Source organism: Bombina bombina, chromosome 10 (genome assembly GCF_027579735.1).
Source record: "Bombina bombina isolate aBomBom1 chromosome 10, aBomBom1.pri, whole genome shotgun sequence".
NCBI lineage: Eukaryota > Metazoa > Chordata > Amphibia > Anura > Bombinatoridae > Bombina > Bombina bombina.
Genome location: NC_069508.1, coordinates 73,301,947 through 73,446,125, shown reverse-complemented (window position 1 = coordinate 73,446,125; position 144,179 = coordinate 73,301,947).

Genomic DNA, 144,179 nt, shown 5'->3' with positions numbered 1-144,179 from the left:
GAGAGAGCAGTGTTTTAGCCACATTTTATTGAAGATTCTGCAACCTTAGATTTTGCTGTAAAGGGATTCTGTTAGTGAAAATGAAAATTTAATGAATGTGGTTTAGTGTTTTTTGTTTTTTTACTCTTTTACAGCAGTTTAATGATCGTTTTTGTATTTTTTTACTCAAACTTTACACCCACTACCTAAGCAGCTTGCCTCTGTAATGCACAGTAGTTTATAACCTCACTCTCTTTCTGAACTCTCTGTAGCTCTGCAACTGTGTATTCCCATTACATTATCTTACTATTATGCTGTTTGTATGGATGAGTTGTTATTTCACAAGAGTAAGCTAGACCAAAAGCATGGTAATGTAAAATGAAACCAAGCAGTTTAGAATGAGTTATAGCAAATATTCTCCATGTCTCCTGTAGCTATAGTATTTCATTTAAACCAGGGATTCCTTAGGTGTATGTTGGACAACCCTGATGTAGACAACAAATAATAATTTATTAATGCTCCCATTCATTTGTGCTGTTCTGTTTCAGATATTTAAAAAAGATTGTAGACTATTAGCATTTTATAGTCACTTAAAATATTACTTAAGCATTCAGTGGTGCCTCCCCCATTTTAGTGTTCCCTCTCCCCCTCTGTCTATCTCTCCCCTCTATGTCTCTCTCCCCTCTGTGTGTCTCTCTCTCTCCCCTCTGTGTCTCTCTCTCTCTCTCCCTCTCCCCACTGTGTGTCTCTCTCTCCCCTCTGTCTCTCTCTCTCTCTATCTCCCCTCTGTGTCTCTCTCTCTCCCCTCTGTCTCTCTCTCCCCTCTCTCTCTCCCCTCTGTCTCTCTCTCTATCTCTCCCCTCTGTCTGTCTCTCTCTCTCTCCCCTCTGTCTGTCTCTCTCTCTCTCCCCTCTGTCTGTCTGTCTCTCTCTATCTCCCCTCTGTCTCTCTCTCTCTCTCCCCATCTGTCCCTCTCTCTCTCTTTCCCCTCTGTCTCTCTCTCTCCCCTCTGTCTATCTCCCCTCTGTCTCTCTCTCTCTCCCCTCTGTGTGTCTCTCTCTCCCCTCTGTGTGTCTCTCTCTCCCCTCTGTGTGTCTCTCTCTCCCCTCTGTGTCTCTCTTTCCCCTCTGTGTCTCCCCTCTGTGTCTCTGTCTCTCCTCTTTCTCTCTGTCTCTCCCCTCTTTCTATCTGTCTCTCCCCTCTTTCTATCTGTCTCTCCCCTCTGTTTGTGTCTCTCTATATCCATCTCTCTTTCTCTATCCGTCTGTCTCTCTCTCTCCCACTCCCTCTGTCTCTCCTTATTGGTCGTTCTCCCCCATGGTCTCTTTCTCTCTCTGTCTTTCTTCCTTCCCCTCTGACTCTCTCATCCCTTATGTGTCTCTCTAACCCTCTGTGTGATTGTGTCTCTCTCTCTTTCTCTCTAACCCTCTGTGTATCTCTCTCCCCCCCTCTCTCCCTCCCCCTGTCTTTCTCTCCCTCTCCCCCCACCCCCTCTCTCTCCCTTTCTGCCGAGTGCTTTTCTGTGTTTCGGTCTACCTTTTATTTATTTATTTAATTAATGAATTGGTGGTGCCATCTGAGGAGGTGGCTTTATTTAAAGGGGTGGGGTAAAGCGCCCCACCATCTTTAAATTTCACCAGCTGCCACTGGATCAAGACATTTTTATATTTACTGAATAATGAAGGAATCTATAAGCATAATTTGCAGCATTAAAGTAAAAAGTATGTTTTAAATATATTTTAATGGGCCTGGATTTCTAGATCTCATAATCAGAGCAAGCATTTTGTTATCTGGCAAGAGTTTGTGTTACAATCCTTTAGACTAAAATCAGATGTTTACTAAGTTGACCAGTTTTCCAAGACACCATTTAAAGGGACATGCAACCCATATGTTTTCTTTCATGATTTAGAAAGAGCATGCAATTTTAAATAACTTTCCAATTTACATCTAATATTTAGTTTTCTTCATTCTTTTGATATCCTTTGTTTAAAATCATATCTAAATATGCTCAGTAGCTGCTGATTGGTGGCTGCACATAGATACCTCATGCGATTTGCTCACCCATGTGCATTGCTATTTCTTCAACAAACGATATCTAAAGAATGAAGGCGTAGCCGAGCCACTGCCTCACCAGCCTCTGACGTCACTGCACATCACTGGTTGACATATAATGCCCTTGCAGAACAAAAGGCAGAATAGTCCTTATAGTCACCATTTTGAAAGTTGGTACTCAACAAATCGATTCAAAATCTTTAGATCCAAAACTGGTCTGAATGAATTCTCTTTCTTTGGAACAATAAATAGATTTGAATAAAACCCCAGACCCTGTTCCTGAAACGGAACTGGCATGATTACCCCTGATAACTCCAGGTCTGAAACACACTTCAGAAAAACCTGAGCCTTTACTGGATTTACTGGAATGCGTGATAGAAAAAATCTTCTCACAGGCGGTTTTACTCTGAATCCAATTCTGTACCCCTGAGAGACAATACTCTGAATCCAATGATTTTGGACCGATTTGATCCAAACATCTTTGAAAAATTTTAATATACCCCCTACCAGCTGAGCTGGAATAAGGGCCACACCTTCATGCAGACTTGGGGGCTGGTTTTTATCTCTTAAATGGTTTGGATTTATTCCAATTTGAAGAAGGTTTCCAATTGGAAGCAGATTCCTTGGGGGAAGGATTAGGTTTCTGTTCCTTATTTTGACGAAAGGAATGAAAACGGTTAAAAGCTTTAGATTTACCCTTAGGTTTTTTATTCTGAGGCAAAAAAACTCCCTTCCCCCCAGTAACAGTTGAAATTATTGAATCCAACTGAGAACCAAATAATTTATTACCTTGGAAAGAAAAAGATAGCAATCTGGATTTAGAAGTCATATCAGCATTCCAAGATTTGAGTCACAAACGGCTAGATTTAGAGTTTTGTCGCTAACGACCCGCGTATCTAACGCTGGCTTTTTTTCGCCCGCACCTTTTAAATACCGCTGGTATTTAGAGTTCACAGAAGGGCTGCGTTAGGCTCGAAAAAGGGAGCGTATAGCATATTTACCGCCACTGCAACTCTCAATACCAGCGGTGCTTACGGACGCGGCCAGCTTCAAAAACGTGCTTGTGCACGATTCCCCCATAGAAAACAATGGGGCAGTTTGAGCTGAAAAAAAAACAAACACCTGCAAAAAAGCAGCGTTCAGCTCCTAACGCAGCCCCATTGTTTCCTATGGGGAAACACTTCCTAAGTCTGCACCTAACCTTACACTTATTAACCCCTAATCTGCCGCTCGTACACCGCCACAACCTACGTTATCCCTATGAACCCCTAATCTGCTGCCCCTAACACCGCCGACCCCTATATTATATTTATTAACCCATAATCTGCCGCCCCCAATGTCGCCTCCACCTACCTACACTTATTAACCCCTAATCTGCCGACCGGACCTCACCACTACTATAATAAATGTATTAACCCCTAATCCGTCTCACTCCCGCCTCAATAACCCTATAATAAATAGTATTGACCCCTAATCTGCCCTCCCTAACATCGCCGACACCTAACTTCAAGTTTGAACCCCTAATCTGCCGACCGGACCTCACCGCTACTCTAATACATTTATTAACCCCTAAAGCTAAGTCTAACTTTAACCCTAACACCCCCCTAAATTAAATATAATTTAAATCTAACGAAATAAATTAACTCTTATTAAATAAATTATTCCTATTTAAAGCTAAATACTTACCTGTAAAATAAATCCTAATATAGCTACAATATAAATTATAACTATATTGTAGCTATTTTAGGATTAATATTTATTTTACAGGCAACTTTGTAATTATTTTAACCAGGTACAATAGCTATTAGATAGTTAATAACTATTTAATAGTTACCTAGTTAAAATAATTACAAAATTACCTGTAAAATAAATCCTAACCTAAGTTACAATTAAACCTAACACTACACTATCAATAAATTAATTACATACAAATACCTACAAATAAATACAATTAAACCTAACACTACACTATCAATAAATTAATTAAATACAATGCCTACAAAAAAATACAATTAAATAAACTAACTAAAGTACAAAAAATAAAAAAGAACTAAGTTACAAAAAATAAAAAAATATTTACAAACATTAGAAAAATATTACAACAATTTTAAACTAATTACACCTACTCTAAGCCCCCTAATAAAATAACAAAGCCCCCCAAAATAAAAAAATGCCCTTCCCTATTCTAAAATTAAAATAGAAAAGCTATTTTACCTTACCAGCCCTTAAAAGGGCCTTTTACGGGGCATGCCCCAAAGAATTCAGCTCTTTTGTCTGTAAAAAAAAACCATACAATACCCCCCACAACATTACAACCCACCACCCACATACCCCTAATCTAACCCAAACCCCCCTTAAATAAACCTAACACTAAGCCCCTGAAGATCTCCCTACCTTGTCTTCACCACACCGGGTTCACTGATTTGTCCTGGGTCCGACGTCTTCATCCAAGCCCAAGCAGGGGCTGAAGAGGTCCATGATCCGGCTGAAGTATTCATCCAAGCGGGAGCTGAAGAGGTCCATGATCCGACTGAAGTCTTCTATCAAGCGGCATCTTCAATTATCTTTCTTCCGGATCCATGTCATCCCGCCGACGCGGAACATCCATCTTCACCGACGACTTCCCGACGAAGGACGGTTCCTTTACGGGACGTGATCCAAGATGGCGTCCCTCGAATTCCGATTGGCTGATAGGATTCTATCAGCCAATCGGAATTAAGGTAGGAAAATTCTGATTGGCTGATGGAATCAGCCAATCAGATTCAAGTTCAATCCGATTGGCTGATCCAATCAACCAATCAGATTGAGCTTGCATTCTATTGGCTGTTACGATCAGCCAATAGAAAGCGAGCTCAATCTGATTGGCTGATTCCGATCACTTCTGCCGCTCCGGATCTCCTCTTCAGTTCCATCGGTGGCTCGGCTGAGTGAAGACGACTCAAAGTAGGATGATCTTCAGGGGGGTAGTGTTAGGTTTTTTAAGGGGGGGTTGGGTTAGATTAGGGGTATGTGGGTGGTGGGTTTTAATGTTGGGGGGTTGTATTTTTCTTTTACAGGCAAAAGAGCAGTTTTCTTTGGGGCATGCCCCACAAAAGGCCCTTTTAAGGGCTGGTAAGGTAAAAGAGCTTTGAACTTTTGTAATTTAGAATAGGGTAGGGCATTTTTTTTATTTTGGGGGCTTTGTTATTTTATTAGGGGGCTTAGAGTAGGTGTAATTAGTTTAAAATTGTAATATTTTTCTAATGTTTGTAAATATTTTTTTTATTTTTTGTAACTTAGTTCTTTTTTATTTTTTGTACTTTAGTTAGTTTATTTAATTGTATTTATTTGTATGTATTGTATTTAATTAATTTATTGATAGTGTAGTGTTAGGTTTAATTGTAACTTAGGTTAGGATTTATTTTACAGGTAATTTTGTAATTATTTTAACTAGGTAGCTATTAAATAGTTATTAACTATTTAATAGCTATTGTACCTGGTTAAAATAAATACAAAGTTGCCTGTAAAATAAATATAAATCCTAAAATAGCTACAATATAATTATAATTTATATTGTAGCTATATTAGGGTTTATTTTACAGGTAAGTATTTAGCTTTAAATAGGAATAATTTATTTAATAAGAGTTAATTTATTTCGTTAGATTTAAATTATATTTAATTTAGGGGGGTGTTAGTGTTAGGGTTAGACTTAGCTTTAGGGGTTAATAAATGTATTAGAGTAGCGGTGAGGTCCGGTCGGCAGATTAGGGGTTAATACTTGAAGTTAGGTGTCGGCGATGTTAGGGAGGGCAGATTAGGGGTTAATACTATTTATTATAGGGTTATTGAGGCGGGAGTCAGGCGGATTAGGGGTTAATACATTTATTATAGTAGCGGTGAGGTCCGGTCGGCAGATTAGGGGTTAATAATTGTAGGTAGGTGGAGGCGACATTGGGGGCGGCAGATTAGGGGTTAATAAATATAATATAAGGGTCGGCGGTTTTAGGGGCAGCAGATTAGGGGTTCATAGGGATAACGTAGGTGGCGGCGGTGTGCGGTCGGCAGATTAGGGATTAAAAAATTTTAATAGAGGGGACCTCGGTTTAGGGGTACATAGGTAGTTTATGGGTGTTAGTGTACTTTAGAGCACAGTAGTTAAGAGCTTTATGAACCGGCGTTAGATTCAAGTTTCCTATCTAAAGAATATTTAAAAGAAGTTTTAAAAGACCTTTTACGTTTATTAGAAGGCAGAATGGCAGACAAAGCCTTCTGAATAGAATCAGAAATAAATTCATTTAAATTTACAGGTATATCTTGTGCATTAGATGTTGAGGGAACAGCAACAGGTAATGAACTACTACTGATGGATACATTATCTGCATGTAAAAGTTTATCATGACAACTATTACAAACCACAGCTGGAGGTATAATCTCCACAAGTTTACAACAAATGCACTTAGCTTTGGTAGAACTGTTATCAGGCAGCAGAGATCCAGCAGTGAATTCTGAGACAGGAACAGATTGAGACATCTTGCAAATGTAAGAGAAAAAAACAACATATAAAGCAAAATGATCAATTTCCTTATATGGCAGTTTCAGGAATGGGAAAAAATGCAAACAGAATAGCCCTCTGACATAGAAAAAGGCAAGAGGCAAATAGGAATGGGGTCTAATATAATGAAAATATTTGGCGCCAAGTATGACGCACAACAAACAGAAAATTATTTTTTGGCGCCAAAAATGTCCGGAAACGACACACTCTCGTCATCTAGATGACGCAACCTTGTGAAAGGACCCGGCGTCAACTAAGATGCTGGAAATGACAAATTTGCATCAACAAACGTAACTTTGCACCAAAAAAATCTTCCGCCAAGATTGACGCAATAAACGTAAGCATTTTGCACCCTTGCGAGCCTAATTCTGCCCTCGATTTAGAAAAATGACAGTCAATTGAAAAAAGAACACCCCAGGTAAGAAATAAATTTCTAAAAAAATGCATTTCCCAGATATGAAACTGACAGTATGCAAAAGGAAATATACTGAAACCTGAATCATGGCAAATATGAGTACAATACATATATTTAAAACTTTATATAAATACATAAAGTGCCAAACCATAGCTGAGAGTGTCTTAAGTAATGAAAACCTACTTACCTGATGACACCCATCCACATATATCAGATAGCCAAACCAGTACTAAAACAGTTATCAGTAGAGGTAATGGAATATGAGAGTATACCGTTGATCTGAAAAGGGAGGTAGGAGATGAATCTCTACGACCGATAACAGAGAAACCTATGAAATAGATTCCCGTGAGGAAAACCATTGCATTCAATAGGTGATACTCCCTACACATCCCTCTGACATTCACTGCACTCTGAGAGGAAGCAGGCTTCCAAAAAGCTGAGAAGCGCATATCAACGTAGAAATCTTAGCACAAACTTACTTCACCACTAGTGATGTCGCGAATTGTTTGCCGGCGAATAGTTCCCGGTGAACATAGCTTGTTCGCGTTCGCAGCGGCGGGCGAACATATGCAATGTTCGATCCACCCCCTATTTGTCATCATTGAGTAAACTTTGACACTGTATCTCACAGTCTGCAGACACATTACAGCCAATCAGCAGCAGACACTCCCTCCCAGACCCTACCAGCTCCTGGGCAGCAGCCATTTTAGATTCATTCTGATCCTGCATTGTTAGTGAGAGGAGGGACAGTGTAGCTGCTGCTGATTTTTTAGGGAAATTGATAGCTAGGCTAGTGTATTCAGTGTCCACTACAGTCCTGAAGGACTCATCTGATCTCTGCTGTTTGGACAGCACCCCAAAAAGCCCTTTTTAGGGCTAGAATATCAGTGTTTTTTTTTTTTTTTGCTTGTGTAATTTTGACTGTGAAACATCAGTCTGCTAGTGTAATCTAATTGTAGTTGCCTGCCTGCCAGCGTGTGTGCCAGGCCCACTTGCCAACTAGTGCCACCACTCATATTTGTTGTAACAGTAGTGTAAATATTAAAAAAAAATTTGACTGTGAAACATCAGTCTGCTAGTGTAATCTAATTGCAGTTGCCTGCCTGCAAATGTGTGTGCCAAGCCCACTTGCCAACTAGTGCCACCACTCATATTTGTTGTAACAGTAGTGTAAATATTTAAAAAAAAAACTTTTTTGACTGTGAAACATCAGTCTGCTAGTGTAATCTAATTGCAGTTGCCTGCCTGCCAGCGTGTGTGCCAGGCCCACTTGCCAACTAGTGTTACCACTCATATTTGTTGTAACAGTAGTGTAAATATTTTAAAAAAACTTTTTTGACTGTGAAACATCAGTCTGCTAGTGTAATCTAATTGCAGTTGCCTGCCTGCCAGCGTGTGTGCCAGGCCCACTTGCCAACTAGTGCCACCACTCATATCTGTTGTGACAGTAGTGTAAATATAAAAAAAAAACTTTTTTGACTGTGAAACATCAGTCTGCTAGTGTAATCTAATTGCAGTTGCCTGCCTGTCAGCGTGTGTGCCAGGCCAACTTGCAAACTAGTGCCACCACTCATATTTGTTGTAACAGTAGTGTAAATATTTTTTAAAAAAAACTTTTTTGACTGTGAAACATCAGTCTGCTAGTGTAATCTAATTGCAGTTGCCTGCCTGCCAGCGTGTGTGCCAGGCCCACCTGCCAACTAGTGTTACCACTCATATTTGTTGTAACAGTAGTGTAAATATTTTAAAAAAACTTTTTTGACTGTGAAACATCAGTCTGCTAGTGTAATCTAATTGCAGTTGCCTGCCTGCCAGCGTGTGTGCCAGGCCCACTTGCCAACTAGTGCCACCACTCATATCTGTTGTGACAGTAGTGTAAATATAAAAAAAAAACTTTTTTGACTGTGAAACATCAGTCTGCTAGTGTAATCTAATTGCAGTTGCCTGCCTGTCAGCGTGTGTGCCAGGTCAACTTGCAAACTAGTGCCACCACTCATATTTGTTGTAACAGTAGTGTAAATATTTTAAAAAAAAAACTTTTTTGACTGTGAAACATCAGTCTGCTAGTGTAATCTAATAGCAGTTCCCTGCCTGCCAGCGTGTATGCCAGGCCCACTTGCCAACTAGTGCCACCACTCATATCTGTTGTAACAGTAGTGTAAATATTTTTTAAAAAAACTTTTTTGACTGTGAAACATCAGTCTGCTAGTGTATTCTAATGGCAGTTGCCTGCCTGCCTGCCAGCGTGTGTACCAGGCCCACTTGCCAACTAGTGCCACCACTCATATTTGTTGTAACAGTAGTGTAAATATTTTTAAAAAAAACTTTTTTGACTGTGAAACATCAGTCTGCTAGTGTAATCTAATAGCAGTTGCCTGCCTGCCAGCGTGTATGCCAGGCCCACTTTCAAACTAGTGCCACCACTCATATCTGTTGTAACAGTAGTGTAAATATTAAAAAAAACAAAACTTTTTTGACTGTGAAACATCAGTCTGATAGTGTAATCTAATTGCAGTTGCCTGCCTGCCAGTGTGTGTGCCAGGCCCATTTGCCAACTAGTGCCACCACTTATATTTGTTGTAACAGTAGTGTAAATATTAAAAAAAAAACTTTTTTGACTTTGAAACATCAGTCTGCTAGTGTAATCTAATTGCAGTTGCCTGCCTACCAGCTTGTGTGCCAGGCCCACTTGCCAACTAGTGCCACCACTCATATTTGTTATAACAATAGTGTAAATATTTTTTTAAAAAACTTTTTTTGACAGTGAAACATCAGTCTGCTAGTGTAATCTAATTGCAGTTGCCGGCCTGCCAGCGTGTGTGCCAGGCCCACTTGCCAACTAGTGCCACCACTCATATTTGTTGTAACAGTAGTGTAAATATTTAAAAAAAAACTTTTTTGACTGTGAAACATCAGTCTGCTAGTGTAATCTAATTGCAGTTGCCTGCCTGCCAGCGTGTGTGCCAGGCCCATTTGCCAACTAGTGCCACCGCTCATATATGTTATAACAGTAGTGTAAATATTTTAAAAAAACTTTTTTGACTGTGAAACATCAGTCTGCTAGTGTAATCTAATTGCAGTTTCCTGCCTGCCAGCGTGTGTGCCAGGCCCACTTGCCAACTAGTGCCACCACTCATATCTGTTGTGACAGTAGTGTAAATATAAAAAAAAACTTTTTGACTGTCAAACATCAGTCTGCTAGTGTAATCTAATTGCAGTTGCCTGCCTGTCAGCGTGTGTGCCAGGCCAACTTGCAAACTAGTGCCACCACTCATATCTGTTGTAACAGTAGTGTAAATATTTTAAAAAAACGTTTTTAAATGTGAAACATCAGTCTGCCAGTGTAATCTTATTGCAGTTGCTTGCCTGCCAGCATGTGTGCCAGGCCCACTTGCCAACTAGTGCCACCACTCATATTTGTTATAACAGTAGTGTAAATATTTTTAAAAAAACATTTTTGACTGTGAAACATCAGTCTGCTAGTGTAATCTAATTGCAGTTACCTGCCTGCCTGCCAGCGTGTGTGCCAGGCCCATTTGCCAACTAGTGCCACCACTCATATTTGTTGTAACAGTAGTGTAAATATTTTTAAAAAAAAACTTTTTTGACTGTGAAACATCAGTCTGCTAGTGTAATCTAATAGCAGTTGCCTGCCTGCCAGCGTGTATGCCAGGCCCACTTGCCAACTAGTGCCACCACTCATATCTGTTGTAACAGTAGTGTAAATATTTAAAAAAAAAACTTTTTTGACTGTGAAACATCAGTCTGATAGTGTAATCTAATTGCAGTTGCCTGCCTGCCAGCGTGTGTGCCAGGCCCACTTGCCAACTAGTGCCACCACTCATATTTGTTATAATAGTAGTGTAAATATTTTAAAAAAAACTTTTTTGACTGTGAAACATCAGTCTGCTAGTATAATCTAATTGCAGCCTCTTGCCTGCCAGTGTGTGTGCCAGGCCCATTTGCCAACTAGTGCCTCCACTCATATCTGTTTTAACAGTAGTGTAAATTTTTTAAAAAAAACTTTTTTGACTGTGAAACATCAGTCTGCTAGTGTAATCTAATTGCAGTTGCCTGCCTGCCAGCGTGTGTGCCAGGCCCACTTGCCAACTAGTGCCACCACTCATATTTGTTATAATAGTAGTGTAAATATGTAAAAAAAAACTTTTTTGACTGTGAAACATCAGTCTGCTAGTGTAATCTAATAGCAGTTCCCTGCCTGCCAGCGTGTATGCCAGGCCCACTTGCCAACTAGTGCCACCACTCATATCTGTTGTAACAGTAGTGTAAATATTTTTTAAAAAAACTTTTTTGACTGTGAAACATCAGTCTGCTAGTGTATTCTAATGGCAGTTGCCTGCCTGCCTGCCAGCGTGTGTACCAGGCCCACTTGCCAACTAGTGCCACCACTCATATTTGTTGTAACAGTAGTGTAAATATTTTTAAAAAAAACTTTTTTGACTGTGAAACATCAGTCTGCTAGTGTAATCTAATAGCAGTTGCCTGCCTGCCAGCGTGTATGCCAGGCCCACTTTCAAACTAGTGCCACCACTCATATCTGTTGTAACAGTAGTGTAAATATTAAAAAAAACAAAACTTTTTTGACTGTGAAACATCAGTCTGATAGTGTAATCTAATTGCAGTTGCCTGCCTGCCAGTGTGTGTGCCAGGCCCATTTGCCAACTAGTGCCACCACTTATATTTGTTGTAACAGTAGTGTAAATATTAAAAAAAAAACTTTTTTGACTTTGAAACATCAGTCTGCTAGTGTAATCTAATTGCAGTTGCCTGCCTACCAGCTTGTGTGCCAGGCCCACTTGCCAACTAGTGCCACCACTCATATTTGTTATAACAATAGTGTAAATATTTTTTTAAAAAACTTTTTTTGACAGTGAAACATCAGTCTGCTAGTGTAATCTAATTGCAGTTGCCGGCCTGCCAGCGTGTGTGCCAGGCCCACTTGCCAACTAGTGCCACCACTCATATTTGTTGTAACAGTAGTGTAAATATTTAAAAAAAAACTTTTTTGACTGTGAAACATCAGTCTGCTAGTGTAATCTAATTGCAGTTGCCTGCCTGCCAGCGTGTGTGCCAGGCCCATTTGCCAACTAGTGCCACCGCTCATATATGTTATAACAGTAGTGTAAATATTTTAAAAAAACTTTTTTGACTGTGAAACATCAGTCTGCTAGTGTAATCTAATTGCAGTTTCCTGCCTGCCAGCGTGTGTGCCAGGCCCACTTGCCAACTAGTGCCACCACTCATATCTGTTGTGACAGTAGTGTAAATATAAAAAAAAAACTTTTTGACTGTCAAACATCAGTCTGCTAGTGTAATCTAATTGCAGTTGCCTGCCTGTCAGCGTGTGTGCCAGGCCAACTTGCAAACTAGTGCCACCACTCATATCTGTTGTAACAGTAGTGTAAATATTTTAAAAAAACGTTTTTAAATGTGAAACATCAGTCTGCCAGTGTAATCTTATTGCAGTTGCTTGCCTGCCAGCATGTGTGCCAGGCCCACTTGCCAACTAGTGCCACCACTCATATTTGTTATAACAGTAGTGTAAATATTTTTAAAAAAACATTTTTGACTGTGAAACATCAGTCTGCTAGTGTAATCTAATTGCAGTTACCTGCCTGCCTGCCAGCGTGTGTGCCAGGCCCATTTGCCAACTAGTGCCACCACTCATATTTGTTGTAACAGTAGTGTAAATATTTTTAAAAAAAAACTTTTTTGACTGTGAAACATCAGTCTGCTAGTGTAATCTAATAGCAGTTGCCTGCCTGCCAGCGTGTATGCCAGGCCCACTTGCCAACTAGTGCCACCACTCATATCTGTTGTAACAGTAGTGTAAATATTTAAAAAAAAAACTTTTTTGACTGTGAAACATCAGTCTGATAGTGTAATCTAATTGCAGTTGCCTGCCTGCCAGCGTGTGTGCCAGGCCCACTTGCCAACTAGTGCCACCACTCATATTTGTTATAATAGTAGTGTAAATATTTTAAAAAAAACTTTTTTGACTGTGAAACATCAGTCTGCTAGTATAATCTAATTGCAGCCTCTTGCCTGCCAGTGTGTGTGCCAGGCCCATTTGCCAACTAGTGCCTCCACTCATATCTGTTTTAACAGTAGTGTAAATTTTTTAAAAAAAACTTTTTTGACTGTGAAACATCAGTCTGCTAGTGTAATCTAATTGCAGTTGCCTGCCTGCCAGCGTGTGTGCCAGGCCCACTTGCCAACTAGTGCCACCACTCATATTTGTTGTAACAATAGTGTAAATATTTTAAAAAAAAACTTTTTTGACTGTGAAACATCAGTCTGCTAGTGTAATCTAATTGCAGTTGCCTGCCTGTCTGCCAGTGTGTGTGCCAGGCCCACTTGCCATCTAGTGCCACCACTCATATTTGTTGTAACAGTAGTGTAAATATTTAAAAAAAAAACTTTTTTTGACTGTGAAACATCAGTCTGCTAGTGTAATCTAATAGCAGTTGCCTGCCTGCCAGCGTGTATGCCAGGCCCACTTGCCAACTAGTGCCACCACTCATATCTGTTGTAACAGTATTGTAAATATTTAAAAAAAAACTTTTTTGACTGTGAAACATCAGTCTGCTAGTGTAATCTAATCGCAGTTGCCTGCCTGCCAGCGTGTGTGCCAGGCCCACTTGCCAACTAGTGCCACCACTCATATTTGTTATAATAGTAGTGTAAATATTTAAAAAAAAACTTTTTTGACTGTGAAACATCAGTCTGCTAGTATAATCTAATTGCAGCTGCCTGCCTGCCAGCGTGTGTGCCAGGCCCATTTGCCAACTAGTGCCACCACTCATATCTGTTGTAACAGTAGTGTAAATTTAAAAAAAAAAACTTTTTTGACTGTGAAACATCAGTCTGCTAGTGTAATCTAATATTGCAGTTGCCTGCCTGCCTGCCTGCCAGCGTGTGTGCCAGGCCCACTTGCCAACTAGTGCCACCACTCAGATTTGTTATAACAGTAGTGTAAATATTTAAAAAAAACTTTTTTGACTGTGAAACATCAGTCTGCTGGTGTAATCTAATTGCAGTTGCCTGCCTGCCAGCGTGTGTGCCAGGCCCATTTGCCAACTAGTGTCACCACTAATATTTGTTGTAACAGTAGTGTAAATATTTTTTAAAAAAACTTTTTTGACTGTGAAACATCAGTCTGCTAGTGTAATCTAATTGCAGTTGCCTGCCTGCCAGCGTGTGTGCCAGGCCCACTTGCCAACTAGTGCCACCACTCATATTTGTTGTAACAGTAGTGTAAATATTTAAAAAAAAAACTTTTTTGACTGTGAAATATCAGTCTGCTAGTGTAATCTAATTGCAGTTGCCTGCCTGCCTGCCAGCGTGTGTGCCAGGCCCACTTGCCATCTAGTGCCACCACTCATATTTGTTGTAACAGTAGTGTAAATATTTAAAAAAAAAACTTTTTTGACTGTGAAACATCAGTCTGCTAGTGTAATCTAATAGCAGTTGCCTGCCTGCCAGCATGTATGCCAGGCCCACTTGCCAACTAGTGCCACCACTCTTATTTTTTATAATAGTAGTGTAAATATTTAAAAAAAAACTTTTTTGACTGTGAAACATCAGTCTGCTAGTAAAATCTAATTGCAGCTGCCTGCCTGCCAGCGTGTGTGCCAGGCCCATTTGCCAACTAGTGCCACCACTCATATCTGTTGTAACATTAGTGTAAATTTTTTTAAAAAAACTTTTTTGACTGTGAAACATCAGTCTGCTAGTGTAATCTAATTGCAGTTGCCTGCCTGCCAGCGTGTGTGCCAGGCCCACTTGCCAACTAGTGCCACCACTGAGATTTGTTATAACAGTAGTGTAAATATTTTTTAAAAAAACTTTTTTGACTGTGAAACATCAGTCTGCTAGTGTAATCTAATAGCAGTTGCCTGCCTGCCAGCGTGTATGCCAGGCCAACTTGCCAACTAGTGCCACCACTCATATTTGTTATAATAGTAGTGTAAATATTTTAAAAAAAACTTTTTTAACTGTGAAACATCAGTCTGCTAGTATAATCTAATTGCAGCCTCCTGCCTACCAGCGTGTGTGCCAGGCCCATTTGCCAACTAGTGCCACCACTCATATCTGTTGTAACAGTAGTGTAAATTTTTTTTAAAAAACTTTTTTGACTGTGAAACATCAGTCTGCTAGTGTAATCTAATTGCAGTTGCCTGCCTGCCAGCGTGTGTGCCAGGCCCACTTGCCAACTAGTGCCAACACTCAGATTTGTGATAACAGTAGTGTAAATATTTAAAAAAAAACTTTTTTGACTGTGAAACATCAGTCTGCTGGTGTAATCTAATTGCAGTTGCCTGCCTGCCTGCCAGCGTGTGTGCCAGGCCCATTTGCCATCTAGTGCCACCACTAATATTTGTTGTAACAGTAGTGTAAATATTTAAAAAAAAAAACTTTTTTGACTGTGAAACATCAGTCTGCTAGTGTAATCTAATTGCAGTTGCCTGCCTGCCTGCCAGCGTGTGTGCCAGGCCCACTTGCCTACTAGTGCCACCACTCATATTTGTTGTAACAGTAGTGTAAATATTTAAAAAAAAAACTTTTTTGACTGTGAAACATCAGTCTGCTAGTGTAATCTAATTGCAGTTGCCTGCCTGCCTGCCAGTGTGTGTGCCAGGCCCACTTGCCATCTAGTGCCACCACTCATATTTGTTGTAACAGTAGTGTAAATATTTTTTAAAAAAACTTTTTTTGACTGTGAAACATCAGTCTGCTAGTGTAATCTAATTGAAGTTGCCTGCCTGCCAGCGTGTATGCCAGGCCCACTTGCCAACTAGTGCCACCACTCATATCTGTTGTAACAGTATTGTAAATATTTAAAAAAAAAACTTTTTTGACTGTGAAACATCAGTCTGCTAGTGTAATCTAATTGCAGTTGCCTGCCTGCCAGCGTGTGTGCCAGGCCCACTTGCCAACTAGTGCCACCACTCATATTTGTTATAATAGTAGTGTAAATATGTAAAAAAAAACTTTTTTGACTGTGAAACATCAGTCTGCTAGTATAATCTAATTGCAGCTGCCTGCCTGCCAGCGTGTGTGCCAGGCCCATTTGCCAACTAGTGCCACCACTCATATCTGTTGTAACAGTAGTGTAAATTTTAAAAAAAAAACTTTTTTGACTGTGAAACATCAGTCTGCTAGTGTAATCTAATATTGCAGTTGCCTGCCTGCCTGCCTGCCTGCCAGCGTGTGTGCCAGGCCCAATTGCCAACTAGTGCCACCACTCAGATTTGTTATAACAGTAGTGTAAATATTTAAAAAAAAACTTTTTTGACTGTGAAACATCAGTCTGCTGGTGTAATCTAATTGCAGTTGCCTGCCTGCCAGCGTGTGTGCCAGGCCCATTTGCCAACTAGTGTCACCACTAATATTTGTTGTAACAGTAGTGTAAATATTTTTTAAAAAAACTTTTTTGACTGTGAAACATCAGTCTGCTAGTGTAATCTAATTGCAGTTGCCTGCCTGCCAGCGTGTGTGCCAGGCCCACTTGCCAACTAGTGCCACCACTCATATTTGTTGTAACAGTAGTGTAAATATTTAAAAAAAAAACTTTTTTGACTGTGAAATATCAGTCTGCTAGTGTAATCTAATTGCAGTTGCCTGCCTGCCTGCCAGCGTGTGTGCCAGGCCCACTTGCCATCTAGTGCCACCACTCATATTTGTTGTAACAGTAGTGTAAATATTTAAAAAAAAAACTTTTTTGACTGTGAAACATCAGTCTGCTAGTGTAATCTAATAGCAGTTGCCTGCCTGCCAGCGTGTATGCCAGGCCCACTTGCCAACTAGTGCCACCACTCTTATTTTTTATAATAGTAGTGTAAATATTTAAAAAAAAACTTTTTTGACTGTGAAACATCAGTCTGCTAGTAAAATCTAATTGCAGCTGCCTGCCTGCCAGCGTGTGTGCCAGGCCCATTTGCCAACTAGTGCCACCACTCATATCTGTTGTAACATTAGTGTAAATTTTTTTTAAAAAACTTTTTTGACTGTGAAACATCAGTCTGCTAGTGTAATCTAATTGCAGTTGCCTGCCTGCCAGCGTGTGTGCCAGGCCCACTTGCCAACTAGTGCCACCACTGAGATTTGTTATAACAGTAGTGTAAATATTTTTTAAAAAAACTTTTTTGACTGTGAAACATCAGTCTGCTAGTGTAATCTAATAGCAGTTGCCTGCCTGCCAGCGTGTATGCCAGGCCAACTTGCCAACTAGTGCCACCACTCATATTTGTTATAATAGTAGTGTAAATATTTAAAAAAAAACTTTTTTAACTGTGAAACATCAGTCTGCTAGTATAATCTAATTGCAGCCTCCTGCCTACCAGCGTGTGTGCCAGGCCCATTTGCCAACTAGTGCCACCACTCATATCTGTTGTAACAGTAGTGTAAATTTTTTTTAAAAAACTTTTTTGACTGTGAAACATCAGTCTGCTAGTGTAATCTAATTGCAGTTGCCTGCCTGCCAGCGTGTGTGCCAGGCCCACTTGCCAACTAGTGCCAACACTCAGATTTGTTATAACAGTAGTGTAAATATTTAAAAAAAAACTTTTTTGACTGTGAAACATCAGTCTGCTGGTGTAATCTAATTGCAGTTGCCTGCCTGCCTGCCAGCGTGTGTGCCAGGCCCATTTGCCATCTAGTGCCACCACTAATATTTGTTGTAACAGTAGTGTAAATATTTAAAAAAAAAACTTTTTTGACTGTGAAACATCAGTCTGCTAGTGTAATCTAATTGCAGTTGCCTGCCTGCCAGCGTGTGTGCCAGGCCCACTTGCCTACTAGTGCCACCACTCATATTTGTTGTAACAGTAGTGTAAATATTTAAAAAAAAAACTTTTTTGACTGTGAAACATCAGTCTGCTAGTGTAATCTAATTGCAGTTGCCTGCCTGCCTGCCAGTGTGTGTGCCAGGCCCACTTGCCATCTAGTGCCACCACTCATATTTGTTGTAACAGTAGTGTAAATATTTTTTAAAAAAACTTTTTTTGACTGTGAAACATCAGTCTGCTAGTGTAATCTAATTGAAGTTGCCTGCCTGCCAGCGTGTATGCCAGGCCCACTTGCCAACTAGTGCCACCACTCATATCTGTTGTAACAGTATTGTAAATATTTAAAAAAAAAACTTTTTTGACTGTGAAACATCAGTCTGCTAGTGTAATCTAATTGCAGTTGCCTGCCTGCCAGCGTGTGTGCCAGGCCCACTTGCCAACTAGTGCCACCACTCATATTTGTTATAATAGTAGTGTAAATATGTAAAAAAAAACTTTTTTGACTGTGAAACATCAGTCTGCTAGTATAATCTAATTGCAGCTGCCTGCCTGCCAGCGTGTGTGCCAGGCCCATTTGCCAACTAGTGCCACCACTCATATCTGTTGTAACAGTAGTGTAAATTTTAAAAAAAAAACTTTTTTGACTGTGAAACATCAGTCTGCTAGTGTAATCTAATATTGCAGTTGCCTGCCTGCCTGCCTGCCAGCGTGTGTGCCAGGCCCAATTGCCAACTAGTGCCACCACTCAGATTTGTTATAACAGTAGTGTAAATATTTAAAAAAAAAACTTTTTTGACTGTGAAACATCAGTCTGCTGGTGTAATCTAATTGCAGTTGCCTGCCTGCCAGCGTGTGTGCCAGGCCCATTTGCCAACTAGTGTCACCACTAATATTTGTTGTAACAGTAGTGTAAATATTTTTTAAAAAAACTTTTTTGACTGTGAAACATCAGTCTGCTAGTGTAATCTAATTGCAGTTGCCTGCCTGCCAGCGTGTGTGCCAGGCCCACTTGCCAACTAGTGCCACCACTCATATTTGTTGTAACAGTAGTGTAAATATTTAAAAAAAAAACTTTTTTGACTGTGAAATATCAGTCTGCTAGTGTAATCTAATTGCAGTTGCCTGCCTGCCTGCCAGCGTGTGTGCCAGGCCCACTTGCCATCTAGTGCCACCACTCATATTTGTTGTAACAGTAGTGTAAATATTTAAAAAAAAAACTTTTTTGACTGTGAAACATCAGTCTGCTAGTGTAATCTAATAGCAGTTGCCTGCCTGCCAGCGTGTATGCCAGGCCCACTTGCCAACTAGTGCCACCACTCTTATTTTTTATAATAGTAGTGTAAATATTTAAAAAAAAACTTTTTTGACTGTGAAACATCAGTCTGCTAGTAAAATCTAATTGCAGCTGCCTGCCTGCCAGCGTGTGTGCCAGGCCCATTTGCCAACTAGTGCCACCACTCATATCTGTTGTAACATTAGTGTAAATTTTTTTTAAAAAACTTTTTTGACTGTGAAACATCAGTCTGCTAGTGTAATCTAATTGCAGTTGCCTGCCTGCCAGCGTGTGTGCCAGGCCCACTTGCCAACTAGTGCCACCACTGAGATTTGTTATAACAGTAGTGTAAATATTTTTTAAAAAAACTTTTTTGACTGTGAAACATCAGTCTGCTAGTGTAATCTAATAGCAGTTGCCTGCCTGCCAGCGTGTATGCCAGGCCAACTTGCCAACTAGTGCCACCACTCATATTTGTTATAATAGTAGTGTAAATATTTAAAAAAAAACTTTTTTAACTGTGAAACATCAGTCTGCTAGTATAATCTAATTGCAGCCTCCTGCCTACCAGCGTGTGTGCCAGGCCCATTTGCCAACTAGTGCCACCACTCATATCTGTTGTAACAGTAGTGTAAATTTTTTTTAAAAAACTTTTTTGACTGTGAAACATCAGTCTGCTAGTGTAATCTAATTGCAGTTGCCTGCCTGCCAGCGTGTGTGCCAGGCCCACTTGCCAACTAGTGCCAACACTCAGATTTGTTATAACAGTAGTGTAAATATTTAAAAAAAAACTTTTTTGACTGTGAAACATCAGTCTGCTGGTGTAATCTAATTGCAGTTGCCTGCCTGCCTGCCAGCGTGTGTGCCAGGCCCATTTGCCATCTAGTGCCACCACTAATATTTGTTGTAACAGTAGTGTAAATATTTAAAAAAAAAACTTTTTTGACTGTGAAACATCAGTCTGCTAGTGTAATCTAATTGCAGTTGCCTGCCTGCCAGCGTGTGTGCCAGGCCCACTTGCCTACTAGTGCCACCACTCATATTTGTTGTAACAGTAGTGTAAATATTTAAAAAAAAAACTTTTTTGACTGTGAAACATCAGTCTGCTAGTGTAATCTAATTGCAGTTGCCTGCCTGCCTGCCAGTGTGTGTGCCAGGCCCACTTGCCATCTAGTGCCACCACTCATATTTGTTGTAACAGTAGTGTAAATATTTTTTTTAAAAACTTTTTTTGACTGTGAAACATCAGTCTGCTAGTGTAATCTAATTGAAGTTGCCTGCCTGCCAGCGTGTATGCCAGGCCCACTTGCCAACTAGTGCCACCACTCATATCTGTTGTAACAGTATTGTAAATATTTAAAAAAAAAAAACTTTTTTGACTGTGAAACATCAGTCTGCTAGTGTAATCTAATTGCAGTTGCCTGCCTGCCAGCGTGTGTGCCAGGCCCACTTGCCAACTAGTGCCACCACTCATTTGTTATAATAGTAGTGTAAATATGTAAAAAAAAACTTTTTTGACTGTGAAACATCAGTCTGCTAGTATAATCTAATTGCAGCTGCCTGCCTGCCAGCGTGTGTGCCAGGCCCATTTGCCAACTAGTGCCACCACTCATATCTGTTGTAACAGTAGTGTAAATTTAAAAAAAAAAAACTTTTTTGACTGTGAAACATCAGTCTGCTAGTGTAATCTAATATTGCAGTTGCCTGCCTGCCTGCCAGCGTGTGTGCCAGGCCCACTTGCCAACTAGTGCCACCACTCAGATTTGTTATAACAGTAGTGTAAATATTTTAAAAAAACTTTTTTGACTGTGAAACATCAGTCTGCTAGTATAATCTAATTGCAGCTGCCTGCCTGCCAGCGTGTGTGCCAGGCCCATTTGCCAACTAGTGCCACCACTCATATCTGTTGTAACAGTAGTGTAAATTTAAAAAAAAAAACTTTTTTGACTGTGAAACATCAGTCTGCTAGTGTAATCTAATATTGCAGTTGCCTGCCTGCCTGCCAGCGTGTGTGCCAGGCCCACTTGCCAACTAGTGCCACCACTCATATTTGTTGTAACAGTAGTGTAAATATTTAAAAAAAAAACTTTTTTGACTGTGAAATATCAGTCTGCTATTGTAATCTAATTGCAGTTGCCTGCCTGCCTGCCAGCGTGTGTGCCAGGCCCACTTGCCATCTAGTGCCACCACTCATATTTGTTGTAACAGTAGTGTAAATATTTTAAAAAAAAACTTTTTTGACTGTGAAACATCAGTCTGCTAGTGTAATCTAATAGCAGTTGCCTGTCTGCCTGCCAGCGTGTATGCCAGGCCCACTTGCCAACTAGTGCCACCACTCATATCTGTTGTAACAGTAGTGTAAATATTTTAAAAAAAACTTTTTTGACTGTGAAACATCAGTCTGCTAGTGTAATCTAATTGCAGTTGCCTGCCTGCCAGCGTGTGTGCCAGGCCCACTTGCCAACTAGTGCCACCACTCTTATTTGTTATAACAGTAGTGTAAATATTTAAAAAAAACTTTTTTGACTGTGAAACATCAGTCTGCTGGTGTAATCTAATTGCAGTTGCCTGCCTGCCAGTGTGTGTGCCAGGCCCATTTGCCAACTAGTGCCACCACTCATATTTGTTGTAACAGTAGTGTAAATATTTAAAAAAAAAACTTTTTTGACTGTGAAACATCAGTCTGCTAGTGTAATCTAATAGCAGTTGCCTGCCTGCCAGCGTGTATGCCAGGCCCACTTGCCAACTAGTGCCACCACTCATATCTGTTGTAACAGTAGTGTAAATATTTAAAAAAAAAAACTTTTTTGACTGTGAAACATCAGTCTGATAGTGTAATCTAATTGCAGTTGCCTGCCTGCCAGCGTGTGTGCCAGGCCCACTTGCCAACTAGTGCCACCACTCATATTTGTTATAATAGTAGTGTAAATATTTTTAAAAAAACTTTTTTTGACTGTGAAACATCAGTCTGCTAGTATAATCTAATTGCAGCCTCCTGCCTGCCAGCGTGTGTGCCAGGCCCATTTGCTAACTAGTGCCACCACTCATATCTGTTGTAACAGTAGTGTAAATTTTTAAAAAAAAACTTTTTTGACTGTGAAACATCAGTCTGCTAGTGTAATCTAATTGCAGTTGCCTGCCTGCCTGCCAGCGTGTTTTCCAGGCCCACTTGCCTACTAGTGCCACCACTCATATTTGTTGTAACAGTAGTGTAAATATTTAAAAAAAAACTTTTTTGACTGTGAAACATCAGTCTGCTAGTGTAATCTAATTGCAGTTGCCTGCCTGCCTGCCAGTGTGTGTGCCAGGCCCACTTGCCATCTAGTGCCACCACTCATATTTGTTGTAACAGTAGTGTAAATATTTTTAAAAAAAACTTTTTTTGACTGTGAAACATCAGTCTGCTAGTGTAATCTAATAGCAGTTGCCTGCCTGCCAGCGTGTATGCCAGGCCCACTTGCCAACTAGTGCCACCACTCATATCTGTTGTAACAGTATTGTAAATATTTTTTAAAAAAAACATTTTTGACTGTGAAACATCAGTCTGCTAGTGTAATCTAATTGCAGTTGCCTGCCTGCCAGCGTGTGTGCCAGGCCCACTTGCCTACTAGTGCCACCACTCATATTTGTTGTAACAGTAGTGTAAATATTAAAAAAAAAACTTTTTTGACTGTGAAACATCAGTCTGCTGGTGTAATCTAATTGCAGTTGCCTGCCTGCCTGCCAGCGTGTGTGCCAGGCCCATTTGCCATCTAGTGCCACCACTAATATTTGTTGTAACAGTAGTGTAAATATTTAAAAAAAAAACTTTTTTGACTGTGAAACATCAGTCTGCTAGTGTAATCTAATTGCAGTTGCCTGCCTGCCAGCGTGTGTGCCAGGCCCACTTGCCTACTAGTGCCACCACTCATATTTGTTGTAACAGTAGTGTAAATATTTAAAAAAAAAACTTTTTTGACTGTGAAACATCAGTCTGCTAGTGTAATCTATTTGCAGTTGCCTGCCTGCCAGTGTGTGTGCCAGGCCCACTTGCCATCTAGTGCCACCACTCATATTTGTTGTAACAGTAGTGTAAATATTTTTTAAAAAAACTTTTTTTGACTGTGAAACATCAGTCTGCTAGTGTAATCTAATAGCAGTTGCCTGCCTGCCAGCGTATATGCCAGGCCCACTTGCCAACTAGTGCCACCACTCATATCTGTTGTAACAGTATTGTAAATATTTTTAAAAAAAAACTTTTTTGACTGTGAAACATCAGTCTGCTAGTGTAATCTAATTGCAGTTACCTGCCTGCCAGCGTGTGTGCCAGGCCCACTTGCCAACTAGTGCCACCACTAATATTTGTTATAATAGTAGTGTAAATATTTAAAAAAAAACTTTTTTGACTGTGAAACATCAGTCTGCTAGTATAATCTAATTGCAGCTGCCTGCCTGCCAGCGTGTGTGCCAGGCCCATTTGCCAAATAGTGCCACCACTCATATCTGTTGTAACAGTAGTGTAAATTTAAAAAAAAAACTTTTTTGACTGTGAAACATCAGTCTGCTAGTGTAATATAATATTGCAGTTGCCTGCCTGCCTGCCAGCGTGTGTGCCAGGCCCACTTGCCAACTAGTGCCACCACTCATATTTGTTGTAACAGTAGTGTACATTTTAAAAAAAAACTTTTTTGACTGTGAAACATCAGTCTTCTAGTGTAAACTAATTGCAGTTGCCTGCCTGCCAGCGTATGTGCCAGGCCCACTTGCCAACTAGTGCCACTACTCAGATTTGTTATAACAGTAGTGTAAATATTTTAAAAAAACTTTTTTGACTGTGAAACATCAGTCTGCTAGTGTAATCTAATTGCAGTTGCCTGCCTGCCAGCGTGTGTGCCAGGCCCACTTGCCAACTAGTGCCACCACTCATATTTGTTATAATAGTAGTGTAAATATTTAAAAAAAAACTTTTTTGACTGTGAAACTTCAGTCTGCTAGTATAATCTAATTGCAGCTGCCTGCCTGCCAGTGTGTGTGCCAGGCCCATTTGCCAACTAGTGCCACCACTCATATCTGTTGTAACAGTAGTGTAAATTTTTTAAAAAAATTTTTTTTGACTGTGAAACATCAGTCTTCTAGTGTAAACTAATTGCAGTTGCCTGCCTGCCAGCGTGTGTGCCAGGCCCACTTGCCAACTAGTGCCACCACTCAGATTTGTTATAACAGTAGTGTAATATTTAAAAAAAACTTTTTTGACTGTGAAACATCAGTCTGCTGGTGTAATCTAATTGCAGTTGCCTGCCTGCCTGCCAGCGTGTGTGCCAGGCCCATTTGCCATCTAGTGCCACCACTAATATTTGTTGTAACAGTAGTGTAAATATTTTAAAAAAACTTTTTTGACTGTGAAAAATCAGTCTGCTAGTGTAATCTAATTGCAGTTGCCTGCCTGCCTGCCAGCGTGTGTGCCAGGCCCACTTGCCATCTAGTGCCACCACTCATATTTGTTGTAACAGTAGTGTAAATATTTAAAAAAAAACGTTTTTGACTGTGAAATATCAGTCTGCTAGTGTAATCTAATAGCAGTTGCCTGCCTGCCAGCGTGTATGCCAGGCCCACTTGCCAACTAGTGCCACCACTCATATTTGTTATAATAGTAGTGTAAATATTTAAAAAAAAACTTTTTTGACTGTGAAACATCAGTCTGCTAGTATAATCTAATTGCAGCTGCCTGCCTGCCAGCGTGTGTGCCAGGCCCATTTGCCAACTAGTGCCACCACTCATATCTGTTGAAACAGTAGTGTAAATTTTTTTAAAAATTTTTTTTTGACTGTGAAACATCAGTCTTCTAGTGTAAACTAATTGCAGTTGCCTGCCTGCCAGCGTGTGTGCCAGGCCCACTTGCCAACTAGTGCCACCACTCAGATTTGTTATAACAGTAGTGTAATATTTAAAAAAAACTTTTTTGACTGTGAAACATCAGTCTGCTGGTGTAATCTAATTGCAGTTGCCTGCCTGCCTGCCAGCATGTGTGCCAGGCCCATTTGCCATCTAGTGCCACCACTAATATTTGTTGTAACAGTAGTGTAAATATTTTAAAAAAACTTTTTTGACTGTGAAAAATCAGTCTGCTAGTGTAATCTAATTGCAGTTGCCTGCCTGCCTGCCAGCGTGTGTGCCAGGCCCACTTGCCATCTAGTGCCACCACTCATATTTGTTGTAACAGTAGTGTAAATATTTAAAAAAAAAAACGTTTTTGACTGTGAAATATCAGTCTGCTAGTGTAATCTAATAGCAGTTGCCTGCCTGCCAGCGTGTATGCCAGGCCCACTTGCCAACTAGTGCCACCACTCATATTTGTTATAATAGTAGTGTAAATATTTAAAAAAAAACTTTTTTGACTGTGAAACATCAGTCTGCTAGTATAATCTAATTGCAGCTGCCTGCCTGCCAGCGTGTGTGCCAGGCCCATTTGCCAACTAGTGCCACCACTCATATCTGTTGTAACATTAGTGTAAATTTTTTGAAAAAAACTTTTTTGACTGTGAAACATCAGTCTGCTAGTGTAATCTAATTGCAGTTGCCTGCCTGCCAGCGTGTGTGCCAGGCCCATTTGCCAACTAGTGCCACCACTCATATCTGTTGTAACATTAGTGTAAATATTTTAAAAAAACTTTTTTGACTGTGAAACATCAGTCTGCTGGTGTAATCTAATTGCAGTTGCCTGCCTGCCAGCTTGTGTGCCAGGCCCATTTGCCAACTAGTGCCACCACTCATATTTGTTGTAACAGTAGTGTAAATATTTAAAAAAAAAACTTTTTTGACTGTGAAACATCAGTCTGCTAGTGTAATCTAATTGCAGATGCCTGCCTGCCAGCCTGTGTGCCAGGCCCACTTGCCATTTAGTGCCACCACTCATATCTGTTGTAACAGTAGTGTAAATTTAAAAAAAAAAAACTTTTATTGACTGTGAAACATCAGTCTGCTAGTGTAATCTAATTGCAGTTGCCTGCCTACCAGCATGTGTGCCAGGCCCACTTGCCAACTAGTGCCACCACTCATATTTGTTATAACAGTAGTGTAAATATTTTTTAAAAAAAACTTTTTTTGACAGTGAAACATCTGTCTGCTAGTGTAATCTAATTGCAGTTGCCGGCCTGCCAGCGTGTGTGCCAGGCCCACTTGCCAACTAGTGCCACAACTCATATTTGTTGTAACAGTAGTGTAAATATTTTTTAAAAAAACTTTTTTGACTGTGAAACATCAGTCTGCTAGTGTAATCTAATTGCAGTTGCCTGCCTGCCAGTGTGTGTGCCAGGCCCATTTGCCAACTAGTGCCACCACTCATATTTGTTGTAATAGTAGTGTAAATATTTAAAAAAAAACTTTTTTGACTGTGAAACATCAGTCTTCTAGTGTAATCTAATTGCAGTTGCCTGCCTGCCAGCGTGTGTGCCAGGCCCATTTGCCAACTAGTGTCACCACTCATATTTGTTGTAACAGTAGTGTAAATATTTTTTAAAAAAACTTTTTTGACTGTGAAACATCAGTCTGCTAGTGTAATCTAATTGCAGTTGCCTCCCTGCCAGCGTGTGTACCAGGCCCACTTGCCAACTAGTGCCACCACTCATATTTGTTATAATAGTAGTGTAAATATTTATAAAAAAATTTTTTTGACTGTGAAACATCAGTCTGCTAGTTTAATCTAATTGCAGTTGCCTGTCTGCCTGCCAGCGTGTGTGCCAGTCCCATTTGTCAACTAGTGCCACCACTCATATCTGTTGTAACAGTAATGTAAATTTAAAAAAAAAAACTTTTTTGACTGTGAAACATCAGTCTGCTAGTGTAATCTAATTGCAGTTACCTGCCTGCCAGCGTGTGTGCCAGGCCCACTTGCCAACTAGTGCCACCACTCATATCTGTTGTAACAGTAGTGTAAATATTTAAAAAATAAACTTTTTTGACTGTGAAACATCAGTCTGCTTTTTTGTGTCAGGCTCACAGCGTTTACTGTGCCCACTTGCCCAGTGGCACCACTCATATTTTGTTTAATAGTAGTGTAAGTGTACATTTAAAAAAAAATGACAGGCAGAGGCAGGCCAGTCGTGGTCGTGGTGCTGTGAATCCCTTTGACCCTACAATAATGCCCAGTGTTCAGAGGCCACGTACCATGAACGCAACAAGTTCTGAGGAGGACCTAGTTGACTGTCTAAAAACAGGACACCCAATCTTCTACAGCTTCCGCTCGGAACCTTGATGCACCATCCACCTCCAGCTTAGCTTCGGGCACCTCTCAAGTAACCACTCGCCCGCCTGCCGCCACCACCAACACTAGCACCACAGCCGCTTCACTTGATCTGTCAGAGGAGTAATTGACACATCAGTTTGAAGAAATGAGTCATGCGCAACCATCATTGACAGAGGATGTAGATAACAGTGATATGTCTCAGTCAGGCAGCATTACAGACATGGACGTACGGTGTGATAATGATGATGTTGTACCCGCTGCTGCTTCCTTTGTTGATTTGTCAGATACAAGTGAAGCGGTTTATGATGATGAGTCCGTGGATGTCACGTGGGTGCCCTCTAGAAGAGAAGAAGAAGAGGGGGAAAGTTCAGATGGGGAGACAGAGAGGAGGAGGAGGAGACGAGTTGGAAGCAGGGGTTGGTCGTCAGCCAGACAGCACACCAATCAACGCATGCTGTTGCCACCATCAGAATGCCGTCATCGCAGAGCTCAGCAGTGTGGCATTTTTTTGTGTGTCTTCCTCTTACAACCTGTGCCAAAAGAAACTGAGTCGTGGGAAGTCCAACACCCACCTAGGTACAACTACTTTGCGAAGGCACATGATCTCACATCACAAACGCTGATGGGATGAACACATGAGTAGAAGCAGAACACAAACTCAAAGCCGCCATCCTCCTCCTACTCCAGCATCTTCAGCCATGTCAACAACTGCTGTCCTCCTTGCCCCCTCTCAACCATCCGCCACTCCGTCTCTCTTCCGTAGCAGTTCCTGCTCATCTGCCCACAGTCAGGTGTCTGTCAAGGACATGTTTGAGCGTAAGAAGCCAATGTCCCAAAGTCACCCTCTTGCCCGGCGCCTGACAGCTGGCTTGTCTGAACTCTTAGCCCGCCAGCTTTTACCATACAAGCTGGTGGAGTCTGAGGCATTCAAACAATTTGTAGCTATTGGGACACCGCAGTGGAAGGTACCCGGCCAAAATTTCTTTGCACAAAAGGCAATCCCCAACCTGTACTCGATTGTGCAAAAGGAAGTCACCTTACCAGGGGTCTCAGACCACACGTCTTGTAATTCTCTGTCTGGGAAATTATCTATCAAATCTATCTATTGATCTATCTATCGTATCTATCAAATGTATCTGTTTCATCTATTGATCTATCTAATCTATGTATCTATGTATCTATCTATCTATCTATCTATCTATCAAATCTATCTATCTTGTGGTCGGACCGACCAAGCATCTTTTCCATCTCCCGGTTCCTAAAATCCATGCCATATACATGTACCCTGATAGGGGACGTAACAGGTATTAAACTGATAAGAATAGTACTACTTGACAGACCACTCATATCTGTTGGCACAGTAGATTGCATGCAGTGTTCTGACAAAATGCAGAAGGACATTTGGCAGATGGACATTTGGCAGACGGACATTTTGCCGACAGATAGAAAGCTAAATAATGTTCCGATTTCGGCCGAGGGCACATACGTTCCAGAGTGCTCTGTTCTAATCAGAGTCTCGGGCGCCGCAACTGCCTCTGGGAACCTTACCATGGGTCACAGACCGCACGTCTTGTAATTCTCTGTCTGGGAAATTATCTATCTATCTATCTATCTATCTATCAAATCTATTTAATCTATCTATCTATCTATCATATCTATCAAATGTATCTATTGCATCTATTGATCTTTCTATCTAATCTATGTATCTATCTATCTATTTATCTATCTATCAAATCTATCTCGTGGCAATGGAGAGTTTGCGGTTGTGCAAATGGACTGTTTGTGGTTGTTTGCGGTGCGTTAAACGGGGAGTTTGGTCTGTCACTGTGAAGTGGGCGTAACCCTTACACTACCCGATCGATACAACATCATACCTGATGTTTTAAAGCACGTTATTCCAAACAATTTATGAATGTTAGGTGATTTTTGCCCTTTTTGGATTAAAACCAGACTCTGTATCAACTATGTAATTTTCCGTGGGAGTTTTGCCATGGATCCCCCTCCGGCATGCCACAGTCCAGGTGTTAGTACCCTTGAAACAACTTTTCCATCACTATTGTGGCCAGAAAGAGTCCCTGTGTGTTTTAAAATTTGCCTGCCTATTTAAGTCAATGGCGATTCGCCCGGTTCGCCCGTTCGCGAACAGTTGTGGAAGTTTGCGTCCGCCATTCGCGAACCGAAATTTTTAGGTTCGCGACATCACTATTCACCACCTCCATAGGAGGCAAAATTTGTAAAACTGAATTGTGGGTGTGGTGAGGGGTGTAATATTTATAGGCATTTTGAGGTTTGGGAAACTTTGCCCCTTTCTGGTAAGATTGTATATCCCATACGTCACTAGCTCATGGACTCTTGCCTATTACATAAATGAAAAACACACTGCTTTTTAGGGTTGGAGGGGTAATAAATATTTACAAATAATATTTCTGGTTGTCTGTTTGCTTTTATTATATTGTTATGTATTCTTGAAATTATTTAAAAATGAATACACAGAACAGGTATTTTTTTAGTAAAATAAGTTGCTGCAATTTTTGTGCAGCATCACTTAAGTGTAATCAATATCAAAGAATAGTTTGGTTTTTTTTGTTTTTTTTGTTAGCTAAACAATTTTATTAACATATACAGGCGGGTTTGGTTCCAGACCACTGCAATAAAGTGAATATAGCAATAAAGGAAGTCACACACATTTTTTTGTTTCCAAGTGCATGTAAAAGTTATATTTACACTACACTGTAGTCTATTATGTGTGCAATAGTATTATGTCTAAAAAACAATGTACAACCCTTAATTAAAAATACTTTATTTAAAAAAATGCAAACCATCATCTGAGCCTTCAGTGAGTCATAGAGGGGTAGTTATCAAGCCGTCTACTTTACCTGCCTTCGCCGGTTCAATACGCCCGCCTAAGCTCGCCTACCATCGCTGCCGTGGACCTGCAAAATTTCGCCTAAGTTATCAAAAAAGCTGTCAAAAAGCCGCGCACCAAGTACGGGGCAATGAGCAGCGGACTGTGAGAGTTATCACTCATCCAATCTCGCTGCTCTTCGGCTTTTTGACAGCTTTCTTGCTAGCCTGTCATTAAGCACTCACACTAACTACACTGTTCTATCCCCTATATCGGCAATCAGAATTAAGGTAAGAAAAATCTGATTGACTGATTGAATCAGCCAATCAGCTTGAAGTTCAATCCGATTGGCTGATCCAATCAGCCAATCTGATTGAGCTTGCATTCTATTGGCTGTTCTGATCAGCCAATAGAATGTGAGCTCAATCTGATTGGCTGATTGGATCAGCCAATCGGATTGAACTTCAATCTGATTGGCTGATTCAATCAGCCAATCAGATTTTTCCTACCTTAATTCTGATTGGCTGATAGAATCCTATCAGCCAATCGGAATTGAAGGGAAGCCATCTTGGATGACATCCCTTAAAGGAATATGCATTCGTCGGTAGTCGTCGGGAAGAAGAGGATGGCTCCGCGTCGGCTCGTCTGAAGATGGCTCCGCTCCGGAAGAAAGAAGATTGAAGACGCCGCTTGGAAGATGACATCACCCGGATGGAAGACTTCTTCAGCGCCGCCTGGATGATGACTTCATCGGATGGAAAATTTCTTCAGCGCCCCTTGGATGATGACTTCTGCCGCTCCGGATCTCCTCTTCGGTTCCATCGATGGTCGGCTGGCTGAAGACGACTCAAGGTAGGATGATCTTCAGGGGGGTAGTGTTAGGTTTTTTTAAGGGGGGTTTGGGTTAGATTAGGGGTATGTGGGTGGTGGGTTTTAATGTTGGGGGGGTTGTATTTTTCTTTTACAGGCAAAAGAGCAGAATTCTTTGGGGCATGCCCCGCAAAAGGCCCTTTTAAGGGCTGGTAAGGTAAAAGAGCTTTGAACTTTTTAATTTAGAATAGGGTAGGGAATTTTTTTATTTTGAGGGGCTTTGTTATTTTATTAGGGGGCTTAGATTAGGTGTAAGTATCTTAAAATTGTTGTAATATTTTTTAAATGTTTGTAATTTTTTTTTTTTTTTTTGTAACTTAGCTTTTTTTATTTTTTGTACTTTAGTTAGTTTATTTAATTGTATTTAATTGTAGTTATTTGTAGGTAATTTATTTAATTCATTTAATGATAGTGTAGTGTTAGGTTTAATTGTAACTTAGGTTAGGATTTATTTTACAGGTAATTTTGTATTTCTTTTAGCTAGGTAGTTATTAAATAGTTAATAACTATTTAATAACTATTCTAACTAGCTAAAATAAATACAGAGTTACCTGTAAAATAAATATAAATCCTAAAATAGCTACAATGTAATTATTAAATATATTGTAGCTATCTTGGGGTTTATTTTACAGGTAAGTATTTAGTTTTAAATAGAAATAATTTATTAAAGTATAGTGTAGTGTTAGGTGTAATTTTAACTTAGGTTAGGATTTATTTTACAGGTAAATTTCTCTTTATTTTAGCTAGGTAGCTATTAAATAGTTATTAACTATTTAATAGCTATTGTACCTTGTTAAAATAAATTGAAAGTTACCTGTAAAATAAAAATAAATCCTAATTATTTATATTGTAGCTATATTAGGGTTTATTTTAAAGGTAAGTATTTAGTTTTAAATAGGATTAATTTATTTAATAAGAGAAATATTATTTAGATTTATTTAATTAATATTTAAGTTAGGGGGGTGTTAGGGTTAGACTTAGGTTTAGGGGTTAATAATTTTATTACAGTGGCGGCGGTGTAGTGGGGGGCAGGATAGGGGTTAATAAATGTATTATAGGTGGCGACGGTGTAGGGGGGCAGATTAGGGGTTAATAAGTTTAATATAGGTTGCGGCGGGGTCCGGGAGCGGCGGTTTAGGGGTTAAACTATTTAGTTGCGGCAAGGTCCGGGATCCGCAGGATAGGGGTTAATAACTTTATTATAGGTGGCGACGGTATAGGGGGGGCAGGATAGTGGTTAATAGGTATCATGTAGGTGGCGGCGGGGTCTGGGAGCGGCGGTTTAGGGGTTAACATATTTATTATAGCTTGCGGTGAGCTCCGGGAGCGGTGGTTTAGGGGTTAATCAGTTTATTAGAGTGGCGGTGGGCTCCAGGAGCGGCGGTTTAGGGGTTAACATATTTAGTATAGCTTGCGGTGGGCTCCGGGAGCGGCGGTTTAGGGGGTAAACACTTTATTTAGTTGTGGTGGTGTAGGGGGGGACATATTAGGGGTGTTTAGACTCGGGGTACATGTTAGGGTGTTAGGTGTAGACAGCTCCCATAGGAATCAATGGGATGTCTGGCAGCAGCGAACATGAGCTTTCGCTATGGTCAGACTCGGTTTGAAAACCAGGTATGCTGGGCCGGAAAAGTGCCGAGCGTACCTGCTAGTTTTTTGATAACTACCAAAATTAGTTAGATAGTGCCGCACTTGTGTACGGAACATCTGGAGTGACGTAAGAATTGATCTGTGTCGGACTGAGTCCGGCGGATCGAAGCTTACGTCACTAAATTCTACTTTTGCCGGTATCTAGGGCTTGATAACTTAAGTGAATCAGCCTCGCCACAAATACGCTGCGGAATTCCAGCGTATTTGAGGTTGACGGCTTGATAACTACCCCCCATAATCTTTTTGCTGGTGGTCTTTATATATAGATGTATGTATTTATGTGAATTCATGTGTACTTATGTGTTTATTTGTGTATATATGTTGGAAAAATGGCGCAGATAGACTTGGTCGACACAGGGTTGCCATGAACCTTCTATTTGTAAGAGAGAGCAATATTTGTGAGGCGCAATATAACTAGAGACTTTTTTTTTTAACAGCATTACTCCAGATATCTTTCCTGTTTGCAAGCACATCCCACCTACATCTTCTGTCTGTTGTCTTTGTAAACACCAACTGATAATAATGTGATCTTGTCTCCTAATGATGGAAATCTTGGTGAAATAATATAACATGTGGAAGTAATTAGTAAATATGAATTTAAAAAAAAAAAAGTGCCATAGTATGATACATAATGAAATTTGCTGTATTTTTTAAAATAATTACCACTGAAAGTGTACGTCTCCAAGTCTTTTTTAATTTTAACTGGCAGCAAGCTTACCAGCCTGACAAAGATAGAAAATTGATGGCACTACTTTTGCACTTAATTAGTAAGGGATAAAGCCACTAGCAATATTTAACAGGTCTTGGATATAGTATAAGTGTGGCCCATAGGTGCTGTGTATCAATTACAACACTTACTAATTCAGCTAAGAGAAGCTGCAAAAAGGATTCACATTAGCACTCTAATCCCTCTGGAATAATAATGTATGGCTACGTCAACGCTAAATAAAAAAAATAATTTATTGATAATGATTAAAAATGGATTGCTTTAAAAACAGAATACTAGACATAAACTGGCTAATAAACAAAGATAGGCCCTAGTAAAAATTAAACCAGGGAACACTATTAATCACAATAGTAGTCTAGGTCCAATATATTTGGTATCTATAAGGGATAGTTAAGAAGTATATTTGGTGGTGTATTGATAAAGCTGGTAATATAGGATCACCAGTAATCTAATGTAACTGGCATAATCAAGCTCTCATATTGATGATGATATCATGTGGCATTAGTTAAGCTACTATGTACTTAATGGTCAGCGATTATGTAATATTGGTGCTTAGGTGCAAACACAGAACGGTATTGATTGCTCTATGAAAAATATATAAGAGGCCGCTAATACGATAGTTTTTTTTTATTAACAAAAAATTCCCATTACACTAGCCCCAATGGGGATGCATACTCAATTACACAACCGTTCATATAAGCATATGATGGGAGTTGCGACCACCCACTTGTAATAACTACCAATGATAAGGCATTATAGTTCACTGATGAAATACACATTAATAATATTTAGTAAGTATAATATTTATGTATACATACTATCATTGGAATTTGTGTCAGTAGTAGCAACATATAATCACCCACTTATATTAAACAATATTGAGCCGTTATAGTTCACTACTAAAGTTCACTTTAATAATAGGCAGGAAGAATATTAATACATAGATACTATTATAAGGATTAGTATCAATTGTAGCAAACTGTGGTTACAAATGTAATCGCCCACTCCTCTGAAAGGGACAGTCTACACCAAAATTTTTATTGTTTAAAAAGATAGATAATCCCTTTATTACCCATTTCCCAGTTTTGCATAACTAACAAAGTTATATTAATATATGTTTTACCTCTGTGATTACCTTATATCTAAGCCTCTGCAGACTGCCCACTTATCTCAGTACTTGTGACTGACATGCAGTTTAGCCAGTCAGTGCAGACTCCTAAATAACTCCACGGGAGTGAGCACAATGTCGTTTATATGACACACATGAACTAGTACTGTCTAACTGTGAAAAAGTTTCAAAATACTCTGAGCTAAGAGGCGGTTTTCAACGGTTTAGAAATCAGTTTGAGCCTACCTAGGTTTAGCTTTTCAAAAATACCACCAAGGGAACAAAGCAAATTTGATTATAAAAGTAAATTGGAAAGTTGTTTAAAATTGCATGCCCTATCTGAATCATGAAAGTTTAAATTTTGATTAGACTGTGTTTCCGTTTGTTTGGCGAGTGGAACCAAGTGCTTGTAAGCAGACGCAGGAGATGAGCCTTATCACAGTTGCGGGGAGGAACACCTGCTCAATGTAAAAGCACAGTACCAATAGTAACTACACAGCCCAGACACGGGATCCTGGAAAAACCTCAATGAAGGAGGTATCAGGGTAATTTGCCCCATTACCGAGGAGTTGTAAGTTGAAAGGCTTACTCGGTGCTGCACAGAAACTGTCTGTATATATTTTCCCTTGATGGATCTTCAAGCGTGTGGTTGCACTATGTGCTCCATATACTTACTTCAAGCCATTTTATGATTGTGTCTACATTTGGGACATATCAAAGGGAGCGTGCTATGGCACTTAAGTGCTCACTGGCTGTTCTTATTATCACACACTGATTGTTTGTTTAAGTGTTAATTCCAATGTTTGGGCCTTCCATAATATGTTTATGTTATGTATAATATATAATGTAACAGACGTCTGTTTAGGCAATCATTGCATTAGCAAGTGCACTCTTCGTTTATGTATCAGCTATACAGTATCATTCTGTAAATGTAATTTCACTGAGCTTTTTTGAAGCTGTAATAAACTTATGATGTTTTTGGTGCAGCCTGTGTCACACTTTGGCTTTTGTTAATTGTCTCATTAGCCCTATCTCTATATGTTGTATATTTATATTATTTTGTGACTGCTTGCACATCTACACCAGGTGTATTTCACCATAGCCTTGTTTTGAGTGCCACCATCCCTGTAATTTTGTTTAATTATTCTTAAGCAGTTTGTATTTTTACACTGATTCTGGTAGGCACCTGTTTTAGGCAATAGATTATACAGCGGCCGTTGTGCTCTTTGAAATATCTCTATCTGTGAACATGGAGTTCAAAATTAGTGAGGAGAGATGGGAGACTGATATTTCAGATGCTTTTAAACCTGTTATTAGGATTGATGAAGGCAACATTGCCAATGTTACAGATGATGTGTTTACAGCTTTTAAAGTCTACAAAAAGAAAGCAATACAAGAGATAAAGATAAAATGGGAGCTATCTAGCCTTGAGAACTATGTCAAGGAACAGCTAGTCTGTATTCTTTTATTTCAACACAATTAATAATATTTGTCTCTATTTGATATTTTATATCTATATTTCATCAACTTTAAAATTACAAATATGTAGCAAAAACTAACAATTAGTTAAAACAATTTAAATGCAAGATTATAAATGGTGTCCCCACAATGGCTGTTTACTTATATTGGTTGTAATTTTGTGTATCTAAAAAGTTCATCAAAGCATTTGTAAGTAATTGGAGATAAATTACTGAGGGCTGTGTTCTTTATCCTTATATTTATGTTGTGATATATTACGGTTTCACAGTTACCTCTTTGTATCCTCAGTGAGCTTAATTTGTAGAAAAGGAATGTTCCAAACAGTGTTTAGGGGTGATTTTCTTACCCTCTCTTGTGAGCTGTTACTACTCACGGCTTCCCAGCGGTTCCTATGTGTCCTCAGTTTGACTCTCAGACAAGGGGTTCCGGTAGGTAATTTTCTTTGTGTTACCTTGTCACTGGTCTTTGTAGAAGGGCTCTTGATAAAGCCAGGGTTGCTGGCGAAACATGTTGATATCTGTGTGAATACCAAGAAAGAAAAAGCCTGTTTTTTTCCTGCGTACAGAAGTACTTAAGTGCAGGAGATTGAGGAACTACAAACACAAAAGCTAACTTGCGCAAGTTACAGAAACAAAAGGATTGTCTACAGTTTGGTGCTGTAATCAGAGCACTTCTACAAAGACCAGTGACAAGGTAACACAAAGAAAATTACCTACCGGAACCCCTTGTCTGAGAGTCAAACTGAGGACACATAGGAACCGCTGGGAAGCCGTGAGTAGTAACAGCTCACAAGAGAGGGTAAGAAAATCACCCCTAAACACTGTTTGGAACATTCCTTTTCTACAAATTAAGCTCACTGAGGATACAAAGAGGTAACTGTGAAACCGTAATATATCACAACATAAATATAAGGATAAAGAACACAGCCCTCAGTAATTTATCTCCAATTACTTACAAATGCTTTGATGAACTTTTTAGATACACAAAATTACAACCAATATAAGTAAACAGCCATTGTGGGGACACCATTTATAATCTTGCATTTAAATTGTTTTAACTAATTGTTAGTTTTTGCTACATATTTGTAATTTTAAAGTTGATGAAATATAGATATAAAATATCAAATAGAGACAAATATTATTAATTGTGTTGAAATAAAAGAATACATTCTATCTAAAATCTTTGAACAAAGGATACAAAAGAGCAGATAAATCCTTTTATTTGTGTATGAAACAAATGTATATCTGAATTTTAGAAATTTTATGAATTGATCGATATAGTGTTGCAACACTTAGGGATTGTGATTTATTTTATCTTTGTATTATCATGTTTTTATTTTGAAAATAAATTGTAGAAGAATTTTTCACTTATTCTGTCCAAGGTCCAGTTTTTTCTACATATTTAGCTAACGACCTCCATACACACCTTTATCCCTTTTGCAGATTAAGCGCCTAATCTCCATAACTTTTTCACTTTATACACCTTTCTATCTGGGAAGTAGATAGTAGGAGAATAGGGCAAGGGATATTAACTCTTAAGCGCTAGTTTATTTAACCCCCTTTTTTTGCTAAGGAACAGCTAGTCCCCAGGGGATTAAGGATCAGGTTTGATCCTGGGTTAAATTTGAGGGGTACTGAGGCAGAAAGTGAGTTCATAAAAAAGTGGAATGCCATTTTGACTAAATGTTCTTTTGAACTAATGGAACTTATGATAGAGGAAGATAAGGTCAGGCTAGAAGCCAGTAAGACTGAAACAATCAAAGCATATGAATAAGTAAATCTTTTTGCAAGTGACCCCCTTTTTGATAAACAAAATAAAAAAAATCAGAAAAGCATTGATAAACTCCATAGTGAGATTAAATTTAGAAAATGAAGAAAGCTGATGTGGGATCAAGATGACCAAAAAAAGGTAGAATTTACATTTATCATAATCCACCAGCAGTTAGGGGGTCTTCTGACTCCGGCACTGACAACTCTGATAGTGAGTTTGATCATAACACCAGTAATACAAGAGCTATTATGGGGCTCCCTTTAGGTGAAGGACAAGGAGAGGCGGGAGGAGGAAACATAAGGGAAGATATTCACTTTGGGAGGGGGAGAAGAGGAAGAAACAGGAGATTCAGAGGGAATTGCAGATATACACGCATGACAACCAGTAATCAGGATCTATTTTAGGGAATCATGCCATTAGGGATTAACTCCCTGTAGTTAACCTTTCATCCTTTCCCCTCAATAACGCCCATGTTGAAGTGTTATCAAAGGGCCTATCGTTTTGCCCTGTTTCCGGTCTAGAAGTGACAAAAGACATAAATCTCTTTGCTAGGAAGCTTGTCCTTAAGAAACTCTGGAGCGATAAAATAAAAATAAAAGAATCTCTAGTAGAAAGGGAGGCAGATAAAGAAACCTTAGCGGTTTTAGTCTCTCTGTTGTCTGACCAAGAGGGAGTTTTGGAGGGAGGGGATGTGAGGTTTTCATTTAAATTGAATTTCTCTAGTAAATCTAGTTATATGCCTGTCCTATCCCTGGTTCCCAGCATTCAAGATTTTGTAAAATGCTTTGAAAAAGATATACGCAAAATTGGGAATACTGGGATAGTAGTGGACAATATAACCAGAGTAGAAGAAGTAGCCCTAAATGAGCTAAAAACAGAGACAGCATTGTCATTAAATTATCAGATAAGGGTGGCAATGTCGTCCTGATGGATTAGGTAGATTATGCCAAGGAAGCTATGAGGCAGCTGCTCGATCCCCATCAGTTTAGCTGTGTGAACAGATTAGAAATTAGAATATGAAAAGTCTTGTAATGAACTTCTGTTTATCTTAAATGAGGGCTTGAGAGATGGACTCATTTACGCGTAGCGACCATCAATTTATGTACCAAAAATATCCCGTCCTCCCAACATTCTATTGCATTCCTAATTTGCATAAAAACCTGGAGAAACCTCCAGGTAGACCCATAATCTCTGGCATTGGAGGTCCTACTGAGAATGTCAGTAAATATGTGGACTTTTTTCTCAGACCAATTCTGACATCCATGCCCTGTTATGTCAGAGATACTAATGAGGTGTTGCAGAAGTTATACAATGTGAATGTGGGGATAACACCCTGTTGGTAACCCTAAACGTTGAGTCCCTCTATTCTTCTATACCTCATCAAGCTGGTCTCAATGCAGCTAGATATTTTCTGGAAACAAGAGGGATAGACTATATAAATCATACTAATTTTGTCGTGAAACTGCTTGAGTTTATTTTGACAAATATCATTTTTGTTTTTGATAGTAGATTGTATTGTCAGGAGAGAGTAACAGCCATGGGTGCCACATGTGCCCCCACATACACATGCCTTCACTTAGGCTTCTGGGAACTCAGTGAAGTATTCACCAGATTGAGTGAATGGGTGGAGGCACACGTGGTACTCTGGATGAGATATGTGGATGATGTATTTATCCTATGGGAGAGAACTGCAGATCAGGTAGATACCTTTGTACAGCTTCTCAATGACAATTCTCTTAATATGTACCTTACTCATGAAATCAATGATATGTGGAAAATTCCTTTCTTGACCTAAAAATTAGGAAACATAAAAAGAGTTTGGTCACTGAGGTCTATAGAAAGGAGACAGCAACTAATAGCCTGCTTCACGTGGAGAGCCATCATCCACGGGCACTCAAGGATGGTATACCGATAGGGCAGTTCCTGAAATTGAAGACGAACTGCTCTACGGAAGCATCTTTTGAAAGGAATGCTGAAGATATGGCACTAAGATTTAAAGCTAGAGGCTATTGCAACAGGCAGGTGTAGAAAGCATGGCCAAGGGCTAGGAAAAGTTCTAGACAAGAAATGCGGTTTACAAAAAAAAATCAAAGGAGGATGATGACTCAGGGTCATTACCAGATTTAACAATCATTGGGATAAGATCAGAATAATTTAAAAAAAAAAAACTGGCATATTTTACAAGCAGATCATTCCCTAGATGGGATTATCTTGGATTATCCCAGATAACAGCTAGAAGGGCATTGAGCCTTAAGGACTCCCTTGTCCACATTGAGTATGTAAGAAGTACCCCTTTACCAAACTGGTTGACAGCCAAGTAAGAAGATATACAGAGGGCGACTCCTAGTGTGGAATTAGTAAGCAGAGTGTGAACCCACCAGCTTTACCCTTCAGAGATATACTCACAAAGTATAGAGCACACTGTAGTGCTAATGAAGCAAGCTGGGTATATTAAAAGTGGCCCAGCGCACATACCACTCCGGTGAAAGATGGTCCAATGTATTCAGAAGGTTCAGATAAAAAATTCAGGAGACTCCAGATATATATAAAAAACACTTTATATAAAAATATAACAGTGTACAATAAAAATCAGTAGAATTCGCTACGCGTTTCTCAGAGCTACCACTCTGTTTCCTCAGGCAAGTTATGGTTGACAGCCAGCCGGCCAAGGGTAGGCAGTCAGCCCATGAGAGATGTGTTTATTGCAGTCATATGATGCGAACAAAATGTTCCACACATGTATGCTGTTTTACGTTGGTAAAACGACTAGATAATTAAAAGATAGAGTAAGAGAGCATAGGTATGACATAAAACATGTTAATGTAGTCAGCCCCATAGGGAGAAATTTTGCAGAAAAACATGGATCAAGCTCTGATGAGTTAACTGTAGTTGGCATTGAACAGGTTAAGCCCAAGAGGAGAGGGGGTAACATTGATAAGATTTTACTTCAAAAAGAATCTAAATGGATGTATGTATTGAACACTTCGCCAAAGGGTTTAAATAAGAAGCTAGAATTTGCAAGTTTTTTATGACCTGCATAACTGTTAACTCCTCCTTTTTATGTGGGCTTATATTCAGTGCTATTAATTGTATAAAAGACGTACTGCTCCCATTGGCAACAATGTTGTAATACATAGATTTAGGCAAAAATATTGCAGCAATACGTTACAATGTTGCAAATATCCTATTGAGTGTATAATATCCTATTGAGTGTATATATTATGTGTATATTGTTTTAATATCCTATTGAGTGTATAATATCTATTGAGTGTATATATTATGTGTATATTGTTTTAATCACAGGTCTAAGTACAAAAAGTATGTAAATAAGTATGTACTTTTTTAATGTTTTTCTTTTCACTGGATGTCATGTCACATAATAGAGTGAGTGAAATCGGTAACTCTACCTTCCTAACCGCTAGATTTAGAGTTCTGCGGCCAAAGGGGTGCATTAGCTACGCATGCTTTTTTCCCCCCGCACCTTTTAAATACCGCTGGTATTTAGAGTTCACAGAAGGGCTGCGTTAGGCTCCAAAAAGGAAGCATAGAGCATAATTTACCGCCACTGCAACTCTAAATACCAGCGGTGCTTACGGACGCGGCCAGCTTCAAAAACGTGCTCGTGCACGATTCCCCCATAGGAAACAATGGGACCGTTCAGCTCCTAACGCAGCCCCATTGTTTCCTATGGGGAAACACTTCCTAAATCTGCACCTAACACCCTAACATGTACCCCGAGTCTAAACACCCCTAACCTTACACTTATTAACCCCTAATCTGCCGCCCCTGCTATCGCTGAACCCTGCTTATTATTATTAACCCCTAAACTGCCGCTCCATACACCGCTGCAACCTACATTATCCCTATGTACCCCTAATCTGCTGCCCCTAACACTGCCGACCCATATATTATATTTATTAACCCCTAATCTGCCGCCCCCAATGTTGCTGCCACCTACCTACAATTATTAACTCCTAATCTGCCGACCAGACCTCATTGCTACTATAATAAAGTTATTAACCCCTAATCCGCCTCACTCCCGCCTCAATAACCCTATAATAAATAGTATTAACCCCTAATCTGCCCTCCCTAACATCACCGACACTTAACTTCAAGTATTAACCCCTAATCTGCCGACCGGACCTCACCGCTACTCTAATAAATTTATTAACCCCTAAAGCTAAGTCTAACCCTAACACTAACACCCCCCTAAATTAAATATAATTTTAATCTAACGAAATAAATTAACTCTTATTAAATAAATTATTCCTATTTAAAGCTAAATACTTACCTGTAAAATAAACCCTAATATAGCTACAATATAAATTATAATTATATTGTAGCTATTTTAGGATTAATATTTATTTTACAGGTAACTTTGTATTTATTTTAACCAGGTACAATAGCTATTAAATAGTTAATAAATATTTAATAGCTACCTAGTTAAAATAATTACAAAATTACCTGTAAAATAATTCCTAACCTAAGTTACAATTAAACCTAACACTACACTATCAATAAATTAATTAAATAAAATACCTACAATTATCTACAATTAAACCTAACACTACACTATCAATAAATTAATTGCATACAAATACCTACAAATAAATACAATTAAATAAACTAACTAAAGTACAAAAAATAAAAAAATAATTTACAAACATTAGAAAAATATTACAACAATTTTAAGCTAATTACACCTACTCTAAGCCCCCTAATAAAATAACAAAGCCCCCGAAAATAAAAAAATGCCCTACCCTATTCTAAAATAAAAATAGAAAAGCTTTTTTACCTTACCAGCCCTTAAAAGGGCCTTTTGCGAGGCATGCCCCAAAGAATTCTGCTCTTTTGTCTGTAAAAAAAACATACAATACCACCCCCCAACATTACAACCCACCACCCACAAACCCCTAATCTAACCCAAACCCCCCTTAAATAAACCTAACACTAAGCCCCTGAAGATCTCCCTACCTTATCTTCACCACGCCGGGTATCACCGATCCGTCCAGAAGAGGCTCCGAAATCTTCATCCAAGACCAAGCGGGGGCTGAAGAGGTCCATCATCGGGCTGAAGAGGTCCATCATCAGGCTGAAGTCTTGATCCAAGCGGGGGCTGAAGAGATCCATCATCCGGCTGAAGTCTTGATCCAAGTGGGGGCTGAAGAGATCCATCATCTGGCTGAAGTCTTCTATCAAGCGGCATCTTCAATCTTCTTTCTTCCGGATCCATCTTCATCCTGCCGACGCGGAACATCCAACCTGGCCGACGACTTCCCGACGAATGACGGTTCCTTTAAGGGACGTCATCCAAGATGGCGTCCCTCAAATTCCGATTGGCTGATAGGATTCTATCAGCCAATCGGAATTAAGGTAGGAAAATTCTGATTGGCTGATGGAATCCAATAGGCCAATAGAATGCGAGCTCAATCTAATTGGCTGATTGGATCAGCCAATCGGATTGAACTTGAATCTGATTGGCTGATTCCATCAGCCAATCAGAAATTTCCTACCTTAATTCCAATTCGCTGATAGAATCCTATCAGCCAATCGGAATTCGAGGGACGACATCTTAGGTGACGTCCCTTAAAGGAACCGTCATTCGTCGGGAAGTCGTCGGCGGGATGAAGATGGATCCGGAAGAAAGAAGATTGAAGATGCCGCTTGATAGAAGACTTCAGCCGGATGATGGATCTCTTCAGCCCCCGCTTGGATCAAGACTTCAGCCGGATGATGGACCTCTTCAGCCCGATGATGGACCTCTTCAGCCCGATGATGGACCTCTTCAGCCCCTTGGATGAAGATTTCGGAGCCTCTTCTGGACGGATTGGTGATACCCGGCATGGTGAAGATAAGGTAGGGAGATCTTCAGGGGCTTAGTGTTAGGTTTATTTAAGGGGGGTTTGGGTTAGATTAGGGGTATGTGGGTGGTGGGTTGTAATTTTCGGGGGGTATTGTATGTTTTTTTTTTTACAGGCAAAAGAGCAGAATTCTTTGGAGCATGCCCCACAAAAGGCCCTTTTAAGGGCTGGTAAGGTAAAAGAGTTTTCTATTTTTATTTTAGAATAGGGTAGGGCATTTTTTATGTTTACAATATAATTATAATTTATATTGTAGCTATATTAGGGGTTTTTTTACAGGTAAATATTTAGCTTTAAATAGGAATAATTTATTTAGTAAGAAATAATTTATTTTGTTAGATAAAAATTATATTTAATTTAGGGGGGTGTTAGGGTTAGACTTAGCTTTAGGGGTTAATAAATTTATTAGAGTAGCGGTGAGGTCCAGTCGGCAGATTAGGGGTTAATACTTGAAGTTAGGTGCCGGTGATGTTAGGGAGGGCAGATTAGGGGTTAATAGACATGTGCGGTTCGTTTCGGATTAATTCGGAAATTCAGTAAATTCGGTAAATTCGGAGATTCGGATCGATTCGGATTTCCGAATTAAAATACTTCCGAATCTACCGAATGAATCCGAAATAGCTGCCGTATCTCTGAATAAATCCGAATTAGCTCGTTAAGATTCGGCATTTCCCCATAGGAAACAATGGGAGTTTCGGCTGAAAAAAAACTAACACCGCAGCCCCATTGTTTCCTATGGGGAAACACTAAGTCTGCACCTAACACCCTAACATGTACCCCGAGTCTCTAAACACCCCTAATCTAACACTTATTAACCCCTAATCTGCTGCCTCCGCTATTGCTGACACCTGCATTATTTTATTAACCCCTAATCTGCCGACCGAATATCGCCGCCACCTACATTATAACTATTAACCCCTAATCTGCTGTCCCTAACACCGCCGACCCCTACATTATAGTTAACCCCTAATCTGCCCCCTCCAACGTCGCCGCAATCTAACTACAACTATTAACCCCTAATCTGCCGACCGAATATCGCCGCCACCTACATTATAACTATTAACCCCTAATCTGCTGTCCCTAACACCGCCGACCCCTACATTATAGTTATTAACCCCTAATCTGCCCCCCCCCAACGTCGCCGCAATCTAACTACAACTATTAACCCCTAATCTGCCGACCCGATATCGCCGCCTACATTATAGCTATTAACCCCTAATCTGCTGTCCCTAACACCGCCGACCCCTACATTATAGTTATTAACCCCTAATCTGCCCCCCCCCAATGTCGCCGCAATCTAACTACAAGTATTAACCCCTAATCTGCCGACCCGATATCGCCGCCGCCTACATTATAACTATTAACCCCTAATCTGCTGTCCCTAACACCGCCGACCCCTACATTATAGTTATTAACCCCTAATCTGCCTCCCCCCAACGTCGCCACAATCTAACTACAAGTATTAACCCCTAATCTGCCGACCGCAAATCGCCGCCACTATAATAAATGTATTAACCCCTAAACCGCCGCACTCCCGCCTCGCAGACACTATAATACATTTTATTAACCCCTAATCTGCCCTCCCTAACATCGCCGCCACCTACCTACAATTATTAACCCCTAATCTCCCGCCCCCATCGTCGCCGCTACTATAATAAGGTTATTAACCCCTAAACCTAAATCTAACCCTAACACTAACACCCCCTAACTTAAATATAATTTAAATAAAACGAAATAAGTTTACTATAGTTAAATAAATGAATCCTATTTAAAACTAAATACTTACCTGTAAAATAAACCCTAAGATAGCTGCAATATAACTAATAGTTACATTGTAGCTATTTTAGCATTTATTTTTATTTTACAGGCAACTTTGTATTTATTTTAACTAGGTACAATAGTTATTAAATAGTTAATAACTATTTAATAACTACCTAGCTAAAATAAATACAAATTTACCTGTAAAATAAATCCTAACCTAAGTTACACTAACACCTAACACTACACTATCATTAAATTAACTAAATAAATGATTCCTATTTAAAACTAAATACTTACCTGTAAAATAAACCCTAAGATAGCTACAATGTAACTATTAGTTATATTGCAGCTATTTTAGCATTTATATTTATTTTACAGGCAACTTTGTATTTATTTTAACTAGGTACAAAAGCTATTAAATAGTTATTGACTAATTAATAGCTACCTAGTTAAAATAATTACAAAATTACCTGTAAAATAAATCCTAACCTAAGTTACAATTAAACCTAACACTACACTGTCATTAAATAAATTAACTACAAGTACCTACAATTATCTACAATTAAATAAACTAAAGTACAAAACCCCCCCACTAAATTACAAAAAAAAACAAACACTAAATTACAAAAAATAAAAAAATATTACAAGAATTTTAAACTAATTACACCTAATCTAAGCCCCCTAATAAAATAACAAAGCCCCCCAAAATAAAAAAAAATGCCCTACCCTATACTAAATTACAAAAGTTAACAGCTCTATTACCTTACCAGCCCTGAACAGGGCCCTTTGCGGGGCATGCCCCAAAGAAAACAGCTCTTTTGCCTGTAAAAAAAAAACACAATCCCCCCCCCCACATTACAACCCACCACCCACATACCCCTACTCTAACCCAAACCCCCCTTAAATAAACCTAACACTACCCCCCTGAAGATCTCCCTACCTTGAGTCGTGTTCACCCAGCCGGGACGAAGTCTTCATCCGATGGGGCAGAAGAGGACATCCAGACCGGCAGAAGTCTTCATCCAAGCGGGGCAAGAAGAGGTCTTCCATCCATCATACAAGTACCAAAATACAAACAAACACTAAATTACCAAAAATAATAAAATATTACAATAATTTTAAACTAATTACACCTAATCTAAGCCCCCTACTAGCTATTAATATAGCTTCAATATAACTAATAGTTACATTGTAGCTATTTTAGGATTTATATGTATTTTACAGGCAACTTTGTATTTATTTTAACTAGGTACAATAGTTATTAAATAGTTAATAACTATTTAATAACTACCTAGCTAAAATAAATACAAATTTACCTGTAAAATAAATCATAACCTAAGTTACAATTACACCTAACACTACACTATCATTAAATTAACTAAATAAATGAATCCTATATAAAACTAAAGACTTACCTGTAAAATAAACCCTAATATAGCTGCAATATAACTAATAGTTACATTGTAGCTATTTTAGCATTTATATTTATTGTACAGGCAACTTTGTATTCATTTTAACTAGGTTCATTAGCTATTAAATAGATACTGACTATTTAATAGCTACCTAGTTAAAATAATTACAAAATTACCTGTAAAATAAATCCTAACCTAAGTTACAATTAAACCTAACACTACACTATCATTAAATAAATTAACTACAAGTACCTACAATTAAATACAATTAAAAAAACTAAACTAAAGTACAAACCCCCGCCCACTAAATTACAAAAAATAAAAAAAATATTACAAGAATTTTAAACTAATTACACCTAATCTAAGCCCCCTAATAAAATAACAAAGCCCCCCAAAATAAAAAAAATGCCCTAACCTATACTAAATTACAAAAGTTAACAGCTCTATTACCTTACCAGCCCTGAACAGGGCCCTTTGCGGGGCATGCCCCAAAGAAAACAGCTCTTTTGCCTGTAAAAAAAAAACACAATCCCCCCCCCCACATTACAACCCACCACCCACATACCCCTACTCTAACCCAAACCCCCCTTAAATAAACCTAACACTACCCCCCTGAAGATCTCCCTACCTTGAGTCGTGTTCACCCAGCCGGGCCGAAGTCTTCATCCGATGGGGCAGAAGAGGACATCCAGACCGGCAGAAGTCTTCATCCAAGCGGGGCAAGAAGAGGTCTTCCATCCATCAGAAAAGTACAAAAAAACAAACAAACACTAAATTAGCAAAAATAATAAAATATTACAATAATTTTAAACTAATTACACCTAATCTAAGCCCCCTACTAGCTATTAATATAGCTACAATATAACTAATAGTTACATTGTAGCTATTTTAGGATTTATATTTATTTTACAGGCAACTTTGTATTTATTTTAACTAGGTACAATAGCTATTAAATAGTTAATAACTACCTAGCTAAAATAAATACAAATTTACCTGTAAAATAAACCCTAACCTAAGTTACAATTACACCTAACACTACACTGTCATTAAATTAACTAAATAAATTAATCCTATATAAAACTAAATACTTACCTGTAAAATAAACCCTAATATAGCTGCAATATAACTAATAGTTACATTGTAGCTATTTTAGCATTTATATTTATTTTACAGGCAACTTTGTATTTATTTTAACTAGGTACAATAGCTATTACATAGTTATTGACTAATTAATAGCTACCTAGTTAAAATAATTACAAAATTACCTGTAAAATAAATCCTAACCTAAGTTACTATTAAACCTAACACTACACTATCATTAAATAAATTAACTACAAGTACCTACAATTAAATACAATGAAATAAACTAAACTAAAGTACAAAAAAACAAACACTAAATTACAAAAAATAAAAAAAATTACAAGAATTTTAAACTAATTACACCTAATCTAAGCCCCCTAATAAAATAACAAAGCCCCCCAAAATAAAAAAATGCCCTACCCTATACTAAATTACAAAAGTTAACAGCTCTATTACCTTACCAGCCCTGAACAGGGCCTTTTGCGGGGCATGCCCCAAAGAAAACAGCTCTTTTGCCTGTAAAAAAAACACAATACCCCCCCCACATTACAACCCACCACCCACATACCCCTACTCTAACCCAAACCCCCCTTAAATAAACCTAACACTACCCCCCTGAAGATCTCTCTACCGTGTCTTCACCCAGCGGGCCGAAGTCTTCATCCAATCGGGCAGAAGAGGACATCCAGACCGGCAGAAGTCTTCATCCAAGCGGGGCAAGAAGAGGTCTTCCATCCATCAGAAGTCTTGATCCAGGCGGCATCTTCTCTGTTCATCCATCCGGAGCGGAGCGGCAGCATCCTGAAGACATCCCACGCAGAGCATCCTCTTCTTTCTTGATCCGACGACTAGGTGACTGTACCTTTAAGTGACGTCATCCAAGATGGCGTCCCTTGAATTCCGATTGGCTGATAGGATTCTATCAGCCAATCGGAATTAAGGTAGGAAAAATCTGATTGGCTGATTCAATCAGCCAATCAGATTCAAGTTCAATCCGATTGGCTGATGGAATCAGCCAATCAGATTGACCTCGCATTCTATTGGCTGTTCCGATCAGCCAATAGAATGCGAGCTCAATCTGATTGGCTGATTGGATCGGATTGAACTTGAATCTGATTGGCTGATTGAATCAGCCAATCAGATTTTTCCTACCTTAATTCCGATTGGCTGATAGAATCCTATCAGCCAATCGGAATTCAAGGGACGCCATCTTGGATGACGTCACTTAAAGGTACAGTCCACCTAGTCGTCGGATCAAGAAAGAAGAGGATGCTCTGCGTGGGATGTCTTCAGGATGCTGCCGCTCCGCTCCGGATGGATGAACAGAGAAGATGCCGCCTAGATCAAGACTTCTGATGGATGGAAGACCTCTTCTTGCCCCGCTTGGATGAAGACTTCTGCCGGTCTGGATGTCCTCTTCTGCCCGATCGGATGAAGACTTTGGCCCGCTGGGTGAAGACACGGTAGAGAGATCTTCAGGGGGGTAGTGTTAGGTTTATTTAAGGGGGGTTTGGGTTAGAGTAGGGGTATGTGGGTGGTGGGTTGTAATGTGGGGGGGGGTATTGTGTTTTTTTTTTACAGGCAAAAGAGCTGTTTTCTTTGGGGCATGCCCCCACAAAAGGCCCTTTTAAGGGCTGGTAAGGTAATAGAGCTGATTACTTTTGTAATTTAGTATAGGGTAGGGCATTTTTTTATTTTGGGGGGCTTTGTTATTTTATTAGGGGGCTTAGATTAGGTGTAATTAGTTTAAAATTCTTGTAATTTTTTTTATTTTTTGTAATTTAGTGTTTGTTTTTTTTGTACTTTAGTTTAGTTTATTTCATTGTATTTAATTGTAGGTACTTGTAGTTAATTTATTTAATGATAGTGTAGTGTTAGGTTTAATAGTAACTTAGGTTAGGATTTATTTTACTGGTAATTTTGTAATTATTTTAACTAGGTAGCTATTAAACAGTAAATATCTATTTAATAGCTATTGTACCTAGTTAAAATAAATACAAAGTTGCCTGTAAAATAAATATAAATGCTAAAATAGCTACAATGTAACTATTAGTTATATTGTAGCTATATTAGGGTTTATTTTACAGGTAAGTATTTAGTTTTATATAGGATTAATTTATTTAGTTAATTTAATGACAGTGTAGTGTTAGGTGTAATTGTAACTTAGGTTAGGGTTTATTTTACAGGTAAATTTGTATTTATTTTAGCTAGGTAGTTATTAACTATTTAATAGCTATTGTACCTAGTTAAAATAAATACAAAGTTGCCTGTAAAATAAATATAAATCCTAAAATAGCTACAATGTAACTATTAGTTATATTGTAGCTATATTAATAGCTAGTAGGGGGCTTAGATTAGGTGTAATTAGTTTAAAATTATTGTAATATTTTATTATTTTTGCTAATTTAGTGTTTGTTTGTTTTTTTGTACTTTTCTGATGGATGGAAGACCTCTTCTTGCCCCGCTTGGATGAAGACTTCTGCCGGTCTGGATGTCCTCTTCTGCCCCATCGGATGAAGACTTCGGCCCGGCTGGGTGAACACGACTCAAAGTAGGGAGATCTTCAGGGGGGTAGTGTTAGGTTTATTTAAGGGGGGTTTGGGTTAGAGTAGGGGTATGTGGGTGGTGGGTTGTAATGTGGGGGGGGGTATTGTGTTTTTTTTTACAGGCAAAAGAGCCGTTTTCTTTGGGGCATGCCCCACAAAATGCCCTGTTCAGGGCTGGTAAGGTAATAGAGCTGTTAACTTTTGTAATTTAGTATAGGGTAGGGCATTTTTTTTTATTTTGGGGGGCTTTGTTATTTTATTAGGGGGCTTAGATTAGGTGTAATTAGTTTAAAATTCTTGTAATATTTTTTTATTTTTTGTAATTTAGTGGGGGGGTTTTTGTACTTTAGTTTAGTTTTTTAATTGTATTTAATTGTAGGTACTTGTAGTTAATTTATTTAATGATAGTGTAGTGTTAGGTTTAATTGTAACTTAGGTTAGGATTTATTTTACAGGTAATTTTGTAATTATTTTAACTAGGTAGCTATTAAACAGTAAATATCTATTTAATAGCTATTGTACCTAGTTAAAATAAATACAAAGTTGCCTGTACAATAAATATATATGCTAAAATAGCTACAATGTAACTATTAGTTATATTGCAGCTATATTAGGGTTTATTTTACAGGTAAGTCTTTAGTTTTATATAGGATTCATTTATTTAGTAAATTTAATGATAGTGTAGTGTTAGGTGTAATTGTAACTTAGGTTATGATTTATTTTACAGGTAAATTTGTATTTATTTTAGCTAGGTAGTTATTAAATAGTTATTAACTATTTAATAGCTATTGTACCTAGTTAAAATAAATACAAAGTTGCCTGTAAAATAAATATAAATCCTAAAATAGCTACAATGTAACTATTAGTTATATTGAAGCTATATTAATAGCTAGTAGGGGGCTTAGATTAGGTGTAATTAGTTTAAAATTATTGTAATATTTTATTATTTTTTGTAATTTAGTGTTTGTTTGTATTTTGGTACTTGTATGATGGATGGAAGACCTCTTCTTGCCCCGCTTGGATGAAGACTTCTGCCGGTCTGGATGTCCTCTTCTGCCCCATCGGATGAAGACTTCGGCCCGGCTGGGTGAACACGACTCAAGGTAGGGAGATCTTCAGGGGGGTAGTGTTAGGTTTATTTAAGGGGGGTTTGGGTTAGAGTAGGGGTATGTGGGTGGTGGGTTGTAATGTGGGGGGGGGATTGTGTTGTTTTTTTTACAGGCAAAAGAGCTGTTTTCTTTGGGGCATGCCCCGCAAAGGGCCCTGTTCAGGGCTGGTAAAGTAATAGAGCTGTTAACTTTTGTAATTTAGTATAGGGTAGGGCATTTTTTTTATTTTGGGGGGCTTTGTTATTTTATTAGGGGGCTTAGATTAGGTGTAATTAGTTTAAAATTCTTGTAATATTTTTTTATTTTTTGTAATTTAGTGTTTGTTTGTTTTTTGTAATTTAGTGGGGGGGGTTTGTACTTTAGTTTATTTAATTGTAGATAATTGTAGGTACTTGTAGTTAATTTATTTAATGACAGTGTAGTGTTAGGTTTAATTGTAACTTAGGTTAGGATTTATTTTACAGGTAATTTTGTAATTATTTTAACTAGGTAGCTATTAAATAGTCAATATCTATTTAATAGCTATTGTACCTAGTTAAAATAAATACAAAGTTGCCTGTAAAATAAATATAAATGCTAAAATAGCTACAATGTAACTATTAGTTATATTGCAGCTATCTTAGGGTTTATTTTACAGGTAAGTATTTTGTTTTAAATATGATTCATTTATTTAGTTAATTTAATGATAGTGTAGTGTTAGGTGTAATTGTAACTTAGGTTAGGATTTATTTTACAGGTAAATTTGTATTTATTTTAGCTAGGTAGTTATTAAATAGTTATTAACTATTTAATAACTATTGTACCTAGTTAAAATAAATACAAAGTTGCCTGTAAAATAAAAATAAATGCTAAAATAGCTACAATGTAACTATTAGTTATATTGCAGCTATCTTAGGGTTTATTTTACAGATAAGTATTTAGTTTTAAATAGGATTCATTTATTTAACTATAGTAAATTTATTTCGTTTTATTTAAATTATATTTAAGTTAGGGGGTGTTAGTGTTAGGGTTAGATTTAGGTTTAGGGGTTAATAACCTTATTATAGTAGCGGCGACGATGGGGGCGGGAGATTAGGGGTTAATAATTGTAGGTAGGTGGCGGCGATGTTAGGGAGGGCAGATTAGGGGTTAATAAAATGTATTATAGTGTTTGCGAGGCGGGAGTGCGGCAGTTTAGGGGTTAATACATTTATTATAGTGGCAGCGATTTGCGGTCGGCAGATTAGGGGTTAATACTTGTAGTTAGATTGTGGCGACGTTGGGGGGAGGCAGATTAGGGGTTAATAACTATAATGTAGGGGTCGGCGGTGTTAGGGACAGCAGATTAGGGGTTAATAGTTATAATGTAGGCGGCGGCGATATCCGGTCGGCAGATTAGGGGTTAATACTTGTAGTTAGATTGCGGCGACGTTGGGGGGGGGGCAGATTAGGGGTTAATAACTATAATGTAGGGGTCGGCGGTGTTAGGGACAGCAGATTAGGGGTTAATAGCTATAATGTAGGCGGCGGCGATATCGGGTCGGCAGATTAGGGGTTAATACTTGTAGTTAGATTGCGGCGACGTTGGGGGAGGCAGATTATGGGTTAATAACTATAATGTAGGGGTCGGCGGTGTTAGGGACAGCAGATTAGGGGTTAATAGCTATAATGTAGGCGGCGGCGATATCCGATCGGCAGATTAGGGGTTACATAATGTTATTATAGGGTTTGCGATGTGGGGGGGCCTCGGTTTAGTGGTTCATAGGTAGTTTATGGGTGTTAGTGACTTAGTGTACTAAATGGGTGTTAGTGTACTAAAAACATACCGAATTTCGGAACGGAATAGAACCGAATTCAGCCGAATCCGAAACGAATTTATTCGGATCCGAATAAATCTGAAACGAATTTATTCAAATTTTGCCGAATCAGATTCGATCCGAAACGAAATTCGAAAAGTCCGAATCGATCCGAACCGAAAACGAACCGAATTTTTTAGCGGTGCACATGTCTAGGGGTTAATACTATTTATTATAGGGTTATTAAGGCGGGAGTGAGGCGGATTAGGGGTTAATAACTTTATTATAGTAGCGGTGAGGTCCGGTCGGCAGATTAGGGGTTAATAATTATAGGTATGTGGCGGCGACGTTGGGGGCGGCAGATTAGGGGTTAATAAATATAATATAGGGGTCGGCGATGTTAGGGGCAGCAGATTAGGGGTACATAGGGATAATGTAGATGGCGGCGGTGTGCGGTCGGCAGATTATGGGTTAAAAAAATTTATTAGAGTGGCAGCGATGTGGGGGGGCCTCGGATTAGGGGTACATAGGTAGTTTATGGGTGTTAGTGTACTTTAGAGCACAGTAGTTAAGAGCTTTATGAACCGGCGTTAGCCCATAAAGCTCTTAACTTTTCTCTGCGGCTGGAGTTTTGTTGTTAGATTTCTAATGCTCACTTCAGCCAAGACTCTAAATACCAGCGTTAGAAAGATCCCATTGAAAAGATAGGATACACAAATGGCGTAGGGGGATCTGCGGTATGGAAAAGTTACGGCTGCAAAGTGAGCGTTAGACCCTTTCCTGACTGACTCTAAATACCAGCGGTAGCCCAAAACCAGCGTTAGGAGTCCCTAACGCTGGTTTTGACGGCTAACACAGAACTCTAAATCTAGGCGTAAGTAAGAATAAATCAGGGGCTATTTAAGCCAGGAGATGGAAACAGATTGTTATCTGACGAAGCCCCAAAGACAGTCCATTAAGGGGAGGGGCGAAATGTGTCATCATTCCCACAATCGATACTCACCTGTGAGCTGACTGGTTGGATGTGAACCAAGCCCTCCATGCTGTGTTTCCGTTTGTTTGTTTGGCGAGTGAAACCAAGTGCTCGTAAGCGGACGCAGGAGATGAGCCTAATCACAGTTGCGGGGAGGAACACTTGCTCAATGTAAAAGCACAGTACCAATGGTAACTACACAGTCCGGACACGGGATCCTGGAAAAACCTCAACTCCTCGGTATCGGGGTAATTTGCCCCATTACCGAGGAGTTGTGAGTTGAAAGGCTTACTCTGTGCTGCACAGAAATTGTCTGTATATATTTTCCCTTGATGGATCTTCAAGCGTGTGGTTGCACTATGTGCTCCATATACTTACTTTAAGCCATTTTATAATTGTGTCTACATTTGGGACATATAAAAGGGAGCGTGCTATGGCACATAAGTGCTCCCTGGCTCTTCTTATTATCACACACTGATTGTTTATCTAAGTGTTAATTCCAATGTTTGGGCCTGCCATAATATGTTTATGTTATGTATAGTATATAATGTAACAGACGTCTGTTTAGGCAATCATTGCATTAGCAAGTGCACTCTTCGTTTATGTATCAACTATACAGTATCATTCTGTTAAAGGAATTTCACTGAGCTTTTTTGAAGCTGTAATAAACTTATGATGTTTTTATTGCAGCCTGTGTCAGACTTTGGCTTTTGTTAATTCTCTCATTAGCCCCATCTCTATATGGTGTATATTTATATTAAATTGGTATTATCCACAGAGCTTGGCTTGTTTGTCAGACAATATGGTAAATTGAGATCCTTATTAGTTTTCTACAGATATCCCATATAAATAAATTAAAAGCCTGAATGTGCAACTAATTAACGGCTCAGACATTAATCTTGTGCCGTATCACTAGTCTAGTATAATTAAAATAAAAGGGTCCCACATAAGCCCTCTCCCCTGACATGTTTTGCCAGTTTTGCCCAATTCTTTTATATCTTTAAAGGAATACTAAACCCAAATGTTTTCTTTCATGATTTAGATAGAACATGCAATTTTAAAGGGATGGTAAACACCAAAGATTTTATTGTTTAAAAAGTTAGATAATCCCTTTATTTACCATTCCCCAACTTTCGAATTTACTCCTATTATCAATTTTTCTTCGTTCTCTTGTTATCGTTATTTGAAAAGCAGGAATGAAAGCTTAAGAGCTGGCCCATTTTAGTTTCATAACCTGGATAGCGCTTGCTGATTGGTGGCTAAATGTAACCACCAATTAGCAAGCACTATCCAAGGTGCTGAACCATAAATGGGCTGACTTCTAAGCTTTACATTCCTGCTTTTTCAAATAAAGATACCAAGAGAACAAGGAAAAATTTGTAATAGGAGTAAATTAAAAAGTTGCTTAAAATTGGTTGGAAGCAATGAAAAACAAAATGGGTTTAGTATCTCTTTACATTCATGGAGCTGTTTACCGTGCAGTTTCCTGTTATAGCTTGTGTATAGCTGCAAACCATGCATGAGTTGCAGATGAGTATGCTACAAAAATATATATTTCTACTTTATTATGATGTATTATATATATTATTGTCACATAGGATTGTAATTGCTTTTTTTTTTTTCTTTCTTAAAGGGACAATAAACCCAATTTTCTTTCATGATTCAGACAGAGAATACAATTTTCAACAACATTCCAATTTGCTTCCATTATCTAATTTGCTTCATTCTTTAGATATCCTTTGTTAACGAAATAGCAATGCACATGGGTGAGCCAATCACATGAGGCAAATATGTGCAGCCACCAATCAGAAGCTATTGAGCCTATCTAGATATGCTTTTCAGGAAAGAATATCAAGAAAATGAAGCACATTAGATAATAGAAGTAAATTAGAAAGTTGTTTAAAATGGCATTTTCAATTCCCTTTGATACAGGACAAATCAAAATTAATACCTCTAGTATTACCACAAACCACAATAGATTCTCACACACAGACCAAATGGGCTAACAAAGGACTGTATAGCATTGCAGACGTTTATGTTGATGGAGGTTTTCTTTCGTTTGAACAATACAGGGACATTGACCCAAATGACAAAAATATATGGTATCATTATCTACAATTAAAATCTAGAACACATGCAGTAACTGAGCTTTCCAAACTACCATTGAGTACAACTTTCGAATCTTTATGCCTAGCTAAAGAACCGGTGCATAGAACAATCTCTACACTATATCTTATTTTCAATAGCAAATCTAGAGAGGCTAAACCCCCGCATATTCTGAAATGGGAACAAGACCTTAATAGGACTTGGTCCTTGGAGACTTGGCTAACTAATCTAGACAGAGGCCTCTCCTTCTCACACAATTCTATGCTGAAAGAGAACTATCTCAATGTAGCATTTAAATGGTATATATATCCGACTAGATTTGGTGGGTCAGAAGGACCCTCCCTGAATCTCTGCTACAGAGGATGTAATGAAAGGGGGACGTACATACATATGTGGTGGAAGTGTGGTAGAGCGAAAGAAATTTGGGAAAACACTTCAAAATTTCTTAGCAATCTTTTCCATAAACATATACAACTGACACCGGAACAGGCCCTATTACACTTTCCGATTTCTAATATCTTAAGACAACATCAAAAACAAGCCATGACCATTTGCACAGTGGTCAGAGTTTGCATAGCACAGTATTGGAAATCCACCCCACCAAACTTCACTTCCATTGTAAAAAAAATAATTCATCATTATGAAATGGCTAGCTTAGCTGCTGAGAATCTAAATACCAAAGATGAATTCATCATACAGTGGGAGCCATTCATTATGTACCATGAAGCTAGAATGCAAAGAAACGTAGACCCCCAATAATTTTAATCAATGCATTGTAGCACACTTCTGAGAGAGCCGGGGCCAACTGACCAGCCGACCAACTGGTAACTGACGACTTTTCTCTGATGCCATTTTATGGGTAGACCTCGATTCTGTTGATTCTGTTAATACTTAACATTTGCTAAAATTTTTCATATCCCTTTACGAAATAAAATGTTATATATTGGTATAAAATGCTATAAAGTGGTCCCAAAACCAATATGGTTAAGAGATTGAAACCATTAATATTCTGTTGATTTCTTACTTTTCATCCAAATAATCTGCTTGTACTTGCCGAAATTTGTTATGCATAACCTGTTATGAAAAACTTAATAAAACTTTTTCAAAATAAAATGGCATTCTCTATCTGAATCATGAAAGAAAAAAATTGGGTTTAATGTCCCTTTAATAAGGTTAAAGGATTACTTTCTGTTTTAATTTTTAAGCTAAACAACTAACATATTAAAGTTAATAAACATTAATTAAAACCTACTGACCTATATTTTCTCCAAAACGAAGTTTCATAACGTTCTAAAAGTTATATCTTTTATTCGCCGATGATGTCACGTTATCCTGCCCACTATTTTCAGCACTGCATGTTCAAAATACTTAAACCAATAACTTTGTGTTTAAAGCGCCATTTTGAAACCTAGGTATTGTAAATGGATTGGTATAGAGCAAAGGATACCCATGGAGTGGGTTTGGAAAACAATTAAATTTGCAGACAAGAGTTCTGATATACGGTAGAGATATGTTAATGAAATGCTATTGATAAAAATCGTATTTGGGGTAGTTAATTAGTAACAGGCATAGAAAATATTTACTTACAGTGGCCCTTTAACTTTATGTTCCTTATATATTGTCTGGAAACTTATTTTCTATAAATTTGGTGTCAGCATCCATTAAATAAATAGTTATATTTCATAAACAGAAATTTGTTTGCATATTCAGTATATGTATTTCTTATAATGCATTCATGACGTAGAAATAACATATTACTCTTTTAGTAATTTTGTAAATGTTGTTGATGTTCACATGAAGTTTATGTTTTACAATTTTAAATACTTATTAAATTAAATTTATGCAACAATGTTTTTTGGGGGTTTTTGCCTTAGAAATTATTGTCCGATCATTGCTATAGATGGATAGGTAATCCATTCCCTTGGTTATGGGTCTCAAAAGTATTTAGGATTATGGCAATTTGATGTGTTTAATATTTATAGTCTTTGGGTTTTGGAAAATATGTTAACTACATAATTTATAAGAGTTCTGTCCTTGCAGACTATGTTGTGAATGATTTATATGAAAATCTTACTCCCTCTGACAGTCAGCTCCTGTTCTCAACATAGTGGATCAATATCTATAAACAAACCAGTTTTTTGTTCTTTTCTTCTGGATGATTTGCTTCCTTAAACAGAAAAATAAAAAAGATCTAAAGTATTAGCTCTACAAATGTATAGAACTTTAACTCTAGAATCAATTAATGTAAAAAAAAAAAAAAATCATAAATTAAGAACTAAAAAATAGGCATAAGTCAAATAAATATAATTTGTAGTTTTTGGAAACCGTACACTCTGGTAAATGTGTTAACAAAATGTGACATATTTTACTATTGTGTAAAAATAAATACAAATTCAAGTGCTTTAATGTGTTATAAAAATGTTTTCCACATATGTATCAATATTGGTGTTGTTTCTATGTTACATTATTGGCTTACAGAAACTTACAGTTGAAGAAGCCTAGTAAGACAGGAAAATCCTTTGAATTTTGCTTTAGTCCAAAACATTAGCGCTAGTAAGATGTGTGGACTTACTAAGAATTAGATTTTCTTTTTCTCCTCAGAGCTGGTTCTAGGAGGAAGTCTTGTATAAACCTAAAATGGCTTAGTAATTTCTGTCATTTCTCAGTTCTGTTCTATTTGTGTACGATACCTATGGTTCCTCTCAGTGGGAATTACTGTAAATATCAGGCCTACCAAAGACTTCTGTTTATATTTATTTCCTTATAATATTTTATTCCTTAAAGGGATATTAAACACTGATCCTGTTAAGCAAAAACAAATCTGTTAAATCAAAGTAAACATAAATAAACAGATTGTGTGAAATAATAACAAATGACTTGTTTTCTTTGCAAAATGAGCACTTGGATTCTCAGTGTAGCCTTTGCCCTCAGGGAAATAAAAGAGCTGACATGTTGGTAACTTAGTTAGCATTCTGCCTCTTCTAAACATGGGCAAATACGACAATCTGCTTATCTAGTATTCACATAATAGTAAACCAGCCATGTTGCTCTAGAAGTTGAACATCAAGCTACATAAGCCTTTCTGTAGAGTCCCAGCCTCATTGTAAGGCTATGAGAGGAAGAAATCGACACTGCACAAATTAAGTTAAAAAAAAAGGAAGAAAAAAGTAAAAAGCTATTTAAAATGATGAGTAAAAAATATTGCAATGATTTTTATTACATACAGTGGATATAAAAAGTCTACACACCCTTGTTAAAATGTCAGTTTTCTGTGATGTAAAAAAAAAATGAGACAAAGATAAATAATTTCAGAACTTTTTCCACCTTTAATGTACCTATAAACTGTACAACTCAATTGAAAAACAAACTGAAATATTTTAGGTGGAGGGAAGTAAAAATAATAATAAAAAAATTATATGGTTGGTTATAACTGGGGATGTTGCTGTGTTCAGAATTAAGGAATCACATTCAAAATCATGTTAAATAGGAGTCAGTACACACCTGTCATCATTTTAAGTGCCTCTGATTAACCCCAAATAAAGTTCAGCTGTTCTAGTAGGTCTTTCCTGACATTTCTTTCATGTAATTGGCAAGAGTCCATGAGCTAGTGATGTATGAGATATACATTCCTATCAGGAGGGGGCAAAGTTTCCCAAACCTCAAAATGCCTATAAATACACCCCTCACCACACCCACAATACAGTTTTACAAACTTTGCCTCCTATGGAGGTGGTGAAGTAGGTTTGTGCTTGATTTTTATGATTTCTTCTATGATAAGCGCTTCTAAGCATTCTGAAGCCCAATTCCTCTCAGAGTACAGTGTTTGTCAGAGGGATGTGAAGAGAGTATCGCCTATTGATTTTTTGGTTTCCCTGACAGGTAGGCTTGCCGCTTTAAAAAGGGACACATATGAAAAATATATGTAGTTTTCATATGTGTCCCTTTTTAAAGCGGCAATATGGTCAGCCTACTCACGGGAAATCTTTTCTAGGGTTCTCTGTTATCGGTCGTAGGGATTCATCTCCTACCTTCCTTTTCAGATCGACAATATACTCTTATATACCATTACCTATGCTGATAGTTTTCAGTACTTGTTTGGCTATCTGCTATATGTGGACAGGTTTCTTTCGGTAAGTATGTATCTTTATTTAAGACACTCTCAGCTATGGTTTGGAGCTTTATGCATTAATATAAAGTTTTAAATATATGTATTTTACTTATATTTGCCATGAGTCAGTTCTATGTGTATTTCCCTTTGCAGTCTAAACAGTTTCAGTATTGGAATCATGTTTGGGAAGTTTTTTGTTTTTTTTTTGTTTTTTTTTGGGCTTTCCAATATTTATTATGTTTGGAATTTAAAGTTCCAGGAAGTTTAATTTTATTTTTTTTTATTTTTGTTTACTTTTATTTTTTATTGAGGTTTAATTCAGAGCTTACAGACAATGCCTTTCAGTACATTCAATATACACAATTGTGTCAGGTTATACAGTCAAAAGTAATAAAACCATAATATACATAACATAATTATATGGCATTGTAAAAAAAAAAGATTAATAAACATCATGCTTGCTCATATGTTGGTTTGTCTTCTAGATGGCACCAGGGGCCACTTTTGGACCTCACTGTATTGCAGATGTCATGAAGCTACAGAAGACAGTTATAAACCGTAGGGGGCCACTTTTGGGTCCCAACTGATAAACCTCTATTTTAAGTTTATATAATTTTATTGCTAAATTTTGAAAACATGAACCCCTGCCAGAGAAAGAAAGAAAAATGGAGACTGCTGTGTAAGGCTGTATAAGAAAGAAGTAGCGTAGTTACCTAACTTATAGTAAAGTCTGAAGTATAGGGAATCTAATGTCGCAGTCTGATAAGCTAGCAACATTGTTCAATAAGATTCAAACCTAAATTTATACTTATATATAAGAGACTTACTTGGGTGGAGATTAGAAACCAAAATCTGAGTACTAATTGGAAGCAGCATGCCGACCTGGTTTAAAGCGCCCCTAAAAATGTAACAACATTTATGGAGTGTAGATAAGCAGCAACTGTGTAGTTTTTAGTTTAATATATAACCTAGTGAGTTGTTGGAAGTCTAAGTCCTGCAGCCACTGCTCCTAATAACCCACTAATATAAGTGCCCAGCCACTGAAAACATGATGTAGAGTAAAATAGACCTATCAGAAATAGACAGAAGGACATATATGTATTTCCAACTTCCAGCTCAAAACAGAATAGGTTTGCTCATATCGCCACTATCTTTAATCTGCTACGTAAATCAGGGGAGAGATAAACTAGATAGGCCCAACCGTCTCGGCCGCCGACAGCTGAGCCACTACCTTAACAGGAAATAGCAGAATTACTTAGGGATGATATGGGACAGTAAGAGTTAAAAAAAAATCTTGAACTGGTATAGGGTGACCACGTATAAAACAATACAATACATATTGTAGGGATACATCAGAAGGGTACATATATACTTTGAAATGGCTAGTGACACACTGGATCCTATAGGTAAGATATTGAATGGTTCACGTTTAGAGAAAGGGTGAGAGTAAAGACAAATTGTAGAAGTTTCAGTGAAGACTATGTATGGAAACCTTTAAGGTATGGGATAAAACATAAATCCCACATCACAAGGGGTGCTAAATTAACCATGCAATATATATTATTAAGGGTTACATAAATTATTTGATAATAGTGATCTTGGGCTAGAATGGCACAGACAAAAGAAAATTAAAAGGGGTCTCTCACATTTAGAATCAAATTGATCTGTAACATACTACAGTGCAAAAACAGCTTGATATCTATCACCCAAGGTTACTCTACCTTAGGTGAGTAGGAGCCAATAACCAACTAAGTAGCAACAATAGGTTAACAGGGAAATAAACATTTAACTTATGGAACATTGTTATGCAACTTCAGACTAAGTCTGCATGTTTAATCTAATTGTAAAGTCTTTTTAACAAATAAGTGAAGGCAAACCCTTAGTGGAAAATAGCACACAGACTCGATGCCTACCACCTCACTCTAACCCACGCCAATGCGATTTGTTATGGCGATCTTCCAATACAGTCCGTAATGAGGTGCAGTGGATTCTAGGATAACATACAGTAGCTGGGCAAGCAGAAAGGTATTGCTCCAAACACCATCTCCCCTAGAAATCGCTGCCAGATGATATAGTTTGTTTGTAGGGCCCAAAGACAGAGTCACAAGTTCCTCATATAGCGAAACAGCAGCTGGCTGCAAGACGGATAATATGTCAGTCATAAAACACCGACTGGTTAATGCTGCCTTAGGGTCCGTCATGATTACCTTTGGATGCTGCCTATCATTTGCTGTTTGGGGAGCGACTTTATCTTCAATCTCGTGTGTAGCAGCCACTACATCAATCTGTGTAGGTGTAGATATAGGTCGGCTTGTCTCCGTCCAGCAGACACAAGCCTTCGGTAAGGCTGCATATTCATTTGCGCTACTTCTGAAGGTGTCACCTTCAACTGTGTCTCCCTTCTCCTCATGGTCTGAAATAGTTAACTCAGGTTCCATCGAAGGGTAGCAGCACTGTATGGTGTATGCCTGGATAGTGTTACATCAACTTTAGCTCTTTGTATTTGGTTGGGCTCCACATGAGCAGACTGTGTAGATGCACCATCGTTGGTGTAAGTAAACGCCATATGCAGAGATTTTTCAAACTGAACTTGATAGGTATTAAGCATACAGTAATTCCAGCAAGATATATGTAGCAGCCTCCATTGTAGTCATCTGTAGTAAAATCTGTGCAGGGAAAGCATATAAAGATCCTGCAGTGTCTTGCGGGATAGCACTGCTTTATAACGACAGGAGCCCTCAAGTCTCCTGCCGGGGGGTTAGATAATAGGCCGCAACCTTTGAAGCGTTCCGGTAAGCTGGTTTCGCTCTCAAACCTAGTATAAGTGGTATCATTTAAGAGAGCTTCGCTTGTTACACAATATTCTCCAAAAAGTGATATTCGATGAGGCATTAGATAGGAATTAGAGTACTGGTTTGTGCTAAGACTTGAAGCAGTAGATAATCTTGCGACCTGTCATGGCCGCCACCCGGAAGTTCCCCCCCTTGGGAAGTTTATTTAAACTTTTTTCTTACCTGGGGTTATGTCTTTTTCTAATTTGACTTTCATTTTCTCGTGGCAAAATCTAGGCTCGCGAGGGCGCAAAATGCTGTTTTTTATTGCGTAATTCTTGGCACAAACATTTTTTGACGCGAAGTTCCACCTTTGATAACGCAAATTCCGTAATTTCCTGTGTCTTTGTTGACACTAGTTGTTTTGGCGCAAAATCACGTTTGTTATGACGTAATTTGTGTCATTTCCAGGTGTTAGTTTTGTGCCAAAAATGTTTAACTTCTTTTTGCGTAATACTTTATTCTTGGCGCCAAATTTTAGTTGTTTTACCCCTCTCCCTCTTTTGCTCGCTGTTCTCATGAACTTTGAAAGCTATTATGCCTGCTTTTGTTTTTCTCTACTGAAACTGTTACATTGTGGAAATTGAATGTTTTGCCTAATGTTATTTTATTCTTTCTGTTACATTTTGTTAGATGTCTCATTCTGATCCTGACTCTGCTGTTACTGTAGAAAGTATGATGCTCTGGAACACAATTCTACAAAGCTAAGTGTGTTCTTTTCATTTTTTTAAGCTGTTATTTCTTCAGCTAAATTATGTTGCATTTACTGTATTTATCATGTTTTTTGTTAGCAATGTTTCTACATGTACAATAACATTTACTGTTTTTTACACATTCAGTTCATGTACTTGATTTCATCTGCAAACATCACATGTTGTTGCTTATATAATAAAAGGTTATGACTGCTATTATGCAACAGGGAAAAAAGTAAATTGCGCTATATGAACTGACTCAGTATCCTCAGAGACTATAACTATATATATATATATATCGCTTGTCAATAATGAGTGAATAAATATTCTACAATCAACTCAAAAAATATAAAAATATATAGATATAAATATAAATATTAAAATTTCTAAAATCGCCTAAAAGCAAAAATGCATAAAAATTGATCAAATATAAAATCTGAAAACCACAATAGCACCCTTGGTATAAATATAAATATATGTGGCAAGAGATATATAAAAAAATATATAAAAAATAAAAAACAGTACCTTAATTTAACAACTTAATATATATGAATTGATTGTGAGAAAACAAGCATAAAAATATATAAAAAATTGCTTGACCTTAAACTGTAAGACATATATATGTCAGAAAACCTCCTGTATTGCACGCTGTTTATATTCTACAATACCTCCAATAGTTTCTCATGAACATTCTCATTACTGTCTTTTACTAAAAGTGAAGCATCCAGTATAAGGTGATATGTCCCTTTAAGATGAATGGAAACTTGAGTCCCGTTTTGTGCAGCTCCAATCAGACAGGGTAAATCCAAACCTCAGTCGTAGGGATAATAGTACATGCAAAAAGAAGAGAGAGAGAGCGCACAAAGGATTCAAGTGTAGATTTTTATTAACAACATTAGCACACATAAATTGATGCACTTACTAGAAGTAAGATTAAAAAAGGCAATCAGAGTTCAACTCTCTTTCCTCCACTTGTATAGCCGCTCCACACTGCTGCCTAGGAAAGTCAGTGTCCCCGGATGTTGATGCACGATACCGGCTTCTGTAGCAGGGCTTTCCGGATGCCTCTGCTGACTGCCTGTCTGCCAATGGGAGGGAGTGGATCAAATTGGAGTCAATTAGTGATAATCTATCCAAATATGTTGATTTTTACCTTCAACCAATAGTAAAAAATATGAAAGCATATATCAAAGACACAACAGAGGTAATTAGAAGGTTTGAGGGTAAACAATGGGAAGAGGATATGTACTGGCTAACGTGCGACGTTGCTTCCCTTTATACGTGTATACCTCATATCAATGGCACAAACGAGATAAAAGAAGAACTTTTAAAATGGTCAATCCCAATGAAACATATATCTTTTTTAATCGATAGTATTAATTTTATTCTACATCACAACTATTTTATGTTTGAAGATAAATATTATCTACAGACCCAAGGCACAGCGATGGGGACAACATTTGCCCCATCCTATGCAAATCTCTATGTAAATGCGTTTGAGAATAAATACATTTGGCATAATAATCCATTTTCAAGTAATATAGTATCATATGGTAGATACATAGATGATGTCATTATCCTGTGGAAAGGGGATGTGACAGAAATAGATAATTTTATGAAACATATTAATAGTAATGATTTTAATTTAACTTTTACAAATTCATGTTCAAAAGACAAAATAGAATTTTTAGATTTAGTATTGTTTACAGATAACACAGGAAAAATAGCAGTGAAAAACTATAGAAAAAGCACAGATCGAAATAGTTATATACAAGCCAAAAGCGCACATAAAAAATCATGGTTGGACAATGTTCCATATAGTCAATTTTTAAGAATAAAAAGAAATTGTACATATGAAAATGATTTTGAAACAGAAGCAAAAATATTAGAAAATAAGTTTTTAGAAAAGGGCTATGAACCAAAACTAATACAAGCTGCAAAAAATAGGGCTATTGCAAAAGAGAGAAATATAAATATTAAATTAGATAAACCAAATGCAATAGGGTCTCATATACACAACAAATTAATAGAACCAGTGAAATTAGATCCACCGAGATTTATAACAACTTTTAATGAAGGTTCAAAAAGTTTAGAAAAAATAATTAAAAAACACTGGCCACTGCTTCAATTAGATCCTGTTTTAGGGCCATCATTGGGGGACAAACCAACTATTAATTATAGGAAAGGCAAAAGCCTCAAGAATATTCTTGCTCCAAGCAAAATAAAACCTATCATTAAGAATAAGGCTAGTGAAACAGGGAACGAAAAAATTGGTACTACCTGGTTGAGTGAATGGAAGGGAACTATGAGATGTGGAAAATCCCGTTGCAATATGTGTAAACATGTCAATAGAGCCCCTACATATTCTAATAGTTCATTAACTGAAACTTTTAACATTTCATTTAGAAGCAACTGTGAATCTATATATGTTGTATACTTATTACAATGTGGGTGTGGCCTACTTTATGTGGGCCGTACGAAACGTCAAATAAGACGGCGAGTTAATGAACACATATATAATATAGAAAAAAAGATGACAAATCACAGTGTCCCTAAACATTTTTTGGAATGCCATAGACATAACCCTAGTTCTCTCAAAGTTCAAGTTATAGATAGAGTCCCTATAACTAAACCTAATCGTCTTTTAGAACTGAGAAAGTTGGAGACTAAGTGGATATATAAACTGAACACATTACAACCATATGGTCTTAATATAGACATAGATGTAGCAGCGTTTGTATAAAATCTATAGCAAAGATTTTTATATTATTAATATTATTGATCTTATAGAAAATTAATTTTCCATCAATTTTTCACTTTTTTTTTTTAATTATTTTTTTTTTTTTTTTTTTTTTATTATTTTTTAATAGCATGTTTTTATCGTAGAAAATTAGATAACATTTTTTTAAATAAAACATTTTTTAAAATCAATATTAGATTAAATTTAAATATAGGTATGCAATTCATTGTGAGATATATATATATATATATATATATATATATATATACATCTTATAAAGCAACTATGGGCATTTGAAAATAAAAGATGTATTCTTTAATTAGATATAGAATTTATGATCTGATAGTCAACAAGAAATATAACTCAGAATCACTCTGTAACAATATACTAGATTGCTAATATGTGGTATCTCTGATGAAAAATGTATATAATTTGTTATAGTTCAGCGTTACATGTTAGTTACATATTGTCTTTAGATAAGATATACTTTGAGTGTTTTCTTATAACACATACTGCAGAGAAATTGTAGCTTTTCTGTTTCATTTTTTATGTGGTTAAAAAACAAACACACGTAGGGAGTATGGCATTGGTTCTAAAAAACACTCCCTCTATCTTTTGGTTGGCCATTGGTGTGCAATACCACAGAGGACTATTTGGACGTTATAATTGGCCGGACAGACACACCCACGAATCCAATTGGACGCTTGCCCTTTAAAAGTTGAGGGCGGCAAGAGAAACAATACATCTGATTTTATCTTTTGAAAAAGCCCAGCCGCTGACTGGGGGAAACGCGTTAGGAACCGGCAAACAGGTCCGACGCTCAGACTCCAATTTGATCCGCTCCCTCCCATTGGCAGACAGGCAGTCAGCAGAGGCATCCGGAAAGCCCTGCTACAGAAGCCGGTATCGTGCATCAACATCCGGGGACACTGACTTTCCTAGGCAGCAGTGTGGAGCGGCTATACAAGTGGAGGAAAGAGAGTTGAACTCTGATTGCCTTTTTTAATCTTACTTCTAGTAAGTGCATCAATTTATGTGTGCTAATGTTGTTAATAAAAATCTACACTTGAATCCTTTGTGCGCTCTCTCTCTCTTCTTTTTGTATGACTGCTATTATGCCTTTAAGTAAACTTATGAGGTCTTTTTAAAATTGATTTAATTAATTTTGTTCTGACCGACAGCATACTTAAGTTTATTCTACTGATGAAGGTTTCTTTGACTCAAAGGAACCTGTATCAGACAGTTTGTAGAAAATTTTTATTTTTAATTTCAACATTTTTTGTTCTTTGTTAAGGAAATTTTCCTATTTATAACTTTTAGGCGTTTAGTCCTCCTATTAACTATCAGCTAGATTATGAGTTTTCAGCACTATAGGGAAATTAACGACCTCCACAAAAGCGTCGTGATTTCACCTCCCTATAGAGCTGCTATTACAGGTTTTAAAAAAGCAGGCTTGTACGGGCAATATGGTCGCATTGAGCTCCATACCGCACCCAAATACAAGCACTGTTTTGACGAGCTTGTGCCTAACACCTGCAATCGCGGAAATAAAAGCTCAATAATGCAGCCCCATTGATGTATGGGGAAAGAAAAAGTTATGTTTAAACCTAACACCCTAACATAAAACCACGTCTAAACACCCCTAATCTGCCACCCCCGACATCGCCACTACCTACATAATGTTATTAACCCCTAATCTGCCGCCCTTAACATGGCAGCCACCGAAATAAAACTATTAACCCCTAATTTGCCGCTCCCAATATCGCTGCCACCTAAATAAAACTATTAACCCCTAATTTGCCGCTCCCAATATCGCTGCCACCTACATACGGTTAGTAACCCCTAATCTGCTGCCCCTAACATAGCCGCCACCTAAATACACTTATTAACCCCTGATCTGCCGTCCCTTTAACATCGCCGCCACCTACATTACAGTTTTTAACCCCTAATCTCACCGCCACTATACTAAAGTTATTAACCCCTAAAGCTCTGGCCTACAACATCACTAATACTAAATAAATATATTAACCCCTAAACCTAACCTTAACGTAACCATAACCCTAACGTAACCCTACGCCTAAATCTAACCCTAACACCCCCTAACTAAAATATAATTGAAATAAATATTCCTATTCAAAACTAAATACATACTTACCTGTAAACTAAAACCTAAGCTAGCTACAATATAACTAATAGTTATATTGTAACTATCTTAAGTTTTAGTTTTATTTCACAGCTAAGTTTGTATTTATTTTAACTAGGCAGACTAGTTAGTAAATAAATATTTAATAACTACCTATTTAAAATAAATACAGTTACCTGTAAAATAAAACCTAACCTGCCTTACACTAAAAACTAACATTACAATAAAATAAAATAAATTAAATTATTAAAATACAAATTTCTAACTTACAAAAAAAATAAACACTAAATTACAAAAAATAAAAAAATGAAATTATCAAAAATAAAAACGAATTACTCCCCAAAAACTCCCCAAAAAGCCCCCCCAAAATAAAAAAAAAACATAGCCTACACTAAACTGCCAATGGTCCTTAAAAGGGCCTTTTGTGCGGCATTGCCCCAAAGAAATCAACTCTTTTACCTGTAAAAAAAAATACAAACACCCCCCAACAGTTAAACCCACCACCCAACCAACCAACCCCCCCTTACAGATGATTAGACATGCTTTACAAGTACCCAATACATACATATGAAAGAGCAGTATTCGAATATATGAACTTTTCTTTTTGTGGAATCCCTCATGAATCAACTAAGTTTTGTTTCTTCAAGACATGGTTAGAGGATTTAATTTACCTAAGAGTTTTGTGATTCCGCAGACAATGGTCTTTATGGGTTCCTAGATGGATTCTGTGTAAATGTCTTTGTCTTTATCGGACAAAAAGTCAATTGCATTTGGTGTTGGCCTGTAAACAGTGTCATGTGTTTCTGATAGCATCATCCTGTTTGGTATGTGGATCTTGTTCGGATGTCCAGTTGCCACCCTTGGCCGCTTTCTCTTTGGCCAGCCCTCTTGTTTTAGGGGCTATTTTTCCATCGGGATCTCAAATGACTAATTTAGGGGTATGGAAATTGATTAGTGTTTATTCATAGAGGTTTCTCTGACTCAGTTTTTGTTGTTATGTTGCAGGCTTATGTCTGGTTCAAGGAACATGTATTATCAGGTTTGGAAAACCTATATTTTATAGTGATCTTCTCATAAATCCTCTTGGCATTCTTTTAGAATTCCTAGGATTTTACAGTTTTTCAGGATAGTTTGGATAAGTTTGTCTGCAAATTTTAACTTCCTGATATTCACTGTTTTGATCAGGCTTTGGTTGGTATCAAGCCTGTTCATTTATTAATTTCTCCTTTTTGGATTCTTATTTGGTTTAAAGATTTTGCAGGCTCTTTTCCTTTGAGCCTATATTTTCTTTGAAGATTATCTACTTTCTTGGAAAGTGTTGTTTCTTTTGATTATCTCTTCTGCTACAAGAGTTTCTAATTTATCAGCTCTCTTGTGTGTCTCCTTATCTGATGTTTTTCATCTAGATAAGTTGTTTTGTGGGCTTCTTTTTTTTCCCCTAAGGTTGTGAATTTGAACAACATTAGTAGAGAAATTGTTTTTCCTTCTTTGTGTCCTAATCCTAAAGATTTCTTTGTGAGTTGTTTACATCCTTTGAATGTGGTAAGAACTTTATAATTCTATATCGAGGTTACTAGGATTTCAGAAGACTTCTAGTCTATTTGCTGTTTTTCTGGTTCCAGAAAAGGTTAGGAAGCCTCTGCCATTTCTTTGGCATCCTGATTAAAGCTTTTGTTTTTCAAGGATTATTTTGAGGCAGTGCAGGCTCCACCTCAAAGATTTACAGCTCATTCTACCAAGTTCAGTCACCATTTCTTGGGCTTTTTCAGAATAAAGCTTAGGCTGATCAATTTTGCAAATCAGTAATTTGGTCTTCTTTGCATACTTTTAATGTTTTTACCATTTTGATGTATTTGCTTCTTCTGAAGCAGTCTTTGGTAGAAAAAGTTCTTTATGCAGCTGTTTCAGTTTGATTAAGTTCTTCAGGCAGCTGTTTCAGTTTGATTCTACTGCTTTTGATTTAAGTTTTTTGAGAATAACTTAGTTATTGTGTGGATTTAATTTCTCAGTGGAAATAGCTGTTGTTATTTTACCCTTCCATCTCTAGTGACTCTTCTGTGGATTTCCACATCTTAGGTATTTCTATCCCATACGTCACTAGCTCATATACTCTTGACAATTACATGAAAGAAAATATAATTTATGTAAAAACTTACCTGATAAATGCATTTCTTTCATATTGTCAAGAGTCCATGAGGCCCACCATTTTTATGGTGGTTTAGATTTTTGTATAAAAACACAATTATTTCTCCAGTTCCTCTTTTGGTATGCGTTTTTACTCCTTATTTTATCACCCCACTACTTGGCTATTGGTTAAACTGAATTGTGGGTGTGGTGAGAGGTGTATTTACAGGCATTTTGAGGTTTAGGAAACTTTGCCCCTCCTGGTAGGATTGTATATCCCATACGTCACTAGCTCATGGACTCTTGCCAATATTAAGAAAATATTTTTGGGATTAGATCTCTCCACTATGCTAAATTGAGCACAGTATTAAACAGACAATATAGAAGTTGTGGCGTTAATAGATAGAAACAAATATTTTAAAAAATCAAACTTTATTGTAACTATATTAAAATGTTCCTTAAGACACCGGAACTAGTACACACATATAATTCTTTTTTGTCTTCTGAGTAAAGGGTTAATTCTCAGTCTCACCCTTTCGCAACATCGCTGGTCAGAAAGGCATCAAGGATACAAACAACAACATATTTAAAAAAGGGCCATGGACTTTGGGTGATTGCATATAAGAATTCATAATATAGCTCTCATCTTTTGTAGGAGTTTTGTGTTTTTCAAATCATAAAAGGTAATATATCAGTCCCTCATATAGTGGGTGTCTATATCTTTAAGGCACTCACTGGATATTAACTTTTACCCTATGTAATCACCTCACTAGAATAGTGGTAGTATAATCAGCTCCAAATAAAAATAGTGTTTGAGCACATTATTGATTAGTTTATTGGTCGGCAGTTAGCATTCAGAAACAACTTATCTGATATGTATCATGTTACTCTTAGTGCATATAGCAGTATCTTATAGACAGGATCTTATTAGTTGCCACTTGTGCAAAACTCATACATAGCACACTAATGCTTATCACACTGCAATCATCTTTTAAGTGTGCTGCTGCAATCGCACAATCATAAGTGTACCAGACATTCAAACAGTTTATATATTTTTTATTATTATTGTAGGCAAGCAGTGTCATTCAGCTGCCGGTCTATATGTTGATCGCATACACCCACTGGTTCCTTTCATGCTAAATTTGGCTGTTATTAGTGCTGGGAATTACACAGACAGCAATCTGTTGTCAGGTTCTACAATAAATGTGCATTTGGAGGCAAACAATCTTTATCCGTCAGAGAAACAACTCTCTGGCAACCACGGATTTGAGTGAACGATCCTTCTAAAGATAGATAGTTTAACTTATTATAACAGTTACACTTATAATTAAAGTTATACCTAATATTCCAAGAGGAATGAACTGAGTCATACCACGCTATATTGCGCTATATTCACATAGCCGTGATAAACAGATTCAACCGTTAGGCTTGTAATTACAGTGTATCTATAATTTATGCTAATGCTCTTAGAGGAGTAAGATAAATTCGCTACATTAACATAGCCATAAATGTAATTTTAAACTACCCACACAATGCTTCAGATGCTGATATCGGCACGTATGCTACCCACAAACCCCTCCCACCGACGCGTTTCATCACGATTACATGACTTTGTCAAGGTTTAGGGGCCGGCAACGCATCTAGTGCGTCTACTTGTAGTGTTTTCTGGTTTCCACAGTTACCAAACGGCAACAAGCTGTATTCATTCAGAGGCATATCAATTATTTATATGCTATATCGCAACTTTGTATATAATTTAAAACGTAGCCAAATTCAATTGATGAATAAAACATGATACATGCATTTACAATAGGTATAGGAAGAGGGATTATTAACTTCTCTCTGCTCTATAAAGGTCAATTTGATAACAGTCTATTTTGACCTATTGGTAATTCAGAGGTGTAGTACATTATAGCCATTACTTATTGTCATATCTGGCTTTACATAAGTACCTTTCTAATAAACATTTATACAATATTTCCTTTTGTTCTATGGCAAGTGAGTAGTTAATATATATGTGAGATTAAGATCATTTTGGGCACTAGGGTAGCTTGTTTAGCTATACCTGCTGGGTTACCAATCTCAACTGAAAGGAGGTTTCGCCTGCTCTATACATTTATTTTTGTTTAGTTTTTTTATTTATAGAAAGCAGGCAAAGGATATCTCTTCATTTAGTCCCTTTGGGCTCCTGCTTTGCAAGTCATATATCCATCTGCATTCTCTCTGTAGAAGGATTTTGCCAGATCAGATCTGTTCCATTTAATATCCCCCATATGTTCCAGGATCCTTGTACGGAGCTCTCTGATCGTTTTACCCACATAGATCAGGGGGCAACTGCATATTGCCTCATATATGACCATTCTTGATCTACAATTCAGAAAATATGGGATAGGATATTCTTGTTGTGTTGCTGGATGAATGAACATTTTTGTTGGTAGCATATTTCTACATGCTTGGCATTTTCCACATTTGAAGGAGCCTTTTGTATTTGATAACCATGTTGTAGTTGGTTGTTGCACATAATGACTTCTTGTTAGTAAGTCCTTCATATTTTTGGCCGTTCTATTTGTACTTGATGGATTTGCTTTCCTTGAGGTCATCATCTTGGTATAGGATTGGCCAATATTTTTGAAAAATCTTGCGTACCTCAGTGTTTTGGTCATCAAAAGTACCGATGATCCTGATATTTTTCTGTTCATCATTTGTTTTCTGTCTGGTATTGTTCAGCAGTTCTCTGCGGTTAGAGTCGTTTGCTCTTTTGTAGGCAGCTTTCCGGCATCTATTTGGGTATCCTTTTTCTCTGAATCGTTGCTGTAGATCTTTCACAGCATTTTCAAATTCTAATTCACTGCTACAATTTCTACATGCCCTTAGATACTGCCCTGTAGGTATTCCCTTCTTCAGACTGTTTGGATGAAAGCTTTGCCAATTCAGCAAGATATTACTAGCAGTAGGTTTCCTAAAGATTCTAGTGGAGAGTTCCCCATTATCATCCTTTTTAATCAGTAGGTCCAGAAAGGCAATTTCATTTTTACTTATTTCATGTGTAATGCATTCCAAATTCATTCCGATTTAACCAATTCATGAATTCAGTGAATTCCTCCTTGGTACCGTTCCACAATATTAGAACGTCATCAATGAAACGAAGATATAGATCAATCTTACATAGGAATTGATTTATTTAATCATTTAATATAGACATTTTCTCAATCCAGCCTAAAAACAGGTTAGTGTTCGTTGGGGCACAGCATGTGCCCATTGCGGTTCCCTGTTTTTGTAGGTATATCTTTCTATCAAAGAGAAAATAATTGTGTTCCAGCACAAATTCTAGAAGATCCACAGTGAATTGATCACTAATGTTGGATTTCGGATTTTTGGAATGTAAGAAATATTTTACAGCTCTAATCCCCAGCTTGTGTTGGATATTTGAGTATAAGCTCTCAACATCTATACTTGCAAGGAAACTTTCAGGAGTCACTACTACATCACTTATCTGTTTCAGAACATCAGTTGTGTCCTGCACAAAAGAGGTTAGGGTATACACAAATTCACACAAAAATACTTATGTTCTCAGTCAGGCATCCATTACCTGAAACTATCGGTCTACCTGGTGGTGGATTTTTTTGTTTAGAGAATTTAGGTAGACCATAGAAGATTGCCACTCGTGTTTTAAGATTGTACATTGCTTTGAATTCTTCTCTCAAGATCACTTCATTGTACAAACCGTAATCCAATAGTGTTTTCAACTCTTTCAAATATTTACCTGTTGGATCACTCTCAAGAACTTCATAATTTTCCTCAATTCTCAAGATATTTTTACACATAGTGACATAATCTGGGTTATTCATGATTACAATATTACCGCCTTTGTCCGCGTTTTTATTGTAATATTTGGATTCTCCTTAAACTCTTTTAGGGCTATTCTTTGTATGTTAAATTTGATTTAACCTTTGATTTCTTATGAATGTAATCAAATTCATTTGTTACCATATTCACAAATTTAGCAATATTCACATACTGTGTAATGGGTGGCATGAATGTGCTCTTTGGTTTTATATTGGTACCTGTATGATCAGTATTACTCTCTTCACTTTCTTCAAGTAAATCTACTAAAGTATCAAATACAGCATGATCTTGTATTTCGATGCCCATTTGTGCCAATTCCCTTGTTTTTTTTTCTGTTTATGATATTTAAGTTCGGCTAGTTTCCTAGCGAACATATGAGTATCCTTTACCCAGGTAAATTTGTTAAATTTAGGTTTAGGAATAAAAGACAGCCCTTTCGACAGTAGTGTATAGTGTTACTTTTTCAAAATTAGTTTTGAGAGGTTAATCACCCCTATATTTGTTTTTATTTCTGATTTGCTTTCTGTCTGCCTTTGTTCTGTCTCCTTGTTTGCATAGTTCTCTTGGGGGGAAATAGGTCCCTCTCTAAAAAAATCCTTTTAATTGAAGGTTCATCTATTGGTACTATTTGTGTATTTACATTTGCGTTTGTACTTGTGGTAGCTTCTTCATCTGAGGTGTCAGATAACACCTCACATGAAAGGAACCAGTGGGTGTATGTGATCAACATATAGACCGGCAGCTGAATGACACTGCTTGCCTACAATAATAATAAAAAATTTAAAATATATAAACTGTTTGAATGTCTGGTACACTTATGATTGTGCGATTGCAGCAGCACCCTTGAAAGATGATTGCAGTGTGATAAGCATTAGTGTGCTATGTATGACTTTTGCACAAGTGGCAACTAATAAGATTCTGTCTTCAGTAAGATACTGCTATATGCACTAAGAGTAACATGATACATATCAGATAAGTTGTTTCTGAATGCTAACTGCCCACCAATAAACTAATCAATAACGTGCTCAAACACTCTTTTATTTGGAGCTGATTATACTGCCACTATTCTAGTGAGGTGATTACATAGGGTAAAAGTTAATATCCAGTGAGTGTCTTAAAGATATAGACACCCACTATATGAGGGACTGATATATTACCTTTTATGATTTGAAAAACACAAAACTCCTACAAAAGATGAGAGCTATATTATGAATTCTTATATGCAATCACCCCAAGCCCATGGGTTTGTATCCTTGATGCCTTTCTGACCAGCGATGTTGCGAAAGGGTGAGACTGAGAATTAACCCTTTACTCAGAAGACAAAAAGGAGGTATATGTGTGTACTAGTTCCGGTGTCTTAAGGAACATTTTAATATAGCTACAATAAAGTTTGATTTTTTTAAAATATTTTTTTCTATCTATTAACTCCACAACTTCTATATTGATTCTTGCCAATATGAAAGAAATGAATTGATCAGATAAGTTCTTAAATAAATTAAGTTTTTCATTGTTGCATCCTACAGCAAAAGCCATGGTCCGCAGAGAGCTTCCAAAGCATCAGAGGGATCTCATAGCTAAAAGGTATCGGTCAGGAGAAGGGTACAAAAGAATTTCCAAGGCATTAGATATCATTATATACCATGCAACACAGTGAAAACAGTCATCATCAAGTGGAGAAAATATGGCGCAACAGTGACATTACCAAGAACTGGACGTCCCTCCAAAATTCATGAAAAGATGAGAAGAAAACTGGTCTGAGAGGCTGCCAAGAGGCCTACAGCATTAAACATTAAAGGAGCTGCAGGAATATCTGGCAAGTACTGGCTGTGTGGTACATGTGACAACAATCTCCCGTATTCTTCATATGTCTGGGCTATGGGGTAGACTGGCAAGATGGAAGCCTTTTCTTATGAAGAAAAACATCCAAGCCCGGCTAAATTTTGCAAAAACACACCTGAAGTTTCCCAAAAGCATGTTGCAAAAGGTATTATGGTCTGATGAAACCAAAGTTTAACTTTTTGGCCATAATTCCAAAGATATGTTAGGTGCAAAAACAACACTGCATATCACCAAAAGAGCACCATACCCACAGTGAAGCATGGTGGTGGCAGCATCATGCTTAGGGGCTGTTTTTCTTCAGCTGGAACTGGGGCCTTAGTCAAGCTAGAGGGAATTATGAACAGTTCCAAATACCAGTCAATATTGGCACAAAACCTTCAGGCTTCTGCTAGAGAGCTGAACATGAAGAGGAAATTCATCTTTCAGCATGACAACGACCCAAAGCATACATCCAAATCAACAAAGCAATGGCTTCACCAGAAAAAGAACAATAATGTTTTGGAATTGCCCAGCCAGAGCCCAGACCCGAATCCGATTGAAAATCTGTGGTGTGATCTGAAGAGGGCTGGGCACAGGAGATGCCCTCACAATCTGACAGATTTGGAGTGTTTTTGCAAACAAGAGTGGGCATATCTTGCCAAGTCAAGATGTGCCATGCTGATAGACTAATACCTAAAAAAGACTGAGAGCTGTAATAAAATCAAAAGGTGCGTCAACAAAGTTTTAGATTAGGGTGTGCACACTTATGCAACCATATTATTTTTATTATTATTTTTATTTCCCTCCACCTAAAAGATTTCAGTTTGTTTTTCATTTGAGTTGTACAGTTTATAGGTCACATTAAAGGTGGAAAAAAGTTCTGAAATGATTTATCTTTGTCTCATTTTTTTAACATCACAGAAACCTGATATTTTAACAGGGGTATTTAGACTTATTCACTGTATAAGCCACCGCTTGGTGTTTTTTTTTATTATTATAGCAGTGAAATGGGCTGTTTCATATACTTTTTAAAGAACTTTAATGTCAAAATTAAACTTTAATTACTTGGACAGATCATGCAATTTTAAGCAAGTTTCCAATATACTTTTATTATCCAATTTCCTTTGTTCTCTTGGTATCCTTTGTTGAAGAGTAAAGCTAATTTGTCTCAGGAGAAGCAATTAACTACTGGGAGCTAGCTGAGAACAAATGGTAAGCAAGTTGCAAAAGATATATATGTGAGCCATCAATCACCTGCTAGCTCAGTGCATTGCTTCTCCTGAGCTTATGTACGTTTTCAACAAAGGATATCGAGAACAAATCAAATTGATAACAGAAGAAAATAAAAAAGTTGCTTAAAATTGAATTCTAGAGAGTTGCTGCCCATGTGCAACAGTTCTGCACTGGAATGATGTGAAAGGTACATTTCAGCACGGCAATACCCATGACTCGAGGGAGGAGGGGCATAACCTCAATACCTATGCTTATAGTTTGTATTTAGAGTTTAGTGTCCCTTTAATGTCTCTTTAACTCCTTAACGGCTAATGTATCCTGTATGTTGCGCAGTCCATAAGGGGTTTTCTAGCGTAGCTAGGTTGAGTAGGTTTAGTCATTTCTCAACTACATCCAGACTGTAGCTTAAAGGGACAGCTACTCCAGAATTGTGATTGTTTAAAAAGATAGATAATCTCTTAATTACTCATTCTCCAGTTTTGCATAATCAACACTGTTATATTAATATACTTTTTACCTCTGTGATTACCTTGTATGTAAGCCTCTGCAGACTGACCCCTCACTTCAGTTCTTTTGACAGACTTGCAATTTAGCCAAGTAAGTAATTATATATATATATATATATTTTTTTTTTTAAAGAAATTAAACATAAAACATATTAATTATGAATTACATACACTAACTACATAACTTAAATATATAATTATTGATTTTGACTCATTTATTCTGTAATTTATGGCTTTTTAATTTTTGAGAACTGGGAAGGCACACTGCAGACTTTACACACCTAACCTTTATCTTAACATATCTGTCCCTAACAATTCTTAAATTATTTTGCACTATTTTATGCTAACACAATAACAGTGACAGGATTTGTTTAATCCAGAATAAGTGCCCATTGGCTCCTTCAAATAAAGCTATTGCAGCGGGAAGAAACAATATTAAGAAAGTGCTAATCTATTCTAAATGATTTCATACATGGTTAGTATGTTAATTTGTTGCAATATAACAGAAAGTACAAGGTGTTGTATATCCCTTGAACTTTATTTTCTCATGTTATCCCATTATAATTCCATGATATTCAGTAAATTAAACTAGTTCTGAAATGAACCCTTTGCGCCAATCAGACGTAGATAAACATCATGTGGTACATAGCCCATCCTACTGAATAACTTATATCTATGTCCGACCTTCAGGAAGCTCCAGTGGTCTCAGTTGTCAAATGACAACCAAGGGCTCCATGTGCTAAGCTGTCTGCAAGGTGTTCATGAGTTTTCCATCTAAATTTCTGCGTGAGGATCCTGATGCTATAGAAAATGTTGTTAGAAGGAGGAGATTGCGGGTACAGCATGTATTCCTTCCTCGGGTTCCTTTAGATGACCTTTTCGATAGAGAGGTTATTCAACGGTTCCGTCTGGATCAACATTCAATATTGACTTTATATGCTCACAGTCAATGGCCATTCCTGGACTCCTCAAGTTTCTTGCTGCCTTGCACTTATTTGCCACCGGAACATTTCAGGCAGTGTCTAGCGTCATCATTGGTTTCAGTCAATCGTCCTTTATGCGTCATCTAACAAAAGTTATCGATGCACTGATGCATATATTCCCAGAATATGTTTGTCTACCATCTACCACAGAAGAGTGGCAGCATCACTGATACAAGTCCAGATACTCTTTTTGCAGTGAGTGGAAGATTGTTTTGCACGACAACCAAATAAATAGTCATAAGAGTCGAGTACCATATCAACAAGAATCAGGCTCTGCTGGTGTGAGAAGTTTGGATTTGGTTGTCTGCGAATCAGATCCTAAAGTTGCCATACTTAATTTATTAAAAATAAATATATAAGTTTGAAACGCTTCAGGTTCAGTAATTTTTCTGTCTGAAAAAAAATCGATAAAGTGGACTTTATATAGTGCTGAAATAACTTCCAGTGACAAATGTGATGTTTTTGATACCTTACAGTCACGTGGGACAAACGACTGACAAGTTGTAAGAAAATAATAGTACATACGCTACTAGCGAGGCGTCATTCGCCTGTGCTAGATAGGGATTGGAGGCAACAACAAAGCAATATGTTTTTAGTACATATGGCGAGCGGGCAGCATCTCGCTACCAGTGAATTCTAGCGAGTCAACCAGACACGCTGTCGGCGAGCAAATTGATGCTTTAGTACATGGAGCCCATAGACTCGCTCTTCCTTGGCTGTGCCTTCATATGATAACAGAGCATGATCAAAATGGATGGAGAAGGGAGAAACCCTACCTACTGAGAATGAAGTATGGGGGGGAGAGAGGGAGAAAATGGATGCTACACGATAGAAACATGGGGAATCAGTGGGGGGTTGGACCCTACAGTAGCAATCGCAGGAAGGAGAAGGTGTGTGGGGCGCTATAGACTACAGAAAAAAAAATTAAATTAAAAAAACTAAAATTAATCTATAAACTGGGTACTGGCAGATAGGGGACACCATTGGAAGGGGGAGGATTAGAGAGCTGTTTGGGAGGGGAGGGTAAGATAGATCCTACACTGCAGAAAATAAATACATACAAATCATTTAATAATACCTTAGATTGTGCTAGGGAGTAGGGGGAGAGAGAGCTGTTTGGGGGGGATCAGGGAGGTAGGAAGTGTGAGGTGGTAGGATAATGCCTGCATTAAAATACTATTATCCATACTAGCTAATCCCTTCACCGCCAGGAATTTCAGAAGTGTGGTGCGCAGTTGCAGATTGTGGCCTTCTAATTGCCAAAAACAAATTGCAAAGCAATGCATGTCTGCTATTTCTGAACATAACCATTTGTCTTATGACTGCAGTAGTTGTGTGTAATTAATTTCAGTGAGAATCCCAAAGTTTGTGAAAAGTTAACACTTTTTTTAATATGATCGCATTTAAAGGCAAAGCAGTGCCAGGAAATAGGGAGGGAAAAGTTACTAGTCCACTCAATGTTAAAGATAGGAAAAAGTAAAATTTTAATATTTGAAAGGTAGTAATAGCAAAAATAAATTAAAAAAAAATATATTTTAAATATATTTGTGTGTACCAAAAACAAAACCTAACCTCCTGCACAAAATAACAAATAAACCTAACTACCTGCACAAAGTATTAACAAAAAACACCTAACCACACGCACAAAGTATTAATGAAAAAAACCTAACTGCCCGTACAAAATATTAACAAAAAACCCTAACCGCCTGCACTAAATATTAACAAACACCTAACGCAAAATGTACCTCTAAACTGCTAACCCCACATTGCAAAATAATAAAATAAACCCCTAATCCGCAAATTAAAATATTAACCCTTAAACCCCCACACCACAAACTAGCTAATTACAATAGTAACCCGTAAACCGCCAACCCCCCCACAATGCAAAAAAAAAAAACAATCTAATCGCTATGCCCCCTAACCTAAAACCACATAAATTAACCCAAATAATTTTATAAAGATTTAAGATTAAATTAAAAAAAAACTAATTACAAAAATCTAACATTACAAAAACAAACACTAAAATTACAGAAAAAAAATAAACGTAATTATCCAAAATATTTTTTTAAACCTAAACTAATACCCCTATAAAAAAGCCCCCCCAAATAAAACACCCCCTAGTCTAACACTAAACTACCAAAAGCTCTTAAAAGGTCTTTTTGTAGGGCATTGCCCTAAGTGAAACAGCTCTTTTACCTAAAAAAATACAAAGTAACCCCTAACAGTTAAAACCTCCACCCAACCAACCCCAGAAAATAAAAAAAAATGTCCAAAAAAATTTAAGCTACCCATTGCCCCTAAAGGGGCATTTGTATGGGCAATCAGCTATTTTGCTGCCCATTAAAATAAAAAAAAACCTAATGTAAACCCCCCCCACTAACACTAAACTACCAATAGCCCTTAAACGGGCCTTTTGTAGGGCATTGCCCTAAAGCGATCAGCTCCTTTAACCTAAATAAAGCACCAATTACCCCCTAAAAGTAAACTCCACCGCCACCCACACAACTACCCAAAATAAAAAACTAAATCTAAAAAAACTAAGCTACCCATTGCCCCTAAAGGGGCATTTGTATGGACATTTAAGGGCAATCAGCTCTTTTGCTACCCTATAAAAAAAAAACTTATAAAAAAATAAAAAACCCCACCCAAAAAAAACACAAAAAACCTTAGTCTAACCCCGAAATAGGTACTCACAGTTCCGGAAGTCCGGCGGTGAAGGTCTTCTTCCAGCAGGCAATATCTTCATTCAGCGCAGGGACATCTTCTATCTTCATCCGGAGGGAAGGCGGCGCAGAGCGGAGGTGACAGCGGAGCAGGACCGGCAATCACAGAGCAGGACCGGTGTACGCCGCCGCACACTGAATATTGAATGCAAGGTACCCCATTTATATTGGAGTACCTTCCATTCCTATTGGCTGAAATTTTGAAATCAGCCAATAGGATGAGAGCTACTGAAATCCGATTGACTGATTTTAACAGCCAATATGATATCAATAGCTCTCATCCTATTGGCTGATTTAAAAAATTCAGTTAATAGGAATGCAAGGTACCTAAATGGGGTACCTTGCATGCAATATTCATTATGTTTGTACCGGTCCTGATCCGCGGTCACCTCCGCTTCGTGCCGCCTTCCCTCCGGATGAAGAAGAAGATGTCCCCGTGCTGGATGAAAATATTGCCAGCTGGAAGAAGACCTTCACCGCCGGACTTCAGGAACTGTGGGTAGTTATATTGGGATTAGATGTAGTTTTTTTGTTTTTAATGGGCAGCAAAAGAGCTGATTGCCCTTTTAAGTGCAATGCCCATACAAATGCCCCTTTAGGGTCAATGGATAGCTTAGGTTTTGTAGACTGTTTTTTTTTATTTTGTGTGATAGTGTGGGTGGGGGGTACTTTTAGGGGGTAATTGGTGCTTTATTTAGGTTAAAAGAGCTGTTTAACTTAGGGCAATGCCCTATAAAAGGCCCTTTTAATGGTTGTTGGTAGTTTATTGTTAGATTAGGGGGTGTTTTAATTTTTTTGGGGAGGTTATTTTTAGATTAGATTTCATTTTTTTGTTGTTGATAATTTTGTTTATTTTTTTAGTAGTTCATAAATAAAAGTGCATTGGAGCCCTTTGCAGTTAAATAGATGAAAATATGAAAAAACATATTTTTTTAAATATGATCATCTACATGCCGAATATTAGGTGAGAGTTTAATGAAGCTCCTACTCTTTATTAATAGTGGTTTTAATGACCCTTTGCAATACTGTTGAATTTACCAATACTTTAAAGGGACATTAAAACCATATTTTTTCTTTCATGATTTAGATAAAGCATACAACTATAAACATTCTTCTAATTTACTTCTATAATCAATTGGCTTTATTCTCTTTGTATCCTTTCTTGAAGGAGCAGCAGTGCACTACTGGGAACTAGCTGAACACATAGGTAAGCCAATCATAAGAGGCATATATGTACAGACACCAATCAGCTCCCAGTTCCCTAAATATGCCTTTAAACCAAATATTCTTTTAAACCAATGATACCAAGACAATAAAGCAAATTAGATAAAAGTAAAAGTTATTTAAAAATACATTCTCTATCAAAATCATAAAAGAACAATTTTGGGTTTCATGTCCCTTTAATACCATCAACAATATCTCAATTCTCTTTTTTTTTATACTATTGTTGAAGGTTTCTTTTGGGGTTTTTTAAAGACTCATATAAAATATTTGTTGACAGAATAAAGCTAAAGGATTCCATTTATGTCCATGTGAATTTGTCCTACGGCTTAAAAGTGTATCAGTTGCATTGCTTTCTCTGTTTTATGAGACTTTCTATATCATAGCAACTGATATTTCTAAGCAAACACCAGCAATAGAATGGAGAATTTCCTAACTAGTTCTCTAAGATAACACATTTTTGTATTGTCTTCTTAATCTTGATACAAATAATATCTAAGTAATCCTGATGTATAGAATGTCATAGCTTTTATTATATGTTTCTCTATAATATCTTGGGAATGGAAGATTTTACAGAAGAGCTTTATTGATGATGTGATAAAAGGAATCAGTTCTTACACAAAAGCTAATCATTTGTATGAGAACTCTTCACTTGTTTTCTTAAATCTTTCCATCTCGCTACCAGCACATTTGAGATGTTTGCAATTTCCATATGACCTGAAAACTTTTAAGCCACTCTCCTTTGGGTTTTATTTCCCCATGAAAAGCTTTTAAAATCCAAAGGTCCAGTGCAGCATAATTCATAAGATATTTATGACCGCACTGTAAGTAGTACAATGTGTATTTATATAGCAGTACAAGACAAGACCGGTAAATAAAGATTTATGTGTGTTATTGTGTGTATATATATATATATATATATATAACAATATGACCGCAAATACTAAAACCTTTTGATTGAAAAACAATGCTTATTAGAGTGATGGTAAAATGTAGCTAATCAAATGCCCTATATGTAATTTAAACTATTAAAAAAAAGTATATGTGTAACTTTAAAAAAAAAAAATAAATCTATCCATGAAAAGGTTAAAATTGACTTCTATTGTAACGTTTGAGTTACATTGTTATGCCGGCCCACTGTAATGAACTCTTTTATATTTTAATGACAATTACAATAAACATCCAGTCAGTGCGTGTGTCATATGACACTCAACCAAAAGAGGAAATGAAGGGGGAGGAGAAACAGAAGATACTAAGTAGAATTATAAATCTTTTATTATAATATATATATATATATATATATATATATATATTTATATACACTTAAAAATAATATTAATTATGTGCTTTTATGCTTGTACACTAATATATTTTTCATAGCAACATTCTTAAGTCTGAAATGTTACCATTACTTTAAACTGCAACCTGTTGAGATGTATTTTCCTAATTTAATGAGAACAAAATTGGTTATTTATACACACACACAGATTGCTAAGAATATCCTGATTAATTATATGCAGCAAAACACATTTATAAGGAATAGTGTTACCAAGAAAGTTGCAAAATGGCTTGTGAAATCAACTTATTCTCAAGGGCCCAACTTTGGTTTCATGGATTAATATATGAATAACAAAATAAAATAAAATTAAAGTTTCTTATAAACCTGTGAATTACTTACATTTCTGTCAAACTTTTGTATGCAGTGATATTTGTTTTGGCCCACTTTTGCTCTGATTTTACCAGCCAGTTTAAATAACAATCGGCGAGATTACGAGTTTTGCGTTAGGAGCTATGCGGTGCTAACAAGCAGTTTTTTCTCACCGCTCACTTACCTGCAGCGCTGGTATTACAGGTTTTTGCAAACCAGGCGTTAAAAGGCAAGAAGTGAGCAAAATTGAGCTCCATACCGCACTCCAATACCAGCGCTGCTTAAGTCAGCGGTGAGCTGGTCGTACGTGCTTGTGCACGATTTCCCCATAGACATCAATGGGGAGAGCTGGCTGAGAAAAAGTCTAACACCTGCCAAAAAGCAGCGTAAAACTCAGTAACGCAGCCCCATTGATTCCTATGGGGAAACACATTTTATGTTTACACCTAACACCCTAACATGAACCCCGAGTCTAAACACCCCTAATCTTACACTTATTAACCCCTAATCTGCCTCTCCGGACACCGCTGCCCCCTACATTATACTTATTAACCCTTAATCTGCTGCCCCCAACATCGCCGTTACCTACATTATATTTATTAACCCCTAATCTGCCGCCGCCACCTACCTACACTTATTAACCCCTAATATGCCGCCCCCACTATATTACACGTATTAACCCCTAAATCTAACCCTAACACCCCCTAACTTAAATATAATTTAAATAAATCTAAATAAAATTACTATAATTAACTAAATTATTCCTATTTAAAACTAAATACTTACCTATAAAATAAACCCTAAGTTAGCTACAATATAACTAATAGTTACATTGTATCTAGCTTTGGGTTTATTTTTATTTTACAGGCAAGTTTGTATTTATTTTAACTAGGTAGAATAGTTACTAAATAGTTATTAACTATTTAATAACTACATAGCTAAAATAAATACAAATTTACCTGTAAAATAAAACCTAACCTAATTTACAATAACACCTAACACTACACTACAATTAAATACATTAACTAAATCAAATACTATTAAATAAATTAAATTAGCTAAATCACAAAAAAAACACAAAATTACAGAAAATAAAAAACAAATTACAGATCTTTAAACTAATTACACCTAATCTTATAGCCCTATCAAAATAAAAAAAGCCCCCCCCAAAATAAAAAAAAACCCTAGCCTGAACTTAACTATCAATAGCCCTTAAAAGGGCCTTTTGCGGGGCATTGCCCCAAAGTAATCAGCTCTTTTACCTGTAAAAAAAAAATACAAACAACCCCCCCAACAGTAAAACCCACCACCCACACAAACAACCCCCCAAATAAAATACTAACTAAAAAAACCTAAACTCCCCATTGCCCAGAAAAGGGCATTTGGATGGGCATTGTCCTTAAAAAGGCATTTAGCTCTTTTGCAGGCCCAAAGCCCTAACCTAACAAATAAACCCACCCAATGCACCCTTAAAAAATCCTAACACTAACCCCCGAAGATTCACTTACCGGGAGGAGTCTTCATCCAAGTGGCAAGATGTCCTCAACAAAGCTGGCAGAAGTGGTCCTCCAGACGGGCAGAAGTTTTCATCCAGATGGCATCTTCTATCTTCATCCATCCGGCGGGGCAGGTCCATCTTCAAGACATCCGATGCGGAGCATCCTCTTCAAACGACGGCTTCTTCATAATGAATATCTCTTTAAGTGACGTCATTCAAGATGGCGCCCCTTAGATTCCGATTGGCTGATAGAATTCTATCAGCCAATTGTAATTAAGGTAGAAAAAACCCTATTGGCTGATTGGATCAGCCAATAGGATTGAACTTCAATCCTATTGGCTGATGCAATCAGCCAATAGGATTGAGCTTGCATTCTATTGGCTGATTGGAACAGCCAATAGAATGTCAGCTCAATCCACTTGGCTGATTGCATCAGCCAATAGGATTTTTTCTACCTTAATTCCGATTGGCTGATAGATTCCAATTGGCTGATAGAATTCTAAGGGATGCCATCTTGAATGACGTCACTTAAAGAGATATTCATTATGAAGAAGCCGTCGTTTGAAGAGGATGATCCGCGTCGGATGTCTTGAAGATGGACCCGCTCCGCGCCGGAAGGATGAAGATAGAAGATGCCGTCTGGATGAAGACTTCTGCCCGTCTGGAGGACCACTTCTGCCCACCTGGAGGACCACTTCTGCTGGCTTCATTGAGGACATCTTGCCGCTTGGATAAAGACTTCTCCCGGTAAGGGAATCTTCTGGGGTTAGTGTTAGGATTTTTTTAAGGGTGTATTGGGTGGGTTTATTTTTTAGGTTAGGGCTTTGGGCCTGCAAAAGAGCTAAATGCCCTTTTAAGGGCAATGCCCATCCAAATGCCCTTTTCAGGGCAATGGGGAACTTAGGTTTTTTTTAGTTAGTATTTTATTTGGGGGGTTGGTTGTGTGAGTGGTGGGTTTTACTGTTGGGGGGGGTTGTTTGTATTTTTTTTTTACAGGTAAAAGAGCTGATTACTTTGAGGCAATGCCCTGCAAAAGGCCCTTTTAAGGGCTATTGTTAGTTTAGTTTAGGCTAGGGTTTTTTATTTTGGGGGGGGGGGCTTTTTTTATTTTGATAGGGCTATTAGATTAGGTGTAATTAGTTTAAAGATCTGTAATTTGTTTTTCATTTTCTGTAATTTAGTGGGGTCTTTTTTGTAATTTAGCTAACTTAATTTAATTTATTTAATTGTATTTAATGTAGGGAATTTATTTATTTATAGTATAGTGTTAGTGTAACTTAGGTTAGGTTTTATTTTACAGGTAAATTTGTATTTATTTTAGCTAGGTAGTTATTAAATAGTTAATAACTATTTAGTAACTATTCTACCTAGTAAAAATAAATACAAACTTGCCTGTAAAATAAATATAAACCCTAAGCTAGCTACAATGTAACTATTAGTTATATTGTAGCTAGCTTAGGGTTTATTTAATAGGTAAGTATTTAGTTTTAAATAGGAATAATTTAGTTAATTATAGTAATTTTCTTTAGATTTATTAGGGTGTTAGGGTTAGACTTAGATTTAAGGGTTAATACATGTAATATAGTGGCGGTGATGTTGGGGACAGCAGATTAGGGGTTAGAAAGTATAATGTAGGTGGCGGCGATGTTTGGGGCCGCAGATTAGGGGTTAATAATATTTAACTAGTGTTTGCGAGGCGGGAGTGCGGTAGTTTAGGGGTTAATATATTTATTCTAGTGGCGGCGATGTCCGGAGCGGCAGATTAGGGGTTAAACATTTTATTATAGTGTTTGCGATGCGCGAGGGCCTCGGTTTAGGGGTTAATAGGTAGTTTATGGGTGTTAGTATACTTTTTAGCACTTTAGTTATGAGTTTTATGCTATAGAGTTGTAGTGTAAAACTCATAACTACTGACTTTAGAATGCGTTAGGAATCTTGGAGGTAGAGGGTGTACCGCTCACTTTTTGGCCTCCCAGGACAGACTCATAATATCGGCGCTATGGAAGTCCCAAAGAAAAAAGGGTTTACAAATTTTACGTAAGTCGGTTTGCGGTAAGGCCAAAAAAGTGTGCGGGCCCCTAAACCTGCAAGACTCGTAATAGCAGCGGTAGTGAAAAAGCAGTGTTAGGACCTGTTGACGCTGCTTTTTCAGCTTACCGCAAAACTCGTAATCTAGCCGAATGTTTTCTTGCCTATATCAGAATATAAATGGTCTTTTAAAAATTGCTGGCCATTTTTAAAGGAACAGTGTATTGTATTTTTTTTTGTCCTTTTAATATTTATTTTTTTAAATGATCCATCTTACCTGCTGTAGTGTAATAGATTGTTTAAAATTGTCCATTTACCTTTATTTTGTCAGCCTGATGAAACAGCATTGCTGCCGAGAAACGCGTTGCTGCGCAACCATTATGTTTTAATTTGTTTTAATACATTCTCTTTTAAACCTGTGCCAGCTGTTCACATTGCTCATTCTATCATTGTTCCCTATGATACTACACTATCAGGAGCCTCTTGTTCTCCTCTTTCCTAGGATATTGCAAATGTCTGTTAAATCTCAACCTATACTGGAAACTTCAGTACTTAGATAACTGTTGTTTATGGAAAAGTTATGTAAACAAAGAAGGATTAGGGAAAAAGCACACTTCTAGTATGGGTTTGGGAAAAAAAAAGATACTGAAATATGAATGGTCAATTGTTTCCCCTTAGCATTTGTCTCACCGTGTATAGAGAGATAAGCTAACTGGATCTGCTCACTCTGCAAGCTCAGCTTATTTAATTGGATTGTGGTTTTAATAAACCGCTATTGCAAATACAAAAATAAGCTAAAATATCAATTTCCCATATATTTTATACTCAGCAGCTGATTTAAAAAAAATATTGGAAACACAAACACAGTACACTGTTAATTTAATTTAATTAGATAATCATGGTCAAGTTTCACAAAAATCTATATTACATTGAGGTGGCTTGTTACTTAAACCAAACTCTTCTATATTAATAGAACACCCTATTGGAAGCACTAGAAACATGATTACCGTTATTAAAGGGGAACTTTAAATAACATGACATAATAAACCTTTTTTAGAATAATATCTAAATCCAGGATATCAGTAAATTTAACATGGCAGAATAAGAGTCTCTTAGGTAAAAGACTTAGGGGTCGATTTATTAAAGGCTTTGCAAGCCTTTCGACCCATTACGGCTGCAGGTTCTCACAAGAGAACCTACACGCCGTATTTAACAAGCAGCGGTCATTAGACCGCTACTTCCCTAATCTTTTGCCACCTCTAAAGTGGTGAAATTCAATCTCCCCGGTCTAGTCCGAGCCGGCAGTTTGACAGCTCCTACCCGCGCATGATTGGCTGTGCGTGGACAGGGGACGGGATTGCACAAGAGCACAAAATGTCTGTTAAATCTCTGTTAAATCTCAACCTATACTGGAAACTTCAGTACTTAGATAACTGTTGTTTATGGAAAAGTTATGTAAACAAAGAAGGATTAGGGAAAAAGCACACTTCTAGTATGGGTTTGGGAAAAAAAAGATACTGAAATATGAATGGTCAATTGTTTCCCCTTAGCATTTGTCTCACCGTGTATAGAGAGATAAGCTAACTGGATCTGCTCACCCTGCAAGCTCAGCTTATTTAATTGGATTGTGGTTTTAATAAACCACTATTGCAAATACAAAAATAAGCTAAAATATCAATTTCCCATATATTTTATACTCAGCAGCTGATTTAAAAAAAATATTGGAAACACAAACACAGTACACTGTTAATTTAATTTAATTAGATAATCATGGTCAAGTTTCACAAAAATCTATATTACATTGAGGTTGATTGTTACTTAAACCAAACTCTTCTATATTAATAGAACACCCTGTTGGAAGCACTAGAAACATGATTACCGTTATTAAAGGGGAACTTTAAATAACATGACATAATAAACCTTTTTTAGAATAATATCTAAATCCAGGATATCAGTAAATTTAACATGGCAGAATAAGAGTCTCTTAGGTAAAAGACTTAGGGGTCGATTTATTAAAGGCTTTGCAAGCCTTTCGACCCATTACGGCTGCAGGTTCTCACAAGAGAACCTACACGCCGTATTTAACAAGCAGCGGTCATTAGACCACTACTTCTCTAATCTTTCGCCACCTCTAAAGTGGTGAAATTCAATCTTCCCGGTCTAGTCCGAGCGGGCAGTTTGACAGCTCCTACCCACGCATGATTGGCTGTGCGTGGACAGGGGACGGGATTGCACAAGAGCGCAAAATGTCTGTTAAATCTCTGTTAAATCTCAACCTATACTGGAAACTTCAGTACTTAGATAACTGTTGTTTATGGAAAAGTTATGTAAACAAAGAAGGATTAGGGAAAAAGCACACTTCTAGTATGGGTTTAGGAAAAAAAAAGATACTGAAATATGAATGGTCAATTGTTTCCCCTTAGCATTTGTCTCACCGTGTATAGAGAGATAAGCTAACTGGATCTGCTCACCCTGCAAGCTCAGCTTATTTAATTGGATTGTGGTTTTAATAAACCGCTATTGCAAATACAAAAATAAGCTAAAATATAAATTTCCCATATATTTTATACTCAGCAGCTGATTTAAAAAAATAATTGGAAACACAAACACAGTACACTGTTAATTTTATTTAATTAGATAATCATGGTCAAGTTTCACAAAAATCTATATTACATTGAGGTTGATTGTTACTTAAACCAAACTCCTCTATATTAATAGAACACCCTGTTGGAAGCACTAGAAACATGATTACCGTTATTAAAGGGGAACTTTAAATAACATGACATCATAAACCTTTTTTAGAATAATATCTAAATCCAGGATATCAGTAAATTTAACATGGCAGAATAAGAGTCTCTTAGGTAAAAGACTTAGGGGTCGATTTATCAAAGGCTTTGCAAGCCTTTCGACCCATTATGGCTGCAGGTTTTCACAAGAGAACCTACACGCAGTATTTAACAAGCAGCGGTTATTAGACCGCTACTTCCCTAATCTTTCTCCACCTCTAAAGTGGTGAAATTTAATCTCCCTGGTCTAGTCCGACCGGGGAGTTTGACAGCTCCTACCCGCGCATGATTGGCTGTGCGTGGACAGGGGATGGGATTGCACAAGAGCGCAAAATAGCGCTCGTGTGCAATGCTGAATTCCGCCAGGGGAATTCAGCCCACCAGAGGCGAGCTGTGGCATACAGCTTGATAAATCGCCCCTTATGTTTATTTTGTGTGATTGTTATCTGACTCTACAGACGCAAACTCTTCTAAGCCACACTTGGTGGTTCCAATTATGAAGCTTTCAACCATTTGTTCAGCTTCATTCCCATGTCAAAGTTCACACAAATAGTAATTCTGAATAATGAAGCTGTAATCCTCATATAAAATTACTTTACATTCAAGTTCCTGTATGTTGCAAGAGTGTAATTTGCGGTAGACATTCATTTTCATGCAAATCTGCCCTTGTGCTCCAACATGTGCATCTACTCTCAAAATCTTTTTTTTCAAGGAGACTCAGACTTAATTCTTTATAGATTTTTATATTAGCACTTTTAAAATGGTAAATGGTACAGGAAAAAGCACTGGACTTACACAATGTCCACAGTGGGTGCTATGAGCTAGTTTTCATAGGGCTCCATGTAAGACGCAGCGAGAGCTGCTCCGGAACTTCTGCAGGGCAGGTCTGAATAACTGATCCTGCTTCCCGTAATGTAGGACGCAGCAGTCATTAGACCGCTGCTTCTTACACCCTATGCCACCTCAGAGGTGGTGAGGGAAAATCACTGAGAGCTCGCTCTCTGTGATTGACAGCCCCTTCAGTCGCACGATGGGTTGCGTGAATGAAGGGGCGGCATTACACACTGCGATGAGTGTGTAATGATGCATACGGGCCAGCGGATGAATAGATCCGCTGCCCTTATTTAGCGAAGGCGGGCAAACATCTTTGCAAGTTCAAAAGCTGTCCGTCCGCCTCTTAGTACATGGGCCTATAGCCTAACCTTTCATAGTTCAGGAAACATTTAAAGTTTAGAATATGGTAATCACACATTATACACACTCTCCCCTGTTCTCTCTCTCCTTACACCTTTAATAACTAACCATGGGGCCTATTTACTAATGTGCCAGCGGACATGATCCTATACTTCGTATCATGTCCACTGCACATTGATAAATGCATACGCTGTCGGCATCTATCATTGCACCAGCAATGCTTGTGAACTGCTCATGCAATACCGCCCCCTGCAGATTTGCAGCCATTCGGCTGCTAGCACGGGGTGTCAATCAACACGATCATATTCGATCGGGTTGATTTCTGTCCAGTTTATGGAGCAGCGGTCTTTAAACTTCTTGCTTGATAAATATGCCCCCTATACTTTATTTTGAACAAGGAACTTAAATATTCTGGTTCAAATATTTTGCATAAACTCATCCTTATTCTGTATATGGGGAGGATTCTTTGTAGTTAAGATGAGAAATGTCTATTATAAGAGAGGCAACATTTACACACTGGTATCAATGTTTACAACTACAGCATTTTCTTACCAGGTATCCAAAACAACAACGAAAAAGAATATTATCCAGAATTAAAGGGACAGTCAAGTGCAAAATAAACTTTCATGATTCAAATAGGGCATGTGAATTTAAACAACTTTTCAATTTTATTTTTATCAACAGTTTTGCTTTTTTCTCTTGGTATTCTTAGTTGAAAGCTAAAACTAGGTAGGCTCATATGCTAAATTTTTTGACCTTGAAAGCCGCCTCTAATGTGAATGCGTTTTAACCACTAGAGGGCGTTAGTTCATGTGTGTCATATAGATAACATTGAGCTCGTGCACGTGGAGTTACCGAGGAGTGAGCACTGATTGGCTAAAATGCAAGTCTGTCAAAAGAACTGAAATAAGGGGGCAGTTTATAGAGGCTTAGATACAAGGTAATTACAGAGGTAACAAGTGTATTATTATAATTGTGTTGGTTGTGCAAAGCTGGGGAATGAGTCATAAAGGGATTATCTATCTATTTAAACAACAAACATTCTGGTGTTGACTGTCCCTTTTTAATCTCCATTTGAAACTATTTTCTATATGTCACAACCGATTAGCGGTACTCTTTCTTTAATAATAATCTAAAGAGGAAATCTATAAAATAACAAGCGCACAGAACTAGCAGTCTTTGTAAATAAAATAAACTTTGTATTATAGTCCTCAAAGTATAGAGAAAGCATGGTTCACCTACACCTATGTTCCACAAGTGGTATATCACAATAAGATCAAATAGATGTACGCTTACCCAATCTTACCCCAATGGGTAAGTACGAAGTATAGGAGGAAGGCAAAGGTCACCGATTGGAATCGGACAGATTTTCCAATCCAGAAGGGGACTCTTTAAGGTGGTGGATCTTAAAGGGTGAGTAATTCCTCCAGTGCACTGCGTCTCTCCTTCTGCTTCCTGCTTACAGCTGCTCCTGTCTGGCCGCCTCTACTACAACAAGCCTCACAGGACAATCCAATTCAGAGTGCGCAGCTGTCACACCCGCTGCGTCCTTTAGTCTTTCTTTAATGTACAAGTTCCTATTAGGTCCTCATTCTTGTGTGCTCCCTTTATTATGCTACTGTGGATAGAGGAATTTCATTATATTGCCAAATCATCAACTCCCATAGATAATATAGAGACAGATACCAAACTTTTAGCCAGACAGTACCTGACGCACTATAGACTAACGAATATATAATGCTAACCATCTCTGTTCTAGATTTACAAGTGGAGCTTTAAATTTGTTTCGCTCTTGAGTCCTAACTGTGCTCAATCTCTCACTCCACCCCCCCCCCCAACAATGTAGTGAAGAATTTCTGACACTTAAAGGGACACTGAACCCCCCCAAAAAAACTCTTATTATCAAATTTTCTTCGTTCTCTTGCTATCTTTATTTGAAAAAGAAGGCATCTAAGCTAAGGAGTCAGCCAATTTTTGGTTTACAAATCTGGACAGCATTTGTTCAACCCAGGTTGTTCACCAAAAATGGGCCCGTATCTAAACTTACATTCTTGCTTTTCAAATAAAGATACCAAGAGAATGAAAATTTGATAATAGGAGAAAATTAGAAAGTTGCTTAAAATTGCATGCTCTATCTGAATCACAAAAGAAAAAAAAAAGTTGGGTTCAGTGTCCTTTTAAGAAAAGACCCAGTTTATTTGCTACAACAAATATATTCAAATGCTAATCATTTCTGGGCTAGATTACAAGTGGAGCGACACAATTTTATTACTCTTGAGTGCTAACTGAGCTAAAGGTAAATCAATATATATATATATGTATATATATATATATATATATATATATATATATATATATATATATAAATTGATCAAGGGTTAGGGAGAGAAATATAATAATCAGGCACCTATGTTTTCACTTTTAGGTAAATTGCCTGAAACAATAGTATGAACCTGGATAGCGCTAGCTAGGCCAGGTCCTGGTGCAGACCCCAAAATTTTTTATAATAGTTCAAATATATTTATATAAGTAAATATATGTTACACACAGCAAAGCTATACGAGATGCTATGTTTAAAGTAGGGGATTGCAGCACTCAGAAATAACTTCTCAAAATCTAATATGTAGAAAAAAGCTGAAACATTGTATCAAAACAGAGGCTCACACACAGGTGGTCCAATTAACGTGTAACGCATTTATTAATACAAGTTTATCCTAAACCTAAATATGCCACTGCAGTGGAAAACCTGAATAAATAACTATACTCATGAGTGCTAGGTACAAAATAATTATATTCTCAATGTTGCACAAAATAAATCAATAAAACAAAACATAACATAAGGAATCAAATTGAAGCTGAAACAAAATGTCCCAAAGTAGCAAAAAGTTCCACAAATATTATGTTGGTTATAATGTAGATATCTTATTGGCAAATAGCAACATATGAGCTCATCCACAAACGGTACCGTTATAAAAGAAACAGCTGACAGATTCGAGGTAAAAGCATCCTCCTAAGTCAGCACATGTAAACCATGAGTGCTTGATAGTAACAACAGGCTATTTCCAAGAGACGGCAAAAAAGGATAAAGGAAAACGTATACAACCTCTTCCAGGTAAGGATAGGTTCCAGGCAGCAAAGACCGGGTTTCGGTTTCTTTAGGCACAAACTTGAAGCATGCATATGAAGTGAGCCAGGACTTGGCATCCGGCTTCTGTCTCACCCAGATTTCTCGTCCGGTTCCTTAACACCTTCACTTGTGCAATCTGAACTTTGAGATTCTTTACTGGGTAGATCCACTTTCATTCGCCTCTGCCAAACTTTCTTCCAGAAACTTAGTGTTATCAATCAACACCAATCCAGGTACTTGCTTAATGCCGCTTAATTTTCAAATGACTGTGTCGACGCGCGTTTCGCCCCACAATGCTTTGCGTCAGGGCCTCGTCAGGACTGTCAGTCACAGGTGATATCTCCATTCATTTAAATCTGTTGCCAATGTTGCAGGAGTGGTTAAGGCGTATACACACCAGCCAATGGGATAGATCATAGAACATCGCTATTATTTAGATTCCCATACATGTATAAACTAAAACAAAATATTGCTATTTACCATGTTTAAGCAAAGTTAACAGACTAAAAAGAATAGATATAACAAATGAGTTTAAACACTATCAAAGGGACCAACTGGTGCTGAGCCTGCGTTAGATTTATTTTAAACACCTCTAGTTAGATAACTTTACATAACTAGTTTTAAGGTAATCAAAAAATTGTTTTATTAAAATTTGGATGAACATTTTTATCTTCATACATGTGTTTTGGCCTTTTAAGGAATGAGAGGAATAACTTTGAAAGGAATCATCTTTCAAAAAGAACTTATGAGATGTAATTAGTGCTGTTTAGGACTACCTAGGTTGATTAGTCACGTTGTTCATTTCTTTAACCCAGGAAAGACCTAAATTCAATTCTTTCATTTAAGCCAAATGGGGACACAGTTTTTAACACATAGGTCCATCTAGCTTCTTTTTTTAGAAGACATTTATTATTGTCTCCTCCTCTGCCACTTGTCAGTCCTTGATCAATACCAACAAATTTCAAAGATACAATACTACTATTGTGTGCATCTTTAAAATGTCTAGCGACACTCGTATCTCTTTCATATAGTATATCATCTCTATGCTCCTGTACCCTGTCCTTGAACATACGTTTTGTTTTTCCAAAATAGAACAGGGGACAGGAGCATTGTAAGAGATAGACTACTCCTACTGTGTTGCAATTCGAACAACATCTTATTTCAAAGTTTTTGCTCGTATTTGCCGAAAATGTTTTACACTTCAGCATATACGGGCAGTACACACAGTGTCCACATGGGAAACTGCCTTTAACTTGTTGATATTTATTCAACCAGTTAGTTGTGGGTTCTGACCTCACAAATCTACTTTTAACCAACTTCTCTTTTAAGTTAGGAGATTTCTTTGCGGTCAGAAGGGGTCTTTGACCCACTTTTCCAGCAATTCTTTCATCAAATGACAGCAAGTGCCAGTGTCGAGACAAAATGTCTCTCAAAGTCTGCCATTGGCAATTAAATGTAGTGATGAATCTTATGTTGCTATCTGCTGTAGCTCTGACTTTATTTGAATAAAGAAGATCATGTCTATTCAATTTCCGAACTTTGTTAAGGGTGAATTTAATTAGTTTATTTGAATATCCTCTTTCAATGAATTTTTCACACATAATTTGAGCATGATGCTCAAATTTTGTTTTTGAAGAACAATTTCTCTTCAATCTGAGCAATTGTCCAAAGGGAATACCTCTTTTGAGTGATTCAGGGTGGCTACTAGAAGCTTCTAATAGACTGTTTGTTGCTGTATTCTTTCGATGGTTTTCAGTAGTTATCTTATTCCCTTCTTTTTTAATACAGATATCAAGGAAAGGTAATTCTTTCTCACTGAATACATGTGTCAGCAGAATGTTCCGATCATTCTTATTTAATGAGTCAATAAATTCAAACAGACAGGCCAGGGGGCCATCCCAAAGCATAAGGATGTCGTCCACATATCTAAGCCAAAGGGACACATGGGAACTGAACACCTCACCAAACTTTTCAAAGATGTCCAGCTCCCATGCCCCCAAGTGTAGACAAGCATAAGTGGGTGCACATACGGCTCCCATCGCCGTCCCCCTGACCTGTCTGTAAATTGAGCCATCAAATTCAAACACATTGTTCTCAAGGATAAACCTTAAAAATCTTAAAAATTTTTGATTACCTTAAAACTAGTTATGTAAAGTTATCTAACTAGAGGTGTTTAAAATAAATCTAACGCAGGCTCAGCACCAGTTGGTCCCTTTGATAGTGTTTAAACTCATTTGTTATATCTATTCTTTTTAGTCTGTTAACTTTGCTTAAACATGGTAAATAGCAATATTTTGTTTTAGTTTATACATGTATGGGAATCTAAATAATAGCAATGTTCTATGATCTATCCCATTGGCTGGTGTGTATATGCCTTAACCACTCCTGCAACATTGGCAACAGATTTAAATGAATGGAGATATCACCTGTGACTGACAGTCCTGACGAGGCCCTGACGCAAAGCATTGTGGGGCGAAACGCGCGTCGACACAGTCATTTGAAAATTAAGCGGCAGTAAGCAAGTACTTGGATTGGTGTTGATTGATAACACTAAGTTTCTGGAAGAAAGTTTGGCAGAGGCGAATGAAAGTGGATCTACCCAGTAAAGAATCTCAAAGTTCAGATTGCACAAGTGAAGGTGTTAAGGAACCGGACGAGAAATCTGGGTGAGACAGAAGCCGGATGCCAAGTCCTGGCTCACTTCATATGCATGCTTCAAGTTTGTGCCTAAAGAAACCGAAACCCGGTCTTTGCTGCCTGGAACCTATCCTTACCTGGAAGAGGTTGTATACGTTTTCCTTTATCCTTTTTTGCCGTCTCTTGGAAATAGCCTGTTGTTACTATCAAGCACTCATGGTTTACATGTGCTGACTTAGGAGGACGCTTTTACCTTGAATCTGTCAGCTGTTTCTTTTATAACGGTACCGTTTGTGGATGAGCTCATATGTTGCTATTTGCCAATAAGATATCTACATTATAACCAACATAATATTTGTGGAACTTTTTGCTACTTTGGGACATTTTGTTTCAGCTTCAATTTAATTCCTTATGTTATGTTTTGTTTTATTGATTTATTTTGTGCAACATTGAGAATATCATTATTTTGTACCTAGCACTCATGAGTATAGTTATTTATTCAGGTTTTCCACTGCAGTGGCATATTTAGGTTTAGGATAAACTTGTATTAATAAATGCGTTACACGTTAATTGGACCACCTGTGTGTGAGCCTCTGTTTTGATACAATGTTTCAGCTTTTTTCTACATATTAGATTTTGAGAAGTTATTTCTGAGTGCTGCAATCCCCTACTTTAAACATAGCATCTCGTATAGCTCTGCTGTGTGTAACATATATTTACTTATATAAATATATTTGAACTATTATTTATATATATATATATATATATATATATATATACTGTATATATATATATATATATATATACATATATATTGAATTTATTAACCATCTCTGGGATCGATAACAAAGTGGAGTGCTAACTGTACCCAAGGTAAATCAATCCCTCTCCTCTCCCTCCACCATGGAGTAAAGAATTTCCGATACTTGAGAAGAAACCCAGTGAGTGTGCTATATTTTTTTGATATATATATATATATATATATATATATATACATGCATACATATACATACATAAACATTTGATACTTTCCCAGTCATACACTTTGTTATATGTCAAATCCCATAGAATTGTAATATTAATTTGCCTGCTAATTATAGTGCGGTCCAGTGATACTGATATCGCACCCTGCACTATCATTAGCGTTCCACTTTAATTTGGGCTGCCAAGTAGTTGGAACTACATAACATATTTGGTGGTGATGTCCATTGATACAATGATATTTGCAGTTTATAGTTAGAGAAATGGGAAAAGTTGTTAATACTACTATTCCTTGTACACCAATTATATTGACATTCAATCAACCAGTACAATTAGACTGCATATTACGTCTAAAATGATTATGAAAAATTGTTATAATCACCTTATCCATATTTTCTGGAAATCCCACAAAACACACTCAGTTGATAACTGGTGAGAAAAGGTTCTGTATTTTTCTTATGGGAGACTTATTTACTCTAAAATAATAAATATCACTCTATTATCCTCTGTATTGGCGGGTATTATAAAAATGTAATTATCAGATTTTGTTTTATTTATATGTTTAAAGGACCATACATTTTTATCTTCCAGATTGTATTTTACGCATCTTTAAAATCACTCAGTCTTAAAAGAAACTCTATCCAGGTATCTGACTATTGCACAAATAATATATTAATAAAATACTTTCGCTTGCTATCTAATACCAATGTCTACAGTCACAGATTATGCCAACGATTTGATACTTTGTATTTATTTTTTTGGAATTTTTTTTCTTCTCACAGCTGATGTGAGAAAACGATCAGAAATTGTATTTATTTTTAGTCCTTATTAAGGTCATAACGCAAATTCCATTTTTTTTCATTGACAAAGATCATAAAAAAAAATAGTTCAGATATCCTTTAAACATCATAGACTTTCTGATACAGATTTACATGACTGTTGTGACACTTGCAGAGACCAGTTCTCAACACAAACATTTTGACTAAAAATGCCAATCTGCACGAGTTTGCTAATTTTAAACTAATTATATGCTTGGAACTGTAAGCTCATCAGCATTTGAGAAAATGTTGCTTTCCTATGTTGACCATAAACTGATTCTAACAGTAGCCATAATGTTATTTGAATATAAAAAAAAATATTAACTAAAGACTAAATTAAAACTCAAATATTACTCACTGGTAAAAATTGTAATGAATTAAACTTCATCTAAATTAACCTACATATTATTATTATTATTATTATTATTATTATCAGGTATTTGTAGAGCGCCAACAGATTCCGTAGCGCTGTAAACATAGGCCTCGCTTCCATTGAGTCGGTAAAAATGGAGCCGTAAGCTACCGAAGCGGCCGACAGCTAAAAGTAATTTACGGCTCCATTTTAGTACCAGGTTTCCATTGAAAATATTTTACGGATAGCGTGCAGTCGCTCTTTTCGTGTAGCTGTAAGTTAACGTTGTGTTAACGCTTCCATCTGATGTCAGATTTCTTGAAAATCAATTAGTTGCTAAGGTAACCCGACCTTACGCTATAGAATTTACATTTAACGTCCGTGCTCCTTACTGGTGATCACCTCTCAAGAAAAATAAAGAAACACTTATCCATATTTTTAATAATCAAATACTATTTTCTAATATAATTATATTTACCACTTCATAAATATAAGTAATATTTATTGCTGCCCTAGGCATAGGTCTAGTTTGCATTCTGTAGATATGTTCTTGCATATATTATTATATTTAAATATATACTGATATTTCTATTAGAATATAAGTTCAACTATTTCTATACATGAGACAACAATAAATATTACTTATAACAATTTATTTCTACATTAAAACACTTGCATTATTTGCAAGTTTTATCATTTCAATAGAAAATAGGTCTCAAAAAGCACAATTTTCCTCTTTTACACCTAGTTGAGCTGGGTGTAATATTTCTCAATGTATCGACAGCCTCCGACAGTGTATTAACGGTTAGCGCTTTCATTGGAAACCTGGTATAATTTATCGATTAATGGCTTCTATTACTTTCTATGGGACGCGAAGATCTTTTTGGCAGCTGAAGTCCGGCTGCCGATATTGAGGTATAACGCGCCATTGGAAACAGTCGATAAAAGATATTGCTTCTAACAGCATATTTATCGGTTTGCGAGTGCACGCAAACTGAATTACGACTCAATGGAAGCGAGGCCAATGTCGGTATACAGGATAGCTTTTGTAGGGATCAAGTGGGTAGAGGGCCCTGCCGAGAGTTTCACTGTTGCAGTCGGCTCTTATGAAGGCGATCTGCAAACAGCTGGGCTCATAGGCTTACATTCTAATGGGTTCAAGGGGAAAGCAATGGAGTTAGGAAAGGTTAGTGTTAGTTGTATGCATCCCTGAATAGTAGAGTTTTTAGGGAGTGCTTGAAGCTGTTAAAACTAGGGGAGAGTCTTGCGGAGTGAGGCAGGGATTTTCACAAGATGGGGGCCAGTCTGGAGAAGTCCTGAAAACGGGAAATATATAATTACTCTTAAGTAATTACTCATTGTAGATGGTAAAACGCAAACAGTTCTCCAATAATTATACAATTCTAAAAGCTTAAAGGGACAGTCAAGTTCCAAAAAAACTTTCATGATTCAACTAGGCCATGTAATTTTAAACAACTTTTCAAATTTACTTTTAGAACCAATTTTGCTTTGTTCTCTTGGTATTCTTAGTTGAAAGCTAAAGCTAGGAGGTGCATGTGCTAATTTCTTAGACCTTTAAGGCCACCTCTAATCTAAATGCATCTTGACAGTTTTTCACCACTAGAGAGCGTAAGTTTATGTATTTAATATAGATAACATTGAGCTCATTCACAAGAATTTACTGAGGAGTGAGCACTGATTGGCTAAAATGCAAGTCTGTCAAAAGATCTGAAATAAGGGGGCAGTCTGCAGAGGCTTAGCTACAAGGTAATTACAGAGGTAAAACGTGTATTACTATAAATGCGTTGGTTATGCAAAAACTGGGGAATGGGTAATTAAGGGATTATCTATCTTTTAAAATAACAAAAATTCTGGTGTTGACTGTCCCTTTAACATATGTCTTAGCCATGTGCTATAAATATCAGTTTTTTCACAAATATTAACCCTTTGCCCCGTGATAGAGGAAAACTGTTGTCATCCATGTGAAACAGCAGCATCTAAATATGTTGTATGCAACTAATACATCTACTGTATATCAGTTGTCTATGTCCTACCCATCCTCATTGACTGATACATATCTCTTGTTAATGCTCATTGGTTGAGGTGTGTCAACAAGCAATATTAGAAAGTTCACTGCAGATACTGCTATGTTAGTTTCAATTTTAACAGTTTTTACTTTATATTTTTCAGGCAACAAAATCATCAGTTATCAATTGTCATTGCTGCTCTTTCATATAGATGACACAGAATTTTTGATTCAACTCTTCCAAACTTCAGAAAAGAGTTTTTCTCAGCATTTTTCAAAGAAAATTTCTAAATGTATTTTGTCACCACTCAGAATACTCTATAGAGAAAACAATACACACGCCTTGGGAGGGCCACAATGTCAACTTTGATAGTGCTGGAAAGGAAATGTTAATGAAGACAGATGCACATGCAAATCACATCAAATGATGAGCTAAACTGAACGCAGAAATAATCCGTGGCCATATCTGTCTGAAGCTATGATACGAACGCTGCTAAAACATTCCTTCACCTTGTTTTAATATATATATTTACTGTATATATGTGTATGATTATATATATATCATACCCAATAATGAATCTGTCCTCCAAACTTTAACCACCTAGGTGTTATTTGGTAGTCACTATAAGCACAAAATAGAAGCACTTTCAGGTTCTTAGCCAAACAACACATTTATCAACGTTTAGGTATATACTAATCCCTTTGTTCAGAACAAAATTATGTGTCATACTCACAGAATATATACAAAACTCATAATTAAATCCCACCCCAGTCTTTTAATACAAACAAACCAATATCCAGAATATGATGCCATTTCCGGTATTGGCAAATAACAAATATTGTGAAAGTGCATATATATACTAATCAATATTAAGTGATCAAAAATCTATACCACTTTATGAATCATTTAACTGTTCAAATGTGTTATACACTTAAAGAATTATATCTAATATACTGATGTTATATGTTTCATAATAAACTTATCATAAAATGTAACCACGGTAACCAACATAGCCATCCTTCTAATCACTTTAATGGTTACCACTCTATTATTGTATCAGTAATTAGTTTCAAATGCACTATACTTCTTTGTTACCTAGGGAAGACTGATAAGGAGCTTTTCATATCTGTCTTATGTTGTTCATAATTCTATACAATATGTTGTTCATAATTATTTACAATACATCATATTTGTCCATATGTTAAATATATATTTTAATACTAATATATAGAATCTTGCATGTAGCTGAAAGTATATTAACATTGATAGGTTAAGCCACACATACATTTATGCTGATAGCACTGAAAGTTAGAATCTAGTACACCCCATAAAGCATATTGGCACTGATAGAATAGGCCTCCGGCCACACATATACATACGGTATATGGGCTCACATAAGGATAAATAACAAGTGGAGCACAATTCATCACTCCTGTTCAAGCGTGTTATTATGATTGTAACTTTTCTTTTAAGTGTATTTTTGAAGTATATTTTCCCACTTTGCTTGTCTTGCATGACAGTTAACCAGAGCTCTGAAGACGCACATATCACTTGTGTGAAACAGCATGACACTCGTAATCTAGCCCATAATTAGGAGACTAGGACCTAATGGATCCCTAAGTCTACTCATTATGATAAGAAGACTGTACTGAAAAACTCCATGCATAAAACATTTCAGTTTACAGTGGGCTCACCACTAGCCAGTAGTGTTAATTTTATATTGACTGTCCCCATTGTTATATAGGGTGCTTTATTAACAGTGCTAAACCTTTTTCAAATCTGGCATAGAGTTTAAGCCGTCCGTTGCTCTTAAATAATGTGATCTGGCCCCCCTCTCTCCTGAGTTGAGAAATGTGGTCAATAATAACAACACTGAGGGAGGCACTGTTTGTCCCTTTTGTTGAAAATGACATGCCACTGGTGTTTCAGATTGTCCTGTTTCTATAGCTTTACATATAGCTGTCCAATGTTTTTCCACACTTTGAGTTTATCAGTACTTTTTCCAACATAGTACAATGAACATGGGCAAATGATAATATAAACAACAAAAGTAGTTGTACAAGTAAGAAAATGTAGTATGTTGTAAATCCTGTTGGTATGTGGATGGTAAAAGGTTCTGGTTGCTGTAAGACTATTATATGTAGTGCAACCCAAACAAACATGTTTGACATATTTTTATGCATACCTAACTTTAATCTTTGGCTAAATAGCAATCTATAGGGTCCATTTTTACTAAAAAATCTATTCCTTATACTGTTCTATCCAGATTGAAAAATACTGTCTATAATATATTTTTTTATAAAGATTATAATATCAGGAAGAGGATTGAATACATGTTCTCTTTCAAATGCAGACATAAACAGATTTGCATATGATGGAGCCATATTATACCCCATTGTCATTCCTGCCTGTAAGTAAAAAAAAAAAAATTCAAAACGGAAATAATTCCTGGTTAAACACTAGTGATGTCGCGAACTGTTCACCGGAGAACAGTTCCCGGTGATCTTAGCTTGTTCGCGTTCGACGCAGCGGGCGAACATATGCGATGTTCGATCCGCCCCCTATTTGTCATCATTGAGGAAACTTTGACCCTGTATCTCACAGCCTGCAGACACATTTGAGTCAATCAGCAGCAGACACTCCCTCACAGACCCTCCCAGGTCCTGGGCAGCAGCCATTTTAGATTCATTACGATCTTGCATTCTTAGTGAGAGGAGGGTTAGTGCTGCTGCTGGTGATTTTATAGAGAAATCGATAGCTAGGCTAGTGTATTTAGTGTCCACTACAGTCCTGAAGGACTCATCTAATCTCTGCTGTAAGGACAGCACCCCAAAAAGCCCTTTTTAGGGCTAGAACTTCAGTTATTTTTTTTTTTTTTATTTGTAATTTTATTTGCATCTGCCTGGCTGTCAGCCTGTGTGTGAGGCTCACAGCATATACTGTGATTAGTGCCACCACTGATATCTGCTTAATATTAGTGTAAATATATAAAAAAAACTTTTACATCATTTTGCTAGTGTAATCTAATTTCATTTTCTATCAAGCCTGTGTGTCAGGCCCACATCATATACTGTGATTAATTGCTCTGTGCCACCACTGATATCTGGTGTAACATTAGTGTAAAATAAAAAAAATAAAAACTTTGACATCATTTTGCTAGTGTAATCTAATTTCATTTTCTATCAGGCCTGTGTGTCAGGCCCACATCATATACTGTGATTAATTGCTCTGTGCCACCACTGATATCTGGTGTAACATTAGTGTAAAATTAAAAAAAAAAAAACTTTTACATCATTTTGCTAGTGTAATCTAATTTCATTTTGTATCAGGCCTGTGTGTCAGGCCCACATCATATACTGTGATTAATTCTTCTGTGCCACCACTGATATCTGTAGGGTTACTTCTTTTGTTCCTTAGCTCTGCTCTGGCTGATAAGGGTGCAACACACGTTTTCTTCCGGGCCCTGGGGTTACCACTGAAATCACACACACATGCAACTGAGTGTTTTCACAAGATTCCCATTTATTGAAAAACACACAAAGACTTTATAGGGAATTATACGTCATACATGAGGTAAATCAGGAAATATATAAAAAACGTAGTTAACTTCACATCTGCATAAGGGGCCCACAGTAAATAAGAATGTTGTTATAACACATAACAGAATATGCCCATATAATCATATTGTTGAGAGGATCTTATATTAGAACCATATGTTACAACTTATACTGAAAGAAACTTGTGGAATGTTGCTATGAGATACTGTGTGCTGCATTATAAACATTTGATACAAGATTTAAGGTTACCCTTATTACCCGGGTAATAATTAAGTCTTTGGTAGACTAAATAAAAATGGGAATAATAGATTTCTTTGGTAGAAATCAGATTATATTAAGTCTGGCTGAAGGGTTAAACCACACATTTTCTTGCTGCTTGCTTTTGAAATATGCTGTATGGCTAACATTGCTTTAAAGTTATAAGATAAATACTGCATTGTTTATATGAATTCTTATGCTGCTTTCTTTTTAAATATGCTGTATGGCAAAATACTGTTTATTGTATAAAGTGTTAAGGAAGTAAAATACTGCTTATTGTATAAAGTATTAAGAAAGTAAACTGTTGCTAATATGTATTGCTGTTTCTGAATGTTAGTAAAACGCTACATTTTTTCTGGTGAAGGGTGACCTTTGACCTAGAGATAATTAAAGCCAGAAACTACTGAAAGAATCAGCATAGTGATATTTTTTTTTCTCTCTCTTGGTGTAAACTTAAGCATTAAGCACAATAACTGGTAACGGAGTACAACCATTCTAGTTAATGTGTTTTTTTGCAAAAAGATGCAATAACTAATTGCTCTTAAAAGTGAAGGTATTGCATTTTTTTATTTTTATTATTTATTTATTTATTTATTTTGTGTTGTATTGTATTTTGTTGTAAAAGTTTTAAAGGATAAGTTAGGAGTTGAGAATGGGCAAATCCCAGTCTAAACAATTTCCATCACATAGGCCAGGAGAAACATGTAAAGATTATGTGGGAAAATATAGCAGAATGGACAGAAGCTATGAGGAGCTCTGATCCATTCCCCAGAGAGGGGGATAATGATAAATGTCATATGTATATGGTAAAAGGGTTGTGTCTAGGTGATGAAGAGGCATTTCCATGGTATAAAGGTGACCCAGGGTGGAATTTGGATTATATGAAAAAGGGTGGGGAAAATTGGCTGCCTGTTACTCCATACTGGCAATATATTGATATAGATGGGAATAAAAAGAAGGGTAAAAGTGAGAAGCAAAGACAGACAGCATATTCACCCCCCTGCCCCATATAATGCCCCTCACCTACCTTTGCCATCATATAACAGACTATATCCTAGCCTCCCATCCCCTAGTGACATAGATCTAGAGACTATTGCTATTGCCTCTGCTCAGGTACCCCAGGAATGGACCTTGCCAGGACCTTCTGTAACTCCCCGATACCAGGTCACTAAACCCCCAATTATGCCCAAACCCCCGATTAAGGTTGAACCAGTAACACCTTCCTACCCCCCTACAATAACCCACAATATAAAAGAGGGAATGAAGAAGTAGAGGAGGCAGCTGTACCAGAAGCTAGTATGCCATTTCTTACTGTGGGAGAACAATTAATTATTAAACCTTTGTCCCCGGGTGAATTAAGGGAAATTACCTAGGGAGCCCCAAACCCCCGTCAACATCCATCAGCTTGTATTATGTATTTAAAAAGAATGTTACAATGACAAAACATGACACAGACAGACATAAGAATTATCATTGATGCACTTCTAGACTATGACCCTGAATCAGGTTGGGAGTGGGGTAATGTAAAGAGTATTAGTAAATTGAGTCGAGATCCAACAATTAACTATGCCCTAAACACACGTGAGGGACTTGATGAAATGTGGATAGACTTAAGTATAGAAATGCATAGAATATGGAAGGATAAACAAAGTATGTCAATTGCACTAGCGTGCAAACAGAATACAAAGGAAACAGTAGTAGAATTTGTTAAGCATTTTTATAAATGCTGGAAGGAAGAGGCTGGAATAGAATCAGGAGATGCAATGGGCTCTCTGAAGGTTCAGACTTGCATTAGTAATATGCAACCTCAGCTTTCCTTGTTGGTGAAGCAACTTGTCTCTGATTGGCCGGAGTTGACTCCAGCAGAATTCTTGAAAAGAATTCATGAAAAAGAAGGGGCAGGTTGTTTTGACATCAGGAAATTAGAAGGAAAAAACACTGCTTTTTATCAAAAGCAGAGTTTACAACATTGTGATCCATTCCAGGCCAGGGAAAGGGATAATACAGGGAGTAATATAATGTATGTGAGAGGTAGAGGCAGAGCTAGAGGAACAGCTAGAGGGAATTATACTTCAAACAGAACACATTGTTTTAACTGTGGGGAACAGGGACATTGGAAAAATGAATGCCCAAAACCCCCTAATAATTCTGGCCCCCCTTACAATCCCTGACAGTATAACAGACAGCCTTACATAGCCCCTGCACCCATGGAGGCACCCAAACAGGACATACAATGGCCATAGGGGTGCCTAGAAGGTAGCACTCCAATTTTTCCAGTGGTGTCAACAAGTTATCATGAGCAACCGTACTTAGTCCTAGAAGTGGAGGGAGAACCCCTACCATTTCTAGTAGACACAGGAGCTACATTCTCCGCCTTATGCTTAGATATGTATGATGTCATTACTGGAAAATCTGAACCTTCTTTAGGGATTAATGGAGTGCTGACTCAGACTCGCATCACACCGCCACTTGAAGTTAGGGTACCCTGTACTGGCCAACAACTTTTGCACCCATTTCGTATTATAACTGGGTGTCCCCTTAACCTTTTGGGTCGTGATCTTATGGGTCCCCTTGGAGTGAAAGTAGCTGTCACTAGACAGGGTGGGTTAGAGTCTAGGGTCCACTAACCTGTGTTTTTATAATGACTTACTGACAGATGTCCCATCCTCTGTATGGGCATCTTTAAAACTTGACATTGGTTTAGTTCAGTGTACCCCATATAAAGCCAGATTAAAACCTAATACTACTCCAGTGTTTATTAAACAATATCCATTGTCTAGAGAGAAGAAAGAAGGGATAAGACCCATGATAGAGGAATTCCTTAAACAAGGAATCCTCCGACCAGTAGTTTCTCCCTATAACACCCCCATAAATCCGATCCCAAAGAAAGACTATGAATATAGGTTAGTACAAGACCTAAGGGCAATTAATGAAATAGTAATCCCAATTGCCCCAATAGTCCCAGATGTTACAACCTTACTCACAGCCATTCCACATGACACCTGTATATTTATAGTCATTGATTTAGCTAACGCATTCTTTTCAGTCTGATTGGACCCTGAGACACAGCTACTTATGTTTTTTTATTATGATGGGCGTCAGCTTAACTGGACACGCCTCCCTCAAGGCTATGTGGCCTCACCTGCGGTCTACTCGCTGGTGCTCCAACGTACCTTGCGGTCATGGACACCAAGCCAAGGTTCCATCCTCCTTCAGTACGTCGATGACCTACTGTTGTGTAGTCCTAACCAGTAGGCAAATACAGTAGATACAATAAGTCTGTTAAAACACCTTGCTGCTGAAGGTCATAACATAGCAAAACATAAGCTACAAGTAGGAGTGACAAAAGTGGATTACCTTGGTTTTGTGCTTTCCCAAAGTCACCGGTCCATTAGACCCAAACGAATCCAAGTGATTCAACAGATCCCAAAGCCAGTTAATAGAAAGGACATGCTCACCTTTCTAGGTATGATTAATTATTGCAGACAATGGATTCCTGAGTGCTCCCATCATGATTCCATTCTAAGGCAAGCCACAAAAGGGGATAGCCCTGAACATATACAATGGACCACAGACATGACTAAATCCTACATAGCTCTGATGACTAGCATTATTAGTGCCCCTGCTTTAGGACTACCTGATTATTATAAACCATTTCACTTGTATGCGAGGGACAATTGTAAAACCATGGCTGCTGTCTGTGCCCAAGAGCATGGTGGAGGCAATATGTGTCCCGTAGCTTTCTTTTCCAAAGTAGTTCCAATACCGGTATAAGGGACGCCGGCATGTCTCCGAGCATTGGCGGCTTGCGCCATGGCTGTAGAGATGGTTTAAAACAATCACATTAGGCCATCCAATAGTACTACACACTAGTCACCAAGTTTTACATCTTGTAAAAAATGTCACTACCGAACACATGACTTCTCAAAGACTTTCTGGTTATGAATGTATATTACTGAATAATACAAATCTGACTATTAAATATAGTAGTGTATCCTCAGGGCTAACTCAAATATTTAGTGCCTTACTTACAGGATCACCAGACTTTCCAACAGACCATGATTGTATAGAGGTAATACACCACATTACCACACCAAGACCTGACTTGATGGATAAACCTTTTGACCATGCTGATAATGTGTTTGTTGATGGTTCTTGTTCCCGACCTAGTGACGGTATTTATAAGACAGGCTATGCAGTTGTGCAACTACCAGACATTGTTCTAGATGCAGGCCCCATTCATTATCCTTCTGTACAAGCTGCAGAATTAATAGCACTCACAAAAGCATGTAAATTGTTTGAAAATAAATCTGTTAACATTTACACTGACTCTCGCTATGCTTTTGGGGTTGTGCATGATTTTGGTATGATATGGAAACAACATGGTTTTGTTTCAGCAGATGACAAGACCATCTCTCATACAGACCTGATTAATGACATTTTAGAGGCCATACAACTCCCAAAGGACATAGCGATCATACATTGCCGTGCACATACATACAAGTCCTTGGGTAATGCGCTTGCAGATAAAATTGCTAAAGAGGCTGCTTATGTTTCTCATACACCCGGATCCACCATCCGTATGTATGCTGTTTAGCCCCACCTTCATGTCCTACATACCAATATCTGGTTAACATTAGAGTAAATTAAAAAAAAAAAAAAAAAACTTTTACATCATTTTGCTAGTGTAATCTAATTTCATTTTCCATCAGGCCTGGTGTCAGGCACACATCATATACTGTGATTAATAGCTCTGTTTTCCACCACTTATATCTGGTGTAACATTAGTGTAATCTTTTTTAAAAAAAATGTTTACATCAGTCCTCTTCTAGTGTTATTTAATTTTAGTTGCCAGGCCAGCCTGGCTGCCACTAGTGCCAGCCTGCCAGCATATACTGTGCCTACTTCCATCCTCTGTGCCACCACTCCTATCTGGTGTAACATTAGTTTAAATTTAGTAAAAACAAATTTTTACATCAGTCTTCTAGTGTTATTTAATTATAGTTGCCAGACCAGCCTGCCACTAGTGCCAGCCTGTGTGTCAGGCTGCCAGCACATACTGTGCCTACTCCCATCCTCAGTGCCACCACTCCTATCTGTTGTAACATTAGTGTAACTTTTTAAAAAAAAAACTTTAACATCAGTCTGCTAGTGTTATTTAATTGCAGTTGCCTGTCTGCCAGCGTGCGTGCCAGGCCCACTTTCCAACTAGTGGCACAAATCATATTTGTTATAACAGTAGTGTAAATATTTAAAATAAAAACTTTTTTGACTGTGAATCATCAGTCTGCTAGTGCAATTGAATTGCAGTTTCCTGCCTGCCAGCGTGTGTGCAGGCCATATAGACCTCCCCCGATATGGGGAGTAACAGGTATTAAACTGCTAAGAACAGTACTACTTAACACAACCTAGTTACCATGGGTCCCAGATCACATGTTTTGTTGTTATACTTTGTCAGGGTAATCATGCAGGCCATATAGACCTCCCCCGATAGGGGGAGTTACAGGCATTAAAGTGCTAAGAACAGTACTACTTAACACAACCTAGTTACCATGGGTCCCAGACCACATGTTTTGTTGTTATACTTTGTCAGGGTAATCATGCAGGCCATATAGACCTCCCTTGATAGGGGGAGTAACAGGTATTAAAGTGCTAAGAATAGTACTACTTAACACAACCTAGTTACCATGGGTCCTAGACCACATGATTTGTTGTTATACTTTGTCAGGGTAATCATGCAGGCCATATAGACCTCCCCTGATAGGGGGAGTAAAAGGGATTAAAGTGCTAAGAATAGTACTAATAAACACAACCTAATTACCATGGGTCCCAAACCGCATGTCTTGTTGTTATACTTTGTCCGGGTAATCATGCAGGCCATATAGACCTCCCCCGATATGGGGAGTAACAGGTATTAAACTGCTAAGAACAGTACTACTTAACACAACCTAGTTACCATGGGTCCCAGACCACATGTTTTGTTGTTATACTTTGACAGGGTAATCATGCAGGCCATATAGACCTCCCCCGATAGGGGGAGTTACAGGGATTAAAGTGCTAAGAACAGTACTACTTAACACAACCTAGTTACCATGGGCCATAACTGTTGATAAGTTTAGCCAGTGGAGAAGTATAAATGGAGATGAGTGGAGGAACCAGGACAGAGCCTCAAGGTACTCCAACTGACAGAGGCATTGAAGAGGAGTTGATAGCAAATGACACAGAAAAAGACCTGTAAGAGAGCAGTTTCACAACGACCAAGAGAGCTGAGAGCCTGTAGGAGAAGTGGGTGGTCAACTGTGCTGAAGGCAGCTGAGAGGTCACATAAGATAAGCATAGAGTAGTGGCCGTTACTTTTACAAGAAAGAAGATCGTTAGAAACCTTGGTTATGGCAGTTTCTGTTGAGTGTTGGAGATGGAAGCCATAATGCAGGGGGTCAAGCAAGTAGTTGGAGGACAAGAAGTGGGTTAGGCAGTTGTAAACTATTTTTTTCCAGGAGTTCTGATGTTAGTGGAAGCGGTGATAAGGGGCAGTAATTTACAGGACAATTAGAGTCAAGGGAGACTTTTCCGAGTATGTTTGAAAGAAGATGGGAATGGACCAATTAGAAAGGGATAGGTTAAAAATGTGAGTAAGAGCTGGAGTGAGGGTGGAAGACAGATGATAAGGTTGAGCGGGCAGGTAGTGAGACATGAGAAAGACAGGAACAAATTTAATTCTCGGTGGCTGGGGGGGAAGATGCAGTTAGTGGCAAAGGGAGTGACTGGGGGTGGAGATTGAAGATTGCAGGCTTGTGGTGTGATGTTGCTTAAGATAGTATGTGTTTTGTTTTTAAAGTGGTTTGCTATGTTTTGGACACTAAAGATAGACCAAGAGGGTGTTGCAGGTGGGTAGAGGAGAGAGTTGAAAGTAGAGAAGAGTCATTTATGGTTTGGTATAAGAGAAGAGAAGTAGGTTTGCTTGGGTAAGTGAAGGGCAGATTTGTATAAATGAAGAATCAATTTACAGGGGATGAAATCAGGTTTAGACCGAGTTTTCCTCCAGACATGATCAGCAGTGGGGGAACATTTTTGCAAGTAGCGTGTTTGCTGAGAGATACAAATGGCATTCAGATTATTTAACACTTATCAGAAACACCACACTATCCAATTGCAAAACACACACATTTACTTCATTAACCCATCACGGTTTTCTGTGATTGTCAACCATTATTGATCCAGGTCGATCCAAGTGCCGTTGTGGGAAAATTGAGATTGATTCTTGTTGGAGTTATCAATCTCGGCTGTGTCTGACTCAAAAGTACTGCTTTCTAAACTTTATTTTTTGTCCAGTATAAGTTTAACATTTGGCTAACCATTAAGCAAGTTAAGCTTGCTTATTGGTTAGCCAAATGTAGCCACCATTAAGCAAGCACTATCCAGAGTGCTGAACCTAAAATGGGCTGGCTCCTTAGCTTTACATTTCAGTTTTTTAAATAAAGATAGCAGAAGAAAGAAGAAAAAATTGTAATAGGAGTAATCTAGAAAGGAGCATAAAATATCATGCTCTATCTGAATCATGAAATAAACTATTAGGGTTTAGTGTCCCTTTAATAAACACCTCAAAAGGGATATTTTTTTTTTTTTTAATGCATGGTAACCATCCTTCTCTATCACTATAATTATGTCAGAGAAAGTGTTAATTATTTAAATATCCCACGATTTGTACGATAGGGTCACCCTTTCTCAACTTTTTTTCCAACATCTTTTTGACACTGGTCTGCATCATGCATTATTCATGCATCATAGTGTCAACCCCTGATATGGTGCAATTGATTGTGCCAGAGCAGGGGTCTGGGCAAGAGCTTGCATGTGCAATATTATATTCTGGCTGACAATGCTGCATCAGAGGTCATAAAGGTTTGTAGACAGGTTCCCTTTCTGGGAACATTGTCCACACGGGCATTAATAAATAGGGACCTATGCAATTGTTAGCAGTCTATTACAAACTAGAAGAAGCATAAAGCAGTCATAAGCAACACTTTTAAACTGTTGTGATGCCCTTTCTCATTGGCTACATTTATTCTTCAGTGTAGGTCTAAGAAAAACAGATCAAATGCCTGCTATTTTCAAATATTCACATTTAACCTATAAAAACATAGACAAATTATAGATCAGGTATATTGGATGGTCAAATGCATTCAGAAAACAAGCATTTAACAGAGATTGCAATATAGTTTTAAAAATAAATGCAAAAAAAAATATTAAGTATTGCAATATTCTCACTTGTAATATTCACACCAATGACAACTAATATAGAAACAAGGGGCAGTGGATATCCAACTTCCATTAATACATTTAAGAATTTGTATAGTGTAATATATTATATTTGTGAAAAGTGCTGCCATGTGTTGGATTGACAAAATAGCAGTATAGGGCAAACATTAGATCTCATATCTCTTTTATTATCTATTTATCAAGCTCCGAAGTTATGAAAAAGTTATGAAGCAGTGGTCTAAAGACCGCTGCTCCATAACTTTTCCGCCTGCTCTGAGGCGGCGGACAGAAATCAACCCGATCAAATACGATCGGGTTGAGTGACACCCCCACGCATCTGCAGGGGGCGGTATTACACCAGCATTTCATAAGAACTGATGGTGCAATGATAAATGCCGACAGCGTTGTGCAGCGGACATGATACGCTACTTTGTATCATGTCCGCTCGCACGTTGTTAAATATGCCCCTTATTGTCATTTCAGAATAAACAGAAATAAATACACCATTTGTATATGCCTTGCATATATACAATAATTTTTTCAGCTATTTAAAATAGAGTGGGACCTCGGTTTACAAACGACTCGGTATACGAAATTTCGGTTTACGAATTCAAAATCTTGAAAAAAATTGTCTCGGTTTAAGAATTTTTTTCGCAATACGAAACAAATGTTCCGGGTTTGCCCCTCGGTTTACGAATTTTTTTGCAATACGAAACAAGTGTCCCGGTTTGCCCCTGCATACTGAAGTGTGGGTAGCAGTTGGAGAGGTTTTGGAGCCATTTGCAGCAAGTTGTTGAGCCTTTTGGAGCCGTTTGCAGCAAGTTGTTGAGCCCTTTGGAGCCATTTGCAGCAAGTTGTGGAGCCTTTTGGAGCCATTGGAGCCATTTGCAGCAGATTTTGGAGCCATTGGAGCCTTTTGCAGCAGGTTTTGTAGACTTTATTTGACTTTTTCTCTCACCTCCGGAACGCATTAATTGGTTTTCAATGCATTCCTATGGGAAACCGTGTTTCGGTTTACGAATTTTTCGCAATACGAAACGTCCCAGAGAATGAATTAAATTCGTAAACCGAGGTCCCACTGTATTAGGTTAACAATTTAGGGCTAGAATATGAGTGGAGCGGTAACAGTTGCGTGCAAGTGAAAAGGGGTTTATCGTAGGCATTTGAGCATGTCGGGTTTATCGCTTGTATTACAAGTTGAAAGTAAATGCAATCGCTTGACCTCAATTGAAGTTAATGCGCGTCGGGTTAGTGTGACCTCAGAGCTCTAGATAACTGTTTCGCAAAACAAAACGGTGTCACAAGACACATAAAAATATATTACAAAGTACAGTTACACTAATAATAACACTATTTAATTAAAAAAAGTTATAAGGGCTCAAAGTCATGATGAGGTCTCAGGTGTTAAAAAAAAAAGCAGTCAAAGGGCTTTAACATAGAAATATATACATATACATGTCTAAAGATGTATATGTACAGTATGTATGTATATATATATATATATATATATATATATATGTTTATATGTGTGTATATATGTATTTACAGACATATATACACATTAATAGACATACGCACACACAAACACACACACACACACACACACATATATATATATATATATATATATATATATATACACATTGGAGCCCTTTGCAGTTAAGTATTATTATATTTAATAAAGTGTTATACTTTGGATTTACTGTAAATATTTCACATTCCAGCAGAATATGTTGTGTGTATTTCTAAGTATATATTCCTATATATTTATCTGTATATATCTATATATTACCGAAAATATCATCAGATATATATGTAGATGCAGACATCTACAGTATATCTCTAGTCAACACCTTTTTGGTTAATAATCGGATATTTTCTTCTATAAAGTTGAGTATTCTGCTTTCCTTAAACTCGGGTATTAGCTTAGTTGAAAACTGGTTAAATAATGTACATATTTCCAGTAAATTGTTTAATCTCTTCACTATTTGCAATCAAATTCCAATTTGGCCTTTTTGATTGAATCTATCTCCATTAAATCATGTCTATCGGGGATTGTAGCAGACTCACACAAACAGTATTTACAATCTCTTCTGAACAAGATCTGTCAATTCCTTTTTATCAAAGCAATGACCTGAGAGAGGAATCCAACATCAAATTCTGCCTTTTTTCTAAACACCATAAACTGCAATTTAAACCAGATTGAGATGCTATCAATCTGATCTATGAAACTTTTTTTCCTCCAGGGAAACATGAAAATATGTGGTTGGCAGATGGTGGGAGGTTTATCATTAACCATACATTTAGCTTTTCTTCTGTGCTGGAGTCGATAAGAGGTTGGAACTCAGTAGGGAAGTTATAACTTTTTTGACATAAGGTTATTTTCCTTGTATTGAAATTACATGATGGAATAGAGCAGGAAAACAACCTCACAACTGTACAGGAAATAAATGTTTTCTGCTAGTTTTGACAATTACTTTTACATTTTAGTAAAGGTATCAACTGACTATATTCTCCAAGTCTAATTATTTTATTATATTAATAGGAAACATATAAAGTACCTCAGCTATGTTATTTAAGGTTTAATTTACACATATAAGACTGTTATTATAGACAATTTTTTTGCTCTTTTCCCCTTATCTTTTCTATTTTTTTCTATAGAACATGTAAAAAAAATGTTATCCCCAAAATAATACAGTATTTAACTATAGTTAGGGATCTGGAAATGAATGCAGATTCTATTTGTAATATACATATATAAATATATATATATCTTATGTCCTTTTTTCAGTATATATGAAAACCCTCCTTTCCATTTATTTTACCATCTTTGGGGCCTACCTCAAATACGCTGGAATTCCGCATCGTATTTGTAGCGAGGCTGATACGCCTTAGTTATCAAAGGCTCGAGACCGGCAAAAGTAGAATTTTGTGACGTAAGCATCGATCCGCCTGACTCAGTCCGACACAGATCGATTCTTACGTCACTCCAGATGTTCCGCACACAAGTGCGGCACATTCTCACTACTTTTGCTAGTTATCAAAAAACTAGCAGGTACGCTCTGCACTTTTACGGCCCAGTGTACCTGGTTTTCAATCCGCCACCCCTGGAGGCGGCGGATCCCATAGGAATCAATGGGAGTCTGACCATAGCGAAAGTACAAGTTCGCTGCTGACAGATATCCCATTGATTTCTATGGGAGCTGTCTACACCTAACACCCTAACATGTACCCCGAGTCTAAACACCCCTAATATGTCCCCCCTACACCGCCGCAACTAAATAAAGTTATTACCCCCTAAACCGCCGCTCCCGGAGCCCACCGCAACTATAATAAATGTATTAACCCCTAAACCGCCGCTCCCTGAACCCTACACCGTCGCCACCTATAATAAATTTATTAACCCCTAATCTGCCCCCCCTACACCGTCGCCACCTATAATAAATTTATTAACCCCTATCCTGTCCCCCACTACGCTGCCGCCACTGTAATAAAATTATTAACCCCTAAACCTAAGTCTAACCCTAACCTTAACGCCCCCCTAACTTAAATATTAATTAAATAAATCTAAATAAATTAACTCTTATTAACTAAATGAATCCTATTTAAAACTAAATACTTACCTTTAAAATAAACCCTAATATAGCTACAATATAAATAATAATTATATTCTAGCTATCTTAGGATTTATATTTATTTTACAGGTACCTTTCAATTTATTTTAACTAGGTACAATAGCTATTAAATAGTTATTAACTATTTAATAGCTTACCTAGCTAAAATAAAGAGAAATTTACCTGTAAAATAAATCCTAACCTAAGTTACAATTACACCTAACACTACACTATACTTTAATAAATTATTCCTATTTAAAAATAAATACTTACCTGTAAAATAAACCCGAAGATAGCTACAATATAATTAATAATTATATTATATCTATCTTAGGATTTACACAAAAATTACTGCGCTTGCTGTCTGTACAATTGGTCAACAAATAATTAATTAATTCACCCCAAAGGGACTGGTGGTGAAAATATAACTTCAATGTGAGTGTACAATACAATAAATGTCAGTATTGGAACTTCTAATATCAAAGTTAGACTTCTAATATCAAAGTTAGACTTCAAAACACACTCTATATTTATAATGGATATCACAATCAATATAGTAGTTATTAAATGTGTTTATGATAAAAAAGAAGAACCAACAGGCATATCTTTCATGACTTAAGGAGTAGGGTAGAAATACCAATAATGTTACTGCCAATAGGACCTCTTCAATCCTCCCAGTAGATTTCTCCTTAGTGATCAGAGTGGTGGTGCTGCTCCTTCACACAGGGCACTCAGGGGTGCGCTGATTATAAAAACTGGAACGAAAAAAGCACAGAGCGCATCCACGACTCAAGGTGAATCAAAAAACAATTTATTCCAAGCAATTAATATATTGCACTTACAAGAAGTATTAAAAAGTGACGCCTTAAACAAACACTCCAACTCGTTAGCTCAATGAACTTTCTGCAGTACTTATCAGCCGGATACACTGCTCACACTCGATATCAAGAGTTCGCTATTGGCGGGCTGTTTCTCCCGGCTTGTCTCGGCTTGTTCTGAATTCCAATGCGGCTGCAGGAAATAGTGATGACCAATGACGGGCTGCTCCTCCGTCTACGCGTTTCGTCCCGCCTATCAGGACTTTTTCAAGACCCAGAGATCAGCTGCTCTTGTTCAACGAAATCCTCCTTTATGTATGCGCCCCTGACACACCTCTTACGTGTGTGCGTGCTGGCTTAGTGGTTAGCTGGTTCTCACACCCTTCGAAACGGACCAATGTGTGCTTAGTACGTCAGAGCCTAATGTCCAATGAATGTCACTCTATTCGTATTATATAAATATATTGCACAACGATATTGCCTGAAATGATACTTAAATTAACATATATAGAAATATTGCTTTCAGGCTGATAAAACATCCGCACCAGAGTGACGTCGCTACACATAAATAACATAAATCTTCATTCAGAGTTATAGTAAATTTGGTATTACATCCTATATACTGCTTTACTTAATTTAAAAACATGATTCTTAAAACAGTGACGGGATTAATATTGGCCTATTATCATTAACCCATATACATAGGAATAATTAAAATAAATTCATATTGATATAAAAACATCCCAAAAAAACCTAAACAATACACAATTATTTCCATAAAACTTAAAAATCTAACACGCATATTTAGTTAAAATCTCCCTATCAAAAAACCTCATCAAAATATGAATTAATAATAGATGTTAACCTCTCTATATTGTGAATACCTATGAATCCTCTGTTAGCATGTAAATTTACGAGAGATGTTATCATCTCTATACCATAAATGTCTGGAAATCTTAATCAATTAAAATACGAATTAAAAGTAGATGTTATCCTCTCTATATCATAAACGCCTGTAAATCAAGGTCAATGTTTAATCCATTCGGAGTTAAACTGCCTAGCTCTTGTATCCATTTAGTTTCTTTTTGTCTGAGAATTGTTAGTCTTTGATGTGGATTAACACCTATTGGAACAATTTCTAATATACTAATTTTAAGGCTACTTGGATCTTGCTGATGGTATACTCTAAAATGTTCTGAAACACTATGTGTTTTCAATCCATCTTCTATATTCTTAATATGTTCATAACATCTCCTCTTTATTTTCCTCTTAGTTCTACCTACATAGATCCTCCCACATTCGCAGGTTAGACCATAAACTACAAATGTGGAGTGACAATTGCCTCTTGATTTAATAGATACTCTCTTAGTACTGTTCCAGTTCATAATAAAATCTCGAATCAAACTGTGAGAACACATGCAACAATTAGCCCTTCCACATCTGAAAGTTCCTGGTTTGTTTGTTACCCATGAGTCTAAGGTTCCTAAATTCAGTGCTTTATTCTTGAGGGGGCCTCCAATTTTTGAAGGGGCTAATATATTTTTTAAATTTCTGTTTCTTTTGAAAGTGACAATTGGTTTTTCTCCAATAATAGGTCCCAATATATGATCTGCTTTTAATATATCCCAATGTTTGGATAATGTTCTTTTTATGAAACCAGCACCTTCACTATAGGTAGTGATAAATCTCATATTATCTTCTCTACTGCGTATATTGGCTTCCTCTTGGACTTTACTGGCTATTAATAAATTCTTACGTTCACAAGTGGCATTTTCTTCTCTGGCCCTTATGACTAGGTCTAAGTCATACTCTTTTTCTATCAATTTATTTTGAAGAATCTCTGCTTCTGTCTGATAGTCCTCAATTCTTGAGCAGTTTCGTCTGATACGACGAAACTGTCCAAACAGAATATTCTGCTTCCAGATATTCAAATGTCCACTGTTGGCATTAAGGAAGCCATTGCTATCTGTTGGTTTTCTGTAATTTCTAACCATTACTGATTTGGAAGCAGAATCAACAAATAGGACTATATCAAGAAACTCAATGCTAGTCTTAGACATCTTGTCCGTGAACGTGAGATTGAAATGGTTATTCCCAATATGTTGTATAAATTTTTGTGCCTCACTGATGTCACCCTGCCATATGATAACAATGTTGTCGATATATCTATAGTATCTGACGACATTGTTAACATACGGATTATTGTGCCAAATCATTTCGTCCTCAAAAGTTGCCATGTATAGATTGGCATATGAGGGTGCCATGGGAGTACCCATGGCCGTACCCTGTACTTGTTTATAATAAGAATTATTGAAACAGAAATAATTATTATTCAAAATGAATTTGATGCTGTTTTCTAAAAATCCCAAATGCTTCTCAGACAATCCCACAGATCTCCCTTTATGACAAAAAGCCTCCACTCCCTTGTCATGGGGTATGTTGGTGTAGAGGGCCGCCACGTCGCAAGTTATCCACACATATGACTCTTCCCAATGCATACCTTCGAGTTTATTGATAATATCTGTAGTGTCTTTCACATATGATCTAATATTTTTCACTATAGGTTGCATATAGTGGTCAACATATGTGGACAAATTGCTCGTGATGGAGTCTATCCCCGAAATAATCGGGCGGCCTGGGGGGTTCGTGGGATTCTTGTGAAGCTTGGGTATATGGTAGAATACCGGAATTTTAGGGTAAGGGGTATAAATATATCTAAATTCCTCATTGTTGAGAATTCCGTCATTCTTAGCATCTGTTAAAAGTTTGAGTAGATTCTTATTAAGTTCAATAGTAGGATCCCCTCGAAGCTTAGAATATGTGTTCTGATCGTTAAGGAGACGATTAGATTCATCCAAATAATCAACTCTGTTCTGAACAACTATGGCTCCTCCCTTATCTGCTTGTCTAATGGAAATTAGGTCATTCTCCTTAAGTCTATTTAAAGATAATCTCTCATCTTTACTTAAATTATCCCTAAATTTGAATTTTTTGGAGTGTGCCCCAGAATCAAAATATTTATTAAACTCGTTCGTTACTATTTTATTAAAGACAGGGATACATTCTCCTTGTGTATGGATTGGATTGAAAGATGAAGGGCGCTTGAAGTTACTGTGCATAATGTCATTTTCTACTTCATGAGTACTTAAATTCAACAGTTCTTCAATGCCACTAGCTGTAATCTCTAAATCACTGTCCCTAGTATCTAATTGATTGGGTATATTAAGGGTATCCAAATCTTCTTTGTTAGATAAATTTATATTTTCAGGGACCACCATAGCAGAGATATCCTCATTACTCACATAACGTGTGGTGGGAAGTTTAGCAAAATACCTTTTCAGGTTCAGTTTTCTGATGAACTTTTGTAAATCAATATAAGTCTCAAACTTGTTCGGAAGTTTCTTAGGTGCAAATTTAAGCCCTTTATTTAATAAAAGTACATCCTTATCATCAAGGGTAACATTGGACAGATTAACTATATTTTTCTTCGCTTTTTCTAATAATTCCTTTTTTCCCTCTGTTTTTTTGGATCGTTGGCCCCCTCTCTTTCCTCATTTAGTTCCCATTCTCTTGTGTCTCTGGGTCTCTTCCTGTTCTCTCTGTTCACTATTACTAATGGGGAGTGCCCTTCTTTCGATTCCCATGGAGGATGATATATTGGTTGTTGTTCTAAAAAATGAGGTTCATTCCACCTATTATTTGTGGATCCTTGATCCATGTTAATTGTACCTTCCCTAGACCACGTATTGGGATTATGAGAATTAGAATGATGGATTTGTGTACGATCCTGATTATATCTATAACCACCCCTTCTTTGATTATTTGATTGGCCTCTCCCTCTTCTAGGCTGGTTATAATTTCTATTAGTATAATTATTTGAATAGTCATTATTATGGTGTTCTTTGGGTCTAGCTCCCCTATCTTCATCCTTTGCGATTGCATGCGGTGTAGTGGTAGATTTTAAATTTTTATTTCTCTCATTGATGGCATCATTAGATGCATTCGCCTGTAACGGGTTATTTTGGACATTATACCCACCCTGACTACTCGTATTAATATCCATATTTTCTGTGGATCTACTATTTCCTATTTGCATATGATTTTGATACTGTCCTCTTGTATAGTGGGATTTATTAGATTTATTAAATTTATTATAATCCTTTCCTTTTTTATAACTGTACACTTGATCATTTTTATAATCTTCCAGATCACGTTTTAGTTTATCTGTCTTAAGGATTACTAGTTCTTTCTCTAATTTGGATATTCTATCCTTGATATCACAATCTATTTTCTTCCATTTCTCTTCCAATAAATATGGTATTATCTTATTATTAGCTTCCACAATTTTTTCTTTTAAATTATGTAATTTAAATTCCCTATATTTGATGAGGATTTTGATAAGCGTAATTGAACAGTCATGTAATGCTGTATCCCACCCTGTGGAAAATTCCACTTCATCTAATTTAAATGCGGGGAATTTTTTGATTCTAAGTCCCCTAGGGATAACATTGTGCATCACATAATTGTCCAACAAGATTAAATCATGCCATTCTTTTGCATCTACCGTTAATAATTTCTCTAAATCTCTGAATAAAGAATGAGGATTTTCCACACATTCATCACTATTACCTGCTTCTAACAGATTAATTGCTCTATTTCTATGTTGAAAATGAGTCATGTTTTCATTCACGCCTGCTATACACTCTATAGTACTTTCAGCCATGCTGCTGTAATGGACCTACTGTTCACAATACAAAACTTACACAAAAATTACTGTGCTTGCTGTCTGTACAATTGGTCAACAAATAATTAATTTATTCACCCCAAAGGGACTGGTGGTGAAAATATAACTTCAATGTGAGTGTACAATACAATAAATGTCAGTATTGGAACTTCTAATATCAAAGTTAGACTTCTAATATCAAAGTTAGATTTCAAAACACACTCTATATTTATAATGGATATCACAATCAATATAGTAGTTATTAAATGTGTTTATGATAAAAAAGAAGAACCAACAGGCATATCTTTCATGACTTAAGGAGTAGGGTAGAAATACCAATAATGTTACTGCCAATAGGACCTCTTCAATCCTCCCAGTAGATTTCTCCTTAGTGATCAGAGTGGTGGTGCTGCTCCTTCACACAGGGCACTCAGGGGTACGCTGATTATAAAAACTGGAACGAAAAAAGCACAGAGCGCATCCACGACTCAAGGTGAATCAAAAAACAATTTATTCCAAGCAATTAATATATTGCACTTACAAGAAGTATTAAAAAGTGACGCCTTAAACAAACACTCCAACTCGTTAGCTCAATGAACTTTCTGCAGTACTTATCAGCTGGATACACTGCTCACACTCGATATCAAGAGTTCACTATTGGTGGGCTGTTTCTCCCGGCTTGTCTCGGCTTGTTCTGAATTCCAATGCGGCTGCAGGAAATAGTGATGACCAATGACGGGCTGCTCCTCCGTCTACGCGTTTCGTCCCGCCTATCAGGACTTTTTCAAGACCCAGAGATCAGCTGCTCTTGTTCAACGAAATCCTCCTTTATGTATGCGCCCCTGACACACCTCTTACGTGTGTGCGTGCTGGCTTAGTGGTTAGCTGGTTCTCACACCCTTCGAAACGGACCAATGCGTGCTTAGTACGTCAGAGCCTAATGTCCAATGAATGTCACTCTATTCGTATTATATAAATATATTGCACAACGATATTGCCTGAAATGATACTTAAATTAACATATATAGAAATATTGCTTTCAGGCTGATAAAACATCCGCACCAGAGTGACGGCGCTACACATAAATAACATAAATCTTCATTCAGAGTTATAGTAAATTTGGTATTACATCCTATATACTGCTTTACTTAATTTAAAAACATGATTCTTAAAACAGTGACGGGATTAATATTGGCCTATTATCATTAACCCATATACATAGGAATAATTAAAATAAATTCATATTGATATAAAAACATCCCAAAAAAACCTAAACAATACACAATTATTTCCATAAAACTTAAAAATCTAACACGCATATTTAGTTAAAATCTCCCTATCAAAAAACCTCATCAAAATATGAATTAATAATAGATGTTAACCTCTCTATATTGTGAATACCTATGAATCCTCTGTTAGCATGTAAATTTACGAGAGATGTTATCATCTCTATACCATAAATGTCTGGAAATCTTAATCAATTAAAATACGAATTAAAAGTAGATGTTATCCTCTCTATATCATAAACGCATGTAAATCAAGGTCAATGTTTAATCCATTCGGAGTTAAACTGCCTAGCTCTTGTATCCATTTAGTTTCTTTTTGTCTGAGAATTGTTCGTCTTTGATGTGGATTAACACCTATTGGAACAATTTCTAATATACTAATTTTAAGGCTACTTGGATCTTGCTGATGGTATACTCTAAAATGTTCTGAAACACTATGTGTTTTCAATCCATCTTCTATATTCTTAATATGTTCATAACATCTCCTCTTTATTTTCCTCTTAGTTCTACCTACATAGATCCTCCCACTGGGAGGATTGAAGAGGTCCTATTGGCAGTAACATTATTGGTATTTCTACCCTACTCCTTAAGTCATGAAAGATATGCCTGTTGGTTCTTCTTTTTTATCATAAACACATTTAATAACTACTATATTGATTGTGATATCCATTATAAATATAGAGTGTGTTTTGAAGTCTAACTTTGATATTAGAAGTCTAACTTTGATATTAGAAGTTCCAATACTGACATTTATTGTATTGTACACTCACATTGAAGTTATATTTTCACCACCAGTCCCTTTGGGGTGAATTAATTAATTATTTGTTGACCAATTGTACAGACAGCAAGCGCAGTAATTTTTGTGTAAGTTTTGTATTGTGAACAGTAGGTCCATTACAGCAGCATGGCTGAAAGTACTATAGAGTGTATAGCAGGCGTGAATGAAAACATGACTCATTTTCAACATAGAAATAGACTAATTAATCTGTTAGAAGCAGGTAATAGTGATGAATGTGTGGAAAATCCTCATTCTTTATTCAGAGATTTAGAGAAATTATTAACGGTAGATGCAAAAGAATGGCATGATTTAATCTTGTTGGACAATTATGTTATGCACAATGTTATCCCTAGGGGACTTAGAATCAAAAAATTCCCCGCGTTTAAATTAGATGAAGTGGAATTTTCCACAGAGTGGGATACAGCATTACATGACTGTTCAATTACGCTTATCAAAATCCTCATCAAATATAGGGAATTTAAATTACATAATTTAAAAGAAAAAATTGTGGAAGCTAATAATAAGATAATACCATATTTATTGGAAGAGAAATGGAAGAAAATAGATTGTGATATCAAGGATAGAATATCCAAATTAGAGAAAGAACTAGTAATCCTTAAGACAGATAAACTAAAACGTGATCTGGAAGATTATAAAAATGATCAAGTGTACAGTTATAAAAAAAGGAAAGGATTATAATAAATTTAATAAATCTAATAAATCCCATTATACAAGAGGACAGTATCAAAATCATATGCAAATAGGAAATAGTAGATCCACAGAAAATATGGATATTAATACGAGTAGTCAGGGTGGGTATAATGTCCAAAATAACCCGTTACAGGCGAATGCATCTAATGATGCCATCAATGAGAGAAATAAAAATTTAAAATCTACCACTACACCGCATGCAATCGCAAAGGATGAAGATAGGGGAGCTAGACCCAAAGAACACCATAATAATGACTATTCAAATAATTATACTAATAGAAATTATAACCAGCCTAGAAGAGGGAGAGGCCAATCAAATAATCAAAGAAGGGGTGGTTATAGATATAATCAGGATCGTACACAAATCCATCATTCTAATTCTCATAATCCCAATACGTGGTCTAGGGAAGGTACAATTAACACGGATCAAGGATCCACAAATAATAGGTGGAATGAACCTCATTTTTTAGAACAACAACCAATATATCATCCTCCATGGGAATCGAAAGAAGGGCACTCCCCATTAGTAATAGGGAACAGAGAGAACAGGAAGAGACCCAGAGACACAAGAGAATGGGAACTAAACGAGGAAAGAGAGGGGGCCAACGATCCAAAAAAACAGAGGGAAAAAAGGAATTATTAGAAAAAGCGAAGAAAAATATAGTTAATCTGTCCAATGTTACCCTTGATGATAAGGATGTACTTTTATTAAATAAAGGGCTTAAATTTGCACCTTAGAAACTTCCGAACAAGTTTGAGACTTATATTGATTTACAAAAGTTCATCAGAAAACTGAACCTGAAAAGGTATTTTGCTAAACTTCCCACCACACGTTATGTGAGTAATGAGGATATCTCTGCTATGGTGGTCCCTGAAAATATAAATTTATCTAACAAAGAAGATTTGGATACCCTTAATATACTCAATCAATTAGATACTAGGGACAGTGATTTAGAGATTACTGCTAGTGGCATTGAAGAACTGTTGAATTTAAGTACTCATGAAGTAGAAAATGACATTATGCACAGTAACTTCAAGCGCCCTTCATCTTTCAATCCAATCCATACACAAGGAGAATGTATCCCTGTCTTTAATAAAATAGTAACGAACGAGTTTAATAAATATTTTGATTCTGGGGCACACTCCAAAAAATTCAAATTTAGGGATAATTTAAGTAAAGATGAGAGATTATCTTTAAATAGACTTAAGGAGAATGACCTAATTTCCATTAGACAAGCAGATAAGGGAGGAGCCATAGTTGTTCAGAACAGAGTTGATTATTTGGATGAATCTAATCGTCTCCTTAACGATCAGAACACATATTCTAAGCTTCGAGGGGATCCTACTATTGAACTTAATAAGAATCTACTCAAACTTTTAACAGATGCTAAGAATGACGGAATTCTCAACAATGAGGAATTTAGATATATTTATACCCCTTACCCTAAAATTCCGGTATTCTACCATATACCCAAGCTTCACAAGAATCCCACGAACCCCCCAGGTCGCCCGATTATTTCGGGGATAGACTCCATCACGAGCAATTTGTCCACATATGTTGACCACTATATGCAACCTATAGTGAAAAATATTAGATCATATGTGAAAGACACTACAGATATTATCAATAAACTCGAAGGTATGCATTGGGAAGAGTCATATGTGTGGATAACTTGCGACGTGGCGGCCCTCTACACCAACATACCCCATGACAAGGGAGTGGAGGCTTTTTGTCATAAAGGGAGATCTGTGGGATTGTCTGAGAAGCATTTGGGATTTTTAGAAAACAGCATCAAATTAATTTTGAATAATAATTATTTCTGTTTCAATAATTCTTATTATAAACAAGTACAGGGTACGGCCATGGGTACTCCCATGGCACCCTCATATGCCAATCTATACATGGCAACTTTTGAGGACGAAATGATTTGGCACAATAATCCGTATGTTAACAATGTCGTCAGATACTATAGATATATAAACGACATTGTTATCATATGGCAGGGTGACATCAGTGAGGCACAAAAATTTATACAACATATTGGGAATAACCATTTCAATCTCACGTTCACGGACAAGATGTCTAAGACTAGCATTGAGTTTCTTGATATAGTCCTATTTGTTGATTCTGCTTCCAAATCAGTAATGGTTAGAAATTACAGAAAACCAACAGATAGCAATGGCTTCCTTAATGCCAACAGTGGACATTTGAATATCTGGAAGCAGAATATTCCGTTTGGACAGTTTCGTCGTATCAGACGAAACTGCTCAAGAATTGAGGACTATCAGACAGAAGCAGAGATTCTTCAAAATAAATTGATAGAAAAAGAGTATGACTTAGACCTAGTCATAAGGGCCAGAGAAGAAAATGCCACTTGTGAACGTAAGAATTTATTAATAGCCAGTAAAGTCCAAGAGGAAGCCAATATACGCAGTAGAGAAGATAATATGAGATTTATCACTACCTATAGTGAAGGTGCTGGTTTCATAAAAAGAACATTATCCAAACATTGGGATATATTAAAAGCAGATCATATATTGGGACCTATTATTGGAGAAAAACCAATTGTCACTTTCAAAAGAAACAGAAATTTAAAAAATATATTAGCCCCTTCAAAAATTGGAGGCCCCCTCAAGAATAAAGCACCGAATTTAGGAACCTTAGACTCATGGTAACAAACAAACCAGGAACTTTCAGATGTGGAAGGGCTAATTGTTGCATGTGTTCTCACAGTTTGAATCGAGATTTTATTATGAACTGGAACAGTACTAAGAGAGTATCTATGAAATCAAGAGGCAATTGTCACTCCACATTTGTAGTTTATGGTCTAACCTGCGAATGTGGTGAGGATCTATGTAGGTAGAACTAAGAGGAAAATAAAGAGGAGATGTTATGAACATATTAAGAATATAGAAGATGGATTGAAAACACATAGTGTTTCAGAACATTTTAGAGTATACCATCAGCAAGATCCAAGTAGCCTTAAAATTAGTATATTAGAAATTGTTCCAATAGGTGTTAATCCACATCAAAGACTAACAATTCTCAGACAAAAAGAAACTAAATGGATACAAGAGCTAGGCAGTTTAACTACGAATGGATTAAACATTGACCTTGATTTACAGGCGTTTATGATATAGAGAGGATAACATCTACTTTTAATTCGTATTTTAATTGATTAAGATTTCCAGACATTTATGGTATAGAGAGGATTCATAGGTATTCACAATATAGAGAGGTTAACATCTATTATTAATTCATATTTTGATGAGGTTTTTTGATAGGGAGATTTTAACTAAATATGCGTGTTAGATTTTTAAGTTTTATGGAAATAATTGTGTATTGTTTAGGTTTTTGGGATGTTTTTATATCAATATGAATTTATTTTAATTATTCCTATGTATATGGGTTAATGATAATAGGCCAATATTAATCCCGTCACTGTTTTAAGAATCATGTTTTTAAATTAAGTAAAGCAGTATATAGGATGTAATACCAAATTTACTATAACTCTGAATGAAGATTTATGTTATTTATGTGTAGCGCCGTCACTCTGGTGCGGATGTTTTATCAGCCTGAAAGCAATATTTCTATATATGTTAATTTAAGTATCATTTCAGGCAATATCGTTGTGCAATATATTTATATAATACGAATAGAGTGACATTCATTGGACATTAGGCTCTGACGTACTAAGCACACATTGGTCCGTTTCGAAGGGTGTGAGAACCAGCTAACCACTAAGCCAGCACGCACACACGTAAGAGGTGTGTCAGGGGGGCATACATAAAGAGCAGCTGATCTCTGGGTCTTGAAAAAGTCCTGATAGGCGGGACGAAACGCGTAGACGGAGGAGCAGCCCGTCATTGGTCATCACTATTTCCTGCAGCCGCATTGGAATTCAGAACAAGCCGAGACAAGCCGGGAGAAACAGCCCGCCAATAGCGAACTCTTGATATCGAGTGTGAGCAGTGTATCCGGCTGATAAGTACTGCAGAAAGTTCATTGAGCTAACGAGTTGGAGTGTTTGTTTAAGGCATCACTTTTTAATACTTCTTGTAAGTGCAATATATTAATTGCTTGGAATAAATTGTTTTTTGATTCACCTTGAGTCGTGGATGCGCTCTGTGCTTTTTTCGTTCCTATCTTAGGATTTATATTTATTTTACAGGTAACTTTGTATTTATTTTAGCTAGTTAGAATAGTTATTAAATAGTTATTAACTAACTATTTAATAACTACCTAGCTAAAAGAAATACAAAATTACCTGTAAAATAAATCCTAACCTAAGTTACAAATAAACCTAATACTACACTATCATTAAATTAATTAAATAAACTACCTAAAAATAACTACAATTAAATACAATTACATAAACTAACTAAAGTACAAAAAAAATAAAAAAGCTAAGTTACAAAAAATAAAAAAATAAGTTACAAACATGTTAAAAATATTACAACAATTTTAAGCTACTTACACCTAATCACCTAATAAAATAACAAACCCCCCCAAAATAAAAAAATGCCCTACCCTATTCTAAATTAAATAAATTTCAAAGCTCTTTTACCTTACCAGCCCTTAAAAGGGCCATTTGTGGGGGCATGCCCCAAAGAAAACAGCTCTTTTGCCTGTAAAAGAAAAATACAACCCCCCCCAACATTAAAACCCACCACCCACATACCCCTAATCTAACCCAAACCCCCCTTACAAAAACCTAACACTAATCCCCTGAAAATCATCCTACCTTTAGTTGTCTTCACTCAGCCGAGCCACCGATGGAACTGAAGAGGACATCCGGAGCGGAAGAAGTTAATCCTCCAAGCGGCGCTGAAGAAATCTTCCATCCGATGAAGTCATCATCCAGGCGGCGCTGAAGAAAAGTCTTCGATCCGGCCGATGTCATCTTCAAAGAGGCGCTGAAGAGGTCTTCTATCCGGACAAAGTCATCTTCCAAGCCGGGTCTTGAATCTTCCTTCCGCCGACGCGGAACCACTTTCTTCACCGACGGACTACGACGAATGACGGCTCCTTTAATTGACGTCATCCAAGATGGCGTCCCCTCAATTCCGATTGGCTGATAGGATTCTATCAGCCAATCGGAAATTAAGGTAGGAAAAATCTGATTGGCTGATGGAATCAGCCAATCAGATTGAGCTTGCATTCTATTGGCTGTTCAGATCAGCCAATAGAATGCGAGCTCAATCTGATTGGCTGATTGGATCAGCCAATCGGATTGAACTTGAATCTGATTGGCTGATTCCATCAGCCAATCAGAATTTTCCTACCTTAATTCCGATTGGCTGATAGAATCCTATCAGCCAATCGGAATTGAGGGGACGCCATCTTGGATGACGTCCCTTAAAGGAGCCGTCATTTGTCGTAGTCCGTCGGTGAAGAAGGTGGTTCCGCGTCGGCGGAAGGAAGATTCAAGACCCGGCTTGGAAGATGACTTCGCCCGGATAGAAGACCTCTTCAGCGCCTCTTTGAAGATGACATCGGCCGGATCGAAGACTTTTCTTCAGCGCCGCCTGGATGATGACTTCATCGGATGGAAGATTTCTTCAGCGCCGCTTGGAGGATTAACTTCTTCCGCTCCGGATGTCCTCTTCAGTTCCATCGGTGGCTCGGCTGAGTGAAGACAACTAAAGGTAGGATGATCTTCAGGGGATTAGTGTTAGGTTTTTGTAAGGGGGGTTTGGGTTAGATTAGGGGTATGTGGGTGGTGGGTTTTAATGTTGGGGGGGGTTTGTATTTTTCTTTTACAGGCAAAAGAGCTGTTTTCTTTGGGGCATGCCCCCACAAATGGCCCTTTTAAGGGCTGGTAAGGTAAAAGAGCTTTGAAATTTATTTAATTTAGAATAGGGTAGGGCTTTTTTTTATTTTGGGGGGGTTTGTTATTTTATTAGGGGGCTTAGATTAGGTGTAAGTAGCTTAAAATTGTTGTAATATTTTTAACATGTTTGTAACTTATTTTTTTATTTTTTGTAACTTAGCTTTTTTTATTTTTTGTACTTTAGTTAGTTTATGTAATTGTATTTAATTGTAGTTATTTGTAGGTAGTTTATTTAATTAATTTAATGATAGTGTAGTATTAGGTTTAATTGTAACTTAAGTTAGGATTTATTTTACAGGTAATTTTGTATTTCTTTTAGCTAGGTAGTTATTAAATAGTTAATAACTATTTAATAACTATTCTAACTAGCTAAAATAAATACAAAGTTACCTGTAAAATAAATATAAATCCTAAGATAGCTACAATATAATTATTAATTATATTGTAGCTATCTTCGGGTTTATTTTACAGGTAAGTATTTATTTTTAAATAGGAATAATTTATTAAAGTATAGTGTAGTGTTAGGTGTAATTGTAACTTAGGTTAGGATTTATTTAACAGGTACATTTCTCTTTATTTTAGCTAGATAAGCTATTAAATAGTTAATAACTATTTAATAGCTATTGTACCTGGTTAAAATAAATTGAAAGGTACCTGTAAAATAAAAATAAATCCTAAAATAGCTAGAATATAATTATTATTTATATTGTAGCTATATTAGGGTTTATTTTAAATGTAAGTATTTAGTTTTAAATAGGATTCATTTAGTTAATAAGAGTTAATTTATTTATATTTATTTAATTAATATTTAAGTTAGGGGGGCGTTAGGGTTAGACTTAGGTTTAGGGGTTAATAATTTTATTACAGTGGCGGCGGTGTAGTGGGGGGCAGATTAGGGGTTAATAAATTTATTATAGGTGGCAACGGTGTAGGGGGGGGCAGGATAGGGGTTAATAGGTTTAATATAGGTTGCAGTGGGTTCAGGGAGCGGCGGTTTAGGGGTTAAACTATTTATTTAGTTGCGGAGAGGTGCGGGATCAGCAGGATAGGGGTTAATAATTTTATAATAGAGGGCGACGGTGTAGGGGGGGGCAGGATAGGGGTTACTAGGTATACTGTAGGTTGCAGTGGTGTCCGGGAGCGGCGGTTTAGGGGTTAATACATTTATAAGAGTTGCGGCAGGGTCTAGGAGCGGCGGTTTAGGGGTTAATACATTTATAAGAGTTGTGGCAGGGTCTAGGAGCGGCGGTTTAGGGGTTAGTAACTTTATTGAGTTGTGGGAGGCTCCGGGGGTGCCGGTATAGGGGGTAGAACAGTGTAGTTTAGTGTGAGTGCTTAGTGACAGGCTAGCAATAAAGCTGGGAAAAAGCCGAAGGGCAGCGAGATCGGATGAGTGATAACTGTCACAGTCCGCTGCTCATCGCCCCGCGGCTTTTTGACAGCTTTATTTGATAACTTAGGCGTATTTTTTCAGGTCCGCGGCGGCGATGTGAGGCAAGCTTAGGCGGGCGTATTGGGCCGGCGAAGCCAGAAAAGTAGACGGCTTGATAACTACCCCCCAGAATCTGATATCTTTTGGTTTTGCTTATAGGGACATTAAACACTAAAGGTTAAATAACTAGTGGAGCGGTAATTACAAGTTGAAAGTAAATATTTATTGCTTGCGCAGTACCTCGACTCGCTCAAAGAGCATAAGTTAGATCATGGTGATAACGTTAACATACTCTCCCATTGACTTCAATGGAGAGAGAAATAGAAAAAAAAAAACTTACATCTATATTCACGCCCTAACCCAAATCGCCATAAGGCCTCTAAACAATCACAAAGTATCCCACTACATTATTAACCCCTAAACTGCCACACCCCATTAATTTATTTATTTCAAAAATATTTTAACAGGAAGGATACATTGAGATTTCTCTCATTTTCAAGGATGTTCTGGGTCCACAAAATATTGAATTGATACAATAGGGTACAATAAAATACAAAAACAATAATAATACACAATATATGCAAAAATTTAACATAGAACAGGTAGGAAATATATAATCAACCATAACAGGTGCATTCTGTTTTGAGATATGTAGAGAGGGATCTCTTAAAGGATATTAGGCTTGGGGAAGGTTTGAAAGTGTGCGGGAGGTCATTCCATAATTGTGGCACTCTGTAGGAAAAGGAGGATCGAGCTGCTTTCTTTTTATATTGAGGCAAGCTAAATAATGTGCTGGTATTGGATCGGAGGTTATAGGAGGTGGGAATAGCCGGGGAGAGCATTCTGCTCAGGTAGGGTGGGAGCTTCCCAGAAAGGATCTTAAACACAAGGCAGGAAAGATGGAGGGTGCGTCTGGATTCCAGCGACCGCCAGTTTAGTTCTTTTAGCATGTCACAATGGTGGGTCCTTTAGTTACATTGTAGCACAAAGCAGCAGAACGAGTTATACAATGTATTACATTTATTAAGGTGAGTTTGCGGTGCAGTTGCATATACTACGTCCCCGTAATCCATGATAGGCATCAGCATTTGCTGTACAATTTTTTCCTTTACTGTAGGGCTGAGGCAGGATTTGATTCTGTACAGGGCACCTCGTTTTGGATATATTTTTGATGCAAGTTTTTCTATGTAGAGGCCAAAAGATAGATTGGGGTCTAACAACATACCCAAGTATTTGAAAGAGTGGACTGTGGTCAGTGTGCAATTGGATTTTGTTTTGATGCGTAGATGGGAATTTTGTAATTTGTGTAATTTAGGTCCCGTTCCAAAGATCATTATGACAGTTTTGTCAGTGTTTAGGAAGAGTTTGTTTTTTGAGATCTACTTTTCTACCTCTGTAAACTGGTCTTGGAGCACTGTTTTAAACTGCGGCAGATTGGAATTGTTTGCATAGATTACTGTGTAATCTGTGTACATGTGTACAGTTGAGGATTTGCAGACATTATCCATGGGTGAGGAACTACAACTGGACTCTCCTTGGATAAATAATATACTGGGGTTGTAGAGCAATGTCACTAGGATGTTAGGGGATTTAATCCTATTATTAATGTTTGCTGTCTGTGTGCGCACACATTAGAGCCTTGTTCATCTCGATGAAATTGCTATCAGTTGATTTGGTACTACACTCCTATTAACCTCATACATAAAGCCTAGAGGCGACACATTATCTACTCTCTAGATCATTTGCAGGCTGGCATGCTAATACTTATTGGCATAAAACCTATACCCATCCATTACGCCAAAGAATTCCCTACTTTAATAGTAAGGTCCCCCAGCTACCTGATAATCTTAGCTAGGTTTATTTTAGCCCCTCAATGCTAATTTTGACTTATAACCTTTTATATTTCCTATCGCCTGACTATACCATAAGCCATCCAGAGGATAACAAGTGGTTCCAAGAAGTTCAGCATCCTTTAGTAAACTAGCTCTGGTAAACCCTTCCTACTCCAGTAGCATAAGATCCAATGCACCTAACCCACCACTCCGCCCCCACCATATAATGAGCCCCCTGAATTAGGAGGACTACATATGCGGTTTTTCTTGTATATACCGCAACCTTAATAACTCCTTTAGTATTTACTCTCATATAATCCTACATTGTTGACTTTATCTACACTATTTAGTTTAGCAAGCCTGATCAACACTACTAACTAGCTGAATCCATAATCTTAAAATAAATGTTGATTATATTTAAACTATAAACTGAGGTTAAGATACCGAGACTCATACGTGGTCTCTCACTTTTGAAGCAACCTTCGGGTATTGTTCTGTATTCCATTTGTTTTATGGCCCAAGAGTGGTCTCTTAGTAAGATTTGAATGTTTAAACTTTTTTTCATTGGCATGTTGATGTACTGCTTCTATTTTTTCTTTTTGCAGTAATTGTATGTGTTATTTGTTTTCCATCATATAGATAACAATCAGTGTTTATTAAATATGCAACTGTAATATGCAACCCTGCTACAAGCAATCTCAAAAATGTGTTGTATATTGATGCAACCCCTTGTTTGTATGCCAAATCATTGCCTCAATAAAAAGATTTATAAAAAAAAAAAAAAAAATTAAATTTCTCAGCCAAACATAGTTCATATTAGTACATCCAACACTGTCAGGTACTTTTATTGTAGTACACGACTATATGCTAGTTATATAGTAATATAGACTCAAACATAGTATCCTTACTGCTTGTTTAAAGAGATGTACATACGGGTATTTCCAAAATGTATTCAATACATATGTGATTAGAACTCAATACCTATGTAGTTAGAATGCATTTAGCACAACAGTGAAAAAGGCAATATATGCAGAAATTAGGCTACATAAGTACAACACAGTGGTACGTTACAAAAATGGTAATTTCACTTTAGCCTAGTGACCATCATAGGGTACCTGTATGTACTGTGGTATAACTGTCGGCAGCTGAATGGTATAAAAATCTGTACCGCATATTGTCCACAGCAGAATTTGGAGTTATATCACAGTGTATTAGTGTATATAGAATATCCCCATATTTATTGCGATAAGGCTAAGTATATGACTAGAATACTGGCTTTACTAACCTTGTATAACTAATTGTTAAGTAGCGTAAACATGGTGTTAAACAAAAAAAATGGAGCAGATAGAAGAGGATAATCTCGGACTTGCCGTAATCAATATATGTGGTATATGTTCAGCGTTGAACAGTTGTGTGTCTGTTCCGCTCTTAAATACTGTACGAACAGAGAGACGCTGATGAGTGTGATGTCATCAGCGGGGCAACCTGCACGTGGCCAGAGAGGTACATGTTGGTTGTCATAGCAACCGTAAATAGTAGGTTGCGTATGAGGACCAGAGGGCAGTAAAATCAATATAGATTGTATTTTAAATAGACACCTACAAAGAATAAGACATATGTGTGTTCCAATGCAGATATAAAGTTATTAGAATTAGATAATGTTGATATCAGTGTGGAAATTGTGCAATGTGTACAAATTTTAAGTTTTCTGTAGGCGTATTAAAGAGAAAGCCCTAATAGGGATGTAAGGATGTAGCAAATCAGAGTCTAGAGTGGATGTTGTAAAAGAGCTATGTAAGGATATGTAGGGAATCACAGCAGTACATATTTTGCTATAAATTCTTAAAGAGATATAAATGGAACCAATATATATATATATATAGAAGCAAAAAGAAGAGTTTTTGTATGTCTGAGGAAGGGGCTAAACCCCCGAAAACGTTCACAGCTTAGGAAATAAAACATTGAAAAGTCCTGGTGAGTGCACTCTTCTTTTGCTTCTACAATTGTGTCTGTTGCACCCCAAGCATGTGTGACTTGGTATCTGGAATGCTTGTCTTCTCTACAATTATATATATATATATATATATATATATATATATATGCACCAAAACGTTATAAGGGCTCAAAGATGTGAGGTCTCAGGGAAAAAAGGCTGCAATGGCTTTAACATAGAGACATATACAGATCTAAAGATATATATATATATATATATATATATATATATATGTATGTATATGTTACGAGTAAAGTCTGAAATCCAGGTAATTTTAGGATTACTCAGGTAAAGCTGACTTCTCCTAAGCGGCTCTGGGTAAAGCCCAAAGTAATCCACCCCAAGTGAATATGTATTTATGAATAAATAGTACATACCCTGCTATGTGAAGAACATAAGAATGTGAAATATTCATATGTTCATGTCGGGTCAGCGCACTTGAGAATATGCGTTCGGGGTTAAGCGTGAGTAGGGTTTTTTTTTTCACTTTTTTCCACTTTTTTTGCTCCATTGACTTCTATGGGGAATACGTTATTGTGCAAAAACAGTTTACTTTCAACTTGTAATAAAAGCGCTACCAGACGCACTCAAAAAGCTTTCTTCAAGCGGAGTTAGCACTTGAGTGGGAACATTAAATACTGATCCACTTGAAATCTGGCCCATAATTTATCATTGTTCTTCTTTCCTTCTAATAGTTCTGATGTGAATGGGTATAGATACATTAAAGTGGTAGATTCTAATCTTCCCCCAATATTGAAAAATGAGAAATGACTCCCCATTAATGTAGTGATCACAATATTTTCTATTCAAACTCAGCAAGATTGATAAAAGCCAGTTTTGCAGTTTATCATCATCCTTGTGTGTGTTGAATTTGAAGTTTTTAATTTTGTTAGCAAAATATATTGCAAAACCCTTGGTCCGGAGGATTGTGATCGTCAAAGCCTTTTATCTATACATCATATAGGTGTTTGTCCTACGATCAGTTTAATTGTGATCACTCAGAACTTGAAAAACACGGATTAGGAGAGTCACGGTCAGAGTAGAATCAAGAGCAAAGCTAAGCAGGCCTGAAAATGGGTTCACAAACCTTTATTAGTTTCTTACTTTTCTTAGCAATTGGAGGCACGCACAATTCATCGTGTTCAAGATTAAAATTATACAATAAAAGGCGCACTAGGCAATTAAATATATTTTTTATATTTGTTCCCTCTAAATAAGTGCGTTTTACCCTGTTTAGAGTTTTTTAGTTTTGTTAAATAGATGTTTTTATGTGTAAGTAACCTATCTTTTATTGTCAAGCCTTATAAAGCTTTCCTCGTCGCTATCAATTAGTGAGTATTTATAATGCAGCATTTTTGTTTTTCATTTCAATGTAAATGTAAATAGATTTTACCAACCGTTTTATAAAAATAATAAATACAATATAATATTATTTTAACCCTTAGAGTCCCAATCATTTTAATTTAACATGGTCATGGAAGTAGGATTTCCAGGGCCAAGTATATTTATGTGTAGAGCAGTTGAGCTGATTTTCACCCATTGAGGTGATCGGTATAACCTTTATTTATTTGATTTCCTTTTTATTATAAAATATATATTGACACCAAGAGGACATACCGTACCCTATGATGGTCCCGGTTGTAAGGCTGCATATTGACAGGGGGGGGGGTTTGATCTTCTATTTAGGATGTTCCTCTGCCTCCCCTCTCTATCTGTAATACTGATCTAGTGTGGGGAGTTTAAGTTGACTGGCTGTTATGTGAGCTGGGACTCCCTTGTGCTCCCTGCCCATCTAATCAACATTACAAGTGGAGACAGGCAAAGAGATCTGCTGTATGGAAGAACTAAACTGTCTGTTCCTGAATTGGATTGCAAACACTTTGGTGCCCCCCCCCAAAGCATCATGTGTATATTATGTTAACCCCATGGTTACCAAAATCCAAACATTTGATAATATTTATAAATAAAACTATAATCCTTTCATTATTTAGGCTAAAAATGATACCACGGGCTCAATTTGTTAACCCAATACAAACAATATATTATTTTAAAAATGTAAATGTTAAGTAATATAAAATACAACAAAAGTGGAAGGGTTCCAGGGAAACTGCAGAAGAGTGGTTTTGGAAAAGGCTTTAAGAGAGGGAACGTGAATGAAAGAGCACCTGGGGAGGCGTCTCCAAGTGGATGTGATTGGTGGGAGAGTGCATGGGATTGCACGCATGAGTGAAAGTAAGCCTGCAGCAAGTTTGTAAGGATGAGAAAGTGATTGCAAAGAATCAAATCAGCCAATAGGAATACAAGATACGCCATTTTTAAACGGGTACCTTGCTTCAACTTCAGTGTACGGTGGTGATCGTATGAAGAGGACGCTCCGCGCAGGATGTCATCACTGATATAAAGATAGAAGACGTCCTCGAGATGGATGAAGGTGTCGCCACCTGGATAAGTAAGGATGACCGGACTTAAGGAACCATGAGTGGATTTTCTGGGGTTAGTGTTAGGTTTATTTTTTGGGGTGTTTTTTTTTAAGATTAGGGTTCTTTTGGGCAGTGTAAAAGAACTGAATGCCCTTTTAAGAGCAGTGTAAAAGAGCTAAATGCCCTTTTAAGGGCAATGCCCATACAAATGCCCCTTTAGGGGAAATGGGTAGTTTAGGTTTTATTTAGACTTAGGTTTTTTATTTTGGGGGGTTGGTTGGGTGGCGAGTTTTACTGTTGCAGGGACATTGTATTTTCTTCTAGGTAAAAGAGCTGTTTAACTTAGGGCAATGCCCTAAAAATGCCCTTTTAAGGGCAACTGGTAGTTTAGTCTTAGAGTAGGCGGTGTTTTTATTATGAGGGGCTTTTTTATTTTTATAGGGATATTAGATTAGGTTTAATTTTTTTATTTTGGATAATTCGGTTTATTTTTTCTGTAATTGTAGACTTTTTTAATTTTTGTAATTTTAGATTTAAGTATTGTAATTTAATCTTAGGTTTAATTTTTAAATTAATGTTAGTTTTTTTTTATTTTAATTGTAATTTAGGATTTAATATTTTAATTGTAATTTAGGATTGTTTTAATTTATGTAATGGGGTTAATTTAGGGGGTGTTAGGTTAGGGGACTTAGTGATTAGTTATTTGCATTGTGGGAGCATGGCAGATTAGGGGTTAATAGCTTAAATAGGTAGATTGCGTTGTGGGGGGCGTGGGGGATTAGGGGGTTAATAGTTTTAATAGCTAGATTGCGTTGTGGGGGCATGACAGATTAGGGGTTAATAGTTTTAATAGCTAGATTGCATTGTGGGGGCATGGTGGTTTAGGAGTTAATAACTTTACTAGATACTTTGCAATATTGGGGTTGACGGATTAGGGGTTATTACATTTATTAGTTATTTGCGTTGTGGGGGCATGGCAGATTAGGGGTTAATAGTTAAAATAGGTAGATTGCATTGTGGGGGCATGGCGGATTAGGGGGTTAATAGTTTTAATAGCTAGATTGCATTGTGGGGGCATGACAGATTAGGGGTTAATAGTTTTAATAGCTAGATTGCATTGTGGGGGCATGGTGGTTTAGGGGTTAATAACTTTACTAGATATTTAGCAATATTGGGGTTGGCGGATTAGGGGTTAATACATTTATTAGTTATTGCGGTGGGGGTTGTGATTGAGATGTATATATTGCGCATGCGTTAGGTGTTTGATTTTAACAGCGAGCCACGGGGAACATATATGCAGTGCCGTATATGTGATCAAGTGTAGTATAAGGTCGGGTTACCATAGTAACCTATTAATGTTTTAGAAATCTGGCATCGGATGGAAGCGTTAACACAACGCTAACTTATTGTCAGGTACAGGGATATTCCTTTAAGACCTGATCTCAGTTCCATATATAAGGCTCCTCCTATTCCTGCTCGTTGCTAAGTATTTTGACTTTATAGGTTTATAAGCCTTGCAAGGAGCAACCCGTCTTAGCCTGTTACCTGAGGATCATCTCATCAGAACTTCACACAGTTCTCTGGAAATCCCTTTCACCTTGTGGAATCAACTCTCTACTATTTTGGGTTTGCCCGCTTTATAACCCTCCTAATAACCACTGCCTTTTGTCTCTATATGTACGCCATCCGTTACTAGACTCCGAACCAGCCGGAGCAACTATCCACAGCGGATGACATGACATCACGCAGTGCACGCTGCTTTCAGTGCACACAGCGTAACACGCTCCTCTAACTGATCTCACTGAGACACGCCGCTCTCTCGGAACACAGCTCTCTGCAGCGGCCTAGAATCACAGTAAAGTGAACTGTTACCATCGCTCATTAAGGCTAAATATAGGAGTGTATTGACTGTATGTATTATAATTTGCTCCTAACAAACTAGTTGCTATATGAACTAACCTCTACAAACCATTCAGGTATACAGAATTTTGCCCTGCTTGTATTCCAAGGGCCCAACACGCTGTCTATGTGAATTAAAGTTCTGAAAGGAATCATTTGCTAGTTCCAGACAAACCACTAACAAAGTATCCTCTTTCAGTCAAAGACTTACTGCAGTAAGCAAACCTCGCTTTCTCTACTAAAATAGTTACACTTATATCTTTCTTACATACACTGTATAAGTGACTCGTCCTGAATATCTCTCTGGATATTCTGTTAACATACCCACTTGGCTGCCCTCAGTCACCCTCAGTTCAATGAGCAAAAACTTGGCTCTGATTTCATCTTGAGTCACAGGTTTGGTGTGAGACTGAGTGGCACACATATAGGTTGCATGTTTACAATCTGTTACAACAATAGTCTTACCTAAACCTTACACTTATACCTACGCAAAAAGAGCGACTGCATGGAAAGTGGAAACTTTTTTAATGGAAACCTGGTACTAAAATGGCTCAATGGAAACAAGCTCTAAGTTTGATAATAACCAATAAGCATTGTGTCTTTTATCCTTTGTAGTTCGCTGGGAGTTGGTTGTGAGCTTTATTGTGTCTGCTTTATAAACTATTTAACATGAGCTCATCTATATTTTTAATAATGTATAGTAATGTATTTATTTTTCAAGATGATGCTGAAGCTCAAGATAGTATTTGGTCAAAGAATACAAAAAAAAATATTTTTCATTTTATTCAATCCTGCAAGAAAACCTCAAACACATGCCTGAATGTTTTGCCCATGGGCTGACACTACAAAATTTACATTACATAGTAAAGCAAGGGAATAAAAAATTTAACTGAATATATTTAAATATATATTTCTTCCTAGCCTTCTTTACAAAAAGTAAAATAAAAATAAGTTATAAACAATTTAGTCCTTGTATTCTTTGATATGTAAAGCACAAACGAATTACAGAACTTTGATTTATGAACATATATAACAGGTCCAACGGTAGTATCTTGTGTTAGTGTGCTTTATTTACTTTAGCCAAATGCCCTAATCACTTTAAGACAATAATAATGCTCAGTTCATTATGTTTAACCTCCTAAGCCTATAGGACATTGCTACTACGTCATAGGTTACTTAGACTAGTGTACCCTGTTGATGTAGTGGCTGCATCCTACCTTCAGCCTCATGCTGCGGTCTTGGCTGTCGGAAGGCATCTCCCTTTATATGGGAAAGGAGCACTGATTACGCTCCCTTTACCATATGAAGGTAGATTGTCAGATCGTTAGACAGTGACACGGTCTGTGTCACTGTCTATAATGACTTGTGTTAGTGCTAACGAGAGGTGTCGGAGGGATGGCGGGAGGCTGGTGGGTGGCCCAGTGGCAAAGGGGTGAGTGATTTGGAGTTGCCCTACACTACAGAAAAATAAATTGAATAGAGAGCGAGGGAGGGATTGGATGCTGCACCACGGAAAAGTGTGAGGCGGGGGTCTCTCTGACAATTGGTTGAGAGGAGGGTGAGGAGTGACCAGTACACTACAGAAAAAAAATTAATTAATAATGAAAAAAAACTCTATAAGTTGTGGTGCACAGCTTCAATTAGCGGTCTTGCAATTGCCAAAAACAATGGCAAAGCCATGCATGTCTGCTGTTTGTGAACAAAGGGGATCCCAGAGAAGGTTTTAACCCTTTCACTACTGGGACTTTCTGTCAAAAGCTTGCCCAAAATACCAGAGAATGTTTAGCATTTTTGCTATCACTCCATTTAAACAGAAATAGAGCCTTCTTTTCTTTTTATTTACCTGTCAAAACTCAAAACTATATATATATATTCCCCAAGGTATTGATCTAGGCCCATTTTGGTATATTTCATGCCACCATTTCACCGTCAAATGCAATAAAATAAAATAAATTGGTACTTTTTTCACAAACTTTGGGTTTCTCACAGGAATTATTTACATACAGCTTGTGTAATCATTACACAAATGTTTGAAAGTTTATCTGGGATCCCCTTTGTTCAGAAATAGCCAGTGCTAGACAGTGCTAGTTTGTGTGTGCGCCATATAGATATCGTGCTCACTCCAGTGGAGTTATTTATGAGTCAGCTCTGATTAGCTAAAATGCAGGTCTTTAAAAAAAAATATATAAGAGGGAAGTCTGCAGAGGCTTAGATACAAGTTAATCACAGAGGTAAAATGTATATTAATATAACACTGTTGGCTGTGCAAAACTGGGGAAGGGGAAATAAAGGGATTATCTATCTTTTTTAAACAATACAAATTCTGGAGTAGACTGTCCCTTTATGTTGG